Below are 144179 nucleotides of genomic sequence, written 5' to 3'. Positions count from 1 at the left end.
CTGAGTTAAAACAAAATAAAGTGTGAAGTCTATATCTGAATCACATTTCAGAGCTAATAAATTATGGGTTCAAATTTGGAATTCCATTGTGGAGTTTTAAAAAAAAATGGACTTTATCTTTTCAGGGAAAATTCCAGAACTGTTGGCTGTGGGTGTGGTCGACAGCATGACCAAACTTGTGCTGGTGAATGCCATCTACTTCAAGGGGATGTGGAAGGAGAAATTCAGGAAAACGGACACAACCAACGCTCCCTTCCGACTGAATAAGGTCAGGTGACACTACCATCCTGGGCTGTTGGTGGTTGTACGTGTCTGAGTGCCAGGGATATACCACAGGGCCTTCCCCATTAAGCCAGGCTGTTACCACTGAGGACTCTACCCCAAGACCCCAAATTGCTCTCTTCTCTGAAAGACAAGAAGGAATAATTTGAGTGATTTTTTTAATCATTCAGAAAGACACAAAAACAGTGAAGATGATGTATCAAAAGGAAAAATTTCCATTCGGTTACATTCGGGATCTGAAGTGCAAGGTGCTAGAGATGCCTTACCAGGGTGAAGAACTGAGCATGGTCATCCTACTGCCGGAAGACATCGAGGATGAGTCCACGGGCCTTAAGAAGGTACCTGGTTCTCAGCGTCATGACTCGTGTTTCCCTTCACTGTGCTGCCCTTACATTTCCCGTGTGTACATGCACCCGATGGGGTGGCTGTGCACCCATAGACTTTACAGGAAATCCCTCGCCAGTATGCCGACGTCGTTGCTAATATAGTCCATCAGAGCTTACCCTTCTGTGGCCTCATGTTTACACTGTCATCGCTATTATTATTATTATTATTATTATTATTATTACTTATTATTTGAGTGCCTTATGCTAAGTAAGTGTCTTGTCACTGAGCCACACTCCCAGCCCAGAAGCCTACAGTTTAAATGTTCAGAATATCTGCTGCTTTCAGTGAGCCATTGCGACAGAAACACCTAAGGAAAATGTGACAGTGATGAGTGGCGCCTCACAGAAACTCTCTCAAGGTAGCTTTAAAGAAAGTGTAGTGAGAAGTGATTTACATCTTTGGGGATTGGGTGTCTCCTCACAGGATTGGAAGTAGGCACAACTGTGAAGATTACAGTTTTCCCTTAGAAATCCTAGGCCTCTGTGTGGCTTAGCTCTTGTTCCTTTCCAGCCTGCACTTGCAATCAGGAAGGACCCTGCTATCATTCTCGCATGCAGAATAGGGACTGAAGTGAATGTGGTCTTTTTGTCAGTTGTATCTTCTTGCTGATTTTTATCTTATTACAAAATGAGGCTCTAATGTCAAGAAAGAAGTTTTCGCTATCCGTAAAATAAACGTTTCTGCTCTAATCCAATAGCGGAACAACAATATTTGATATTTACATGATACTTACTGTGTGTCAAACCCTTTACATGCATCTATTTATTCAATGGTCACAGCAGTGCTGCAAAGTTGGTGCCATCAGTATCCCTATCCTATGTATCTATTCTATCCCATTCTACTCTGCTCTACTCCATGGACAAGGCTTTGCTGTGCAACCTAGATTGGTCCTAAGTTCACTGCCTTCTGTCAGTGGCTTCTAAATGCTGGAATTGCAGGCTGTGTGCCCCATGCCAGCTACTTGTCCTTGTTTTAAATGAACTAAGATCCATATGTTTTGTTCCTTTTTATTTTTACCCAGGGGTTATTTAGAGGTTACTTCAGCTTAGTGAAGTTTATAGGTCACTACAACTTTAGGTTTCAGAATAAACAGGAGAAACTTCTAAAATTTCCTTTGTACCATTTAAGCAAGTATGATAGTAAAAGCTGTGATGGCCTATCAAAGTGATTCAGTGTGATAGGAGTTTGGGAAATCCTGAGTGGATGGAGGAATATAGATGGGTAGACTAGATGAGAAGCAGAAGGGAAGAATCCAATGAATGGAAGGAGTGAGTGAAGGAGAGAAAGATGGGTAGATGGATGGATGATGGATGGAGAGAAGAATAGATGAGTAGGAGGGTGGATGAGTGGATGACAGACACATGTTAAATGTCTTTGTATTTAGACCCTCAAGGACCTAGAAAATAGTTCTGTTATATTCTACCAACTTACACAAAAATGAAACCTTCTAAGTAGAATCTATTTGGGCAGAAAGCATGAAGGAAACCCTATAAGCAGCAGCAATTGTGAATCCATTTATTTTAATAGTACTGTATTACAGTAATTCATTTCTTTCTGTTTTACATTGATTCTAGATTGAGGAGCAATTAACTCTGGAAAAACTTCGTGAGTGGACCAAACGTGAGAACTTGGAAAACATTGATGTCCATGTCAAATTGCCCAGATTCAAGCTGGAAGAGAGCTACATCCTCAACTCCAACCTTGGCAGCCTGGGAGTGCAGGATCTCTTTAGCAGCAGCAAGGCTGATCTGTCTGGCATGTCAGGATCCAGAGATCTTTTCATATCAAAAATTATCCATAAGTCCTTTGTGGAAGTGAATGAGGAGGGGACAGAGGCAGCTGCTGCCACAGGAGGCATTGCTACATTCGCCATGTTGATGCCTGAGGAAGAATTCACAGTGGACCATCCATTTCTTTTCTTCATTCGACACAATCCCACAGCTAATGTACTCTTCCTTGGCAGAGTTTGCTCCCCATAGAAGAAACTTTCAAGGTACAAGGCAGAGCTTAGAGTTTTATTCCCTGAGATTTTAATGATGATAATTTTCTTTTGTCCTTGCCAATAAAACCTCTACCCAGAGACCAATCTTTAGTTTTCTTTGTATCTTTAATCCTGTTGGCTTTTCTTTTTATATGCATGTTTTTTGGCATGGGTGTCTACTTTTTAACATTAAAAATAATCCAATGATTGCTGCTGAGTGCAACAAGTCTATTCATTCTTTTGAATGAATCAGATGTATAGATTCTTGACCATGAGGTAACCTATGGAATTGACATACTCTCTTGATAGACATCAGAAGGTGTGACTATTTTCAAAGACAGTTGTTTCTCAGGCTAGAATTAGAGTGAGAGTGTGTGAGAGAAAGAGAGAGAGAGAGAGAGAGAGAGAGAGAGAGAGAGAGAGAGAGAGAGAGAGAGAGAGAGAGAGAAAGAGAACCAGTAAGTAATTAATGAATCCCCAATAGCAATTACTATCTGGTTTACTTTATGCTTTGTGAAAAGAAACCAGAAGCACTCCTTTGGATAGGGCTTCAGTTGCTGCATTTTGTTCTTCCATAAGACTGTTAGTTCATTAGACTCTGCAAGCCAGATGATGCCCATTCTCTTCTCTCTCTCTGGTCCCAGGCAAACTAAGGCTACATTCACAAGGGCAACTGGTGAATGAGGACAATTGGTAGTGATTACTCTGTAGCTTAAAAACAAAACTGTAACATTTCACCAGGAAGCTTTTTTTCCTCTTCTTCCCACTCCCCAACTCAAATACCATTGCCTACCATACTCCAGGTTCCCCTAGACATAGGAGAAAAGAAAAGCAGTGGACAATGCCTCTAGCTCTTCCTTTGGGGTTTTTCCTTTAGTTTGGATCTGGAATGTTCCCCCAAAGACCCATGTATTAATAGGTTTGTCCTCAATGTACTGTTACAGGGAAATGATGAAACTTTTCATAGGTGGGATCCTCAAGGAAAACCTTCAGATCATACTGGGCTGTGTCCCTGGAGGGGATTACAGCCTCAGTTTCCTCTTTCTTCAACTCTGTCTCCATGTGAACAGTTTGGGCTTACTGCCTGCTCCATGTCATTGCCACATGGCTTTCCCACCAAGACCATGTGTTCATAGATAAGAGTTTGAGACTGAGACCAAGTCATCCTTTGCTCTTTATAGACTACTTATCTAAGGTACTTATCATGGTATTTGGAAGCTAACATACTCCTCCAGCAACCCCCACTGTTTTCATTCTAAGCACAGAAGTGAAATTTCAAGAATCTAAGCAACATCCTTTTTTACCTATGAGGCAATTTTTCAAGTACGTTGTCAAAGGTCAACCATACTTTTAAGTTCCATATCACAAAATGGATTCTGATTCACTTTTTTGGTAAGACACATTTAATTCATGTCATGATAAACCAGTTAATGCAGCCCTTAAGACAATTAAAACTCAAAGCAATAGTACAGTCAGCAACGAAATGCTAACAGAATGAGAGGAATTACTGCAAGAGCCAAGAGAAAACTGCAGACCCAGGAGCAAATTTGGCCACCTGTGTCTCAGCAGCCCTTGTCAGTATGGAGGAGGTAACAAGAACTGAATGGCAGATTGTGCCATTGTTAAGGCAAAGGGAAACAGAGTTTAGCCTTCCAAGAGTAGGGATCCCATTTTCCTCTTCTGCGTTTATTTGACCCCCAGAGTGTGCATGAAAAGCTCACAGTGCAGCTGTGCTGCAGCCACCAGACTACCCCAGTTTCCTACCCTTGACCTGGATCTGCGTGGACACACGCAGATGCAAACTAAAGTCACCTCTGTGGGGGCAGGAGAGTTATCCTTAAGCCTCAAATCATCATTACAATCCCAAGTACATTTCCAAGTACAGTATCCAGAGTATAATCAAAGATATCTATTTGGGTGGGGAGCCATGGCAACACAGACCCAAAGCAGTACAAACAAAAGAAAATGGAAATAGTGGAAGACTCCAAACATTGTCCATCTCCTATACAAACTAGAGAACGACAGTTTTTGAAGATCAAGTCTATGAAAGCCAAGGTCAAACATTTCAGCAGGTGATTGCCAGCTTGCAAAAGACACTGCAAGTCCAACTGAAAAAGGACTGGAAACTCCAGAGCTTAAAATATAATAATAAATTATTTCCATAGAAAAACTTAGATAGCAAGAAAAAGAATTTGTGATTTGAATGATTAACTAATTTTAGTTTCTTCTAGAAAGTCAAATATAGTCAATAAACCTCCAAAATCAAAAGTAAGTATGGAAAAAACAGAAGGAATGATAAGCATCTCAAAAGAGTTAGGATGAAGATGCTTAGGAGGTACAGAGGGACACAGAGCAGGGTAATATATAAAAAGCAAACATTTGGGCCAGAGAGATGGCTCAGTTGGTGAACTGCCTCTCTGTAAGCATGAAAACCTGAGTTTGAATCAGCAGTACCCACATAAAGAAAAACAAAACCCTGCGTAGAGGAGTGCATCTGTCACTTCAGCACTCTGTTGAGGGAGGATCCCTGAAGGCAACAGGCCAGTCAGCCTAGCCAGTCAGTAAGGCCCAAGTGTAGTGAGAGACAATGTTCAAAACGTAAGGTTGGGGAGAGTGCTGAGCTGTGGCCCCCATGCGCATGCGTGCATATGCATACACTGTAGATGGATTTTTCTCTGGGTCACCAGCTCACAAATAATGACACTGAGACTTCTTATTAATTATGAAGCTTGGCCTTAGCTTTGGCTTGTTTTTAACCAGCCTTTATAACTTAATTAACCCATTTCTATTAATCTACATCTGCCACGTACTGCCCATCCTGCTTCCTCCGTGTCTCTCACTCACCTCGATCTCTCCCCCACTTCCTCTCTGTGCCCAGAAGTCCCACCTATGCCTCCTGCCTAGCTATTGGCCATTCAGCCTGTTTTTACACCAATCATAGCAATACACCTTCACACAGTGTGCAAACATTCCGTAACAGTACACACCCACATGCACATATGCACACGTGTAGAAATATCTCACATAGGCGGGCGGTGGTGGCGCACGCCTTTAATCCCAGCACTCGGGAGGCAGAGGCAGGCGGATCTCTGTGAGTTAGAGGCCTGGCTGGACCAATAGCCTCCGAAACAATACAGAGAAACCCTGTCTCGTAAAACCAAAAAAAAAAAAAAAAGAAAAGAAATATCTCACATAGGCGTGCACCCACACCAACACGGGCATATGTCCCCCATACACATACACAAAAAGTTAAAAAAGCTAACATTCAAAATGCTTATTTCAAACAAGATAAAAGGCATCAGTGCATACTCTAAACCCTAGCAGGGGAAACAAAACAAGTCTGTAGCATATGCTAGAAAAACTGCAGAAGTCTTAAGGCAAAGATCACAAAAACAACCAAATAAAAGGGACTAGAGACAGAGAAGCCACACTGACAACACACAGCCACAGAAACTGTGAAAGCCAAGCCAAAGAGGGTTCTTCCAATGTGTTAGGAAAAGAAAACTCCAACGCCTACCAACTTTAACTTAGTTCATATTGCAGAAAAATATCCTTCAAGATAAATTCAGACAAACACAAGCTAAGAGCATTGATTAAGCAGATTTTTGCCTTTAAACCACTCTGAGGAAGATTCTTATGTACAAGAAATGTCAGAGTTGGAAGAGGAAAATAAAAAACAAGGAAAATGTGCATATATGGTAAATTTAAACAAATATTGATCATATAAAACAGCAAGTTTCTAAAGTGTTTCCAATGTCTATAGAATTAAAACAAGTGATGATACAGGTTTGGAGGCTTATGACTATAATTCTGGATACCTATCATGCTGGTGCAAGATGATTATTTGAACTCACATGCTTGAGGCTAACTGGCACAATATCACAACGTATTTAGACTATAATTCTAAATAAATAAAAATAAATGTTAATGTAGAATTCATAGGATGGGGAATGGAGTTTAATGCTCTTTGGTCCTTGGGCTAGAGGTATAGTTGAGTCTCTAGCACTTTCTTCCCTTAGAGAAAAGTTTCCAAGGTCCTTGCATTGTGTGGTAAGTTAATAAGTCAGTGATGGGTGCTGAAATGCCTAAAGTCTGAAAGAACAGTATAACGGTTGGATAGCGTCTAAATTAAACCAAAGAAAAATAAATAATGCCTTATCAATCCAAGGAAGGCATTTAAGGTATTTAAGTAGTTGTTTGGAATATAAACTGACTAAATGTTTGAGTGAAGAGACAAAGGCGCTAAGTCTGGCTTGAAAAGTGTAATATTTAAAGGAAACATAATTTGAAAGGACAAAGATTTTCTATGTGTTTGAGTAAGAAAGGTCCTTTGCAGTCTCGTGTTAAACATGTGGTCCTTAGCTGTTGGCTCTATTTGGGGAGGTTCTGGAAACTTTAGGGGTGGGCTGAGCTGGAGTAAGCAGGTCAGTGGGGTGCAGTTGTGGGGGCTGTTGTCTTATCTAGGTCCCTCTCTGTCGCTCTCTGCTTCTCCTCTGCTCAGAAGCAAAGCAGAATCTCAGCCATGTGCCACCCACTCCCACAGCCACGATGCAGTGCCAGGCTCCTGGACTGAGCAACCAGGGAGAAGGACCTCCAAAGCCATCAGCTCACCCATCTTTCTGACATTAAACTGCCTCTTGGGTCTTTAGCTGTGACAATGAGAAAACGGACTTCTGGCCAGGACCCTGCCATCTTGTAAAGTTCCGCCACTTTGGTTGAACTGTGGCCGTTCCAGTAACTGTAGTCATTTGGTTTCTAGAGTCGCCTTTTCTCTAGGTTCATGCCTTCCTGCCCCATGGGCCCCAAGAAATGACCAACCAGGAAAAATGTTTACCAGTTATGTGATACTCTCTGTATCCTCAACAAGATCAACCTTGGGTTAGAGAGAGAGAGAGAGAGAGAGAGAGAGAGAGAGAGAGAGAGAGAGAGAGAGAGAGAGAGAGAGAGAGAGAGAGAGAGAGAGACTTCAATTTACTCTTACATCTTTTTTGAATATGTGTAAGGATCCTTATGCATTTATGAGGAGAAATCTATCCTCAATGTCCAGCCATCCTTCTGTCTAACTGTCCATCTACGATGTTAATAACTCTTCTAATCTCAATACAAAGAACAATCTGCCCCCCAAGCCCCCTTAAATTCCAAACTGGAAGCATTTCACTCATGAACACACCGTGCAAACCTAACCATAGAAACAGATGTATCTATATGAGTGCTAAGCAAAAATAACGTTTCCTATTCTAGAAATAGACATCTTATAAGAAAAAGATTCAGGGCACCAGGAAAATATAAAGCTTTTAAATTTGGATGCACTCAGTAACATTCCTTCAAAATGAAAGAACAAAAATAGAAAGCAATTAAAGGAGAAATGTGTATGCAAAATGAGAAAAAGATTCATGCTCTTAGTAATCAATGAAGATAATTAATAATTGAAAAATAATCTAGTAAGTTAATATAGTCTGGCTGATACAGTAAGTCGAAAATATAGAATTATTTTAGAAAGGAAGGAGAAACTTCATAATGTTTTAGATTATCTTGTTAGAAAATTTAAATTATTAGTACTGAAATAAGTTCAGTAAGATAGCTGGTTCAATTTACAAAACTAATTTTTATGTCCATATAATCTTAATACTTAATTTTTTAAAAACGCCATGAAGAGTAAATCAGAAACTACTCTAGTGTCCAATAATATGTCGATTAAAAGATGTTCAGGACCTTATATATAGAAAACTACAAACATCACCGAGAAATATGAAGAAGATGCGAATAAATAAAGAGGTACACTCTGGTCATGACTCAGCGGTTTTAAATTTGTATTATTTTATTTGTGTGTGTGCATGTGTGTGTGTGTGTGTGTGTGTGTGTGTGTGTGAACAAAATCTTGCCTGTGTGTTTGTGCATGTGGAGGACAAAGGTGGATGGGCAATGTATTCTTCTATTGCTCTCCACCTTATATTGTGAAACAAGGTGTTTCATGGCATCTGGAGACACCAGATGCTTTTCATTAGTCTGGCTGTCCAGAGGGCCCTCGGGATCCATTTGTCTTCATCCCCAGGGTTGGGGTTACAGATGGCCACCTGTCAGGGACCTCTGGCCATCAACCAGGTACGGTTGCCTCACGTACTCATAAGAAAAGACCCTCATAGAAAGTACGTGACTGGGGACCACCCTGCTACCTGCCAAATTCCAGAAACAGACCTACGGCTTATCTAGGGCGTAGGCTCAAACAACAGAAGGTGGATTGTGAAAGATAAAGTTAGAGTCTGCCATTAGGTTACCAGAGGACACAGGATGCCCTACCCATCCCACAGACCTTCAGCTCCGCCAGGTTCATCGCAGCTACAGCACACCCCCATTCCTTCCCCTCCTCCCTTCCCCTATATGAATCCCTTTGGGATGAATAAAGTTGTCTCCTTGATCAGACTCTTGTCTTGGCGTCCGTCTTTGTATCCCCTGCCCCCCATCTTTTCCCTAGGTGTCCACCAGACCCACGATGAGTGTCCTGCGGGTCGGGACAACCACCTGGATGCTGGAGACCTGAATGAAGGTCCTCATGTGTGTGATATGAGCACTTTGCTTACTGAGTCTTCTCCCCAGCTTATGATCCAGTATTTCAAAACATTATCTGTATCTGGATCTATACAACCTCACTTACATCCAATCGGCTCCCTTTCGCTTTACCTCATATGCTTCACTTTGAATGACAATGATCCCCATAGGCTCTTACATTTGAATGTTTGGTCCACAGCTGGTGGAACTGTTTGGAAAGGACTAAGTGTGCCTTGTTGGAGGGGTGTGTTACTAGGGGGACTTTGAGCATTCCAGTTAATACATGCTCCTCTCTCCTCCCTCTCTCCCTCTCCCCTGCCTCCCTCCTCTCTTTCTGCACCTCATGATTGTTGTTTCAACATGTAAGCTCTCAGCTACTGCTCCAGTACCATGCCTGCCTGCCTGTCTGCCTGCTGCCGTGCTCCCTGTCATTACTGTCATGGAGTCACTCTCTGAAACTGTAAGCAAGCCTCCAAGTAAATGCTTCCTTTTTATAAACTGGTCTTGGTCATGGTGTCTCTTCACAGCTACAGGTGAGTAGGTAAGACACCTTCTTTCCTGTGAAATGTGGCAAGTGCCTTTAATAGTTGTGTAATTTTCAAAGGTCAAGAATTTCCTGATGAGAAACCGCCCATCATGGGCCATAGCCCCAAGGATAGGTAAAGTCTAAGGAAGGTCTGAGAGGCTGTCCTGTGGCAGCATTCCAATTCCAGAACTTTTCTCAGTTTATCTCAAATGAAATAAGCAAAAACCACAGCTGAAGGTGGGGAGAGCCTCGTGATGTCGCTGTGGTAGAAAACTGGCTTGCTAATATCTTCAGAGTTTTTGTAAGACTATCTTTAGTGACACAAGGAAAGGGATGACCACTTCTAAGAGGTGGGCAGGAGGGAACTCTGGGTAGAACAAAACTGAAGGTGTTTTACAAAACATCAAAATTAAGATAGATGTTTGATACATTTTGCTCCAGTCTGTTTCTTTAAACAAGATTATTATGTCCATTACAAATTCTTTTCTACTCAAGAAAATCATGATATTGTTCTCTGGAAGTCTCATCTGAAAAGGGTTTCATTTCCTTTTTAGGGTGGGAGAAATCACTAATACAGAACGTGAAACAACTTGGAGTGAACCTAGGGCCTAGGGCTGACATTTGTAAGTCTATTGAGTATCAGCCCTGACATCATGATTTAGGTGCTACTGTCTTCATTCCATGGAGGAGCTTAGAGGAGAATAGGGGCATGTGTCTCCAAGCTCTGAGGTCCAGAAACCAACCTGACCCATCATAGAATTGAGTCCACAAAGGGGAGTAGGTCTGTACTATCCTAGGATTTTCTTACACTTCAATATCAATGCCTTTTCACTTGCTGCCAATTAAAATCAAACACTGGTAATTTTACAATCTCCAATAAACTTGCACTCAACAAGGCAGCTGAGACTGATGGAAGACAAGGTAAATGGTATTCCAGTAGAACCTGCTGAGTTGCCATCTTTCCATGATACAATTCAATTATCCACTTCATTCCAACATCTCTAGCAAAACTCAAATCTCTACAAACAGTCAACAACAACAACAAAATACTGTTCACCTGGCACCTGGTGGGTGAGTCTGAGCTTAGCATGCCCAGGCCCTGGATTTAACCTCCAGCACTGAAGTAAACAAACTAAGTCAATGAGTGAGTGGATGAGTGAGTGAGTGAGTGAGTGAATACATGAAATGAAAACAATTAAGAACTCAAGGAGTTATAGTTCAACATTAAAGAAGCTGATGGCTCGGAGACATATAGAGATTGTAAAGTACAAAAGAATTTCTACAGCTGAACTCTCAGGGCCCTGATGCTACGTGTTCAAGAGACGACACTACTAAAACGCCAGGAATATGAGCCAAGGGGTGTGTGGAGAAAGAGAACACAGTGTAGGATGGCCCTAAAGGCAAGCTTCAGTGTGCAGGAAAGAGTGCGGGAGAGCTGAGCACTACATGAGCCAGTGGACGTTACTGGACAAGGTTTTCAAAGCGCGCTTGCGCCAGCCCTTCCTTCATTTTGTAGACTGTTACACAAGATCCTATTGAGACTGTGTTTCTACAGAAGAAATTGTCTCATGTATTTAAAAAGTGTAACTATTTTAACATTGCACATATTTCAGAGCCAGTTGTGAAGATGTGCCACAAATTTCAGTTTTCTGTGTAAAATATCATATTAGTTTAAAATATTTAAGAAATTAAGTAGGATTCCTCTCCCCCACTTTCAATAAGCCTATGTTTCTTCCTTTATCCTTCTCTTGGTGTTTTGAGACAGAGTCTTGCTACATATCCGAAACTGACCACAAACTTAACAATTCTCCTACTTCAACCTTCTATGTGCTTGTATTTCAGGCTTATGCCACTGGTTCAGCACCTACATGTTTCTATTAAGGTAATACAGTAAATATTAGCAATAGTTACTTGATTTCATATGGCATACAAAATGTTAGGATTTATGCAGTTTTCAATTCATTAAGTGTGTGTGTGTGTGTGTGTGTGTGTGTGTGTCAGTGAGAGAGAGGGTGGGGAAGAGAGAGTGGTAGAGATAGTGGAGGTTCCTATGTGTACAGGGGCTCATGTGTGTTCAGGTATGTATGAATACAGTATACATGTGTGGGTGGAAGCCAGAAGACAAACTTGAGTATCATTCTTCAGGAACCAGCCACCTTTTTAAAGACAGTGTCCCTCACTGGCTTGGAACTTGCCAAGAAAGTTAAGTTAATGGAACCAGCAAGTCCCAGAGATCTGCCAATCTCCACCACCAGAGATACAGGATTACAAGTGCAAACCACCATGTCTGAAATTTTAAAAATTGATTATGAACATCAAACTCAGGTCCCTGTGGGGCAAGCACAATACTTTACCAACTAAACCATATTCCCAGGCACCACTGATTGCTGTTGTGTTTAGTTAATAGAACAGCTCTCTAGTAACTAACTTGGCTAACTGATTGCTTTGGCTCACGGCAAGTCCAATGTACTTTTAAATCTTCACTATTGAGTGCCAACATTCTAGGAAGCTTAACCCCCTACATAATCTATTGAACTTGCATTCTAAATATCTTTGTATATTTTCTTTTTCTGTCACAAAATACTTGAGACGAGGTATTGGCTCACTGTTCTGGAGGCTGGAAGAAAAAAAACCATAATTCCTGTCTGTTTAACATATGAGGTCCTTTCCTGCTGCATCATGACATGTGGCAGAAACACCGTTCTCCCCAGAATAATCTATAATTCTATTGTACTCTCCAATCAGAATCCCAACTTTCCAAACCAATTCCTCGGTTTCTCTGGAAGTGTAAACCAGGACAAGAGGAGAGGGGAGTGGTCCAAAGACAGTCTTCAACCAGTCAGAAATGAGAAACTGACAGTTTATAGAAGAGGACTGCATCTACTGATAAGGGCAGGAGGAATGTGGAAATTGTCTAATTAAGGTGGTACCTAAAATCTGGGGAAACAGTGGGCCGAGCAGATGTTAAGTAGGACAACTGTTCTCTGGGGGACAAATCAGTCTCACTTCATACCCTGAAATTTTTTTCAAACTGATTAAAGAGTTAAATATGAAAACCAAAATTCTACATGCAAAAGTACTGGAATAAATATTAATGTGCTGGTCTTCTGGATGAGAGAACATCAACCGAGATATGCCTTCATAAGACTGGCTGTAGGCAAGCCTGTGGGGGCGTTTTCTTAATTAGTGATTGATGTGAGAGAGCCCATCCCACTGTGGGCAGTGTCACTCTGAGCAGGTGGGCTTTGGTAGTATAAGAAAGCAGGCTGAGCAAGCCACAAATAACAAGCCAGCAATCAGCACTCCTCTGTGGCCTCTGCTTCAGTTCATGCTCGTGGTCCCTGCCTTGACTTCCCTCAGTGAAGGATTGTGATCAGGATCAAGTTGGTCGTGGTCTTTATCACAGCAAAAGGAAGCAACTGAGACAATTAGTATGGATTTAGTATCTTGGAAGACTTTGAAGCAGACAAGAGAGGCAGGAAGTCAAATTTTTTTAAGATATAGGTAGAAGTTTACTTGTCTGATTCTACAAAAATAACTACCAACATAACACAACATATACACATGAGTAGTATCCCTAGGACATGTGACCAGGAGGGCGGCTCACTGTAGCCGTACATCAGGGATAAAAGGTGGATTGGATTGCCTCTCTGTCACAACACTCTATGCTTCTGAGGCCTAGGAGGCTCAAGATCCAAATGGGAAGTCCTCTGTCCATCTATCCATTCAACAGACAAGAGAACCTGATACAAATCGCTTCTTGCCATACATAGCTACTGAAGATTAAACTGTGAATTAGACACAGTGAATTCTTGGCAAAGTGGCTAGTTGGAAAGACATATTCTATCATCATTTACTGTGGTAAGAACACAACTCAGAGCCCCAAGAGATCAGTCAGTCTTGGAACTGACCTCCTGGTGTTACTCTACATTTCTTGATGATAATGATTTTTTTAATCAGTTGTTGCAAGTTTTCCCACATAAGGGTTGTCTTTGACTCACAAAACATATAAAACTCTTTATAAATGTCATCATTTGTAGGGGCCACATTAGTCTTTGTGCTCACAGGCATGTATTAGGGGAACCAGAAATGTTAAGCACACTGAGTTGTTCTTTCAAAAGAAGAAATGCAAAACCTGTTTTCTTCCCAGAAGGCTGGAGCGGATGTCCTATGTAGCCTGGTGACTTTTGTGCAACCTGTGTGGCCAGAGGCTTTCCTAACCTGGACTCTCTGAGATCCTTCTCAGAAACTTGTTTTTCTCAATCTATAGAAGCTATCTTTATGGAAGGTGTCACGTGTACTTCAAAAAGAGTTTTAATGTAGTCATGTCGGATCTCATTTAAATTACTTTGCTCCTCAGAGATTTAGGTATACTTTGTTGCATACTAGGGATTGAGTTAATCATCACACGAATCATTTTCACCTATTGTCCTGAGTTTAAATATTTCTAAAATAAACAACTTGTGTTCAGACTCCCCAAGTTTGAATCAACACGAGATACTTAGTTGTGTTGACTCAAACTTCCTTCTTTCCTCTGGTAGCTTGTCTCTCTGCTGCCCATGAAGGTCACAGAGGTCCCCACAATCAATGACTTGATAAATGAGGTTGTCTTCAACTTGACTGGTACTTCATACTCAGTACATTTATCTAGGACAGCTCAAAGATGACTCACAGAAAGAACACTCTTGTATACTTGACCCTCAATCAAGAATGTCACCTTTTCAGCACTCTGGAGGTTACAAGTCCCATCTAGAAACCATCAAGGCATTTTGTCCATGTACTATCCTCATTTTCATAAGCTGTGTCTTATGCGTATACATGCATGAGCAACATGATCAATCCATTTTGAGTGAACAGCTTTCCTTGGGCAGGAAGCAGCATCCTTTGGGACTAAGGTGATGCATTCAGCTTTCAAGGGTATGCAAAGTCATAAAGAATTCTTGCCTTGAAACATGTGACATGAAATTCAAGGGACACCACCAAGAAATAAAAAGAGGAATATTAGGAAGGTAATAGTGTGGGTGTTTGGAGATAAATATGGTCAATACTTTACCCACATCTATCATAATGAGACCCACTATTTTGTGCAATCAATATACACTAATTTAGAAAAGAATGTGGATCTTATTTTGTTTTTCTGGTCCTAGTCTTCCCTTTTCTCTTGGACGTTAAGAAACACTTGCCCTGGAAACAGGCAATCTTGTTTCCAGTTACACAGGAAACCATTGTCTTCCTGAGCGGTTCAACCACAGCTTTGTTGTGATGACAAATCAAACCTGTGGAAGCCTTCTTTGTCTGATAATTTTCTGGAAAAAAAAAACAAACTGAAATCCGTATCGTGTGACAAGTTGCAATGAAACAAAAGCAAAGTGGTTATTTTATACTGCTAAAAATCCCTGCCAAAACAGAAATCAAGTGCTTCTCCCATAAGAAAGACACCTGTCTCCCACCCCCACCCACCCCAGCCCATCCTCTCCTTGCATTTTACCTTCAGTCTTGAGCACATAACTTCCTAGTCCTCTGGGGGAGATTTGGCAAAGATTCTAAGAGGAAGGTATATTTCATATGACGTGGTACTTAAGTACCACAATTTTTTAAGCTTCAAAGGAGCTTGTTTAATCCTCTCATCCAGCTAATGAGTTGGATATAACTGTCCTCACTGTATAGATGATGAAATAATCTATAAACAGATGTTACACAAGTTGTCAACGGTCCCACAAACCAGCATCCATCCCAGAGAGCCTGCTCCTACATCTGTGTGCTGACACTGCCTCACATGCAGCTTCACACAGCAAAGGGAGGATGGGATCTCTCCAAGCGTGTCAGGACAACTCTAGTTGACAAGGCTTTGCTGCAGGTCTTGGAGGTCATTGCTCAGATTCATTTGTCAATGTCTCTGCATCTTAGAAACTGCTAGCAACTGGAAACGGGATGAGCAGAGCTGACTTTGCTGGCACAGAGTATTTTAACAAGGAAAAGACCGGATGAGAGCTCTGAGCATAACAGCCAGGGTCTGTGAAACACAAATTCAAAGAACAAAGGAGATGGTCAGTCATAGTGCACATTCCACAGCCATGGAAATAAGACTGTGACCCATTATATTGTAATGTTCCTTCAAATTCAACATCCTACAGACTTCATGTGCCTGTGCATGCATGGAACTCACTGGTCAAATGTTAGTGATCTAATCAGTGCCAGGATGATAAAATAAGATAATTTGGCATAATCTGGTGTAGGAAACCAAGGAAGGCTTGAGTGAGTGAAATCCTGAGTGATTGGGTATTTTGACACAGTCCAGGTTTTGTCAAGGACACCAAGGCCTCTCATACACACGAGAAATCAGAAAAGCTGTTGTACCCATATGGCCCAGGCTCAAGAGAAACTGCAGGGCATTTTCTCAGAGTTCTCTTATGAGTGTTTAGGAAGACTGATCAGTGTGTACAATGGCTAGCAACTGCATCTTCCTCCTTCCCAATATTTACAGCCTGACACTGCTCACCCACTGAGATCTCCTACTCTGGGTTTAGCTATCCCCTCCCACTGCATGGAACTAATTAACAGGCTGTGGTTCCAAGATGCCACAGTAGTGGTCAGAGGAACACCACCGCACCACCCCTCACTGGAATCCATTTTCACTGTCCATGACTCTATGTGTCTGTCTTCATTCCCTTGCCATCTCTAGCCAGGGTTCTTGAACCCAAGTCAGTAGTGTGGCAGTAATCTGGATTCACTGTGCTAAGAAAACATACAACAGTCAGAGTACAATTCTAAAAGCACAAGAGACAAAACATTCTGGCTACTGAAATGGATGTGCTGTCCTCAGAGAAGCAGAGGTTATGTTTACAGATGGAATGGGTGAGCTGGATCCTTTGGCTGTTTGGAAAGTATCCACCCTGATCCAGTCATGGCACAGTCATTTCTAGCTCAAAGATTTATGGGCTAATATAGAAGATTGCCAAGGGGTTATTACTGAAGGCTATTATCTCTTTTGAAAACCTACCCTGTTGCCTGGCAACAATTTCCTTGTTGATTCCATATCTCTTCTTATCATTGTTTCTGTAACTTCTGCAAATCTATCCCTATCCTGTTCCCTCCCACAGGAAATAAAGTTCCTTTATATCCTGGGATTGCCAGATAGCAGGAGAAAATGATGGATTCATCAAGCTTAATTGTGACATGAAAAGCGGGATACTTAGATATTATTGCAGCCTCGACTTGAGCTTGAGCTTAAAGCATTTCTCAAAACTCCCACCGTTATTAAAGCTCTGCCTGTGAAGCCTGAGGCAACAATTGCAGTGAGGATGGGAGAAAGCAGGATATGCAATTTCAGGGTCCAGGTTCACGTGCCGGGAGGATCTGGTCAGAACTAAACTGCCTACAGAGCAAGGGGGATCTGGCCTTTGCATAACATAAAGCAGGAAGGCGCAGTCCCTTTTTTTAGCAATCAAAACTCTGGAAGAGTCTTAAGTAGACCAGGAGAAATTTGAAGGCTGTATCATGACAGAAGTCAGGTTTATTTAAGTCGAGTGGAATTTTGTTTTCAAGTATGTTTGTGGTCTGAGTGCAAGTATATATGTGTGGGTAGACATGTGGTGTGTGTGTGTGTGTGGTACACGTGTGTGGAGGCCCAAGGTGTTTTCCTGGATAACTCTTATATATCAAGGCAGAGTTTCTCACTAAACCAGTAGCATACCATTTCAGTTGGCCTAGATAGCCAGTTTTCTCCTGGAATCACCAGCTAGGACTACCAGTGATTGCCATGCCTATCCAGCTTTTACATGAGTTCTTGGGCTCTGGAACACCAGCCTCACACTTGCCTGCAAGGACTTCACTCTCTGGGCTTTTTCCTATGACTCCAAAAGAAAGTTGGATAATTATTCCTGGTGGATCCCAAAGCTTCTATGCTCAGCTGTCTCTGACTAATGCCGAGCTGCATCTGCTATCTTCAAATTTTATATACTTGTAGTTTGAAGGTGAAACGTTTTGAACATTGTGCCCCGCTAATGGCACCATTTTGGCATGCTGTAGAGCCTTTAGAAAGTAGGTCGTTGTGGCAGAAGTCTGTTATGGGGTGGACAAAGAAAGCCCGGCCCCCGGTTCCTGTGGGACTCTCTGTTTCATGGTCTTCTGTGACATGACAGCCTCTACCACATTTCCTTGCTATGCTTGTTAAGATGCTCCACCATGCCTTCCCCACCATGATGGCCCCACAAATCTTTTCTTCCTTAAAATAATTTTGCCACAGCAATGGAACAGTAACCAGTATAGGTCTCTTTAAGATGAAAAATGCTTGCCATGAACATCTTTAGTTCCCATTTACATCTTGGTGAAAATCAGTTATTTCTGATTTTGGCGGGGATGAAGTATATGAATCCAATATTTGACAAAATAGGAATTCCAAGGGCTGTGGGTTCAAGAGGAAATTACAGAACAATGCCTGACTAGGACATTCTTGCTGTATTATGGCTTTTATTGCACTAATCCACAGATAACAATTATAGATGTATCTTGGTTTCTCCTTCTTCCTCATCAGCATTGCTACGTTCATCATCCAAAGATCTGTAGTAATAGATCCTTGGCGGGAAGTTAATTAAAATCTATGCACATAACAGAGATTCAAAATACAGTGAGACAAGACTGATGAAAATGAAAGTAGAAGTTGGCAAATCGATAGAGATCATGGCACATGTGTCTGGAGATACAGGCCTTTGAAATGAACTAGTTTTGTAAGGAGGATGCCTGAGTTGGGTGGTGAACTACAGGGCAGTTCTTCAGGGGACCTTAGACCAATCTAGTCCCCTACCTACTTCTTTGTCTTGTTTGCTTATTTGTTTGTTTATTTTTCAAGACAGGGTTTCTCTATGTAACAGCTTTGACTGTCCCGGGACTTGCTTTGTAGACTGGGCTGGCCTTGAACTCACAGAAATTCGCCTGCCTCTGCTTCCCAAGAGCTGGGATTAAAGGCGTGCATTACCACTGTCTGGCCCTTTCCTACTTCTTATTCTCAAAAACCTGCATTCCCAATGATGCTAAGAATATAATAGTATGAGAAAGAAGGCTCTTCTAGAAATTAGTTGCTTTAGGTCAACTTGTCAATTAGCCCTGGGAAAATAAATCCTTGGATAGCATGATTTCTGGCCTCTCCCAGTGGTGGGACAAGAAAAACTTTCATGGTAGAAAATCCATCTACTCAAACATTCCTGAGACTTGAGGCTCAGTTCCAAGGGCACCCTGGGCTTCCACGATCTCGTGCTACCTGCCTGTAACTCACTGCCTGTGCATGTTTGTCTTCCCAGATACACGTAAGCCGAAACGAGTACACAGTAAGAAGGCATCACAAAACCTTTCTGGACCTGTTTCCAGCAAAGATGTAGAACCTCAGGGAACTAGACTGAAGGTCATGGGAGTTGGATTAAGTATATAGAGCAGAGGAGCCAGTTTTGTTGTTCACATGCTTATGAAAGTATCCTGTCTCATTAGTCTGTATCCACAATTCACATTTTTAAAATGTGCTGTTTTTGTGCTTGCAAATAGTATTAAGAAGTTAATTTGATGAGGGCTTGGTGCTCCTAAATCTGCATAACTGGAAGAAGTTATGATCGAATGCATCATCTGTCAAACTGTGATTCTAATCTTTTTATCTTCACCATGGTCAAGTTGCTGTCACACTGCATGAATTAGATTAAGTGACTCAGATGTTCCTTTCCTGTCCTATGATGATTTGTCCTGTGGTTGAATCAGAGATTGTCACCCAGCTCCATTTATTTATGTTTTAAAACACAAGGAAAGCAATCTTCAGAACAACATCACAGAACGAACATTACACACCCGGCTTTGTAGATGTCAAACTACACTTGGACAGGTCCTAGCACAGCAAAGCAATGCCACCACTTCAGTGAATACCCAGGACCACAGCGATACTTAGCACCATAGTGAAACAGCATTACTATGACCAGGACGGTAACTACACCAGGTACTTGGAGTTCTAGCACAAATACTTTCTGCAGGCATTTTGTCGTTGTCAGTTAGTGCATGTCAAATATGATGGTGGTGGCGTAGATTGTAACAAAGCTCCCACATTCCCATGGCCTAGCTTCATCAATCACCCCACCTCACTTTCGTTTGTGGAATGGCTACAGCCAAGAAATAAGCTACACTGCCTGGGATACACAATACACAGCTTGTTTCATGACAGGACATGTGTGTTTTGAGACAGGGTCTCATAAATTAAAGAAGTGGATTCCCAGATTCCCAGACAACAGCAGAGTACAGTATGACAATACCAGCAATGTGGTAGGTTTCTTAAAGTCATTATCAGAAATAACAGACAGACACGATTACACACATTGGTAATTTTATCTCTCAAAAGGCTGAGACGAGATGCTGGATGTGGCAAGGTGAGACCCTGTGAATTTCATTCTTCAGTGATGAGGTTCCACTGTCACTAAGTTCTGCAGATGAATGAAGAAGTTTGAAAATGAAGATGGTACCTTTGATCACGAGGCCTAGCTGCAATTTGAATTGTAGTGGACTCACTCCTGGCCTAGGTTCCACACTGTGCATGGATGACTGGGCTGCCAACAGAACCCTGGGAGTGGGGACAGAGGGCGTGGCTGGGCAGGGAGAGAGTGCAAAGGTCTTTATTCTTCTTACGAACTCCAGTTTGTAGGCTGTCCATCCTGTCACAGCCTATGTGGGTGGCCCAGCTGGAGGTATGCAGAACATGAACTGTGTGCCCCCTTGTGGCTCTGACTGCAGCTGTCTAAAGTCCTGTGAAGACGGTTGTAGGTTGTGGAAAACCATGAGGTGAAGTAAGGAAAATCAAGCCATGAGACAGGTGATGTAGGTTCCCAACTTTCACGTGCACACATACATTTGAAGAGTACCCGGAGAACATATAGTGCACCATTCATTATAGTTGCCATTGAGGCAAATTGTTCCCCCCTTCTCTTTTGCATAATCTTTGCAGTGATCAAATACTGCTTTTGTAATCAGAGAAACAGGCTCTATTTAAAGATATTACTTTATCATGTTGATCACAAACACTAAAACAACCTTGGCCTGCACTGGTCACTGGGCAGGTGGACTGGACTGAGGTGCAGCTTCAGGAAGTTTGCTCCAGCCTCAGCCTGACTCTCACTGAAGAAGCTTTGAGGACTACATCTACATAGGCCCCCGTGAAACATTATCCGTTCATTTTCTTATTTAGCAAGTATGTATTTTCACATTCTATGTGCTAAGCATGATGGAAATACAAAAATAAATCAAAGGCAGGGCCCATTCAGGAACCAACACAAGTTTTCTCTTTGTAGCATGTTTTTCCTCCTGACCTCCTTAGTTACAAGTTCAGTTTTGGTTGCCGCTGAAGGTGTGACATATCTCTGGGTGTGTTATAGATTGTAACAACTAGTGGCCAAGAAACCAACTTGCATGTGTGGTTTACACGTGGCCATTTTACTGTTCAGATATTTCCTCTAGTCCCTGAGATGTGCAGGGAGTCTTCTCCAAGATAGTAGGTGTATTCTCCACCGTCTCCCTTTACACCCTCACGTGTGATGTGTGTGTATACCCGTGGTGGAACCTGAAGTTGGTATCAGATACTTCCTTAGTCTACTTGATGAGTTAGAGTCTCTCAAATGAACCCAGAAGTTGACAAGTCTGATCAATTCTGACCAGTTTGTCCTTGGAGTCCCATCTCTGTTTCCTAAGTGTTTGGATTGTAGGTGGCCATCACACCTGCCTGGTGTGCTCGTGAACTGGGTTCTGGCCATCTGAAACGTAGCCATGTTTGTCAGAGAACAACTTTGTGGAGTTGGTTCTCTCCTTCCACCTTTACATGGTATGGGGATTTGAGTGAAAATGGCCACCATAGGCTCATGCATTGGTCCCCAGTTGGAGGCACTATTTGGGGTATATTTATGGGGTGTGGCTTTGTTAAAGGAAGTATGAGTATGTGACTACAGGTGGGCTTTGAGAATTTATTATTTGAATTTCTCTTTTCATTTGTGTATGAGTGTTTTGACTGCATGTATATCTGTGCATTGTGTGCATATAGGACCCATGGAGGCCAGAAAGCTACTAATCTCCCTGGGACTAGAGTTACAGATAGTTGCAAACCTCCATGTAGGTGCTAGGAATCAAACCTAGGGATTCTTCAAGAGCAACCAGTGCTTTTAACTGCTGAGTTCATGCCATTTCCTCGTGGTCTGAAAATGTGAGCTTTCAGCTTCTTGCTCTATGCTCTGCCTCTGCAATCATGGTCTCTCATTCCTCCAGAATCATAAGCCCAAATACACCCCTTCTTCTTTAAGTTGCCTTGGCCATGGTGTTATCACAACAGTAAGTAACAGAGGTTCTGGGGATTGAACAGAGGTTTCCAGGCTTGTATGGAGCTTTTATCTGCTGAACCAAGGCACTACTCCTGTCCAGAACATTCACTATACTTTCTAATGCAGTATTAGTAACAGCTGGATTCTCATTCAGAACTGATAAAATGTCCTAGTTTGAAGATGTGTATCTTGAAAAGATGAGTGATTATTTTTCTTACAGCAGCTGGAGAGATTCTCTGGAAGTCTTTTACATAACATCATTGAATTTCAATGTGCTTTGCCAGGGTAAACAAAACCTAACACACCTGGGATGTAAGGAATGAACTGGTGCTTCCCATTACATTTTTGGAATCTCAGCATGACCTTAACACATGGCAACACAGAGTAGCTGCCTCCAGTTGGCCAATGTCCTGACTCCCTTGTCCACTGAGTCTTACTGATTTTTCCTAGGTATAGGCTATACTCTCACATCCATATGTACTATGGTATATGCTGTTTTGAACAGTGAAGATCTGCCTTTAAAAATGTGCTTTCCAATAGCCTCCAAAACAATACAGAGAAACCCTGTCTCGTAAAAATAAAAAAAAATGTGCTTTCCTATTTTAAAGATTCATTGAATTAACGAAAAAGAACTTCTGACTTCAACATGACTTTACAAATGAGGACAACCACCATGCCTATTTTATGCACCATGATGTCCTGAGCTGATTGTCTAGTTAAATGATCTTAGATGGTTTCTATAGCCTGTTAGCTTGAAGGACAGTTCAAGGATCTCAGTGGAACTTTCTCCCTCAGCCCCCAAGAAGGTGTATCAGAGGGAATGGAAGATTCGTTTTGAATGGGAAAACTTCTAGGTCTTATGACAAATACACTTCTTAGCTCCAAGTGACTTCATGTCCATGTTTAGAGAATACATGAAGCACTGAGTAATACATCCTAGTGAAATATCAGTAAAGCTGATGGATTAGTCCCACAGGAATTGCATATTTTCCTAAGCTTCATCAAAATTATAGTGACACAATCTTTAAAATTTTGCATCCTTCCCTAAAAAAAATGAGGTAAATGCCAGGCATGGATACATGCCTTTAATCCTAGCACTTGGGAGGCAGAGGTAGGTGGATCTCTGAGTTTAAGGCCAACCCTGTATATATAGTGAGTTCAAGATAGCCAGGGTTGCACAGGGACTCTTTGTCTTGAAAAACAAAAATATGCAAATAAAAACCAGGAAAAGAAAAGTGTGGCAAACAAGGGAGTTAGTTGCCACAAGATGTAAAAGTCCAGAAACATGATGGAAAAATCCAAAGAGGAAAGCCAGGAACCTGTTTATTCTAAGGAAGTTGTCTCAAAGTCTTGGGGTCATTCACAAGGAATTGCGCCAGGGACAATCTCTTCCCACTCCAGGCCACTGCAGGCCATCTGAAATGGAAAACTCCAAATACGGCTAACAGTTTGGATCCTGTTGAGTCACCAGCAGACATACCTGAATGATGCATGCCGAGTGTCAAGCTGAACCTTCACCCACAAGCAGGTAACAGAGGGGCTTCCACTATCCAACTGGAAAGCCCTAAGGATTGACTTCCAGGATTCTCAATAAACAGCCCGAACAGGAACAAAATCAGCACACTGCCCTCCCAGCCTTGTTCAGACCTTCCAATTCCATGCCTGGCACGAGGAAAGAAAAAAGTGACACAAAAGAGACCAAAACAAAAGAAGAAAAAAAAATATCCCCAGCGAGTTAAGCAGTCATCAAACAAATAATACAGTAAGTACAGGCTTCTGGGTGGGGGTGGGGCTAGAGGACAGAGGACAGAATGAGAGAAGGGGGGGATGGGTGAAGGAAGTACTTAAGAAAAAACTAGGTCCTGGAAAACTAATAGGATGGCAGCAATGAAAGAGTAAAAAATAAGGGTGAAGAAATCTCCCAGGAACTACAGTGAGGATGAAAAATAAAGAGGGGTGGAATCAAAGCAGAGGGAAGGCAGCAGTGCTCCCTTCCCAGTGAAGTCCAGCTGAACCTAACCACGCCCCTCCACCCTGCCCATCGCATTCTGACTCGATTTTACATACAGCACAATACTAATTTTTCACTCAGTAAACGCAAGAATGCAAGACTGGCTCTTTCATTCACTGGCATTTCCAAGATCAACACAGGCAGTATTTAATGAATTAGACAAAGAGAGGTCCTTAAAAGCTTGAGAAGGGAAATCTTCATCTAGAAAGTCCTATCAAATGCACACAAAAACTACTGAAAGCTTTCTATACACTGGAAGCAAAAGATTCTAGACACTTGTTGTGTTTAAAAACCAAATAAACCAGATTGAAGTTCCTCAAACTTCTAGGAAACAAGATGGACAAGTAAAAGACAATGGATAAATACTTTCTCATCTGGAATGCATTACCGGTCAAACCATCAGACAAGTTTAAATGTAGATTTAAGTATCGCTTGCAGTCTTTAAGGGTCTAAGCTAGCTCTTCTCAGCCCCCTTCAGTGACAGCTACTGAAGTATACATACCACCTGAGCAAGAATGAAGTCTCTGCAGTTATGTTGCCTTTCCAAGTTGATGAAAAGATATCCCAGCAGTGGGACATCATGCCCAGAAAACAGGTATTCTCACCAGGGAGGCAGGGGTACTCCCAGGATGACATCAACTCCAGACTGGCTAAGGACTCTCTAGGAGACATTACATTAAAGGAGTAAGAAGTGATCCACTAATTCTTGTGGAAATGTGTACAAACTGACCCTCAAAGTGAGTCTGAGAAGAATTAGCATCCAGTCCAAGAGTAGCAAGTTTAGTGATAGCAACATAACTTCAGGAAACATAAAAAATAAACTGTACAAACAGGGCTACATGTAAATAAGGACTACTGAACTCAGGGAAGAATGTGCTAGGAATACTTGTTGCAGAATTTGCTTAACTATGCTAAGATGTGCTGTACTTACGTTGTGGAATATTTGTTTAACTATGTAAAGATGTGCTTCATTTGTTTAATTATGTAATGTTGCTGTTTTACCCTGCCTGCCTAAGGCACCTGATGATCTAATAAGAAACTGAACACCCAATAGCAAGGGAGGAGGTATGGGTGGAACTTCCAAAGAGGGTGAGTAGTAGGAAGAGGAATTTATGCTTAGGGAAATTTTAAAAAAGGAGACAACAGGGAGATGCCAGAGGCCAGACAGACAGACATGGAGGAAGCAGGAAAGTGCGACATACAGAAAGAAAGAAAAGTAAAAAGCCCTGAAGCAAAACAGATGAATAGAAACAGGTTAAATTAAGTTAAAAGAGCTGGTGGGACAGACCTAAGCTAAGGCTAAGCATTCGTAATTAGTAATAAGTCTGAGTCTTTATTTGGGAGTTGGCTAGTGGCCCAAAGAAAAACTCCAACTACAAGTACTATAGTCTTTCACACACCACTTAAAACTACACAGGCACAGTCCTAAGAAAAGAAAAGGAAGAGCTGGGTGTGGTGGCATACACCTGTACAGTGTTCATACCCCAGCACCAGAGGAGCCGAGTGGGGAGGACTACAAGTTGAAGGGCAGCCAGGGCTACACAGTGACACCTGAATGAAAAAAAACCCACAATTTTCAGAAAAATCCCGCCTCCCCAATCTTCTAGTGTTTTCTCATTCGCAGCATCTATCCAGTTCTGGGAATGCGATGGTGGCAGACACTGGTACGACCAACCCAAGGAGGAGGAACACTGAAGAACTGAAGAGTACTTTGAAATAGTTTATTGGCTCATAAGACCTTTGCATATAAAAAAAATACCCAAATCACTATGCAGTATTAAATCACAATTACATTTTCTTTTACCAATCAGAACTACCCAGAATATACATTTTTTAAAAGAAAAAGCCTACTGAACAGAATTTTGAAATGACATTATGACTTAAATACTATGACAAAATAGATAATTCCTTATAACATAATTAATTGCACAAAGCTGCCAGGTATTTTCATAAGCATAATCATTGCACAGAGTGCAAATGAACACAATTTCAATGGTACACATTTAGCTGAAGTAACCACCTCCATCTATGGAACTCTTAAAATCTGGCACAAAATGTTGGTCTGTTTTAACTTTTCCCAGGCAATCATCTCCAAGATCCAGTAACTTCTGGCCTTCCTCAAGGTACAAGCATCCTAGTCATGGCCTAAAAGTCAACACCGCCTCTGCTTAAAGAAGTCAACTCCTCTCAGTTCCTCAGGCAGGTAGTCCTGGTCCACAGGCTCGCTGTACATGGGGTTATACTTGTAGCCTTTACCATAGCCCAAATCCTTCATCAGCCTGGTGGGTGCATTCCTCAGGTGCAGGGGTACAGGAGGCAGGGGCCCCTGATGATTCCGCAGACAGGCTTTCACATTGTTGTAGGCACTGTACACCTCAATGGATTTGGGGGCTCTGGCAAAATAGACCACACACTGGGCCAGAAGCACCTAGGACACAGAAGGGCATGTCACCGGGAAGATGTCACGAAGTTTATGTTTGGCATAGTACTTTATGATCTCTCCTAGTTAATTCTAAGACAAGTCCCATGTTTGTTTTTTAATTCATTTTTATAACCCCACCTCCTTTCACTTAGTCTGGACAATTAATAACAAATGGAGAAAAAGTCCTATGATGTGAGAGGGAAGCTAGACCAGTGACACGGGACATAGAACAAAACAGATACGCAAAGAACTGAGTGGGTACCTTACCTCACATTCAGGCATGCCTATAAAGTGACAGCCTTGGTAGGCAGCAACTGCTTGTGCTAAAGCTGACGGATCTGCCAGACCTGTCAGGCATAAAGAGACAAAGTGAAGTTTAAGTCACAGCACACTGTTGTTCTGTCTGTGCTGTTATAGCCAGCAACTACTACAGTATGCAGACGTAGGAACACAACATCCAGCACAATTACAGCAATTTATCTCTGATATCGGACCACATTAAGCAAAAACTATTTGAGTTATTGTTGGTGTTAAAAATGGCCTCGTGTGGATAAATATACAAAGGCCATGAAGGCATTCACAAGATTTTATGAAAATATAAAGTCTACAAGATTAAGAAGTAAAGTTTTCTGATCTTCATCTTGAGTGGCATCCAGAATCTCCCATTTCTACCTCAAAAATGAAAACCTTAACATTTGGCTGCAAAGTAAACCAGAAAATATCTCTTGCATTTCATTATTCTAAATTATCTTGAAAGATCATACATGAAGAAGAAACAGAAATGGTAACTATGAACACGGCAAAGCACATGCACATGAAGAAACAGGCCACTAAGCTCATGACAAGTCTTTGCTGTCTATTCTGCATGATTACATGGCATTCTTGGTCCAAGAGTCACCACACACCTCCCCTTACAATCTCCACTCCTCCAGACTCTCCTCCACTCACCAATGTCCTCGCTGGCAAACCTCACAAGCCTCCTGGCCACGTAGAGTGGGTCCTCCCCTCCCTCAAGCATCCGTGCCAGCCAGTACAGGGAGGCATTCTGGTCGGAGCCACGCATAGCCTTGTGTAGGGCAGAGATGCAATTGTAGTGTTCTTCTCCTGTACACCAGAGAGAGCACGTCACTTGGCTGCCTTGTGTGCCTACCTGATACACAAAGCAGCACTAAAACAGGCCTCGGGTATGCTGGGGAAGGAAGGCAGGTATCACAGCTGCCCTCCAGCCATATTCAGTGAGGTGAAACCTGGATTAGCCCCAGAGGACCTCACTCAGGGCCCCAGGACTGTTTTATAGCAAAGTCTTGTTCAGAGGAGAAACTCCTAGTGGCTGTACACATTGGGGACACACAGACACAGATGGCAAAGGTAAGGGAGAGGACAGGCACTGTCAAGAGTGATCTCTGCTACAGAGGATTGTGAGAGACAAGAGACATGGGCGATAGAGTCTCATGTCCTGGGTCCATTTCTGCCCCCATAGTCTATCTGAGTAAAACTGAGCCTGGTCATAGGCATCAGAATGGAGGCGAAGCAGCAGGAGCAGCTGTTAAAGTCCGTTTGTTCCTCCACATCATTGCCAGCTGACACCTGGTATCTGAAGCCCATGGTCATTAAACCAGACTGTGGGGACACTTGTGAGGCAGGGTCTCAGGAGACTGGCAGATGAACTAATGGTTCTTATCCTAAAAGTATTGTAGCTCCATCCTCATCACTGGCCTCAGTCAATCCTTAATCCTTGATTCACAAGCAAATCAGCAAAATGTACTTTAGAAAAAACATTTAAGTACAGGAAGCTAAAACTAGCAGTTGTCAAAAATCAGCAATGATCTCTAGACACATTTTATGCCTTTCTGACCATTCTCTCATGTAAGTTTAAGGACATGACACCTGAGAAGGCAAAGAACTCTGGTCCTAACCCGTACAGAGAAGCACCTGCTTTGTGGTCATCAGGAGCTACAACAATGCAACTGTGTTCTGGTGGGCACAGAACTCTGGCTCCAGAACAAATCCCAGCAGCTGCTAAGATGACATCTGGTCTTCAAATAGAATGACAAGAAACTAATCTGCCAAAGGGAAAATAGCTGCTAGTCTGACTGCAGGCCCCAAACCTCCAATTCCCAAGGAAACCCAAGCCAGAAATGGCATGAGTCCAGTTACTAAACTTTTATGAATAGCAGTGCCCCCACCTGGGGCTTCTCCAGTCAAGTGAGTCATGGACCCTGCCTAGATGGAAGTATCCTGTGTGATCTATATGGCTTTGGCCCCTTTTCTACCTCTCTGATGAGGGTGCTCCAAACCCTTTTCCCTCTACAGGGTAGGGCCTAGGGTTGGGAAGGGTTAGGCACTTTACCCCACTGTCAATGCTATACTCTCTAACACAGGTTACTCATCTTTACTGGGTTAACACAAGAGGTAATCCAACTGGTACAGTGAATCAAAGAACAAGCTCTGGCCTGAGGAAGTTTGGACTTGAACCCCAATCTCATTATCAATGCAGACTTTGGCAAGTTTTCTATGCTTCAGGGTTCTCATTGGGCAAAATAGGGTTGTTTTAAACACACAGGCTTTGTACAGAGCAAGTACTACAGAAGAACTAACTATACGTGTTAAGTGTTAATTACTAACTTAAAACTAGACATAACTCTACTTTTGCTTTTACTATATATATACTATATATATATGCTATATATATACTATATATATTTACTATATATATACTATATATAATATTTTCATATTAATAATCTAAAAGCCTGCGGTCAATTCAAGGCAGACCATCTGTTATTACTCTAATTCTTTCACTCTGATGTAGAGACATTTGAACTACTTACTAGATCCTACTAGTGGGCAACTGTGTTGTTTGCGATATTAAAGAAATGATAATACGAAAGCCTTCTAAAGGTAGGGCTTGTTTGTTTGCTTTGTTTTGTCTCATCAGTTATAGAAAAGTCCCAACAGTCGAAGTTAACACATTTCCAGGGCAATGGCTCTACAGTTCTTACTTATGGAGCAACCTGTAAAAGCATATTTCTTGAGAATGTAAACTATATTTATGTGTGTCTGATAATCCCCTGTGGAGCAGACATGCTGGCATGGGCATGTATGAGCACACTGGCATTAGAACATGATGTATGGAGTCCTCAAGACTGTGCTACCACATAGCTTTCACTGCCTTCCGCTCCACGTGGGACAGCAAGGAGTTAGACAGAAAATGATCCCTCATACATAGCTTCCTGGGGCTGGGCACCTCCAAGAGTAACTCCTGTTAGTAACATGTTCTAAGTAGAGTGACGTTAGTGACTCTTCCATGAGGTAGCACGGAGGTACATGCAGGCAGTGAGAAAGTACATCCTGGGAAATAAATAAAATTGGATTTGAGGATCAGTTTTCAGCACATGCTTTGTGAACTGAGAAGTTTTATGTGAAGTAGGAATAATACTAATAAGCTACCTTTCTGAAAATCTAAAAAGGAAAAAACTGTAAAACATTCTATGGCTTTTAATCAATGTCCTGATGAATGTAAAAGATGGTCCAGTCAAAGGAAAGGCTCTTCTGGGACACTCACAAGTGGAGATGAGTCATTGCTATTGATCCTCCAGAAAAAGGCATGCGAATTTGTTCACTTATGAGAAATGTTTGATTTGTTCTCATCTCATGTTAGTATTTGGCTAAAACAAAGTATGGAGCTATGCCTAGATGTTTTACTTCTCAGGCTTCTCAAGGGCTGGCAAGACATACGAGAGCGAGCATGTGAAAGTCTCCTGGCTGACGTCACACCCAGCACAGCACAGGCGGGACCCGGTGTCCGCCATGTGTCCTAGCACTATTTTCACCACAGTACTATCGGCTAGGAGCGCTTTGGTCACTCAGGATGTGCAACAAGCCAGTTCACGTGTGAGAAGCAGTGGCCAGGACCAGAGTCGTTCTCCAGCCCCTTCTCAATCCTCTAGCCAGTAAGAACGCTCATCATCAAGAAATACCAGAATAGAGGCATAGTAAACGAGAGACCTGGAAGCTCAATTATCAACCTCTTTTTCTTGTAGGACTTTTAAAGACATGGACATAGTCATATAACATGATACTATTCAGAGTCACACATATGTTCTAGAATAGAGTTCTGCCTAATCTACAGTAAGCTATCTTCATTTCTACCTTTCATAAAAAGTTGCAAATATGCTGTGCTTATGATACTTATTTCCAGCTCGCAGATTTAATAAGAGATGGGATATCTGCCATCTATAAGCATGTTCATGCAAATACCTAGTACATATTACAAAATTAAAAATTTTGAGGCTACTACTATTAAAAAAACTACTGATAACCTTGTAAACTTATCTTTTAGACTAAAAATGGAGAATTTTAACTCTTAAACCAGTAAATCTTTACTCACTGTCTTTGTAAATGATCACAAGAATCACTGTCAACTTAAACTTAATTCATGTGCTTTCAAACCGCTATGTTCTACCAGGTATTAGCAGGCAGCAAGGGGAAATCTATATCTAACAGCCTCCAATTTCAAACTCCTAAGGTCTTCTTGATTCTTATCAGGGCAGCTTGCTTTATGCCTATTTTCAGAAAGGTCAGGTAGGTATGTGTGTGTGTGTGTGTGTGTGTGTGTGTGTGTCTTGCTTCTATGAATATGCAGATTAAGTTAAGAACCTGGGGTATGCTCCAGGCTGACTGAAAGTTAGAGCTGGAAATAAGCGTGGGCACATGCTTCCCCAGCAGTTCTACACTTGCCCTATTCCAATTCCTCACCTGCTCGGTCATATAGAATGTGGGACCGCTGTAGGCCTTCTTTCACATCGTTCTCGGTGATCAGGACTCGGCTAGGAGAATAGGTCTGATTACTCTTCTTACAGAACATCTTCCTAGAGCTCAACCTGGCCAGCACTGCCAGCTGCAGTCCATTCAAGCCAGTCCGTGCATCACCATCACTAAGGTAAGCCAGAGTGTCCACTGCTTTATCTTCTATGAAGACAGAGGGCCTGCAATAGAAACCAGTTTCATTACCACCATCTGAACTAAGCTTTAACTTCACTAAGTGTTCTAGTTCTAAGGTTTCACTATTTATTCTGAATTCATATTGTTAACATAGATAACTAAGCATTTTTTAAACTGCTGACCAGATTTCCTAAGTCCTGAAGGTATGTCAGTACACTTTACCAGTCATGAGCTACATGATCTCACTCTATCTCACATGCTATCTTATTAGCCATATAGAAGACCTTAATGTACAAGTTCCTTTATACAAGTTTGTATAAAGTAGGACACAGATGCTATGCAAAGTCACTGTTGACAAGTGAGCTGTCTGTTTTTCGCCTATAGAATAGTGAAAACTTCTAGACATGCTAGCACCTCATGATAGCGTATGGAAAGCTATTTGAAGGGTAAACCACGTCTGATGACATAGGAATACACAGATCACCCTCTGGACAGGATAAGGACAGCTTTCTCTAATCAGAAAGTTCAAATCCCTCATCTTACAAACAAACAAGGATCTCAATTGCTCTGGCATAGCAGACCAAGGAAAAGTTGTTTGGAATTTTGGCTGTGGCATTCTTGGATGGCAGCATGTCACTTTCTGTGGGTACTAGTCATGCAAAATCTTCCCAGTGTAACGAGGAGCAGCCTGGGTAGTGATTAGAAGACTCTCCCAAAATTTGGGTAAGCCAACTAACCTGTTAGGACTGAAATGAATACTAACATTTATTCATTTACATATTTTTTCTGTTTTGAGGGGAGGCAGGGTCTCTCTATGCAGACCAATGTAGCCTTAACTTACAGCAATATGCCTACCTGATTCCCAGTGCTGGGATTACAGGCTTCTGTCATTCGGTCTGGACACAATCACACTTCAAAGTTCAGACATTCATATGGAAAGTCAAACTATGATTACTTTTCAAGCCTGATTTAGTAAATTTTCTCTTCCCAATCTAGTTAGCCATCTAACACATTTCATTATTTATGATATTTCTGATTGAGTAGCTAGTTGTATTTTTTGAAGGAAAAATATGCTTTTTAAAATTTACAGTTCATTCTTGTCATTTCCCATCTTTGGTTGCCATTATTTATAGTAACAGTAAGTCCTGACCACAGCTGTTCAAACTAGCTATCTGGAAAACAGTGCACAGTGAACTGGGCAGGACTTGAGAAAGGGTCTTCAAGGAGAAGAGGGACCCTGCTTATTTGCTGTGTCAACATAGAGTTTATTACTATCTACCTACCCTCAGAAGTGACCTGCAATCTCCATTTCACTCATGTAAAGATTTGTGTTTAATGTTTTAAAAACAGTCTCACTGGAGGGAAATAGGAGAACTAGAAACAAAAAAAATCACCAAAATTTACTTGGAAAGAGCTATAACGAAACTTAGTCCTTTGTACAGTAATAATAATTTAAAAAATATGACATTCTTTTCTTTACCAAAGGTATCTCAGATTTCTAGTAATTCATTATGTGTCTTAGGGTTTCTATTGCTGGGATTGCACACCATCAAATGCGACTTGAAAAGGAAAGGGTTTATTTCATCTTATATTTCTAAGTAACAGTCCATCATTATGGGAATTAAAGACAGGAACTCAAGGCAGGAGCTGAAACAGAGGCCATGGAGGAGCACTGCTTATTGGCTTACTCTCCATGATTTCCTCAGCCTGCTTTCTTATACAACTTAGGACCACCAGCCCAAGGGTGGCATTGCCTCCCATGGGCTGGGCCCTCCCACATCAATCATTAATAAAGAGAATTTACAGAATTGCCTAGAGGCAGGCACTCACTCTCTCCATCCCTTTTCCTAAACAACTCTAGTGTGTTAAGTTGACAAAAAAAAAAAAAAAAGTAAGGGCACTACAGTTCTTGTCATGTAACTTTCTAACACTACTTTCTTCTCATACTCTTAAGGACCACCTGAGTCCCAGGGCCCTAGGGACTGACCTTCCTTTCTAAAGGCAACCTCGACCAGTAGACACATCACCAGCATATTCAACATACATTTAGACTACACCATTACCATCTGTAGAGCCTAAGAAACATTTCTCAGCTAGAGATGGGACTTCCTAGAAGATGAATTAAAAGAAACTCAGAAGACACACACTAAAGAGAACATGTAAAGCAAGGACCAGAATCAGAGAGGTGGAGCCCACTGTGTCTGCGTGGGAAGGGCATGCCAAGGAAGAAGGGGATGGGAGAGGCCTAAATAACCCACTTTCTGCTTTGGAACTAATAAAAGCAACGCCTTCCATCTCCTAGGAAATCTTAGCAACTCAAAAAGTGGGAGCCCTAAATCATGAGGTGTGCTGTTGATCATTATTTTAATCTCAGCATCCCCAATAAACACTGAATGCCATATTAGAGAATTCCAGTTTTTGAAATTACTTGTATTACCCTATAAGGACAGCAGAGGTAGAGATCTTTCCTTCTGTTGCAACCCCAATGCCTGGTAGATAACACACATTCAGTGCTTGGGTAATGAGTGGGTTAATTTAGCTTTCTAACCATGTCATGGTAAGACACTCATTTCTTAAAAATAAACAAATAAAAATAAATAAATAAATGCATTAGAAAACAAGATTCCTGTTTCCAGAAACTAGAGATTAACAACCACATTCATTTGTTAATTTTCTTTTATGCTTGAACCAGCCATTAACAGTATAGCTAATATTTAAAGCAAAACTTGGATCATTCTGTATAGTTTTATATTCTTCACTTCTAAAGCAAACACACATATTAAACCTACAAAAAGTCAAAAAGTAGTCACACATTGCCTGACTACTTTCAAATTAGCACTGTTGTATATGTCCCTCCCATGAGTGTGTCCTTTATTGTTTCAGAGATTTACAAACAGCACACTGACTAGGGCTTCAAGAGTGAGCATGAGTGTATTCTCTTGGGAAAATTAGGGCCCTTACTTAGATATTTAAACTCTTAACCAAAGTGTATATGCATGGACACGTGTGCTGGTATATGTGGAAGCCTGAGGCTGATATCCAATATATTACTCAATTGTTATCTGCCTTATATACTGAACCCAGAGCTTGCCTATGGAGCTCATCTAGATAGCTGTCATTACAGGCAAGAGCACAACACCAGGTTCTAACGTATAGGTCATCTGCTATTACAGTTTGGAGTCACAGGAGCGACCACTTCAACCCTTCAGATATGATTCATATTCACAATGTCACCCATCCAGAGTATTTAAAAAGCAGGATAAAACTGTTAGCAACTCTGTTCAAATAATAAAAATGGGGGTATGCTAGTGGCACTCAGTGGTCATAAGCAAATCACAAAATGAAAATCTCTGAAGAACACTGTGCAGGAAGTTCTAAGGTGCTTCCCACCACTGCGCTTCATCTGAACCCCTGCTTTTATAAGCTTTGAAAAGTAATAATAACATAAAGTGTATTAAAATACTCTGGGAGCAGTGGGATAGCTCCACAGGTAAAGGTGGATGGTGTGTGTGGAGACCTGAGTTTAATTCTGAGACCCTACAAAGGAGGTGCTCCATGGTACACACACACAAGGGGGTCCAACACCCGGCTCTGGCCTCTAACAGCACCTGTATACACACACACTGCACAAGCACCTACAGAGACACATTAATAATAAAAAATCTTCTAAAAATTAAAATAACCTGTGATTGAATGAGACAAAGAGACAATTTATACTAAGAATGACTGTTGGGCCTAAGAAAGGCTTGGATGCAAGGCCCAGTGTAAGCTCCTGAGCCTGACTTGAGTTTTGGGCTCGGATGTGAGGCCCAGTGTAACCTCTTGAGCCTGGCTAGAGTTTGGCGGCCTGTCTCTAACCTGTAACCTCCATGTGGGGGTGACTCAGCCAGATCTGATGCAAGATTGCCCCCTGCCTAGCTACCTGCCTGCTTGGTGGAATACTATTGGCCCTTAACTCCTCATGTCACCTTACCCTATCCCAAGTTTCCCATCTCCTACCTCAGTCCTATTTAAGTTCCTGTGTGTTGGAATAAATCGAGATCCTGCTTCAACAGACTCCCGACTCAGTGTGGTTTTTTTCTCCCTGGTAACTAATGGGGGGAGGGTCTGAGACACTCACCATCCCGCTCAGCCCCCGGGAAAAGGCTGGCTGGACTGGCCCTTCCCCCGCTCTACCTGCAGGGAGGACCCTGCAAATGATAACATAGGAGCCAGTGAAATAGCTTAGTGGGCAAATGTGCTTGCTACCAAGCCAAATGGTCTGAGAGTTCAATTCCTGGAACTCACATGAAGGAGAGAAATGGCACCCAGAAATTGTCCTTTGTTACACACACACACACACACACACACACACACACACACACACACACACACACACACACACGTGGGGTGGGAAGGACTGATTTCAATTTGGAAAGAAATTTCAAAAGTTATAGAATTGAGGGTAAAATCTACTTGGGAAAAGGCTGACAAAAATTTCATAGCATCCTAGAATAAGATAATGAACAGTAAGTCATATATCATTATGAAATAATAAATGGGGCTAGTAGGATGTCTTAGTGAGTAAAGGCATTTGCTGCTTAAGCTTGAATTCAATTCACAGAACCACATGGTGAAAGAGATTGTAAGTTGTCCTTTGACCTCCACATACACTTCATGGCCTGCATGCAGTAAAACCCACACACAAAATAAAGGTAAAACAAAATAATTAAAAATAAATAAATAATATAGTGAGACCTTGTTTTTTGTTTTTGTCTAACAAACAAACAACAACAAAAGGTGATAAAAGCTTCTGCAGTAAGGAAAAAAATGGATAAACAAATGCGTTGGAAAATACATTCTTGGCTAACAAGACACAGAAGTAAAACAGTTCAAACTCCTCCAACTAGAGAACAAGCTTTGATCTTAGCAGAGAAACACAGAAAACTCCCTCTTCTTTTCTAGAGGCCTGAACTCTTCCCCACAATAGTTGTTTTTTGTTGGGGGAGGGTGACAGATGATACTGGAAAGTGAAATTCCTAGTGACTTCATGGGAGAACCAAAGAGGACAGGCTGGTTCATGTAACAAAAAGAAGCCAGGGCTGAAATACCTGCAAAGGCGTAGTAAGTGGCACTCACATATTAATGTAGCCAACTGCTGGACCTAAGGCCAAAATCATGCCTGGGACTAGAAACCTAGTCACCTTCCTGGGGCTGGTGAAACTACAGATCTTAGAAGATAATCTACTACTGCCACTTTGCAAAACCAGCATCTCTTACTACATTTTAAATGTTATCCTTATACCTACAAACAAGGACAGCTATCATGCCTCATCAAAGAAGCTTCTCTTCACAGCAAAAATGAGACCATCACAGAAAACCACAACTGAACACAATGCATACATCAACAGATCATGGAGAGTCCAGCAGCAATGAATAGATACACCCACATCATAGTTCTTGCATCTGGGCTCGGGGAGCAACACATTGGGCAGGGAGGTCTGTTTCCAGGGCTGAAAGACTAGTTCAGTCTGCTGTGAAACTGTGTCTCCTAGAAATGGCTGTATAAACAAGACCTGGTCAACGGTAGTATCAACAGACATGCTAATGTGGGAGAAAATTTCACAGGGTACTACCCCTAGACCAAAAGCTATAGACAACTAATGACTGCTGGAGAAGGAGAATTAGCTTCTGGGAGGGAGGGGCTGTAGGGAGGAAGCGAAGAGGGAAAGCAATGCAATTCTAATAATTAAAAAATGTATTAAAAAGAGAAAATACAATGTATTCTATACTCATAATTTACTCTAGTTGGTATCTTCTACTGCAGTGACTATCTTTTGCTATTTGGATGGTAGAAAACATGTCAGAGGCAAACAAAAAATTTTAATTTTTTTAAAGATCTATTTATTATGTATACAGATCTCATTAGAGATGGTTGTGAGTCACCATGTGATTGCTGGGAATTAAACTCAGGACCTCTGGAAGAGCAGCCAGTGTTCTTAACCTCTGAGCCCATTTTTTTTTTTTTAAAAAGTAAAACTATTGGGACAGAGTGGTAGAAATGAGGTCCTGTTAGCAGGCATTAGCTCTCTTGCCATGAGGTTACCTTGCTTAGAATTCCTGGACTATAGAGAAGAGCCACAACTCAGACACAGCAGCCTACACACGGATAGGTACCTTGTTACTTTCCATCCTGCTCTTAAGATCCTGCCTAGCTAGACAATCATGCAATTCTGGTTTTTCATCCCATCCTCATCATCTCCACAGAGAAGCACTCTACCTGGTTCTCAAACTACTGCTTCTTCAGAGATATTCTGCATATGCACAAGTCCTGTGATCTGCAGTCTTTATCAGTGGCTGATAATGGAGGGTAACAGCACTAGTTTTACACTCTCATTCTCAATAGTACAAAAACACCAACCACAGAACATACTCAGCCCTCGCCCTGCTCCAAAATTAATCAAGCACACAGATAGTACATTTCATTTTTTCTGTATCATGTAATCAGAATGAATTTGCTATCCAACACATTGTATCCAAAATATGTTTGTAATCCCAGCATTTGGGAAGTAGAAATCACTACAGATCAAGTTAAAGTCTAACCTGGCTACAAGAGACCCTGACTCAAAAAAACAAAATATGGATGGATGGACATACGGACAGACGGACACAAGCAGGCAGACAGGCAGGCAGGCAGGTAGGCAGGCAGGCAGAACTTCCTTCCTTTTTTGAGATAGGGTCAAATGTAACACAAGCTAGTCTAGGATGACTCTGAATTTTCACATCATCCAGCCTCCACCTCCTGAATGATGGATTATAGGCATATTTTTGCAGTGCTGGGGACCAAGCCTAGGACCTCATGCATGCTAGTAAAGCACTCTACCAATTAAGTTACATTCTGAGTTCCAAGACGACTTCATATTTTTCTACTGTCATTACTCAGCATGTAAGTTTCAATTACTATATCCTTTGTATTGTTTTAGACAAATACATTCATCTCATTATTAGCAAATGAGCTTTCGTCTTCAGTTAAAAAATTACATGTGCTCTACACAACTGTTTTAAAATAATTTAGCCAGGTGTAGTGGCACATGCCTTTAATCCCAGCACTGCAGAGGAAGGGGAATCTCTAAATTTGAGGCCAGCCTAGTCTACAGAGTGAGTTCCAGGACAACCAGGACTACAAAGAGAAACCCTGTCAAGAAAAACAAACAGAAAACAACAAAATTTAAAAAATTATGAATTACCACCAATTAAAGTTTGATTTGGATACCTGTCTTGTACACTCAGGGTCTATAAATTCTTGGATGGCGAGGATCACTAGTGTACAAAGTTTGAGAAACTCTCCTGTACACATGATCATAGAGTACTAGGTGCACTTCACACAATTGGCTTTGATCGTACTACATGCTGTCTACAGACACAGAAATGGACTTTTCCGCACTCAGTCAATATCTAGCATATGCAGGACTTTCAATGCGTCAGAAATGCTGGGATTAAAGGCCTAAGGAATTTTTTTTAAAGAGCACGCAGGCTGGGGTGGAGATGAGTGGAGCTTAGTAGCTAATCTTGTGAAAAGATCTGGGTGTGAACCCCAGAACCAAAACAAGAAACTGAATGCTTCTGTCCTACTATAATAGGGATGTACATGTATACACCGTGTGAGAAAAAACACCAAAGGAGTCCTAGATGCCATACCTGTCATCAAACACACAGCCTTCAACAGTCTAGAATTTCCCTGTGCAAGTTCTAGTTTCTATCTAGAGCACCAAAATGCAACACATTAATACAATGCACACCCACGCGCCCAGAGAGGAATCAATGACTGGGGTTAGAGTCTTCTTTTCTAGCTATACCAGTGTAACCAAATCTGATTAGTGTAAGAATGAACACACAACTGACATAAGTTAATATGAGATTTGAAAGTAAAATTTTATCCATAATTACTGAAAGACAACACATACTTTATTCTCATGGTCCCAGTACTGGAGTCATTAAGCAGTCTTGGTCAGCTTTCTTACCTATATCACAACAAAAGTGGGGGAGGGGGCTATAGTTCTCATCACTGGACCTCTGCTACAGAAACTTTGACCTCATGGGGTTTTTTTTTGTTTGTTTTCGTTGTTGTTGTTGTTGTTGTTTTTTTACAAGACAGGGTTTCTCTGTATTGTTTTGGAGGCTGTCGGTCCAGCGCGGCCTCGAACTCACAGAGATCCGCCTGCCTCTGCCTCCCGAGTGCTGGGATTAAAGGTGTGCGCCACCACCACCCGGTGACCTCATGGTTTTATTTAGAGTGAGTAAGCTGATGGGAGGAAAGGAGATCCTCTCAGCCCCATTTTGCGAAACTGTTTTTTTATCAACATGGCCACTGCTAACTGAACAATCTCATTCATTAAAAATAGTTGGGGACAACAGAGATGATCACTAGGAAGCAGGCTTGCTGTGTGCCTGGGGACAGGAGTTTGATCCCCAGATCTGACAGTAAAAGGAAAGAACCTGAAAGTTGTCTTCCTTTGTGTTCTCTCTCTCTCTCTCTCTCTCTCTCTCTCTCTCTCTCTCTCTCTCTCTCTCTCTCTCTCTCTCTCTCTCTCTCTTCCCCCCCCCACCCCATGCACACACAAACTACACAAGTTTAAAATACAATCTTTAAAAATTGTATCAAGTACAATGTAAAGTAGTCTGTAGGTGCTAGGGCACAAGAGCCACTAATTCACACTGACTGCAATGTGGTCAGGCAGACATCAAACTAGTACACAAACAAGCGATCAATAAAAGCTGTAAGTGCTGTAAAGGGACTGAAAAGTATTCTGGGAAATAGAGAGAGTCAAATACAGAGGACTATTTATTACATAGGGGCTTAAGTGGCTTATCTAGGCTACCAGTAGGCAGGTCAATTTCAGATTCAGCCTACAAAGTGGTACACACCTTGCAGAGAACCTAACAGTAATAACAAAACCATTTAAACTCTGTCTGCTCTTTTATTATGACTGCTGTAAACAATGGCAGCAATAAAATACTCTCTAGCAAAGTAAAAAAAATTATTGGCAATTGAGATGGCAGCTTTTTTCAGGAAGTCATCTAAAATGTGTTTCTTTTTTTGGTGACCTATGACATCTAACTTCTTGTCAGAAATGCTAGCAAGTCAGTAAATTATTGGAGAGCCAAGGCTAACTGCTGTGGAACAATCTTTGTAGACTGTAAGTGTACACTGCTCTCATTGTTAAAAAAAAAAAGCTGATTGGTTGATAGCTGGGCAGGAAGAGTTTGGGTGAGACAGCCTGACAAAAAATTTTGGGAGGAAGAAGGGTGGGGTCAGGAGTCACCAGCAGTAAATGAATGTGCCATGCTAATAAAGGTACTGTCACGTGGCAGAGTATAACTAAGGAATATGGGTTAACTTAAAATGTAAGAGCTAGTTAGCAATAGGCCTGCGCTATTGGCCGAGCATTTGTAAGTAATATTAAGCCTCTGAGTGGTTATTTGGGATATGGTTATTTGGGAGAGAAACATCCAACTACAGCTAATACTTATTTTACTGTGCTTATAGAGATAAAAAGGAATGTTTTTATTAAAGCAAAAGGTTCTCATACCTGGACAATTATCTCCCATGAAGGACAAAGAATAAATCATGTCTCTAATATTAAAAGGTAAGATTTACTCATGCCCTAGCCAATCACCAAGGATGTAAAACACTTGACAGGATTCTGGGGATATAAACAAGGACAACCTCCTGTTTTCTTAACATTCCCACGAAGGTGTAGGACAGAAACACGCAAGAATGAAAAAAAGCCATAACTGGGATCAACTTTAAACGAATGATTGAGGAAAATGTAAGACATATGGGATACGGGAGGTTTGTACCAACTGTGATAAAATTTTAGCAGGTTATGTGTGCCTGATCTATATGAAATCTGAATTATTCTGCTGGATCTGCTCACACTTCATGTGCCTGCAGATCACACAGAAATCTCCTAAAGCACAGAAACCCTTCTCATGGAGGATGCTCCACGGTCCTACTGACTTCATTTCAATCGTGGCAAAGCAGTGAGTGGGAAACCTGGGAGAACTTGGATTATTCAGTCTCATGAAATGACATGAAATTAAAAGGACCCTGAATAAGCAGGACATAAAATTGCATACACATTACAACAACCTGCACACAGGATAATACCTCTAGCTTAGGTAATTTTCTTTTCTTTCCTTTTCCCTTTTCAATTTGCCTTTACCACATACTGACATGAATCTACAGTTGGTCCATGGATTCTCTGTATCCTCAAATTCAATCAATCTTTGAAAAAGATCATTTTATTTAATGCATTTTTACTAAACATGTGCAAATCTTTCCCTTGTCAACATTCCCTAAACAATAGAGAACAATAGGTATTCATATAGCATTTATATTGTATTAGGCATTATAATCTAGGGAGGGTGGAAACATAGCTCAGTTGTATAGCATTTGTCTGTCATGAGTAGGGTATTGAATTAACTGCAAAAAAGATACACATTTTTTCTGGCCACATCCTAATGGCCACTCCATCACTACTGTACTGTAATAGAAAAGCAACCTCATTCTGCCCAGGGTTCCTTTGTTAAATACTTCAACATTTTCATGTCTTCCTACAAGAGCTAATGGGAGAAATCTAGACACAGGGAGAACTGCTGAAACCCAAAACCTGAGTACTTTAATCCTCACTGAAGAGTGGCCCCACAACTTGGCCTTGGAGCAAGCACAAGCAGCTGTCTGGTCCACGGCATGAGGAGGTGGGCAACAGTCTCTCCTCGGACCACATGAGGTTCCACTGCATTATCTCAGCCAGCACACCAACAAATGACTTCTGAAGAACACTCCTAACAATAAAGGAAAACCTCTGGCCCAAGAAATCAAACGGATTAGCCATGACAAACGCCACAGGGTGGCACGATGCCGAGCTAAGGAACAAAAGGAATGAGACAGCCTCTTACTTGTCACTTTCAATTAACTTCTTTACTTTCATGGAAATGAGTTTTGGAGTATGCAAAATGCTTTAGGTCATTATATGATTAGAGTTACATTAATTTCCCCCAATACTTTGAAAAAACACACTGTGGAGCAAAAAAGAAATCAGAATCTAATGCAAATCTCTGAAGATTTGTAAATTAATTCTAGAAATATATATCTATATCCTCTATTTACAATAAGGCTTCCTATAGTCTTTCTAAACCTTTAAAACAAGTGAATGGAGAAAAAGCATGAAGCATAAAAGCAAATGCCCAGTTACTACAATAACAAAGCAACATCAAAGCTCAAAGAGATGTAGACACACCTATTAGCCACAAGATGCACCTAAGAAGGGAACCATGAGGGAGGTCTTGAGGGCAGGATTAACACTTTCCTCTTTTATTTTCCTTACAGGCAGATGAACAGTTCTTCTCTGCCGCCACCCCTCCACTGGCTGAGGCCCAGCCCTTTCTGGCCCTCTGCCAAGAGATTCTCAGGGAGGTGTGGGCGTCCAGGAGCTGCACACAATCTACTTACTCAGAGCTGCAGTTGCTGCTGTGGCTCAGAGGGTCAGTAGGACGGCTAGAGTCTAGGACATGGATTCCCAGTGAGTTGATCGCTCTCATTAAAATCGTCACCATTGCCTCTACTGGAAGCTTCTCAAGAACAATCACCCGACATCGGCTTAGAAGAGCAGCATTGACCTGGAAGGAAGGGTTCTCCGTGGTTGCACCAATCAGTGTGATCGTCCCACATTCCACGTGAGGAAGGAAAGTGTCCTAATCATGGGAGGAAAAGAGAAGACAGTGATTCTACTAGACAGCCATATGCAGAATTCTATGTAAGTTGTCTATCCACTCTTTCATTTTCCTAACTTTAACTTTTCAGTATACTCATCAGATATTGCAGATCAATTTCAAGAGTATCCTTCCTGAAATTAGTATATGTAAAGCTCAGCTTTTGGGTGCAGTGTCTAACCTGGTCTCTTGTTGGAAGAGTATGGTAGAACACCTACCTATCAGTACAATTCCAACAATTTCAACATAAACTACTTTGCTTAGAAAAGCACCTTCTACCCAATGCTGAACTGGTACACAGTGTGCACACCTACACAACAGCTTTTTACAGAAGATCAGTGTTAGTAATTCAATCATCTTGTTACTGTTCTTAACAAAGTGTCAAGTATACAACCACCAGACACTGTCTAAAGGGGAAATGTCAAGTCAATGGCCCCAAAAGAAACCTTGAAGCCAACATCAGGCAGAACTCTAATGTGCTGTTTGACTAAAAAAGATTCAATTCCTATCTGCAGTTAAAAAGCTGCAACAATGTAAATCAAAGAAAAAAGTATGCCTGAAAAATTTTTTTCTATTTGGGTAATTCAAAATGAAGCTTTACAGAAAAACAAATTGTATCATTTTATTTCTAAAGGCCTTGAAATATTCAGACTATCTTATAATATTTATCTTGACAAGAGCTAGAAGGCACAGAAAACAGAAATAAATTTGAACTTAAAAATACTGGGGAGAAATAAAACCACAAATTTGTGGGGGGGGGGGTTGGTGGTAAGAGCTAGAATCCAGGATTTTTTAAAGCTAGATAAGTGCTTTATACCTAGTCTTAAAATGGTCTTTAGATCGAGTTCAACTGGCACAATGCCTTCTTAGATTAAAAGTTCTAAAAGTTGGAAACTGGATTAAAAGATCCTTTTCTTACATGGGCAGCCCAGAGATAGAGCAATCATTTTATTTATCAGAGGGAGATATCTAAAAATACTTTTAAAAAATAGAGAAATAAGCCTGAAGATGGGTGGAAAGCCTGTTGATCTTGAGAAGAGTTAATATTTGTTGCATTTGTATACTGCTTTATACTTTTCAAAGTGATCTTACAGTCTATGTATCCGATTTTCTGCACATAATATCTGAAGAGTAGTAAAAAGTTAATATACCTGCTGAGATTTATTAAACCGATGAATCTCATCAATAAAAAGGATGGTTTTCCTTTTGAAAAAGCTCTTTTCATTCTGAGCCTGCTTTATGACATCTCGCACATCATTTGTCTTGGCATTTGTTGCAGACAATGTCACAAACCTTATGCTGTGCTTCTTGCTGTTGTTGGCTATGATATGAGCCAAGGTGGTCTAGAAAAAGATGATATACAAAGTTTGAAAATCTCATCAGACAGGCTGGGCAGCATGCATAGGTACCACAAGCAGCATCATAACTATTTAACCAAATACACTGAACATGGAATGCTGAAACATAGAGACTATAGAATTTTTAAAAACATCACAATGAAAATAGGAAGATAGTGAATTCTGACCACCCCCCCCCAGCTCCTTTTGATTCTCTTTTGGTAGACTCTTTAAGATCTTATGAATACCAATAAAGAATAGCAGTCTTGATATAGCAAAGCCAGGGTGACAGCTGTGACCTCTCACCAAAGAGAAAATTCTTTCTCCTTTGGCCAAGAGTATAATGTCTAAGGCCCCTGGATAAGAGTTGATCCTTGAACCAAGCTCAAATGGGAAGCCAGCAGATTAGCTGAGAAAATCAAAATGAGTGACTTCTGAGGGCGATGGTAAGCAGCAGGCATGTGGAGATGGCCATGTGCCATTTCTGAACATCCACTCTGGAAGGAAATTAAAAGCAGCAATTCGATCTTATTACTACTTACCAGTGAACAAAGACTGAAGAAAAATCTCTTAATCCAGTACCTGGCACTTAATGGGTGCTCAATAAATATGTATTTGCCATTACTAACACTACTGTTAGAATTCAGTATTAAAGATGGGAATGAAGAAAAAGGGAAGGTTGCTTCCTGAATGACAAACTGTTCCTGAAGAGAAAGGTAGCACTTTATTTTCTGAAAGTTGGTACAGTTGAGTGTCATTAGACACTGGCTGCTTGGTAACAAATCCCAGCTTACCTGTGCCTTTTGGAATTAGGCTCCCATGTCATATAGGCTTGTGACTATCACCAACTGCCTCACTGAGCAGACTTGGCCCAGTAAATCTCTTGCATTCAATCCCCCATGACTCACCACACATCTCTCTGCAGACCTTTTCAAAGCCTACAAGCATCAATAGCTGAATGTTCACTCTCATATTGCTACACAAATGTCAGAATTACTACCAATGCTAGGCACCAAGCCCCTAGATGGAGTAAGCATAGAATCTGGGAGGCAGGACGTCAACAACTAAACAACTAACATGCTATTTTGGGGGCTGGGAGTGTAGCTCAGTGATGGAGGAGAGGGCAAGGGCCAGGGCTTACATTGCTTTATCTGGGGTACATCTGACTTATGCTTGACCAGAGAGAACATGAGTACAAGGAGGCACAACAGGAGTGATGTACTGCAGAAAAATAAAGAGGCGTGGTGGGGAGAGGAGCTGTAAAGAAAAGCAGGATAGACATCACAAATGCGCTGTGTCTGAGGCAGCCTGAACCTCAAATCGAGAAGCATTCTTTACGTCCCAATCCTGAGCTCATTCTTTATTGTCCTATGGATGGGGCAACCTATGAACAGGATTGCAATTTATCACATTTTCTCAAGTATTCTTCCAGTGACCTGTTTGCTAAACCCATGATATCCTGGACAATCCCCTCTGGCTGTGGTAAGATGACACACAGAACAAGACACTACAGCATTACTGCTTTTCTCAAGTGGAAGGCAGTATGAGAAAGTTATGAAAATGCCTGTTGAAATGATGCACAGAAAGGGAGATTTCTATTAGTTCAAAAAAACCAGTTATAATAAACCAACTAGTGGGAAGCAAAGGATGTATAACAAAAATTAATTACTTTTCCACAACAAATGGAGAGTACAAAATGTTTCTTCCCCAATTTTTGCAGCATTCCCTTTGCTTGGAACCAGGTCACTAAAAAAAAAAAAAATCAGGGATGTGGGGGTACATAGGAACGCAAAGATAGTTCGAAACTCAGTCCACATCTTCACATAAATCAAGAAATTGGGGCATTTTCCTCTGGAAAACGCCCAACAAGGAGGTCTTGGGAAACTGGGGGAATGACATACTTGCTTCCTCATTACAAACTCGGCTCACGCACCGGGACCGCGCCCCCAGGCCTTCCCTCTCAAGAGGAGGGGTCGGGAATTCTGAGGACCGCACCCGGCCCTTGGCAAGAGTGACACTCACCTTGCCGCAGCCTGGCGGGCCCCACAGGATGACCGAAGGGATCTCGTTGGTCTCCAGCAGCGAGCGGAGCAGAGTCTCCTGCCCTACGGCCCTACTCTGCCCGATGTAGTCCTGCAGCGTGTCGGGACGCATCTTGTCTGCCAGCGGCTTGCCCTCCAGCATCTGTCGGATCTCCTCGGCTGCCACTGCCCGGGGATGCGAGCGGCCCGCGCTGACACCAAACGAGGCATCGGCGGCGTCCGCGTCCCAGTGCCCGGGGTCCTCCTCGCCGTCCACGTCCGCGTCGCCATCGCCGTCCACCCCCGCCTCCTCCTCCTCCTGAGCCTCCGCCTCGTCCCAGCTGCGCGGAGATGCACTGCCCGCCGCGGCGGCGGCCGCCGGCCTCTTCCCCAAGCCCTTCCTAGCCGGGCTGCTGGAGCGGGCCACCGGGAAGTCGGGGATGAGGCGCGCGCCGCTGGGCGTGGGCGGCGCGTCGTAGCTCTCACGGCTCTCGGTCTCGCCGCCGTCGTCGCCCTCCTCTCCCTCGCCCTCGCTGCTCTCGGCCGCCGTCGGGGTGGCGGGCTGCTTCAGCGCTGAGCTCTCCGACAGCCGACGCCGCTTGGCGCCGGGAGGCGAGGGCCCCTTGGCCCGTTCCCCGGCGCGGTGCGACCCGGCCGCGGGTTCCGCGTGCCCCGCGGGGTGCAGCAGCAGGCAGCGGTCCAGGTGCGAGTTGATGTGCGCGGCGGGCATCATCTGCTGGCACACGGGGCACTGCACCTGGTGCAGCTGCGACAGGAAGGGGTCGTCTTCCGGCCCGCTCACCTCCATGGTGGCCGCTGCCCTCCCCGGCGCCCGCGCGGGTGCACCTGCCCCTGTGAACGCCGATGCCCGCCGCTAGGCCCCGTGCCGCGCGACCCTCGCGCGGGGAGGGAGCAGGACGCGCACGGGCCGAGGGAGGGCGCCGCTCATGCCTCACGTCCCGTGCTCCCGCGTCAACCCGCCCTCGGCCGGCAGCTGGCAACGCCTCGCGCGTCGTGTCGGGAAGTGTAGTCCGAAGCGGGCAGCCGGGTCCGCAACCGTTTGCCCCAATCGCCGCCGGCATTTTCTCGCGTTGCACTTTGGGAAATGCAGTTCGCTGCCACTAACGGGGGTCTCTCGTCTGGTTCGGTCCCGGGGAATGGCCTTTCAGAGGCGTTGCTTGGACAGGCGTGGTGCGCGTGCGCACGCCTGCTCAGTGCGGGGAAACAGCCGTCTTCCGCCCTTCCAGTAGTGCGAAAGCGGAGAGGAACTTGGGAGCTTGGCTTTCCAGGATTTTGGCCTTCTGGGTGCGGAAGCAGAGAGATGCTGTAGTCAGGAAGAATTAATTGTAATAAAACAGAAACGAAGTGGAAATACCCCAAATATGACTAGGAGACTGGAGAAAGGACCTCGACCGAAAAAACACAAGCAGCTAGCTACACAGGTGAACAAAAAAGTTCGACTCGGGCAACTCAAGGAAATGCAAATAAAAGGGTTTCTCTCCGTTGCCCCCTTTATTTTTATCTAAAAGCCTGTCACCCAGAGCACTTGCTTAAGAGTTATCCTGTTGCTGATATAATAGGTACAAGCTGGGAAACAAGCATTCGTTCCCATAAAATGATGGTCGGCATCACATAAAGGTGAGTTGCAGCAGACAGAAACGGGAAAGGAGTGCCCTAGACATGTATCAAATACTCGCTGGGTGTGGTGGTGCATACCCAGTAAAAGGAGGTACAGACAGGTGGATCTCTGAGTTCGAGGCTAGCCTAGTCTACATAATGAGGTTCCAGCCAGCCAGGGCTACATATTATTTTTACTTTTTGTTTAAAAAAAAAAAAAGGTGTGGTAGTCCACATCTATGTATCACTGCTTATGATTTTATTATGCTTTTCTGTGAGTCACCCCTTTAAAAGATGCAAAAGGGGCTGGAAGAGGTGACTTAGTAGTTAAGAGCTGTTACTGCTCTTGGCGAGGACCCTCATTAAGTTTGTAGCTCCCACGTGGCGACTGAGAACAGGTAACTCCAGTCCCAGAGGAGCTGACTCCTTCTTCTTGCCTCTAAGAACACTCAACCTAGGTGGAACACAGCCATACATGTAGGCAAAACACTCGCACATATGAAAGTATTAAATCTTTAAAACATAAACACACACAGAGATTGTGAGGAGTGGATCTTGTTAAGTTGCTACTGCTGGATTTCTCAACCTTGTCTCAAATGCCTGGGGGTACCAGAAATATCAAACTTCCATTATTGTATTGTTGATAATCAGAAATTAAGTTTATTAAAGGAAAATGAAGACTTTTATGAACTTTAACAAAAATTGAGTTTTTATTTAATCTACTTACTACCCAACAGTACACCACTGAGCATTCTATAGAAACTATTTATTTTCTGTTTTCCCACTGAAGGTTTAGTTATCTAAGTCTATGAAGTAAGCTAGCAACAGCTAATGTGAAATGAAATTACTAATTCTGTTACATTCAAAAGATGTAATAATATTAAACTCAAAGAGGAACAAAGTGGCAGGCTCCTATTGGAAGAAGTAGGGTTTCTGGGGTGAAGAAGGTGGCCCAGTCTCTGGGAGGCCCCCCTTTTAAAGTTTTGTTGTTTTGTGATGGAGATCCAGGGCCTTGTGCACACTAACCATGTGCCCTACCCTGTCTCCATGCTATTCTTACACGTGTCACTTGTTCACATACAGAAATAAGTAAATTCTCCATATTCCTTTTATGTGTGTCTGTCTATCTGTCTGCCTACCTATCTATCTAATTAGCTAATTTACTCCTGAAGACAAGAATAGAGTCTGAATGTACTATGAGGTTAAAATGTACTAGATTTAATTCTGAGTTATCTGGAATTGAGTGAGTCACAGGGCGGCTCTGGAAAAAGCTACTGAACTTCTGGTCCTGTTTCCAAATATTAAGGAAGAATAAGGACCTCACTATCCATTGTGAGAACTAATGAATGTAAAATAAGTATAATGCCCCTGCATTTCTTCTCAAGCCTTAGCTCTTTGAAGTTCAAGGTTTTCTCCACTAGATGGTGATGGTACAAAAATTAACCATACCAGCAAGCACTTAAAAAAAAAATCATTCTTTATTTTGTATTGCTTAGCCACACATAGTTTGTTTTTGAATCAGCATAAATTCAAATACATATAAACCCTATTGTAAAATTACAGGAAATGAAACCTCTTCACACCAAAAACCTAGAATTGTATTTTCTCCTTTAGTACTTCACTGATGGTTTTCAGCTGTCCTGTAGTGCTTACTTTGAGCTGTGTTAACCATCTTCCTTCTCCTGCCTCAGGGTCAAGTGGGAACCATGGGGTCATCAGAGGCTGGGATAAAACCTTCTAACCCAGAAATTCAATGAACACAACCATAGTGTTACCTTGACTGCAGTGCTTGAACGTAGGTATACTTCAAGCCTCTTCAGGCTGCTGAACCTCTGAGCATTGCCTTGAACCCTTGTGTCCCATATTCAAATTTTGTTAATCTCACCCATCTTTAGTCACCTTCAGCAAAACTAGCCCTGCGGTCATTTACCATTATTGCTCAACAATTCCCCTACCCTACAAAGTTCATGTTTCTCTTTTCTATATTCTCTTGATTCTATGCCACATTGCTTATTAGGCTTATTCTATTACATGATAGATATTTTCTTGGTACTGCAAATAGGACTTTTTAATTTTCTGTCCTTAAAACTTTATTGTTATTTTTTTAAAGTATGGATTTTTAAAAGTTAATTTCTTCCATATTTGTGATTTCCTGGTAGTTTTAAGTGCTTTTAGGTTGACACAGATCATAACCGATCACTGTCTCAAGCACATATAAACCAGGGTTATGGCATCAGATTTTTTAAGACCGAAAGAGCTTCTGTTGAAGACTGCACTGACACAGGAAGTGTGTTCATTATCATGCCATTTGTTAGCATCAATCCAGTTTATAGGAAGAGGGGAGAAACTGCTTACTAGCAGGATGGTAAGTGGACTGTCCATGTGTCTTGTGCTCAGGCATAGACAGTAAGGTCTTATCCCAGGTCGCATGTTTTGCATGCACCTTTCAGTAAGAAGTGTCTTGTTTTGTGTGAATGGTGAGTTTGTAACAGCAGAGGGCATCAGCTGAGCGAGCAGGTTCCTTTTACCCATGTTCAACTAGAGATAGCTAGCTCATGTTTTTGCTGGTCTCTGGCAGATTATAAAGGTAGTTCCGGCAAAACAACTTCAAAGAGCTTTGTGCTTATTTACTTTATACCTAGTCCCTAGCCGGTTTCATTTTTAGCATAGAAAAAAAATGTGTCTGATCTTTTTCCAGCTGGCACAGATTTTCCAAAACTGGGGTTTTCCTGAATGACAATATGCCTGGGTTATGCAAATAAGGCAATGCCCAGTGTTTCCTAGGGTTGGAACTTGGACAGTGATTTAACCAATTTTGCCTATAGGATGAAACTTTAATAAAAAAAAAAAACCCAGTGGATTCCTGGTGGTGAACACACTGAAGTGAGGGAGCTAGCATGCATTTCTAAGCAGAAAAGAAGGCTTGGAGCACTAACCATGGACCCCAGGCCACAATGCTATAGTTTGGAACCGGGGTGTCGCCCAAAGCCTCGTGGGCTAAAGTCTTATCTGTCAACCTGTGGCACGAACGGGAGATGGCAGAACCTTTCTGAGATGAGTCCTAGTGGAAGCCAGGGCACTGAATAGTTGCAGGGATGGAATGAAGAAAGGACACACACACACACACACACACACACACACACACACACACACACACACAGTGTAGCTGACATAAGGTGGGAGTTTCTTTTTAACTTTATGCCTTACAACCTGAAATCTCGGCATGTTTATTATATACATCCCAGAATGGGGTGGTGAGGCAGGAGGTGTTAGTTAGCCTGGTAGGAGGTTTCTGGAGGCCAGCAGTCTCAGGCCATAAACATCAGGGAAGAGAGAGCTGAAGTTGCTAGTCTTTGAACACACTGACAAATTGTTCTTAAAAGGATTTGTGAGGAAAGCTTTGCCACCCATGTTGAGGCTGGCCCACAGGGGAAACAACTTTTGCCAATGTCCCATGGATCCAAGGCTTTGGAGTCCTTGACAGGGTTGTGCCCATTGTCAACAATGCACAGGACTTCATTCACTCAGGGCTTGCCCTTCTCACTACATACACTCTGTTTGTGTCTCCTTTATAAACAAACTTTAGTCACTTAAGTATAGTTTTTCTTTTCTGTGAATTCTGCTAGGTTTTTCTACTTAACTATGCCACATTTGTACCTTACCAGTTAGAAGTGAAAGTAGTTTTTAGGATGTCATTTCAGTGGGAGTCATTGTGTGGAGAACATTGCCCTTAACCGGTAAAGAATGTACTAACTGAGAGGTTCAGGGTCAGAACTGAATTGCAGAATACATAGCTGGTATCAGGATAATACTTTTCGAGTTTTCTATTCTAATACTAAATGTTGTCAAGTTCCTGGAGAAAGCATGTCTCTTTATCTTATAAACACTTGACAACATTTCTGTATTAATCCCGACTTACAAGCAACAAAACTCTGTTAAAGCTACTTCCTTAACTTTATGACTTTTTTGCTTCAACCAGCAGCTGTTGTGATGTTTAATGATCAGAAGAACTCAAGGTAGCTTTTATGTTCATATCCAACTCCCCATCCTTGCACTCCAAGCCTAGAGTACTTTTCTAGCCTTCCACTGGGTTTGGAACCCTGGTTACCTTTCTGCATAGAGGTGCTATTGTTAGCATCTCCCTGGCCCCAGGCTGTTAAGCTGCTCTTTGCCATATGCTTATTTGACCCTGACTGTCCCTCATAGCAGTTACCTGGCAGTATCCCAACTGCCAGTTTCTCTGTCTCTTTCCACTCCTCCTGCCAACCTCCACCAGAGGGTAAAGTTCTTCCCCTTGCCAGCTCAGGGCCTCACATGCTGTGGGCTGAGCTGGAACAAAATCAGTGGGCGAAAGCAACTGGGCAGGCCTAATGAGTAGGCTTAACTCATTTTGCCCAAGGCTAATGTTTGGAACATTCTGTTTCTTCTGGGAAAACCACCTGACTAGGGCTTTTAAACAAGTAAAATCTGATGAAGACTTACTCCTAATTTAGATATTTAGAGACCCCTTACAAAGAAAAAGAAAAAAATTTTTAGAGGGCAGAGGAAAATAGTCATCTAAGAAGAATAAAGACACAGAACTAGGAAGAAATAAAACAAGGTTATTTTTTCAAGCAGTGGGATGGACAAAGGAGATGTGGCTATGCTATACATTCTTTTTTCTTCTCCTTTACTGAATTCCATTGGAAGTCCAATGGCAAGAGGGCTGAAGCTCAGAAATGAGCTACACTTTCATGGAAACAGATTTTCACCAAGATCTGGAAGACCCAAAGCACCCGTGTTCCCAGCTTCACTCTGGCCTTAAAGGAAGACTTCAGGGAACACCTGCTCGAAGCACCTACAGCGTAGATCTTGGGGTTGCATGTGGGCATCCTCGGCATAGTCAATAGAAAGGTCTTCAGCTGTGGCCTTACTGATGGATGGTTGGGAACACAGCTAAGTCTTTGAGGGACTTCAGGAGCTATGTAGAGGATACACTGGGCTCTGTTGGGTGCCCGATGGGTTGAATGGTAAAGAAAGGGGAGATTAAGAGACATTCCTTTAAGGTATTTAAAATTTATTTGGAGATGAGTAATTGGTGCTGCCAACATTTAATTATCCACAAGAGAGAGAAAAGGAATGAACATTGACTTCTACCTGATCCCACATGAAAAACAACGAATTCAAAATAGGTCACTGGTCTCCATGTAATGGTGAACTCTGTAAAGCATCCACATCTCTTCATGGCTCTGTGTAGATTGTTTCTTAGAGAGGATGCAAGGTGATTATAAAATAAGTTAAATGCGCTTGTTGAAAAGACATTGTTGGATGCTGGACATAATAACTCATGCCTATAATCCCTGCAACTGAGAGGCAGAGACCAAATAATCTCTACAAATGTAAGACTAGCTTGGGGAACAATTTTTTTTTAATTGAAAAAGGCAACTTTAAGAAAATGAAACTACAGTCTGCATATGAGGAAATAGAGAAAATAAACTTGTGTTCTCAATATGAAAGAGACCTCACTACAATCATAAAACAAAATAACTCCATTGTAAATGGGAAAAGTTCCAAGACAAGGTATTTGAATAACCAAACAGGAATACAAAATCAAATGCAAATTAAAATCACAACAGATGTCACCCAGCCCAAACCAGAATGCCATAAACAAAAACTATTGACAATATTACATTTCAGCTAAGAAAATAAATAATAAACATCAGACTATTTCTCCTTGATGTTTTACTAGAAGCACTATGATGTAAGAAAAAGAGTAAAGAATAAAAGGGTTTGGCACTGTAGCAGAAGAGTGACATCTTTATTTGTAGGTTATATACACCAAAAATTATGTATAGAAATATTACTGTGAGTGATATCAGCTTAACAATTTATCTGGTTAAAATATTCAACATTGTCAGTAGACACAGGAAGAAATAAGCCCAAAAACAAACTATGAAGTAACATCACAACTATGAATTACCCAAGAATAAATCTGATAAAAGACATGAAACTAGTGGACCTACTCTAGTTCATAAAGATTCTTATATGGGAAGTTCAAAATATGAAGTATTTAGAAAATACAATAATATCAAATACAGTATAAATTTAAGTATAAATATAAATAAAACATCAAACATAATATTTATGACATATTTTAAAATTCCTACATAGTGATAAAAATAATAGAAAATTTATCAAAGCATGAGATTAAAACCCTTATATATGAATTTAATGGAAGCAAAACATGCATATATGTATAAATATCATATGTACATATATAAGAACTTCAATCATTTAGTCATTACAGACACCATTTAAATGTTTAAAATGCTATGTTATTAGATGGTCACTAAATTAGCAAAAAAATATTAAAAGCATAGCAAAGAAGCATCCCTGGGGCACTAGTGGGAGTATATTGGTACTTATGTTTATATGCACTATAGTATCCAAAGTAGCCCCAAACCAAAAACATCACAAACCTATCAGTAGTATAGCAAGAGCTTTACAATAGGATGTTACTTAAGTAAAACTGGCAGACACAAAAATGTAATAAACCAGAGAAAGATGATTTGATACAAAAAAGTACTTATAGACCAATAGACTTTAGAAAAACATAGATCGTATCTGTTGTAACAATCTTGTGTGACATTTTTCTGTTATTTTTCTCTATATAGTATCATTTACTTAATAGTTATTGATAGTATATCTTTTTATCCATAAAAATTAGAAAAGTAGCTGGGCATAGTTGCATACACCCTTAATCTCAACACTTGGGAGGTAAAGGCAGATCTCTATGAGTTTGAGACCAGCTTGATCTACATAGTGAGTTCCATGGCAGCCAAAGCTACATAGTCAGCCCTGTCTCAAAGGAAACAAAATAGTACAGAACACTACTGCAAATAGTGTTCTATAATCTTTCATTTTCTCCAAACTTGACCACTACATTTATTCCTATATTGTTAAATATGACTAATGAAATGATGTTTCTTTTTCTCAGGGAAATACTATCCTACGACTCTTATATTAACCTTTGGTTTTCAATGTTTTATTGCCGTGTATTATTATTACCATTATTATTGGCAGTGCTGGAGATTGAATACCAGAGGCAGATACTCTTACCACTGAGCTACATCTTTACCCCCTAATTAATGTTTTAAATATTTTTAAAAATGTCAGTATGATGCTGTCAGTGATAATATCTTGGTACAATCTACTCCTTTGAAATAAACCTCTTAAAAACTTATTGATGTGTTCAAAGGGTGTGCTCAAGGTGCCTTTCATAATGATTAGCTGACCTTTCATTTTCCTACCAAGTGTGTGAGAGTAGTAGCATCCACCCCACCTGGCCGAGCTTTGTTCCCAGCGAGCATTTGTTCTGGATGAGAACTGGGTTGGCAGAGCTTTTCAGTCCCATATTGGCTACAATGTATCTTTTCAGACCACTGAAGAATCAATACTTTCCAACATAGAGAACAAAAACTAGCAACTCACTCTCAACTATTCTGTAGTTGTCCGGTTTTCTTTTACCTTTCAGAGTAAATAACAGATCCCAGGGGTGAGTAAGGTTTTCACAGATCTCCCCCATTACCATGTCCCCTACTTCAGTGTTTTTCCTTGTGGAAAATTTTTCCCCCGAGCCTTGCCCTCTGGAAGAAGCTCGCCAGCTTTGGTGAGAGAGCATGACTTGAGGTTTGCACTTCTGTAATTTCATGCCTGGTTGCTATCATAAGCTGCTTCTAGCTCCTGAAATCCACTTCCAATTTAGAAGGTAGAAAAGCATTTCTAAGCATGTCAGTATAAATACACCGTTCTCCCAGTTCCTAAAACTAGAAAATGATGATTCATGCTGTAGGATGAGGGTGTCATAAGTGGGCAGCAGCTTCCTAGAAGCCCTCCACTTGTTTAGAATGAATAGTCTCAACAGTAGTATGAATTTTACCTTGTAGAAAGCATCTTGCTTTCTTCTTTCTTTCTTAGGCTTAAAGAACCAATAGAAGGGGAATGCAGAAAGAGGGAGAGAAAATCCACAGACTTGGAATGGGATTATAAATATGTGTGAATTAGTACATGATATAAAACACTAAGATTTGCATTGTCATGATCAGAAGCAATGACACCACAGTAGCAAAGAGCATCCTTGTGCCCAGTTCTTTGATTTTTAAAGAGCATTTTCATGCTCTGGTTTTGATTTTGAAATGTCTTTCTTCTTTAAAAAGAAAAAAAAACACAAAATACACAGAGTTCCTTGTAGCATGATAAACAAAAGACCCAGAGACTAATATTGGGGTTCAGTCTTCAAGCTGAAGATCAGAAAAGCAAAGCAGCTGGTCACTGGCTCTCACTCTGCCTCAGACTGAAAGGCTATCCTGGCTCCACCAATCCTTAGACTGTAACCGCTCCTCATTGTGACTTGAAAATCCTGAGACTTCAATGTCTTCCATCCTCAATGTGGGTAGAGAATGAATACTTGATACTGACTGCTGAAGACCCCTATCTTTATACCTCTTAAGTGCTAGGATTAAAGGTATGTGATCCCAGGTGCTGAGATCATCTTTGTGTGAGCTGTTTCTCTTTAGAATTGGATTAAACTTGTTTAGATATGGGTAGCCTTGGACTCACAGAGATCTGTCTACCTCTTAACCCTGAGTCCTAGGATTAAAGGTGTGTATGTATCACCACCTCCTATCTTCTGGCTGCTGGGATTAAAAATGTGTGCCTGATGTCCATGGCTTATAGCTGACTTTGTTTTCTGAATCCTCAGGCAAGCTTTAAAAAAATCAAAAATAATATATCACTACAGTTCCTTGAAGGAATGGAAAATTCCAGAATAGAGTAAAATGTAGAGGAAGTAAAGAGTAATAAAAAATAATATTGGTATACCAAAAGTATACAACTAACACACTTTCCTTGACATAATAGGCAATGATTTGAGCATCAAAATGAAGAATGCACTTTTTTTTTTGCTTTTCTTTGTGTGCATGTGTGTGTTTAGTTTTGTTTAGTTTGACTTTATACTGACACTTAAAAGGGAGAGATACAGGTTCGGGATGGAAGCATTATGATCTAAAAGAATACCAGTTAGTGAGTGTGGAAGAAAAGGTAGGCTCAGAAAAATCACTATTACGTAATCACCATTGTAATCCATGCACTCAAGAGTAGATGCTAAAGACCTAGGCAGTGAATTGCTGGGACACAGGACACTCACAGAGTTCTATAATATACATATCGCTTAGAAAGATAACTTTGCATTAATTAAATCTGGTGGATACCACCATAATCAGATCATCAAGTTTACCGTTACTAATTAATGATGGCACAGGTTGACATTGTGTGCCACCTGTTGGGATATCCTGAGAAAAATATAATATTTCTTTCACTTTCTTGTCACAAATCTAACTTGATTCCATGAAGACACAATCAGGCAATTCAAACTTTGATAATTTGTGAAGCTATATTTGTCTGTAGTTTTCAAAACTAATAATCTCATGTAGAATAGAAGGAAAAATAATATGGTGGCTGCTTCCTAAATAGAGAAAAGGGGATTTAAAAAAAGACTTTACAGAGAACACACTATGGGTTATTTAATGATCCTGTTATGTGAGAAATAGTATATGGCCACTTACTGTACTCTTCTTGTGATGCCTCTGCAGGTTCAAACTTTAAAATGTCCTAAATTTATCCATTCTTAATGTGATGGGGGCCAGACCTAGAGCCTCATGCATGCTAGGTAAACACTTTCCTACTGAGCCTTAGCCTCTAGGCTTTTTTTTTTTTGGTTAAAAAACAAAGGTACATAACAAAATGGTATAGAAGTCATATAAAGCTCTGGGAACTTATTCTCTAATTTATTTATGAACAATATTGCATGATGTACTTTGTTTCTAATGAAATATCATGTACTGTTTTCTAAACAACACATCAATGCAGTGATAGATTTTTAATTCTACAATGATTAAAATGGAATACAATTAAACAAACAGCTAGTCCAACCGTTATAGGAATAATTCACTAAAACAGTTTTTAGTCTGTTTAAAATAAATTTATTTTGCATGATCTTATTTACATTTTATATAGTTTTGTAACACCTCTTTTGTTTTCATGTTTTAAACAGTAAAAGAAACACAGGAAATTTATTCCATGCCTAAGAAATATGAGTTTGTTGTTTTGCTTCTGTGGCAGGGCCTCATATATGCTAGCAAGAACTCCACCACTGAAGTATGCCCACAGCCTGCCTGGGAGTTTTAGACTCTTTGGTTTTCATTACAAAATATTTAGCTACTTACTCACTGTCACTTGGAAAATTTAAAGGTCTAATATCAAATGGACTGTAAACAAGTCTGGACACTTGGTAACATCATTACCCTCTTGGCTGAAAGTATCCCATCTACAAGGAGATAATAAGTGCTAGAAGCTAACTTCATATAGCACGCACTTTTTATTAATTCCAAAATGTCTGTTACACAGCATTTGTACTAGAGGAAAAATATGGGACTCTAACTCTCTCCCACTCATCCTTTTTCTTTCCTTTTCTTTTCCTCAGCCCCAGGTGACCCAGTGCTGCCTCCCTGGATCCCAGCCTTGGTCACTTGGAACAACCAGCTCCAAACTGCCCAGTAGCATTCCCCGCTCCCACTGCTTTTCACAAGATTACTTTTTATGAGTCATATTAAAACTGGGTTTTCTCTTTTCTTTGTGACATTAGTAAAGTATACTTTGCAGGTCATAAAACTCAAGCACACAACTCAACAGTATTTTAAGACATAGTTGTGTAAGCATTAGGTAACATCATGCACCATCCAGTAAGATCCCAGGTACAGCTAATTCCTACAGACTGGTTTTTTTTTTTTAAAGGATCCTATAGTATGTGGCCTTTGTCTCTGGCTTTTTTCTTTTCATCTATCACCATGTTTAGTCCAATTGTGTTACAGCAGACATGCATGTTTTGTTTCTGACTAGTAGTCCATTTGCATGGACTAACCACTTTGCAGTTTCTCCTCACCAAGCTAACGAATGGACGTTTGGGTTGGTTCTAATTGTGGCTATTGTGTGTACCGCACCCTCCACCGCTTAGTGCAAGGGTTGCGTGTTCTTGTACTTTCATTTCTCTTCCCCATGTACCCAGAGGTACTAGACTTGCAAAAATAACTTAAACTGATACCCCACTTTCAAAAGCATCTGTGTCATATTCCATTCCTATCTCCTGTCTGGTGAGAGCTCTGTTTCTTCCCATCCGACGTGCTTGTTTTCTCTCTCTCTCTTTAAAATTAACACTTTCTTGGTGGATGCAAATGCTATTTTTTTGTGATTTGATTTTTCATCTCCCTGATTACTGATTCTTAGTGTTTCTATATTTATTTTCCACTTGTCTATTCAAATCCTTTGTCCACTTTTAAAATTGGTGTGTATGTCATCCTATTAGTGTGTTGTAATGACCTGTTATATGATCTAGATATAAACCCTTTATCAAGTCTGTGCCATCAAAATTTCTTCTCCAGGCCATACCTAGTCTTTTAATTTTTTCTAATGCTGTATTTTGAATTTTGACACAGTGAAACCTATCAATTTCTGCTTTTAGGGTTATATTCTCTGGTGCTTTATGAAAAGTGTAATATGTAATTGTTAGGTAGGCAGCTGCAATGAAGAAACCTTTCATCTGCATTTTGATAACCATGACAATTGCTCCACTTTTGTGTGTGGAAGTCTTGTTGTTCTGGAGACATCCAGAAAGCTATGTATAAACAGAAACAATCAACATTTCTGGCCCGCTTTGAATGCCACGCAGAGTATGAGCTGTCAATGATGCTAGTTCATGTGCCTTTTCAGATTTCAATTTCCTTCAGCAAATCCTACCGGCGTGTGCCACCACAACCGGCTCAAATTTCAATCTCTTCCTTGGGTAGCACAAATGTTGCCTGAAAAAAAAATCAAGGAATTCTGTGCTTCTGTATTCTTGAGAATTTCATATATGTATACAATGAAATATATCCACCCCCGTTTTCCTCCTTCAACTCTCCCATATTCTTCCATGTCCCCTTCCCAACTTCATTTCCTCCTAGAAAGAATGATTTTCCCAGAACTGGAGAGAGGTTAAGATCACTGGCTCAGAGGTTAAGATCACTGGCTGTTTTTCCTAGTGATCAATTCCCAGCAACCCCACAATGGTTCACAACCATCTATAATGAGATCTGGTGTCCTCTTCTGGCCTACAGGGATACATGCGGACAGAACACTGCATGTATAATAAATAAATAAATCTAAAAAAGAAAGAATGATTTCCCTCCCCCAGCAGCTATCAACGGCTAGCTAGAGGTGAGGCATAGAGAATTCCCTTTTGACTGGTTTGATCGTGTGCAGTTAACCATAGCTGCAGTGAGTTAGTAAGTGTGAAGCCGTGTGATGTCCAAACGACAGCACATTGTGGCACCCCTCTGTGTCCTCCAGCGCTTACGAGACCTCCTTTTTAGTGATGTCCCCTGACACTTGGTAGTGACATGGTGGGGGGAGGTGGTGGCCCAAAAGAAAACCTGCTATAAAATACTTACTGAGTACATATTCCATATAGGAATATCAATATGTAGATGGCTGTGCAAATTTGCATCTCCAATCTTACCCCTTCCGTAGATCTCCATTTCTATGTCTACAGAGCTTGAATGTTTAAATGAACTTGTCAAAAACTGAGCTCCAGACTTCCCCACCTTAGCACCTCCCATGGCCATCTCATTTCACATCACCTTTGTCCCCCAAGTGCACAGAAGAAATCTGTGATTCATCCCATCTACTGTCTTTCCTGTGCACCCTGTGTCTAATCCATCACAAATCCTGTTGACTCCAAACAAAATGTGAAAGCATGCATTGGGTTCTAGAACAAAAAAAAGTTTTAGGGGAAAAATGAAGAAATTTAACTATTGGATTTTGTACATAGTAGTGTGTCTGCTGACCCTGGCCCTCTAATGCTTGTGGCTAGGAGCCAAGGTGATAGGAATCACAACTTCCTTTTTACAGTGTGACTGGAGGATGTGGCTACACGCATCTTCCTTATTCTGAGAAGGATTTGCCTTGCCAGCATTTGTGTACAGTTTAATCATACCTACAAAAGCTGGTACTCTGAAGTCAGTGCAGCCTTCTGAGGATACTTTATTGAACAATGTATCTTCTTCCTGAAGAACTACATTTGGGAATCCTAGAAAAATAGCAACAGTTCTGATTTTCAAACAAGATTCTTCTGGGATCCTTCAAATGCCACGTAAAATGGAAAACACCCATTTTTGTCTTGACTGGAAGACACTGATCTAAATTTAAAGAAAGAAAGGGAGACAGAGAGAGAGAGAGAGAGAGAGAGAGAGAGAGAGAGAGAGAGAGAGAGAGAGAGAGAGAGAGAGAGAGTGCAACGGTCCAGAGGCTGCAGTGTCAATGGGTCACAAAGGGAGTAGTAAAGACTTAACAAGGGTTTTCAATTGTCTGGGTCATGAAGAATTATAAATCTGTCCATAATATCAGTTTGTCAGCAATGTAAGTTTTATATCAAGTAAATAAATCTAGGAACAGTAGACCTGGGGATTTGTTTTCTTTATCAAGAATCAGGAAGAGTCATGTTGTTACCCATAAGGACAATTTGTGAGAAAGCCACCTCTATTCTTTGTACTTACCTAGATATGCATGCCTTTGACCTTTTCCCCTAAACTGGGGAGAGTTGGAGACATTTTAAATACAATAAGGATTTATTAAATTAAACAATGCTTGTTAAATGCATTCAGAAGGCACCATACTACACTTGGATCTCTTCATAATCATCAAAACAAATGTGCTGGGCTCCCATACCTTGCATTCTGGTAACTGCAATCAGGCCTGAGAGGCATATGCGACCACCAAACACAAATCCAGCCCTGTAATTACAAGGGAACTGAGAGGGGAAGGTAAAGGTGATATTTCATCCAGTGCTCTCAGTTCATCCTCTCCCTACCTGACCTTTGAAATGGAGCCATCAACTTCGAAAGGCCTGGCATCTAAAATTAATATACTCCCCCATCTGACTAAGGAAGCAACAGCTGAGCAACATGAGATCAAGGAGCATATTAGTTTAAACAGGGGCTCAAGGTGGCATTTGGAGAAGCTACTTCCTCTGGTGTAGCTTTCCAGAAGACTTCTGCCCACTGAGAGTGAAGTCTCTTACTGGAGAGTTCTGCAGTCTATTTGAATTCTGCAGATTCCTGTTATCTGCCGGAAAGAATCCTCTGCTTGTGGAGTTGTTCAAACTCCAGGATGTCCTCCTACAGATGGTAATCACTTTTGTTTATTGTTACCAGCTCTTCTCCAGTCTCTCTTCTCTCTCTGTGTTGCTCTAAATAACAAGTTGTTCCAAACTTCAGGAAGTCAATGCTTAGTATTTCTTTTTGGAATGGTAATGTGTTAACCCCCCCCACTGTTTTAATATGTTAATTTTTAGGCTTCCTGATCTAGTTTCAGTATTGCCTATAATTCAACATTCTATCTTAGCGACAGTTGATCATTAAATAGACATGTATCTGTCTTCTTATTTTAATAATTTTTTCAGAGAAGTTTACAAAGTACTAATAATGGTGTACAATGCATCTGTAGAGTTCTGGTTGATGTTATTTGCATTTTAATTTTTTGAACCTAAGTTCTTTAGGCAATATATAGGATTTTGTAGAGCATTGACTTTACAATACTTTATAAGTTTAGTACATTATTTTACTCTATGAATTGTAAAGATGAAAGGTGAAGCTTCATTGGCAGAATTAGAAATGATTGTAGAGGAAATGAAGCAAATTTCAGAGAATTTCCAGCAGGGGGCCTCAGGGACTAGCCGCAGGAAAGCAAAATAGAAATCTTAATCTTTCTTTCCCTGTATAGTGAAGTAATGTGTAAATACACAGATGCATGTGTGTGTCTAGGATTAAGTGTTATTTTGTAGTGTGTACATTCCCTATTTTGTATGGAGAGTATTTCAGAGAAAGCATGCAAAGCTGAGCTCAGTGCAAAGCTGTTAGCAAAGGTGCAATGCAAGGTGTTGGGCAACACTTCATATGAAATGGACTTCTTTGGAAAAACCAATACCAAATGTCTTAAGATGTAGGCAGAAGGACTTGGGGTGTAACCCAGAGGTAGAAGTTCTTTATAACATGTGTGGGTTATTGTGTTTAGTCCCCAGCACCGAATAATTTAAAGATGGGGAGAGGGGGATGCCAGCAGATAATTGCTCTGGTGGAGACGCCACCCCAAAAGGTGACACAATTTCCAGAAGAACATAGGGAAGCCCCTGTTCCTGGACAAGTCGTTCTTGCAGTAATGTGAGAAGCAAGTCTTGCAATCCCAGTCAAAAAGCCCAGTCCTCACACCGTGTTTTAATCCACCACTTGAAATGGCAGAAGAATTTTAAATTTGCCCCTCATCTTCCACAGCTTGGCTAATTTTAGTCTGTGAAGAAAAAGCCTGATAATGAATAGATATCTAGAAAAAATCAGATGCTCACTGCACGGAAGTATGAAACTCAAAGCAGGGCAGCAGAGCGTCTTTTATTAAGAGCCTGAAGGGACAAGAGTTTGGACTTCTGGGGTGAAAGCAAGTGGAAGGTCGAGGGAGGGGTGAGCAGATATCGGGGATGCAAACAAAATCTTTCAGGTGACAGCCACCTGTGGTCATCTCTGTGGGGTGGGGGCAGGTTCCCTGTCTCATCTTCCTGAAGGTAATGCAGTCTTTCTTGGGTTCTAGAAAGCAGAGATGCATCAGATAGTAATACCTGTATGTTCATTTATTGCTTTTTAATGTAGATGGATATAAACTTCTTTTACAAAAGGATTTTTCCAGCCACTCCTGTGTGTACAAAGGTCTGTGTTTTCTTTGAATAACCAACATGAAATAAGCCCAATAAACATAACTGTTTGGTGCAGTGAAGGATGTACGTAGTCACCTGGGAGGATGCTTCTTACTATTTGATTTTGAGGGAAAATGTAAAAAATAAAAATATTTTCCTGTAAAAGTTCCAGCAGTGGAGAAAGTTTCAATTAGAATAGCAGCGTTGCTCCTGATTTTGGAAGTTGATGATGAATGAGTGACCTGAACTTGTCTTTCTTGTTCCCTTTCTTACAGTCAGGAGAAGAGAGTACTGGAAAGTCACGACTGTGTCCTGATTTACAAACCTGAGACGGCAGGAGATGAAAACCCCACTCCTGACAGCAGCCTGCTCAGACTCACAACCAGCATGCTGAAGGTGAGGAGGCTTGAGGAGATCAGCTCCTGCCACAGCAGCAACCCCCTGGAGAAAGTGGCCTTTTTCCAGTGCATGGAGGAGGTGGAGAAGGTGAAGTGTTTTCTGGAAGAGAATGCTAGTGAGCTGGATCTGCAAGCTGGAGACTATGAGGTAATCATGTCATCCCTTACCTCCTGGGTGGTGCTCTTTTGACCCCTTTCAAGTTCCGTGTTGTCACTTGTGTGTAGAGCTCAAGAAGCTGGGGGAACAGACACATTTCACTCCTCTTCTCGAGGCTTGTGTGTTGGGTTAGTAGTTCAGAAGCCTTTGGTGTACATTTTACCTGCAGTGGTGGAGGAAATTTGAAATTTCTGTTGGACTGGGAGGGTAGCTCAGTGGTAGAGGGTGTGTATATCATACCAGAGACCCAGGGTTCTGTTTCATCACCCCTCTCAATCATATATACATATACATATACATGCATATTTATGGAATATGCTATGGACACACACTTTCCAGAAGGGTCGTTTAAAATATGTGTTTGGGCTGAAAACTGGGAGAAGCACCACGGGAGACCTCTCTGCAGCTTCCAATTTCCTAAAGATCCTGAGCTCTGTTAGAAATGGAGCTACTGGCCTGGTGGTGGTGGGGCACACCTTTAATCCCAGCACTCGGGAGGCAGAGGCAGGCAGATCTCTGTGAGTTCGAGGCCAGGCTGGACAGACAGCCTCCAAAACAATACAGAGAAACCCTGTCTCGTAAAACCAAAACCAAACAAACAAAAAAACCAAAAAAAGAAAGAAATGGAGCTACTGACAACAAAGTCCAGAGAAGGGACATCATTCCTTGCTGCTAGCATGATGGTGGAACCCAGTGCCCACTGTACAGAACAAATGCTCTGAGCAACACCAAGTTCAAACATGGAGTTACCTGATCTGATCAGGGAGATGATAGGTGTTATGAAAGTAAGTTGGTCAATATATCCAAAGCATGGTAAGCATTTATGGTGTGTGTATATGGGAATGGGGTGGGTGTCAGCGGTGTAAGGGAGAGTGGTCTACCACTACCACCACAATGTTGAGGAGACCTCACCCCACCCCCCCCACCCCCTGCCGGGGACCGCCACTCAAGTAAAGGGATATCCTTGACTATACTGTAGAAAAGAATTTCAAGATGATTAGGGAGAAACGAAGTTGGTAGGTTTATTAAATAGGAAAAAGAGCTAGTATGTGTATGGACATTGGGGTGTGTGTTTGTGTGTGTGGTGGGGGGGGAGAAGAGAGGGGAAAACAATACATATTCAAGACATGGGTGTCTAGGTGTCCACACAATGTCCTCATATATGGTTCAGGGGATTTCTAAGTTACAGTGTTCAAATAACGTGGGCTAGAGAGATGGTTGAGTGGGGAAAGGTGCTGACCATGCAAGCCTGGTGGCCTGAGTTAGAACCCAGGAACCCACATGAAGGTGGATGGAAGAACCGATTTCACAAAGCTGTCTTCTAACCCCCACACACGTGTGCTAGCGCATGTGCTACACCCTATTTCTCTCACACATGCATAGTACATAGGAAAAACTTAAACATATTGATTTACAACAGACAAAGATTAAAGAAAACTTAAAAGTAAAGTAAAACTTATAGGGGCTAGAGAGATGGCTCCATGGTTAAGAGAACATACCGACTTTGAAAAGAATATATGTTTGGTTCTCAACTGCCACAAGAGATAGCTCACAATAGTCCGACTCCAACTCCAGGGGATCAGACGCCTCTGGCTTCCTTGGCACAACATTCCAGTGAATATACCCTCTACCTCAGACACATAATAAAAATGAACCGCTTTACTTATTTCTTCTTATCTTAAGGAATTTCCTTTTGCAAGTGTAAGGTTATTTTATGATGTGTATGGTATAGATTCGGTGAAACTCACAGTCCTAAGCTCCTGGGCTCAAGTCATCCTCCAACCACAGCCTCCCAGATAGCTGGCACTATCTAGGTGCATGCAACCCCTCAGTTACTTAGATACAGAAGAAGAAATTGTCATAGGCAAAATATAATTGAGACATGAAAGACACCCTTGTAAGGACCATTAATAGCACAAACATAATTTATTTTCTCCTCTTGAATTTCTGAAGGAAGCAGAAAAACACTCATATTTCATCACTTTGCACAACAGAAATCAACTGACAGTTTAGATGATTTGATATTTGCCAAGCACGCTTGTTCTCATAATTCTGTGATATAATTTTGTTGCTGCTGTTGTTTGGAATTTTTTTTGAGAGAGAGGGTGGGGGTTCCTTGTGTTGCCCAGGCAGTCCTTGAACTCCATGTGTAGCTTAGGATGACCTTGAATTTCTGATCCTCCTGCCTCTGCCCTCTAGATACCAAGATTACAGTTATGTGCCACTGTGCCAAGGTTATGTGCTAGAACATTTTAATTAACTGCCTTTAAAGTGTGAGGTAATGGTGAGTTGGAGTGTAAGCTTGCCTAGGAACAATTACTTTTACAATTACCAACTGTTCTGAGAAGTTAGAAACCTAATTTGGGGTTTGGGGGAAACGTGCGTCTGCAGAGACTCTAGAGGAAGTAAACAAACACTTTGTAGCAGGGTCTTATTTGTTTCCATGCTACAGTTGACACGGTCGAAGGTAGAAACCAGTGACAAGGAGTGCCATATGTCCTGTTCTGTTTTTTATTTATAAATGGAGAAGGTCCAGGGATGTCAGCAGTCAGCACCCTGTCCTTCTCTGGCCCTGTGTAGAATGGACAGGTACAGGGGTCAGAGGCGCAGAGCTCTTTCTATGGTGGTCAAGGCCCAGTCTATGGGTGCAGCAGAGTCATCCTGGCCAGCAACTTGCAGGTAGAGAGGCCGCCTCCGCAGCTCGGGTGTGTGGACACAGCTTGGCTACCATGGCAGTCTCCATCTTCTGCAAGACTGCAGGAGATCTTTACTGTGCCACTCTTTTCTCCCCGGGGACTATTAAAAAGACCCGTCAACTTTCTCACTTTGCTCTCTTTTCTCCCCCTTCCCATTCTCTTTCTGAGAAGATTAGGTCTGCTAATGGCAGAAACATTTGCCAGCCGCACTGAAAGGCAATTTTCACTGGATTTCAGACACTCTGGGGACACAGCTTTGTTCTGGAAGCTTGGAATACAGTTTCCAAAAGCAACTTTATCTGCTCTCAGTCCCAAGAGCAGAAAAACTGTATATAAATTTAACAACCTGTATTTGTTAAAGTAGTTCAGTGAAACTTTTTTTCTTTTCCGGCTCTTAACCAGGATTTTCTATTTCATTTATTTTCCCTTCACGGAGTTTATTTTAAACTACTTTTCTCTTCCTCTAGGTTTTCTTATGAATTATTAAATACTTCATATTCCACGCCTCTTGAAACATTTGTTTTATAATTTTCACTTTGTTTCTTTAATTTTGCTTCATTTTCCATTTGGTTCTGTTTTCTAATATCCTTTTCCCTTTTGTTACAATACTGTGAATTTAAAAAGGTTTATGACTTAAAGGGGCAAGTCATGGGTTCGCTTCCATTTTCTCCTTTTCCATTCCATGTCTCAAAATTAAAGACTTTGAAGGGTAGCATAGGTCTCTCCCCAATCAAGGAGTTAGCAATAGATTGGAAGTAACAGTCACCATCCCTAAGAATAAGGGCACAGCTCAACCTCCCATCCCCCAGGCATTTCCCCTCTTCTCTCTTTATACCACACCTGGGAGCTCTCTGATTCTTCAGCTCAGCCTCAGTCTCCACTGAACATTAAATCTGTGCCATCACCAACACCCTATATTCATCACTTCTGGGTCATCTCCAACCCGATCCCTTACCAGCACCATTGTCTTACCTGCAAGATTTTGCACAGGTCAGGGATGCTCCCATCCTCTCTGGAATGCTCAATGCAAAGCCTAGATTTTATATTTGCTCCTAGGCCATGCCCATGAGGACATCCACAACACTCCTTCAAAAGATCATGCACAAATAGAAACCGAACAAATGGATGAATAAAATATGTTTCAGGTTTCAGACCTGGGTATGTACTACAATTGGTGCATGCTTCCGTAGCATCCACGAAGCCTGAGTTGGAGCAGTGGCACCACATAACTGGGCGTGATGACCCACTCCGTGCCTGTAATCATAGCATTTAGGAGGTAGAGACAGGAGGATCAGAAGCTGAAGAGCTGGGATGTTTAAATGCTTCTCACAGATATTCAAAGACTGAACCAAACAAAAATATTTCCTAGCCGAATGGGCAAAAGACTACAGAGGGTTGGGTAAAGCATGGGTGTCTCTATTTTGATTGAGTTGGTTGTTTTAATAGCAGTTGACATTTCCTGACAGCTGATGTGAAATTTTACCGCCAGCCAGGTTCATTAGATCTCAAAATAGCATAGTTAAGGATGAAGATTTTTAATTTTTGGTGTTACATTCTTCCACCTCCTCCTCCCCTGACCTGTTTTTGCTCCTTGTCCCAAAATGGCAAGAGAAAGCTTCCTTGCTGGCATTGGCCCAGAATAGGCAGCTGATACCAGTTACAATGCAGCTACTAGTCCTTGACCAGGGGACAAACACATGTGTGTCAGTATAAATTATCACCAGCGATCTCCCTCAGTCCTTGCACCTGTCTCTGATCTGTCACAAAAAGCTGTCATGTGTTTCCTTTTAAAGAAGTAGAGTATTAGTTGGTCGTGTAACCAGAGACACCAGTGTAGGACTGCACACACACACACACAAAATCCCATTGCTCTTCAGGATGCCCACTCCTCAGAACAGAGCAGGGAGCACGAGGAACTTGGAGAGTGACTGTGCTAGATCAGGGCAGGGAAGGTGTCTTATAAATCCAGGGACTCCACAGCTGCTCCCAGAGAATGGACTCCACACTTCAAAGAAAAGACTTCTGGATTGTAGGTAGCGTGTGCCTTCTGTCGTCTTCAGTCTTCTGGCGCCTGTTTCGGTCAATGGTGACATGGGGAAGCCCCAAGCAGGCACCTGCGCTTGAGGATACACAGGTAGTGAAATCCTTTTGAATGAGGGCAGACTCATTCGGCAATTTTCTTTGAACATTTCCATCCCAGGGATAGTGTTCACCAAAGGCAGGATCCATGCCTTGCTGGACCTTGGCCCAGGACTACTGTCTTAGGAGGGGCTGGGATAATAATAGTGACATGTGGCACCTTTCATCATTTCTAGCAATTGGACCAACTTTCGGGGAATCTTGAGGCAGCTGTGTGAGGGATTAATTTAAGTAAGGCATGAGAGCTAAAAAATGATGTTGGCATCACTTCAGTTTTGTCCTTTTTATATGTCCTAGTTATAAAAGAAACACATGAAAGATTTGTCCTGTTGGTAGGAAATCTGTTGTAAGCACAGCAATGAGGGGTGCTGAGTACTTGGAATGTCGCCTTCCATGCTTTGAACTGCTGCTGATAAGGTTTTTTTGTAGAACACAAAAGCTATTCCTCTGATGGAATTATGTGAGCAAAATACAATTCTGGAAGAGAAACCGTTCTCAGCTTAAAGACTGTAGTACTTTCCAAGAGAAGGTGTTCATTCCCAGGAAAGCAGCTTTCTCCATGTACTTAATTACCATCTGCTAAGTCATTTCCAAACACGTTGGACAGTTTAGCAAACATTGCAGAAGACCTAGTGGGTCAGGTCAGCACTCCTTTTGGGAGGCAGGTTCGCAGCAGTGTTTTTCGGCAAATTTTTCTTTATCTTCCATCCTCTTCCAGCATGCCCTCCCTGAATTGACCTCTTCCATGAAATTTTGCACCTTTTCCATAGTTTTTTCCTAAAGGGCTAGAGAGAGGGCTCAGATGGTGAAGTACTTACATTGCAACCATGAGGGCATGAGTTTGACCCCAGAACCTGTGTAAAAATGTTGGGCATGGTGACCCATCTTGTAATGTTAATGCTGGATCTCAGTGCTTATTAGATAGCCAGTCTAGCCTAATTAGTGAACCCTGGGTCAATGAGAGACCTTGTTTCAAAGAGAGGTAGGTGGTGTTCCTGAGGACAATGTCTAAGCACCCCTCCCAACACACGCACTTATACAATATTGTTTGTGTGTGTACAATGCTAAAAATCAATCTGGAAGCCTTGAAGTTTCCAGGTAAGTGTTGTGGAGCCACATGCCAGCCCTTCCCATGAAATTTAGTTCTACAGATACCCTGTTTGATATGTATCTACCATTGGATTTCTTGATGCACTCATTATATGTATGCACATGCTTTGCACCTGCAAAGAGTAAGATTTTCTTCATCTCCTCTCTCCAAAGAAACAATGCCCCACTGGAATGCTATTGCTGCACTTGGCAATTCATCATTTACAGTTGAAAAGATCTCCTGAAGTGGTGGTTTGGTAGGTGTGCATCCATGAATTACTTACATCTAATCCTATGAGAAATCACAGGTTCTGCTTCTTGGTGGTGTTCAAATGACACAACTCTATGCTTCCCCAATGCCTGAGCCTTTCCTGGGGTCCCGGCTACATGGACACTTGTGTGATTATCAAGTTCATGTTCAAAAGAACAGCTAAATCTTCAAAAAAATTTTTAATTACCTTATCCATCTTAGTTGAGGACAAGGTAAAATCAATAGGAGAAAAACTGCAATAGAAAAACAAAACAAAACAAACCTTGAAACACATATAAACCTGTTTTTAGACATCATGGTTGTCTGTCTATTCAGACCCAGTCACTGACTCCCAAGCATTAATCGTGTTTGGTTGTTTAATGTATCCTTTATGGGAAATATCAGGAGGACTGCATTTCTTCCATGAGAAATGCTATGAGGGCCTTCAGCTTCTGTGTAGAAAAGACTGGTATTCACTGAAGCTCTGAGGCTAGGACCAGTGGAATTTCTACCTCTGCTAGCTGACAATGAAAATGTTGGCAAGCATTTAGAAGCACTGCATATGTGTTTTAAAGGTTCTTGTAGCTTCTTGACTATAAAGAAAAGCTCATTTATGTCAAATCAACAACGTAACTCATCTTTTTCATCACTAATGATTATTTATAATATTGATAGCTGATTATCTTTGAAATTTGCCCAGGCACAGCAGTTTAGGGATTTTATTTTACAGAGATGCTAGAGAATCCATTTGTAATGTTAAAATGCTGTCTTTAGTCAAGAGGTAAAGGCTTTCCAATGTATGTGTTTAGATGTCTGTTCATGTAAAGTTAACCTTACTATGTATGTTGTTTCAGTGTTTCTGAATAATCAAAGTTACAATAATTTTATAAAAATTTTAGTTGTTATAACATGAGACAAATATCTTTGTTTTCTCTATCTCTAAAGTTGAGACAACATCATTAAATATGTAATTGTTGCTAGTTACAGCTATGTTTCTAGGCAAGAAAATGCTTAACACATGTGTTAATGAAATTCCAAATATAATTTGCCTGTGTTCCTATCCATTTCCCCAAGCCATTATGTTTGTAAAATGTACATTTATCTATTAGCATTACCCAGACCTCCATTTTTCACAGACTATCTTCAAGAGTTTCACTATACAATTGACTTACTGTATCCATGAATTGCACATCTGTGGGTCTAGCTAGCCATGGAGAAAACATTATGTCTGTACTGAACATCTGCAGACATTTTTCCTTATAATTATTCCCTAAATAATAGAGAATAACAGCTATCAGAAATAACACTGTACTAAGTAGTATAAGTAAGCCAGAGATGATTTAAAGCTTAGGAGAAGAGGTACATGGCCATATGTCAACCTCCTTCCATTTTTATATAAACCACTTTGAAAGACTTGGGATGGGTTCCTGGAACAGGTCTCCCAAGTATATGCCAAAGGATGCTCTTTCATGTTACTTATTTTAATTAATATTTTAACATGCCAACCCATTTATAACATTTTCTCACAAAAGTCAAAATGCAACAGTGAGCTAAGTACAGATTTTTCAAATGCACAGCAACACATGCACAACATAAATTTAAAAATGATTTGTTACTTCGTGACCTCAGAGAACCTAAAATCCCTCTCAACTAAGGTGGTCCCTGGGGTATCTGCAACAGAAACTTTCCAGATCTTTGCCCAGAGGCATTCATTCCTCATTTTCTGTCTAACATGTGGCAGCAAGTCCTAGGGAACCCAGGGAAGCAGGTAGCAACAGTCTTCCTTCTAGAGAAAAGGGAAAATTGATATTAAGAGGTGTTTACTATATAGAACATTAGTATTGTGAAAGTTTTCTTAGGGTTTTTATGTGGCCAGCACAGTATATCTAGTATCTCCAAACTACCACTCCCAAATTCCCACCAGAAAGCAGAACCCGAAACCAGGGCTTCTGTTTGGATCCTTAATTTGGGAATTGACTCCTAGAAACAGGCGTGGAACCCCCGTATGTGAGACAGTGAAAGAAGGAAGCCCCAGCATGATGCTAGCTAAGCTGACCACTGTGGACAGGAGGCTCATAGTTGCACCTTTGTTGTAGGACTGAAGTCTGCCTGGTTCTGTCTCTTTTGATAAGTTTAACAGGGCCCATAGCATCTTCAGTTGCCTCTGTGCAAACATAACTTACCTGGTGCTCTCTCAAAAATGCCAGAGAACTCTAGGGAGGTGGCCAGCTGCAGTAGCTCTGAGGGGGACAGGAAGAGTCCCCATTCAGTTGCCCAGCAACGGCTGGAGCAAGTAGATCAGACTGTGTAAAGAGCAAGGAGAGAAACACACATTCAAATGCACAGATGTTTCAACATTTAGCCTTTAAGGTGTTGCGATCAGGATATTGTCCTTTTGCTCATTTGGGGATTGATTGCTGTTGTTGTTACCAGCTTGTTTTTGTTTTACCAGTTTTCAGCTTGTGGTGTTACCAGCTCATTTTTGGTATTGTTGGCTTATCTCAGGGAAGAATTGCTCAATTTAAGATGAAAGTCATGAGGAGGCAAGCACTAACATAAAAAAGTCTTCCTTGGGGACTGTGGTTGAGCACAAGGGAGACAATGCATGGCTTTGGGTCCCGGGATTGCTTCTTGAGACTTGTGGAACAAAACTCATATATACATGATATGCAGCCTAGTGGTGCATGCCTTTAATTCCATTACATGGGAAAGAGGCAGGCAGATCTGTGAGTTGGAGGTCAACCCAAGTTACACGGTTAGACCCTGTCTCAAAATAAAAAGTTCATACAGAAAAAAAGTAGTCTTACCAGGTGCACGCTCTCTTTTGCATAGGATCCCAGGATATCTGCACACCTCATAAGCTCTTTCTGTCTGTGTATGATTTTGCACTTGATGAAGACATAATGCTCATGAACATTGGGTCTTTCTGCACCAGGCTTACAAACAATGCTGGAGGTGCTTCCTATTGACCCCCACCCCTATGTGGGTACTTGTTATGCGGAGGGGCACAGCTTTCTGAACCTGGTCATTGGTGAAAACCACTTTATGGAAGCAACCAGGTTTCAGTGGGGGGTCTTTGGTGAGCACCAGAGCCTCCCTGCTCTGTTTTAGAGGCATACACTGGTATTTCTGCAGATATCTGGGGTCAGTTAATATGCTGCACCAGGTGGTTTTAACTGTCAAGGTGCCACAACATAGACTCATCTGGGATGAGAATCTTAAAGAGGGATTGTCTAGATCAGGTTAGCCTATGGGCACATCTTTGGGGGATTATCTTCACTGTTAATTTTGTATAGAATGGACCTTTTTTTAAGGACTGAACCAGACTGTCTAAGAGTGAAGACTACTAGCTGAGGAGCATACGCTTATTTAGATTGTTCTTGACTGCCAATGTGACGGATGTGACTAGCTGCTTGGGCTCTTTCCTTGACTTCCCCAGGATGATAGATGTAACCTGGAATTGCAAACAGAATAATCCATTTCCTCCCTCCCCTGTGTTGCTTTTTGTTAGTGTATTTGTCCCATCAACAGAAATGAAAGACGCCTGACCACTGTCCACATGCAGTAAGGATGAACTCAGAGTGGCCCCTCAAAGTCAGTGCTAAGGACTGCCCTGAGAACAGAGACAGCTTCAGGTCCTAACTCTGCCACCCCAGGGTGTTCTTTGAATAGCGGTGTGTGCCTGTCCCTTTCTGACATACTGGCATACTCTTTGGGTAAAATAAAGTAGATGTACATATGAAAATGCTGCGTAAAATGTGAAGGCTGTAACTGTTACTGTTTTCATCACATTGCTGTCTTACACATCTGGGCCTCAGACCCTTATTATGTCTTTGTACTGGCTGGTTTTGTGTGTCAGCTTGACACAGACTAGATTCATCAGAGAGGAAGGAGCTTCAGTTGAGGAAATGCTTCCATGAGATGCAGCTGCAAGGCATTTTCTCAATTAGTGATCAATGAGGGAGAGCCCAAGTCATGGTAGGTGATGTCATCCCTGAGCTGGTAGTCCTAGGTTCTATAAGAAGGCAGGTTGAGCTTCAGGAGAAGCAATCCAGTAAGCAGCACACTTCCATGACTTCTACATCAGCTCCTGCCTCCAGGATCCTGCCCTGTTTGAATTCCTGTCCTGACTTCCTTCAGTGATGAACAGCATGTGGAGTGTAAGCCAAATAAATCCTTTCCTCCCCAACTTTCTTTTGGTTATGGCATTTCATTGCAGCAAAAGAAACCCTTAGACAGTCTGACAGTCTTCTTACACACGGAGATGGCCTTAAGCATGGAGACAGCCTCTGTATGTATACATGTATACTGCCTGCTAGTATTTATTTTAACATTTCTTTCAACCTCATCTACTGCTTTTCAGAGAGAAAAATCACTTGATTTATGAGTCTATTTTATAGAATTAAGATGACATATGCTTTTTAAAGTATGTTCATTAATCTTCAGTTTAGTTCTTGGCACATGGCTTTCTCCAGTTGGAGGTTCTGCTGCTTGCAGATTATGGTGGTGCTATTTGGTAATATGTGTGTGTGTTGCTGCAGACCCCCTAAAACACTGTACTGTGGTTGTGACTCAAAGATTGGAACTTGGGGTTCAGCTCTATGGTCAAATATGTGCCTAAGATGCACAAGGCTTTAGATTTGATTTCAGACAGGCAGGCAGGCAGGCAGGCAGACAGACAGACAGACAGACAGACAGACACACACACACACACACACACACACACAGAGCCTTAAAACATAGATTTTGAGGGACCTTGGAGGCCAGCTTGTCCAAATCTTCGGAAGGGGGGGTCTCAAAACCCAAGAGGTGAAATGAACTTGTTCAAGATTCCTGGCAGTGAGGGAGGACTCTGCTTTCTGAACATCAGGATTCTCTTCTGACTGACCTGTGCTGCCAGAGCCTGTAGCACGAAAAAATAAAAGACCCAGAGACGAATATTGGGGTTCAAGCTTCGAGGTGAAGATCAGAAAAGCAAAACAGCTGGTCACTAGCTCTTCCTCTACCTCAGCTGAAAGGCAATCCTGGCTCCTCAGCATGGCTGGAGAATCCTGAGACTTCAATGTCTTCCTATCCTCAATGTGACTGGAGAATGAGTGTCTGATACTCAGACCCTGCTCCTGTCTTACATACCTCCCTAGTGCTGGGATTAAAGGCATATGATCTCAGCATCTGGGATGCTGAGATCATCTTTGTGTGAACTGTTTCTCTTTAGGACTGGATCAGTCTTGTGTAGATTTGGACTCACAGAGATCCATCTATCTCTTAATCCTGAGTTTTAGGATCAAAGGTGTGTATCTCCACTGCCTGATCTCTATAGCTCGAGGCTGGCTTTGTCTTCTGAATCCTCAGGCAAACTTTTTGTTGTTGTTGTTTGTTTGTTTTTCGAGACAGGGTTTCTCTGTATTGTTTTGGAGGCTGTCCTGGAACTCACTCTGTAGACCAGTCTGACCTCGAACTCATAGATATCCACCTGCCTCTGCCTCCCAAGTGCTGGGATTAAAGGCGTGTGCCACTACTGCCCAGCCTCAGGCAAACTTTAATAAATCAACACAAGAGCCAGAATTTTTTTTAGAGTTCTTATCTCTATTAGGGTGTCATCACCCCCCCCCCCCCCGCTCCATGCTCTTCTGCTCCTTCCCACATTGGATCTACAGATCAAGATCTGGCCCAGTTCTTTGAGCCCTCCAGTCTGGTAAACCACCAGCCAGGCCCTGGAGCTTACACCTTGGCTTGTAGTTCTAGCTCTGTACCAAGTGTCACTGGTGCTTAATTTCCACAGGTCCCAGCACCTCATCCAGAAGTTCTCTGAATGCCTGGGCATGGGAGCAGGAAGCCTGCAGGGCAGGGGGTGAGTCTAGGTGGTAGGCTGTAACAGGTGTGGGGTTAATGGTCTTGTCAGCGGCCGAGACATCAGGAAATTCTAAAAAAAGGAAATAACTAGGCTAGAAGCCAGCAGTGTGTATACTCACATTCTGATATATCTAACTACCTGTTACTGTCTAGTGTTTTTATTCCACACATGAACAAGCTAGGGCTATTCCTACCTTTCCTATGAAGGTAAATGCTCATATTAATAAAATTAGGATAAGGGGTAGGCATAAAAATGAAATATTAATGCATACTTTAATTCACAAATATATCTAATCCACCCATACCAGAGTCTAAGTAGTCACTTCAGTCATTACATAGATTTTATATGAATTTAGTTAAAAAGCAACTATTACCAAGCTAGAAGTGTTGGCTATGCTTAGATGCCAATAAAAGTTGTCAAACCATGACTGTAGTTTGAAGCAAAAATAAATGAAATCCAATGGCAAAGGCAATTCCATTTGCTCATGGTCACTGATAGTCTCAAAAAGAGGCAGAACCTGGCAAAACAAGACTATTCCTTTAGCCGGACATTAAACAGGATTAGATTCTGTTCGTGTGTTCTTTTCCTTTTAGTAAGATGTTTGGGGACCCATTCAGATGACTTGGCAGGCCTTAGTTATTTAGAAACATAAGAACTGATGGCATTAGGTCTCATTTAGATCTGAACTTTCTAGAATAAGCATATTACATTAAGATATTATCCATCCCCAGAGTTGGGGATGCATCCCATGGTGGCTCGAATTTTGCACACATGTTGCACCCTACTCCAATTTGTATGTTCTTAGGGTCGTGTTTGCTGATTACCTATTTAGGATTTTTGCCTTTAACCTTGTTGTAGTTCTTTATTTACCCAGTTATTTTATTGACAGATACGTAAATAGTCCTCACTTTTTGTCAGTACTTGTTCTAAGTATTTTATAAATATAGGGGTACAAGCTCAGGGCCTTGTCTAGCTCTGTAAAACCTTGGGCTCCGTCTCCAGTAATGCATCAGCAAAAATAGACCCTCCCTGACTGATCTCTAGCATTTATGCTGCATGTTCCAGACATTATGCTAAGTATTTCCCACACTGTGTGTGTTTACTTTCACAGTAGCTCCATGATGCTCTCTGTCTGTGGATATGTATGCTAAGACTTACTAAGACTAGGAATTTGGCCAAAGTGGTATAGCTGCGCGGTATGGCATTTCTGCCTGAACGGATTTCATTTGTTCAACATTTAAAACCAGTATATAGGCTTAATTGCAGAACCTTTACCAGAGTTTCTTTTAAAAAAGTAATTTGATTTTTAGAGAAGTTTTGGGTTCATAGAAAAACCAAGAGAAAGATACAAATTAATCCATAGATAACACACCTCCCATAGTTACAGAGCTGTGCATACATAGTCCATCTTCCATGGCACAGACCTATGAGCAACAATCATAGCAGAACAAGCAAACCTTCACTGATACTCTATGTTTTATACTGACCTCACCCCTGGTGTTGTACAGTCTGTGGATTTGAACAAATGTAAAATTTCATATATATACCATTATAATAATTTAAATGAAAAACAAAGACATTAAGTATTTGTAGACAAACAAAATTTTCTAAAGGCAATTTGTCTTATCCTCATATGATCTGAAGTATTTTTTCAATTTAAAGACTATTTTAATTGTTTGCTTTTCAAATACAAATGTAGGAACCTGGTGGGTTTTAAATGTCTACATTGCCAACTAGCAAGCCAAGGCTCGTGCCAGCAAACATAAGGTAATAGCGACCTCCAGTGGGAAGAAGTTGAAAAGGCGCATGTGCGTGTAAGGACCTTTCAGGCTTTTGGTTTTTTTCCTGGTGCTGAGGATGGAACCCAGGGCCTTTTGAATGCTTGGCAAGTGCTTTACTACTGTGCTGGATCCCAGCCCAGGGTATCTTTGTAGTTGTTCAAACCAATGCTAGCACTTTCTCAGCTCTGCTTGAGAAAAGACACAATATCCTGGATCTGATTTGTTTAAGTATATAAAATAAATTCAGATTTTTTTATTTTTATTTTTTGGATTTTCGAGACAGGATTTCTTTGTATTGCTTTGGAACCTGTCTGTCCTGGAACTCATTCTGTAGATCAGGTTGACCTCCAACTAACAGAAATCTGCCTGCCTCTGCCTCCCGAGTGCTGGGATTAAAGGCTTGTACCACCAATGCCCGGCTTAGATTATAAACTAGTACCATGAGTTCTTAAATACCCTACTGTTTTGCTAATAGCTCCTATGAATTCAATACTTTGTCAACCCAATACAAGTCTTGACTATCAGCTGCAACTGACATTTCACCAAAGCTAGCTTTAGGAAGGCAGATAGTGCCTAAGTATCCTTCTTCTCTTTTTATAGCATGACTTGATATTTTATTCTTGCCTATTTGTATTTCACTTTATCATAGTTTCACTTTTCAATGCAGATTGACATATATATGGCCACATATCTGAATTTCATGTGGCCTCTTGCTGCCTCTGTGACACTAAGCATGTTCTGTAGAGCCCTTCAGTGCATCTCATTGCCTGAGATTAGTAATCTTGACCTCATAGAGTTATTGCCTAATGCAGTTTGCGTGGTGCCTGGCACAGAGAAGAAAATACGCTCAGTAGAGAAAACAATACACTGCACTTGTGTGTAGACTGGACACAGGACCTCACATAAACCCCCTCCACTTCTTAACTCTGCCCTGGGTCCAGCTTTCATTGAGCTGCCAGGCCATTGCCCAACTGTCTGCATCTTCTCTGGATTCTGATCACTTCCCTGCTCAGAACAGAGCCCCACATTTACTGTCCTGGACGACATTTATCCTTTCATGGCTTCTCATGTATCATTGTTTTCTGTGGGTAGAAGTTTCCATGTTTCTGAGGCACCTAGGCTATGATCTTTAGACATCTTGATACTACACTGTCATGCTTGACTTTCCTCATCCCCACATTACCACTATCAGACATCAGTACAGGATGTGATTTATTGAAGTATGTCTCACATTTTTTCATCCTTACTGGAGTGGTGGCAAAATGAGTTAGTCTGCCTCATCATCATGTAAAGATGCATACATAGGAGTTGCCATAATATACCATGAGGAGGCCAAAAGGAGTTCCAACATGAATGTTCTGCAGGACCAAGACCATCTACATGTGACTATGCAAATACTTCGTGATGGGACCCTGCCATCTGATGTGCATATAAGAAGACTCAAGCAACACAGGCTTCACGGGCCAGGGTCAAGGCAGAGGCCATTGCTTTTCTGGGTAAACAACTAAATATCCCTTAGGAGCCAGGCAGTGCACACCTATGTCAAACCTGATGCAGATTGTCTATAGAAATCATCAGCTCTGAAATTACAGTCAGTCTAACAAAAGGAGCAGAAGCCATTCTTTTTTTTTTTTTTTTTTTTTTTTTTTTTTGGTTTTTCGAGACAGGGTTTCTCTGTATTGTTTTGGAGGCTATCGGTCCATCCCGGCCTCGAACTCACAGAGATCCGCCTGCCTCTGCCTCCCGAGTGCTGGGATTAAAGGCGTGCGCCACCACTGCCCAGCGCAGAAGCCGTTCTTTTGGTGTCTAGCATCTTGTCTTTCCAAATGGTGCAGGGTTGTGCCCGACTTGTACTTAGCTGGAAGACACAGAAAAAGCTTTATTCTTCCCTCTTTTCCCTCTGTTCTTTGCTCCCTGCAAACTGTCATGAGTCCCAAGTTCAGGAGGCTGGTTACTAACATGGCACTGTATTCTAACGAAATTTGCTGGGAATAAGTGGAAGACTGGAAAGTCAATGGCATGGCTCTTAATCTGGTCAAGTGTGTTCAATTAAAAAAAAACAAATCTCAGTCTTGCCTTGTTCTGTAAAGACTGCACTGTGTTTGGATCTTACAAATCAAATGACAGGATCCTACCACACAGCATTTATTTCATGTGAATGAAATCAGTTCTAGTTTAACATTTTATTCAGGCTAACTCCTACTACAGTCCATAAAATAAAGATTTATAGGTGAAATTCATTAAAGTTTATTTTCAACTATTCCACTTCATTATTGTTTCCCAACTCATAATTAACAGTCTAGGGATCTATAAGATGGATGTGGGGGTTCATTTCTTTATTCTGGCATCCTTTGTACCCAAATTCATATCCTGGGGAACCACTCAATAGTTGTGTGACATTAGTTATTAGATTTTCTCTTTGTCTCAGTTCTTGTATCATCACATTGGTGTAATAATGCCAACACTGTCAAATCATTTGGGGGAAGGATTATACTGTGCCTGTAAGCAAATGGCTTGGTGCCTGGTACGGAGACGCAGCCTCCACATTGGCTCCTATTCCTGCATCTTGGTAATATCCCACACCTTTGATCATTTTCTCCCCCAGAGATGGCTTTTGAAATCCTTGAAGACCAGATTCAAATCTCATGACAGTTAGTTCTAGTCAACTTGGGTTACAACACCTTTCGTATATACTGTTTAAGTACCCTGTGCCAGGTGTGTGGCTACTGTGGGTGTCCTTTATGGTCATTACTGTGTTGCAGGCAAACCTTCCCATGCCCAGAAAGCTAAAGCTCTCTCTCTGGCGATTATTCCCTGATTGTTTATTTTTGTGTCATATCCTTCAACAAGATAAGTTCATTTACATTTGTGTACTGTTTATCTGTATCTTTTAGGTGTAATTCCTTATTTCAAGTTCTAGATGTGAAGATGATTAATATTGAGACAAAGTAATGGGTATGGCCAGTCGGGATATTTGAATAACTTTGGGTTTGCCTACTTTTCCCCAGATTATCAAGAGTGATTTTTAGACACGGTCAGTGTGGCCTGACACACTCTGACTATCTTTATTCAATATCAGCAATGAGAAAGACAACTGGGGACCTTCTGTCCCCTCTGAAAAAGAAAGCATTTTGTTGCTCCTTAGTCAGAATGTGTTAACTATTATTCTGCAGTGGCACTAGTGCATTGGAAATTGTTTCAATGACAGCAGTAAGGCGCTGCCCAGGTTCTGGTGTCCCTTTTAGAAAGATTAAGCCAATTTAAATTATTTTATAGGTTCTGCTCTGTCAGTTATTTCATGGTGATGAAAAAAATGTCCATTCACCATACACTGAGATCTCATTCCTCAAACAGAGGCCATGCCTGCTAGGCAGCATTGGTGTGGCCAGGTACTAGTTCCAGATAGAAGCACACAGACCCACCCCATGTGCTCTCATCTGGGTGAATGATCGCAGAATTTAATTACCTCCTGCAGTTGAAAAATGAGGGGGCTAAGTATTTTTTCCCCTATGAGAGCTGCAGAAATTCAATACTAGTAAAGTTGTGCATATATACTTATCTAGATAATAGATGCATGCATATTCACATTTATATATCTACATACATGTACCTTGAGTATATGTTTGCTTATAGTGGTGTGTATGTGTGTGTGGTGTGCGATGTATGCATGTGTGTGTGTATGTGTGTGTGTGTGTGTGTGTGTGTGGTGTTCCCAAGCCTCTCTCAGGCTAGTTCTTGAGAACAAGGCAATATCCTTTCTTGAACATTTTAAGAGCATATTTTCCTTGATAAAATAAATATGTCTATTAATAGTTGTTTCCATTAGATTTCCCAGGCAGACAAAACACAGAACTTGTCACTCAGCCAGTCAGATAAGCTGGGGTGAGGGGACATGTGAATGGCAGCACACTCTGCCTTCCCTGGAAGGGTCATATTCATCCCCAGGGAGATGGTCTGGACATCAAGTCCTTTACCCATTTATAAAGAGGCAATTGTGTGACAGGACACCAAGGGACTGTGCATCATGGAAATTCCTTGATCTGCTCTTGTCAGCAAGGCAGCAGGTGGCTTAATTAAAAGCCATGTGTGTGCTGAGTAAAAGAACAGGCTGTGAGATTCTCTGTTGTCACCGAGTTACTCCTGCCAGGTGCTTGCTGGAGGGTTTGTAAGCATAAGTGCCTGTGGCAGAGAGCCTCTGGATCTCACTGCATTCTGTTGATGCTAAAGTTAGGTTCCCAGTTCCTGGGGTCACATGGAAAAGTCAGTAGGGTTTGGAGCTTGGGGCTCCGCTTGGGCTTTGCTACTTTGTTAGATCAGCCACCTTAACTTCTGGTGCATTATGCGACACTCTGATATGTGTTATGTGTTAGGGAGAAGACAACTGGAAATAAGCATCTGTTGGGGGTAAATATACAGACTCATAGGCCCACAAGAATCCTCTAGCAGAAACTGGTAGAATGGGACCTGGGAGCCCATGTCTTTAAAAACCCAAGGTTCTGATGAAGAGCATTGTTGGCACTCTTCCTGGGCAATCACTATTTGGATTTTGCTCTTTTTCTCTTTATGCTTGTGGTTGGTGACTAAAAAGATATTATGTAACTTCTGGAGTTTTTTTAGGCTACAAACCATTAAACTTTAAAAGATTGACTTCTTCCTGGGCTGACTACTCATTAACTCTGCCTCTTTTTATTACGTTAGTCTTTTGGCTGCTTATGTATCTTGGTAGAGTGATGCTGAGGACAGACATACCTTAGAGCTCTTGAGTAAATGTTACAGGCCTAAGAGCTGATTGAGTTTTCTTCTTCTTTCTCTTGCTTGCTTGGTTTCTATGGTCTTGTCTTACAGGAGACATAACACGGGCAACTGTGGGGACTGTAGTTTTCACACACACTTTCCTATTGTCATTGTAACATTTTTCTGGTTTGATGCTGGGCATGGAATTCAGGACCTCACTGAGTGACATTGCAGCCCATGTTTCCTACCTGTGTGTGAGTTAAATCAACACTGGAATAAGAGAGATATGCAGGATTAAGATTGTGGTTAACTCATTGCCCATTGGATGAGAAAGCTTTTTTTGATAGAAGGCTAGTTTCCTTTGAGGTTTTGTATAAGGGAGTTAACAGGTAGATGAAATAGCAAAAGCAATAAGTTAAAAATAATTCTGAAGAAGAGTATAAACTATGATGGACCTAGACGGAGACTAGAGAATCCCTTTGTTCTAGATGAAAGCAGGTAGAAGGCATCTTTCTGACATCTACTGAGGACAGACTAAAATCTGTTTCCAAAGCATTAGCTTAAATCACATCTGAAAATAGACTCAGAGAGCAGACAGGGACAGAGGTCAAGGAAGGCTTCATGTCTGGGAGGAAGAGCCAAGACTGGGTGGAGGAAAGCCCAAACTTTATGAAACATGGGTTACTCCCAGGAGAACTGAGGCACAGCCCAGTCCCTTTGGCCTTTCTTGCAAGACACTCTAGACTTTCAGTTTTAGCATTAGTAGAGGATTGCAGTCTCCTGAGATGTTGATCTGACACTTTCCTGGACCCATCAGCTTTGCAGGCCTCAAGTATCATTTAGCACACATAGCATAGCATTGCATTCCCAGTGTCATTTCAGAGCTGGGTGATGAATTCTGGGAAGATCAGGCTCTTCTTGGGCAGATGCTGTGTTTGTATGTGGCGCCCAGCTTTCAGCTTCTGTAAGCTAAAACACAAAGATCTGTTCCACTGTGCATAAGCTGATTCAGAAGGCTTTATCAAGCACTTCCTGTGTATTCAGATATCCTCAATGATCTTAGAGAAGGCCAAAGTTACAGGATTTCCTGTGCCTACCATGACTAACTATGTGACCTGTACACACTTCTCCACATTTCTATGTAGGTAATGAAACACAAGTTAATGTGCTTGCTCTCATCTAGAGTTCCGTGGAGGATAAACAGAAACTATCTATACAATGGTTAGCCCTGTGTCTCATACAAAGTCAGACTCAGTAAATACTAATACTATTGTTAATGTTACTATAAAGAGTTGTTATTTTGTTGAGGTTGAAATGACTGATTATATAAATCAGGATGTAAACAAGACAAAAAATTTAAGCATGGGTTTTGGGTGGGTCCTGTAACCCTCCAAGCATATTTCCTGTAACCTTCCAGGTGTGTCCCACAGATGCAGTCAAACTGATTGGGCTAGGTTCACTTCTGAGACTTCTAGGAGGATTTTTTGTATTCACTTATGTTTTTGTAAAGTGAAGTGCCTTCACATCCCATCAGCCTGATTGCCTGTTGACCTAACCTCTATATAGTGGGACAACATTATGACGATCTGTTTTTTATTTTGTTTTGTTTTATTATCTTTCTCTTGCTGCTACTTCATTTTCTTTACCAATATTCTAAAATGCCAACTTCAGAACAACTCTCCAGGTTCATTTAGGATAAAATATAAATGAAGCATATGCTTTAGTTGGAATGCCCCCCCAACAAGCATGCACATGTGCGAGCGTGCGTACACACACACACACACACACACACACACACACACAGAGAGAGAGAGAGAGAGAGAGAGAGAGAGAGAGAGAGAGAGAGAGAGAGAGAGAGCGAGCTGATGTGTTGGTCAGGCTTGGTGGTGCATGCCTTTAATCCCAGCACTGAGGAGGCAGAAGCAAGTGGATTTTTTTGTGATTTTGAGACCAGCTTGGCTTATATAGTGAGTTTCAGAACAGTGGGGTTATGTAGAGAGACCCTGTTTCAACCCCCTCACCTCTCCAAAAGCATAAATTCAAGCCTTGTCATCGAGTTACTTCTCCCAGAAGTTTGCTGCTGATGTTGCTGCTGCTGCTGTTGGCAACAGTGGTGATGGTAGTGTGTGTGTGTGTGTGTGTGTGTGAGAGAGAGAGAGAGAGAGAGAGAGAGAGAGAGAGAGAGAGAGAGAGAGAGAGGGGGGGGGGGGACTTATAGGAGGTAGTGGACCTTCAGGAGGTGACACCAGCTTGGCACTATGGGAGGTGGTAGATCTTTGGGAATGGGACCTATTAGATGGCATTCAGGATATTGGGAACATGTACTTTGAAGGGATAGAGAAACCCTAGTTTGTTCCTATTTCCAGTTTTCACTTCTATGACCATTTTGCTCTGCTACACATTTCTACCATGGTGTACTGTCTCACCACTGACCCCAAAATAATAGGATCAATTAATCATGTCTTGGAACCTTAAAAACTGTGAGCTCAACTCAAGTGTTGCTCTTTATAAAAGTTGATTGTCTTGAGTAATGAAGAGCTAACACAGTGTAGAAAACTGGAGTTAGAAGGAAGGGCATTCACTTACTTCATGAGGATTTACTGGGAATATTGGGTAGATAAGTGAGGACAGTGGATACAGTGGTGAATAAAAGAAGCAGCCTAACGAACCACACCCCACCCTGGTCAGGTGATGGAGAAGGTTGCTAAGGGTTAAAGGAAAGAGCGGGCGCAGGAGAAGTCCAGCAGGGGAAATTTAACCTAACCTGTAGAGTTAGTTGGAATGGCTTCTAGAGCAAGTGTAGTTTTAACTGGCTCTGAAGGATGGCCAGGTTAATCCAGGACGGCCTAGAGGAGGTACACCATGAAGGTTCAGTGAGTAGTTTATAGAAGGTAGGTCAGAGAGTAGAGTGGTTGACAACAGTAACAGCTGGGGTCAGGGGTTGGGGGCCTTTTCTGACCTGCCTTACTGGGGTCTCCGGAGAGTGGGACAGCAAGGTGACACAGTTTCCATTCTTCAGGCAGGGCCTGTAGCCTGTAATATTCTTCCCATATTTTGGTTACCGTTAAAAGTTAATTCTGGCAATCCCATAGCTCATTCCTGAGACGTCTTTGAAATAAAATTATACGTGGTGCCATTTCCCTTCCTTCTGAAATTCCTATTGCTATATTTTTAGTACATTTGGGGGGAGTAAAAAGCATCACTTACTTCTAGTTTTCCACACAACCTCTCCTGATGACTACCTTCTTTTAAAGAGGTTTTCAAAGGCTCTGCAGCCTGAATTAACTTCTCTGTGAGAAAAGGTCTTTTGTGGTTTATAAATTTTAATGCAGGATACTAACTGCCAGGATATTCTTGGACCACAACCAGGGCTTTAAGCAGCCTCCTGTAGCAGTTGAAATGAGGCCAGCTTGACCTGCACCTGGACATAGGGTCCTTTCATCCTTCAAGTTCAAAGTCAGGGGACCTCCTGGTCTCGACCTTAGGACATCAAAACTTTCCTTTAAAAATCCACTTCCTGGAAATAGGTCTTTGCTGTGCTGATGGATAATTTTTCACTTCGTATTTTCTTAAGCTACCTAAATTCTTCTTTTTCTTCTGGCAAAAAGTAAGGTATGGTGGTTCACAGTCTCCTCCATAGGAAACAGCACAAAACATTGCTATCCTAGATTTTTAAATTCCTCATTAGCAACAGGGGATCCCTACACTGCCCTATTCATTCCCTAGTCCTCTGCAGACACTGAACTTACTATTTTGATTAAAAGTGCTGAGTAAGAGAATGTTGCTGAAAATTACCCTCCTAAGCAAATGCCTGAGCCTTTAACCACACAGGGACTTGCTCTGCTCCCATGGCTGTGTGGAGACCCTGAATCAATGTGGCAATGAAGAAAAACTGTGTTTTGAGACTTAGCGTCTGCCTTGTGCTTCATGCATCCCTTTTCTTCCCCAGTACCAGGAAATTCTCTTGGAATAGAGAGCCACTCTAAGGCAGCCAAGTGCAGTTTTGAAAAATTTTAAAAAGACGCTCCCTCTGGGGCCTTAGATTGACAAGGACATCCTTCTACGTGCACTGTAGACTCACATCTTGGCCAGATGACATTCTCTTCTTTGGGCTTAGCCAAGGGAGCACAAGCTGGCTCACAGAAAATTTGACTCTCCCAAGAGCAGCTGTGTGTAGTGTGTGAACCATGCACTACGGGTGACCATCTCTCTGGACACATCCCCAGTGGTTGGCCTTAGCCAGCTGCCCATTGATTGCGGCTGAGCTGCTGACACTAGGCAGCAGGATGAATGGTGGGGTTTGGGTAAGGTTTAGGAGAAAACCCAACATTTAAAGATCAGCAGCTGCTTTCTATGTGTAAGTGGGATAATCTCTTGAGTTAAGTTGTTCTTCTGGGGGTGGGGAGGAACAAGGTAAGTGACCTTTTGTGACTATGTAAATGAAAAAAATCATAGAAGCCATTGCTTCTGAGATACATCCTAACAGTGTTCTTTGTGTTTGTCAAAAACTCCCCTCCCAATGATCTCAGTGTGTAAAGAAAGCCCTTGAGAAGGAGCCTTCTAGAAAGAAAGAAAATGAGGGTCAGGCTTACATAAGCACATTTGAAAAACTGAGTTCTGTATGAACACAGATGGTAGACATTAACAGGAAGTGGGGACATCCTGGGGACCATTGCATTGTAAGTAGGACTAGCAGCCACCAGAGACTTCATTATTACACTGTGCACTGGGGTTGCAAATACAAGGCAGAGGTACCCAAACCCCAATACTGATGGGCACAGCTAATGTCCTCCAGTCTCTTTCCTCCAGTTTCTTGGGGTCAGACCTGGGTAGATTCAGTTCAAGTAAGATCAAGGTCTCAGGGAGTTTACCCATTGGGAGTAGAGTTAACAAGTGCTTTGAAAAATCAGAGAAAGCACACATGAAGTTGCATGATTTCCATGTCATAGAGAAGCATACCAGGTGCCAAGGAATTTTTGGTTGCTGTGGCAACCAGAACAGAAGTCTATTCTGTGGGCCCTCAGCTGGGTCTTAGCCTTTGCCTCCCCTGGAGTGCTCATGCCCAGGAAGCCAGTGGAGCAAGCAGGAAGAGAGAAGTCTCAGATGGGAAGGAACGCAGAGCCCACATGCAGATGGCCTGAAACAGGCTGGAGGCAAGCATGGGAAGGCAGATGGGCTGAGGCTACAGAGAACTGATTAGGGAACTTTCAGCTTTCAAAGGCCAGGCATTACCAATGCGTTTTATTTTGTTTCTCTTTCTTTGTATAATAAATAAAGGATGAGTTAAATAAAAGATGTAAAGTTGACCCTTTGGAGAGAAACCAACCCTCTCCCATTCTGCAAAAAATAGCCGGGTTTCACTGTGCTGCTGTGTCTGTCCACCATGAAAAATAGTCAAGAGCAAAGTGTACTGCAGCGGGATTTGCTGCTCACACGTTCACTTTTATTTCCTGCTAGAGAAGGAATCCAGGGCTTTTTAGTGTTAGGCAAATGCTTTACCATTAGATTATGCTCCTCACTTCTTGGTACTGTTGTTAAAAAATAGATATCAGCTCTGCTACTTAGCACTGTGTGGCCTCAGATACATTACTTAGCTGTATGATGGGGGAGGGGAGCTTAGCACGTATGAGTTAAAGGCAGACATTAAATAAGGACTGTCAGGACCAGGGTAAGCCCATCATAAATGATAGCTATTAATAGTGATCATAGTGAGATAAGAACTAACCATACCCTTTTAAAAATACATCAAGCATTCCTGACCTAGGCAATAAAAGTCTATGATTTTCATGTTCAGATACAACTCTGAGTCCTTAAGTGTTCTGAAAGTTTAAATCACTGATGTTGAACAAAGGAATGTTTTTATTTATTCTTTCAGATTTTCAAGACATGTTTTTTTAATTATATTCATTTTCCTTTCGTATTCTTCCTGGATTTTCTCTCACCTCTCTACCACCAAGCTTCAGGTTCTCTCTCTCTCTCTCTCTCTCTCTCTCTCTCTCTCTCTCTCTCTCTCTCTCTCCTATGGCATGCTTCACAAATTTGGGTGTCATCCTGCACATGGGCCATGCTAATCTTTTCTGATGGTTTCAGTTTTAGTTTCTGTGCTGCTGAAGGGAGTGAAGAATTACTGACTTCTCTTCTGGGAAAGACACTGTCCCCGGGAGTCAGCTTCCAGCCCTCCCACCTGGAGACTGGGGGCTTGGGGACCCAGGGTCTCTGTGTGTCCTGTTCTGCAGCTGGCATCAGTCCTCCTGCACATCATCTTCCTACTCATCTCAACTTCCATTTAATTCTAGAAGTTTGCAAGACTTTCTAGAGTCTCACGCTTTTCTGGGAGCCAGACTCTCAGAGTAGTAGAAATTTCTCGCGCTCAAAGCAGAGCTGTGGCTTGGTTTTGTTTTGGAGGGCAACAGCCTTTGAGTTTTACTTAATGGAGTCCATTCTTTAAGACTCAGGAAGACTGGCAAAGAACAGAAAGCAAGCCCTAGGTGCCTTTTGGGTTCCACCCTTGCTGCCTACACCTCTGCAGTATGCACAGAGAGGCCTTTGCAGGGACCACCTTTTAGACCAAACTCTGGGATGTCTACAATTTGAGTGCATTAGCTACCACAAAATGAGTCTTTCCTGCTGTGAAGTAATAATGCCATGTGGAGGTATTTGCTTGGTAATTTATTGAGCCAAAATTGTTTTTGGTTAAGTGTAGACAGAGCTGACAATCAGGGTCTACTTTGGTTTGCGGTTCCTTTGAGCCATTTCAACTTTTCTCTGTGCTTCCTCATCTTTGGTAAAATCCCAACAACTCTGGGCATGGTCTTTTGTCTCCTCTGCCTTTGAGTAGTTTTCTCATGGTTGGAAAGCAGAGCACACCAGAGTTAAAGCAAACACCTAACCCTGGAGATCTGGTTTCATGCTAACTGCCTGCCTGCCTTCTAAAAATGCTTAAAACCATTTCTTGGAGAAATGGATACGGCTTTGTGTGCCCAGCTCCCTTCTTTCTTCTCACCCACCCCCACTCAATCTTCTCTGTTTTATTATATCTGTCCAATCCAAAATGCTTTACTCATTGAAATTCTGTCAGCAGAGTCTCCATACTATCATCAGACTTTCATATGCAGTGCATTATTTCCTAAACATGCCCAATGTATGGACAAAGTCGTTCTACAAGTACTCTGATGCTCCTGCCCATATGAAGATGTTTGGTAGTACATGTAGCTGATAAAGCAATAAATGAGCCAAGAGAAAGAGATAGCACTCTGGGTTAGCCTGCTTCTTGGGAGACTCCTCAAATCAATATTTTAAAGATAAGAGACATAAAAATAGAACTTCCAAATACTGAGACAATTCTATCCCAGAATAGGTTTCTGAAGTAAGAATCTTGTGGCTAGATAACCACCTGCCAGGCATATCATAAAAGGTCAAATGCTCTGCATGCACATGGAGCTTCCAAACTATAGGATTATCTAAAACAGCAAATCCAGACAAACTTTGAATTCTAATGATATGCTCTGCCAAACACATAATTTTATTTAAAATGCTCAGCCTATCAAGATTTAACTTGAAAGAGAAGTTCAACATTTTACTTATCTACAGCATACTCTCAAGATGTTTGAATTTTGTGTTTCTTGTATTATTATGAGGTTCTCCCCATCCCACGTTCTTTATTACCAGTAGGATAGTTGATAATTTTCTCTTTGTGTGGGGTGAAATTCATGTCCTGCTTAAAACATTAGACTCAGTAGGCCTCCGCTATTGACTTCATTCTCACAGAATAGATTCTTCAAGAAACCCAGTAAATGGTAAGCTTTGGAGTAAGTAGGTTCCAGTATCTTGGGCTTTTTGGCAACAGATTAAAAAGAAAACAAGGAAGAAAGTCAAAGGATGCATGTTTTGTGTGTAGCTAGATGCCACTGTAGCAATACTTGAGATAATCAACTTACAGGAGGACAGGGTTACCCTAGGGTCAGTTTTTTTATGCCAGCTTATTGATTGAGCTGAATCATTGTTTTCAGGCCCCTGGTAGAGTAGCAGCACATCATGGTAGCAGTGTACAGCAAACTAAGTCACTCACCCCGTGGTCAATAAGTAATCGAGAGCAAGGAGGGGTTGAGAGTCCCCTTCTAAGACATACCCCCCTCTACCACTTGTGTCTTCCCACTAAGCCCTCCCTCTCAAAGACTCTACTGCCTCCCAGTGGTACCACCCTGGAAGCCAAGCACATGTTCTTTTCTTAACAGTTTCCCTCTGGCTTTCATTTATCCTTCTTAGATCATATCTTAAGCATGGGCTGATGAAAGCTTTCTAACTACTTTTCTGTATAAGCTAGGTCTTGATTTCTCCTTAGTGGGATCAAAATCAGAGGTGCTGTTTTATAGCTCCTGCATATTGGACTCTCTAGGACTCCTGTCCCTGTCCAGAGCAAACCCCTATGGCTTCTTAGATTGTGGATGACTATGCAGTTACTAGGCTCTCCAGTATGTGGATAGTTCATCTGAGATAGATGCTGGACAAAGAGAAATGTCACTTTTGGTTACAGGAAGAGAACAATGCCATCTTTAAAGTCATCATCCAACAAAGCCAGTGTGAAGGGTGGTGGCAACTGATGACAGGTGAGACTTCTATGAGTGTCAGAAGTCTAATGAAGGGCATCCCTCTAGGCAGAGATGACTGAAGCCAAAATGACCCATAGCCTGGCCATCTCCCCCTGAGGTCTCAATGATTGTCAAAGGCCCAGCTGTGAGCTTCTGGGGATCTCTGACTAGGCCATGAATGAACAAGAAATACAGAAAGACAAATACAGAGCCAGCATTGCCATCAAGGACAGGAGAACCTTATGTGACTTGGGACAAAGAAGGTCACCTGGCTATTTTGAGAAACGTTTTCATTTTCTCTGTTTCCACATATTTGATTGCTCAATTTCTCCTGTTCCAAATTAGAGTTTCAAAGAAGACTTTCCTCAACGTTTTTAGAGGATGGGAAAGAGAAGGAATATGTTTCAAATCTTACTTAACCGCTTTAGCAATTGCTGGCATTCTCATAGCTTTTGACAGGTTAAAGAAAGCGTCTGGAGAGATGCCTCAGTGGTTAAGAGCATTTGTTGTTCTTACAGAGGACCCAGGTTCAGATCTCAGAATACACATGGTAGCTCACAAACATTTGTAACTCAGTTCTAAGAGGACCAGTATTATCTTCTGACCTCGTGGGCACGGACATGCATGTGGTATACACTCATATATGCAGACAAGATACTCACATATATAAAATCTAAAATAAGATGAAATTAAAGAAATATAAATATAAGAAACTTCTATTTTATCGAAGAAATGCTAATTATTGAGATGATATAACAGTGAATGTTGTGCTAAATTTAGGAAGATCTATCTGTAACTATAATATTAAGTGTTTAATATTGTTATATATGAGTATTTTTTTTTTGGTTTTACAAGACAGGGCTTCTCTGTATTGTTTTGGAGGCTGTCGGTCCAGCCCGGCCTCGAACTCACAGAGATCCGCCTGCCTCTGCCTCCCGAGTGCTGGGATTAAAGATGTGCGCCACCACCGCCCGGCTGTATATGAGTATTTTTGATATAGTTATTATATACTTATGTGATCTGAAGACTCATAAAATTCTAAAATGTTTTCATAAGAATAGCAATTCATACTCTTCTTCCCATTTCTTCTTCACTAGAGGTGAACATTTTTATTTGATTTACTTATTCTTTTGGTACTTTCTCTGTATATCCAATAGTATGTGTATGTTCTTTTCATACTTAAGTTTTTTTTTAAGAAAATTACTTCTTTAAAAAAGAAGATAAGAATTAGATCTCTCTCACCTTCCATCTACAACACACTCCTCACACACGCCACTTTTATCTCCAATACAGGTCCATATACATGCTCACACACACACACACACACACACACACACACACACACACACACCATACTCATATATAGACTATATATATTGTTCCCCCAACCCTGGAACTATTGGTTGCCTTGATCTAAATTTTTTTGATTAGTAAAAGATAACATTTGCTCAAAACTGAACTATATACTAATTATCGAAACCATTTCTAAACTTATTCATATGTATTAGATAGTCTACAAACTTTATGCTCTTGGAGAAAACTCTTCAGATCAGTTCTGTATTTAAAGCACAGCTGGTGTGGTAGGAGGCTGTCTTCTGCAATAGATAGTCTCAGCTGTAATTTTTTTTAAACTTCTCATTTAAGTGGACTATAACCTCCAGTTGCTTCCTGAGACACGATGGAGAGTTGTAAATTATTTTTAGATCTCATGTTTCTGAGTGTCTTTATTTTGCTATTTAACTTGGGTAACAGGCTTATGGAGATTCAATACAGAACTCAAGTTGCTTCTCCACCTTGTCTCTGTTTTATTTATGATTTAGCTTTCTTGGCTATCGTGTTACCTCCTCTCTCATCTTTTGACTATGTGTGTGCTTGCCATTCTCAGATCTCCTTACTGCTGTTTTAGTGACACCTGAGGAAGCAGCAGAGCATAGTCTTCTCCCTCCCCTGACTCTACCTCCCCTCCCTGTCTCTTCCTTCTTTGTTCCCTGATATGCACTCAGTGTACTGGCCTGTTTGTGTGACACTGACTGGAGTAGTTTCTCCATGTGTGGGTGGACATAACTCAAGAGTGCTCGATAGAAAAGGAGAAGAGGTGAGTTTCAATGGGAGTCCTCCTGCTATATGTATGTAGCTTGTTAGTGGCATTGGGACCTTACTATTCATTCATTCTAGTGTGAGGACTCTGGCATCGTTGTTAGATACCCAGGACAACTTCACATAGACACTGCTCATTTACAGCTAGAGATAATGGAACTCAGTTAAGATTTATCTTTGTCTTATTTGACTGGAGGGAAATTCATTTTTTAAAAGAGCCTTGTAGTTGTAGGTGTGGGTGTAAGTGTGTCTCATTGATAAGACCTGTTGTCTAATACATGAAAGGCTTTGAATTCTATCCCCAGCACTGAAAACAAAACTAATGGACAAACTTGCAAATCGGCTAACATAGGTCAGAGAAAACCCTAGTGGTTATTACTGGAACCTGTGTGGGCAGAAAAAAAAAAAACTAGTTCTTCCCATTACAAATGTTCCACACATTTGAGTCACAGCTCGGTAACTTTCTAATAGACTTCTTACCTATGTGAACTTTGGAATGTTTTGGCTTATCCTTATGAAAATGGTGGCAAGGTCAATTGTGAAAGGTCAGCTGCCAGTTGGAACTATAACTAAGCACAGGCAAGCAGCACAAGGCTAGATATCATACTGCATATTCACGAAGCCTGTTAATGCTGACTTATTAGTGCTGTCCATTTGGTATTCGGACAGAATGTTATTGTGTATTTTATTGCTTTAAACTGATAATTTTCCTGGGGGCATTGTCATCCTCCTTTGATTCCTTCAGGACTGCTAGGGAGCATGGAGACAAATGATGTCTCTGCCTTCCAGGTCACAGTGTTGATGTTTGGTTTTCCCACATGCTGCCCATTGGTCTTCCTTCTCCCCTTCCTTTCCACTTCCCTTCTCTTCCTCCTTTCTCCTCTACCCCAGCTAAAAAAAATTCAGTGTGCTTTTTATATGTGTGAAGCTGGCGGGAATGATTTTCCCCATGTGTGGGTGGATATAATTCAAGAATGTAGCCTGAGACTTGGCTGCACATCCTGCCCTTTGAAGAGTCGTTTTGTGAAGAATGCTGCAGTTTCCTGGGAAGCCAGGAGGAGGCTTTGCTCAGCGCCAGCCCCTATTTTCATTCAGTCTACCACAGCAGTGAGAGGGTGTCAGAAGGAAGAGAGAGCACCCTATTGTGATTCTAGAGCCTGGCCCTATAAAGCTACCCAGAGACCAGAGGAGACTGGCTTTTCAGCTTCTCAAAAGTTAAAATGACCTACCCCCTTCTTAATATAAGAAGGAGAAAAATTCGCCAACTCCAGACTCCCTCATGATGGCATCTGTGCTTCTGTTATTTGCTGTTGAAGAAAGCAAAAACATGTCAAATGACTATTTTTATTCATTATTCTTCCAAGTGAATGTGATTCTTACTAACCATACTGGTATAAATGCAACAGGATGAGGCAGCAGTCAGACATTCAGTGTTTAGCTGGGCATTGTATGCATCTTCTAGCAGAGCCCTAGCTGTGGCAGATTGCATATGTAAAAATGTAAGCCCTGAAACAAAGAATTCCACAGTTCTAGTTAGAGTGTTATCTTAGAGCCCCCCCATGGGTCCAAAGTAGCTGTTGAACTCCTGCTGCCATCCTACTCTTCCCAAAGCTTGAAAAAGGAGAGGTGATAGGAGAGCAGAGAGTTCTCTGTGCAAGATTTTTATTCTTTTATGCTATTTTATTGGCCACCCTATCTGCAATGGAATCTGAAGGACATAGCTTCACAGATATCTGTGTGGACAGAAAGTGGGAAGGAGGGGATTTGCATAGATTCCTAGCAGCCTTTGGTTGTCTGATTGGCAGGCAATGCTGGGATACATCTAGGCTTGTATGTAAAGGAGAGTCTTGCTGCGTGGGTTGGAGACCACAAGACTCCTCACATCTACAACACTCCATGGCTCTGGGAGAATCTTAGGTATTGGGTTCAAGCTGCTTCTCCAAGCAGGCTATCGAAGATAGCAGTGAAGAACACTAACTGTGAAGTTGGAACTTGTGGCTCTGAGTCCCAGCTATTTCCTCCAGGGGAAGAGAAATACACATTGAGTGTTCCTTATCTGAAAAGTCTGGCATTGGACACGCTTTATATATTGAAATATTTGCATGTAATAGTGACATGTCTTAGAGATGGGACTGAGGTCTAGTGAAATCCATGTATGTTACTGATGCACACATGCACTGACTGTCATCTTACACTGTGGTTTTAGTATGCCATGTGAGGCTGAGGGTGGTGTTTTTACTTGTAGTATTCTATGGCATTCCAGAAATTTCAAATTTTGAATAACTTTGGATTTCAGATGCAGGCTTATAATAAGGTCTGCCTTCTGTTTTGTTTTGGTTTTCTATTTGTTTTGTTTTATTAAGTAAGGGTGTCTTAGTTCAGAGTCCCAAACACATCCGTCCTCAGTCAATAAGACTTCCAAGTTGAGTTAGCCCAAGATTGCAGTCTAACTTTCAATTTAGGAATGGAGGACACATGTCCTGCAAGATCCCAACCTCTGAATCCCACTTAGTAGCTACTTGGGGTGGTACGAGGTCACAGGCCCTCTGTCAGTTACAAACACCCATGGCAGGTGTCCATTAGATTTCAGAGGTGTGAGGTAGTCCCTGCCCTGGAGGTCTGCTGGGTGATTAGCCTTATAGTTCAGAGTTTTCACTTTTTATACTAGCTCATTTACAGATGTACAGATGTTTGATCAGGTGTGAATTTCTACCAAGAAGAGGGTAAAAAAGAAATTTAACACATGAGCCTGAAATGTCTTTAGAAGGGTCAGACTTTACGGGAACTACCGCTGGACTTTTAAAATGTGAACAGAGTTGTTTTCTTTTTCATTTCCTTGTGCTGCTCTTGGAAGGAAGGTTCAGAAGTTCACAGTGGCCACACTGGTTGCTGTCACAGAGACACCTTTGCTCCTGTCTTTCCTCCTTTACCTTAACCATCTATCTGACTTGTATTTCAGTTCCAAGTCTCAGGAATTAGGGGCCTTGAAAAAGAGATTCCCTGCTCTTCTGGTGTGACACCTGTCTCTTTCCTTTTCAGGTTTGTAGAGCTCATCACATGCTGACCCAGTTCTGAGTGATTCCCCTGTAGGTGCCCACTAAGTGATTATGGAAAACACCAAGCACAGAAAGTTGAGGGGAAAGAAAGGCTTAATAGCCTGCTTAAGATTGTATGCTAAGAAATTGCCAGGTGAGGATTTGAACCTAGGTTCTTAACAAATTACAGAGCACATACGACAACCATTTTAATGTGTTGTTTCCCCTACAAAAGATCTGATTCTGTATCCCACCAGATTGGCCTCTGGGTAAGCCTGTGGTGCATATTTTGATTGATAATTGACATGGGAGGGGCCAACTCACTATGGTCAGTACCATCCCTGAGCTGGTTGTCCTGGGTGCTATAAGAAGTCAAGCTGAGAAAGCCATAAGGAGAAAGCCAGCAAGCAGCATTCCTCCATGGCTTCTCCAGTTCCTGCCTCCAGGTTCCTGCCCTGACTTCCTTTGATGATGGATTGTGATGTGAAAGTGTAAGCAAAATAATCCTTTTCCTTCCCAATTTGCTTTTGATCATGGTGTTTCATCACAGCAATGGAAACTAAGACACCCTGCTTTCCACTCTTGTGTGTATAGACCCAGAACTCCAGTTGCTGGATCTCACAGAGGTGTAAGGTCCCTCTTTTGAGAGACTTCCACAAGTCTTATCATAGCACAGTACCATTTTACATTCCTTTCAACACCACACAGAAGTTCTGTGTTTTCCACTTCCTTAGTAATGTCCCATTTCTGACAATAGCCATTTTGTAGAATGCACCCCACTATGGTTGGGTATGTATTATTTTTCACACAAGGAAAAAGTCATTCTTCACCCTGACTTTGGATGGGAGTGGCCACAACTTATGCTTTGAAGAGAAGGACTTGACAAGCCTGGTCCCCCACGGAATGGCAACAGAGGACACATGTGTCAGCCTGTGCTTAGGCTAAAAGAGGGAAGTGACCTTTAACAGGTGCTGGCGTTCCTCACTGACCTCCCAGGAGAGTCCGAACTGTGAAATCCTGTCCTGACTCCTTGGGTGGGGAATGTGCTGCCTAACACATTACTAGGGGCAGCTTTCTGTGGCTGTTATGTAAAACGGAGAGTGCCTTTCCACGTGTGACAGTCAAGCATGGACACCACTCCAATTTCAGAAGAGGTGACGAAGACTCAACCCTGAGATCCACATATAGAGAACCTTCTATTTTAGCAGTAGACAGTGTCAATGCACTGCTATGTTTGTGTAGTCCTCGAAAATGCTTGGCCAAGGGAAGACTAAACTGTGTTAACATTTCCTTATTTTCTTTTTTCCACACTTTCACATATTTCACTGTACATTCTTCTCACAATTCGATGGAATATGTGCAACAGAGAGAGGCAGATGCTGTTATGTCTTGCTCAAGGGCACGTGGTTGGTCAGAAGACATGGGATTAGATCCTATGTGTTATTTAGCTTTCCAATACTATGACAGAATACTTGAGATATTGACTTATTAGGAGGAAAAGTTTATTTTGGTTCATGACTTCAGAGGTTTCAGTCCATAGTTTCTTGGCTCCATTGCCTTTGGGCCTATGGCAAGGCAGATAATCACGGTAGGAAGTAAACTTGTTCATCTAATGGTGAACTAGAAATTAAAGAGAAAGGATGCTGAGGTCCCATTATCTCCTTCAAAGGTACAACCACAGTGACATAACTTCCTCCTACTAGGCTCTACCTCTTAAAGTCTCTACCGTTTCCCAGCACCATTGACTGGTGTCCAGACTTCTTACACATGGGTATTTGGACAATGTTCATTCAGACAACAATATTTGGCATCCATCTCCAAGCCAATCTTTGGTGATCCCATGGCGTGAACACTTAATGGATTTGAGTAGCTTGCCTTCTTTTCTGGGCTTGAGGCAAGTTACTCTGTTGAGTGGTACAGAGAGTATTCTCTTCTGCCTTGGTGTTTTGAAATCCAGTGCAAGAATTCAACTTGGTGAGGACAGGCATATCTCAAGGGGTCATAGCCACCAAATCCCCCTGCAAAACATTAATGTTTCATTTGGTTCAGTCTCTTCTGTTTATCTTAAATTTATTTATTTTGGTGTGTGTGAATTTGTATATGCTCATGCAGATGCCAGAGGTCAATCTTGAGTATTGTTCCTCAGGAGCCATCTATCTTATTCTCTGAGACAGCCTCTCTCATTGACCTGGAGTTTGCTGATGAGGCCAGACTGGTGGCCAGCAGGCCCCAAGTATCTATATCTTTCTCTGCTTCTCTAGCACTGGGATTTCAAGTGTACATCACTATACTCAACTTCCTAAAATAATTTTATTTATTTATTTATTTATTTAATTTTGGGGGCATTGCATATCAAGGGTGTATGTGTAGAGGTTAGAGGAAAGCTTGTAGGAGTTTGTTCTCTCCTTTTACCACGTGGGTTTCAGACATCAAACTCAGGATGTCAGACTCTGCAGCAAACATTTTTTCCTGCTGAGCAAGTTTGTCACCAGCGTTCCTGCCCTGTCTTTCAATGGTGGGTTCTAAAGATGTAACCCAGGGCCTCATTGCCTAACAAGCATTTTATCAAAGGAGCTATCTCTGAGATCCCCATCTTAAGTTTAGAAATCATTGCACATGACTATGATGATATAAATATCACCTTCTTCAAATACTGTTGCAGTCAGAAAACATACCGACTACACACTGATTGTATCACTGTCAGTGTCCTTTCAGTTTGGATTTAAGTGGTCTGAGGTTGGCACACAGGCCTGGGCAGGCTTTTCTGTCTTCTAGAATTTGCTAACTAGCCCTTTTTATCACAGAGGGTACATGGATGCCTGTGGATGCAGTTTGTGAAGCCAATGAAAGGGAACCAGCTTAGCTATCCAGCTGCTCTCCTCTGAGCTCATCTGTCAACTCAGGCGGTCTCTGCTGAACATGAGCCTCAAAGCATGCTGTTATGGGGACCAAAGAGCAGTACTTGAGGGTGTTGGCTTACTGGAACATTGGCAGAGACATGGTGATGATTTCTTTAAATAAATCAGCTAACGATAGTCTCTTTCTTCTGCATTTTAAAGAAAAGATAGATAAAGATATTTCAAATGACCCACTCTGGTCTATCCTCTGATATATATTTGCATAAAGTATAACCTATGTTTCATGTTACAAATCTTAACGCAAGTGCCACAGTGTCATGGATAGACACCACGACTGGAAACACTTAACATTGTATGTTATTCTGGAAACATTTATCATTGTATGTTGCTGTTTGGAATAGAATTTTCAGAGCCTACTTTAAGGTTACATACCTTAATTTTTGCCTTAAAAAGATATTCAACTTTACCTTTCTTAAACGTTCTTTTCAGTTAATAGATAATTGAATGTGTGTTTCCAATGTCCTTTATACCCCCTAGCTTCTCAGCACTCTACAGTAAAGCTCAGGCAGGATACCAGACAACTGTTCTTCTGTGTCAAAGCAATGAACATTTACTTTGGAAAATGAAGATAGCCTTGTCCCCATTTCATTTCATTCTTACTGAGCCAAAAGCAAAGAATTGAATAAGACATTGTAACAGGAAATGGCAGCAGGGAGTGGATATGCCTGGTCATTAAGTCAGGGTTAATAACACATCCAAAACATTAATACAAAGAAAGGAAGAGGGGAGAGTTTTAGAATCCTGGACATAATAATACATTGTTTATGATAAGATAGCATTTTTAATTATTACTTTTATTATATGTATGCTCTGCCTGCATGTATGTCTATGTACCAAACGTGGGCCTAGTGTCCTTGGAGGCCAGAAGAGGGTCTGAAACTGGAGTACAGATGGTTGTGAGCTGCCATGTAGTTACTAGGAATTAAAGGTGGTCCTTTGCAAGAGCAACAAATGAACCAGCATTTCAGACCCTTATGGTAAGTTATCATCAGTTTGCCTCCTTGACTCTCACCAACCCTTTGAATAGCAAGTTTAAAGAGTATTAAAGCAAAGCTTCTAATCTAAGGAACTGAGCAGGCTGAGAGCTCCCGACAGCACAGTTGCAAGCACCTGCTAGACTGATGTCTCACTTGAAACTGAAAGTGTGCCCAGAGACAGAAAACTTGTAGATGAGGAAAGTTTGGTATAGATGGAGAAAGTGTAGATGAGGAGATACGTGCTTTGAAAGTTTGTCAATTTTAAAGACTCTACTTTTAATGTATCCATCCAATGAGACTTCCTCTTTGTTATCAGAAATCATAATATCTGAGGGCTGATTCAGCTAAACATTTTAATGAAATTATCTCTTGTTTCAAATTTATTTATTTGTTCATTTGTTATGTATATGTGGGGGGCAGGATGGATTGTTCTACCTGTGTTCGTGGAAGTCAAAGGACATCTTACAGGAGTTGATTCTGATCTTCAATCAGGTAGGTCTCTAGGAATGAACCCAGGTTATCAGGCTTACTGGCAAGAGTCTTTACTCGCTGAGCTGTCTTGCCAACACCCATTTCTTCTTGAAATTCTCTATATATTCGTATGTTTAAAATTTTATTTTGGCCTTGCACTGTAGTTGACAGACAATGAGGATAGTACTTTGCTTCTTTGTTGGCCAGTGTTAGTGTCTCTAAACACACAGTTATTGTTTGGTGAATCATTAACCAAATCCAGAGAGTCCTTGGCTAGGGCTACAAAAGTCACTGTCTACTGAAGGCAAGACAAGGTAACCCTAGAACAATTGTTCTCAACCTTGACTGAACATTAAAATCACATCAGTTGCTGGAGAAAAATGGACGATACTTATAATGGGTGTTGAGAGCAGTTTTACCAGATTCTTAGCTATATCCTCTACTTGCTTATTAGTTTCCTGATGCCATTTTTGTGCCCAACTCCTGATGCCTGCAATGACCTTGGAGAGCTTGGAGAAAGAGAGGGGGAGGGGAGGGGAGTGAAGACCAGAGGTCAACAACATCAGGTATTTTCTTGTATTTCCTCCATCTTATTTTTCAAAAAGGAGCCTTCACAAACCTGGAACTCACTGATTTATTTTGCCTGTGTGCCCCAAGAGTCTGCCTGTCTCTGTTCCCAACAGTGCCAAGGTCATAGATATGTGCTACTGTGTCCAGTGCTTACATGGTGCTGGAATCTGAACTCAAGTTCTCAAGCTTGCATGGCAGAAATTTTGCTGACTGAGGCATCTCTGCAACCTTGGCTTTGGATTATCAGATAGGTGAAATTTCTTCACAGATCAGGCTCTATGTTGCTCCAGATTCCGTAGTTCCACAAATAAGTCACAAATGAAAGAGGATTTACTTTAATTCATAGTTTTGGGGGTTTCAATCTATGGTTCAGTAGCTCAATTGCTCTGGGGACTGGTGTGTGTCTGGGGTGACATATCATGGCAAGTATCCTACAGCAGAATGAATTTCATCTTCTGCAGTCTGAAAATAGGGAGATAGAAGATATGACTGACATCCCACAATCTCTTTGAGGATGTACTCTCAGTGACCTTAGACCTCTCACTAAACCTCAGCTCCTAAAAGTTCCACTACCTCTCAACATCACCAAGTTCAAGTACATGAATACATAACCTGTGAAGAACATTCAGATCCAAACTCTAGCAACAAGCTAATTCAGAGTATGAGACATTGATGTTAGGTGATGTTTTCTTTTCCTGATACACAAAGTTCAAAATCCTTGGGTTTGGGAATATGACTCAGCATGTAAGAGGACTTCCTGGGCTAGTGTGAGCACCTTAGTTCAAATCTCCAGCACTCATGTAAAAAACTAAGTGTGGCCACACATGAGCTTTTAACCCCAGCATTGTGCAAGGTAAAATTGCACAATAATATCAAAGGAAAATTGCTGGGACAGCTGGCTACCAGCTTAGCTCCAAGTTCAATGGAAAACCCCATCACAAAGGAATAGGGTGGCTAGAACAGAACATCCAATATCCTCTGGCCTCCAAGTACATATCCTCTGGCCTCCACATACAGACAGGTGTGTACATCCACAGGTATATCACACATGTGTGCGTGCACACACACACACACACACATACTCTCTCTCTCTCTCTCTCTCACACACACACACACACACACACCCTTTACAGTATAATCATATCTTAAGATTTAGTAATTATTGTTTTAGAGGAATAATTTTGAATATTGAATATTTAGAGGAATATATTTTGAAATGACTGGTGTAGAGTTGAAGGCTGGATGAGTTTACCAAAAGGAGTGAGAATAAATGTGCTCAGTGTTTAGATGCCAAGAAGACTAGTAAACAAGACAACTGTGAGGGTGTTATGATGCCTAGTGTAGAGAGATGTCAAAAATGAGAGTGATGTACATCCCAAGCAGGAGGCAGGCCATAGTAGCCGTGATGAACTAGTCCAAGCATCTCCTAAGAGAATGGACACAACTTCAACTTTAATAGCTACATGACTTGTAAATGGAGGCTAGACTTTCTAGAATTTGTTTTTAAAGGGTTCCATATCAGAGTTACTCATTGAGAAAGAAACCCTATGATTTCAAGGATTTGAGCCATGCAGGATAATGTATATATCCCAGAAGATCAACTCAGCTCTTCCTATGTCAAAATTCTATGTTGAAGCACCCACTTTCTCTGTGGGAGCCAGAACTTGTAGTGATAAAGTGGAGGGTGAAGTAACAAGATAAGAGATGAAGTGGGCTAGGACATTGAGTTTTGGCTTTTCAGTAGCTGTGAGCTGCCAGGATCCTTAAGCACTGGGTGATTATCATGGCTTGTGTCAAAGTAAATATATTGTTTCTGGTGTATGATCCCTTCTGGTTTGTTAACAGGTATTAATTTCTTCCTCTTCATACAGTCAATATGACAAAGAAGATTGTCTTGTGGGGAAAATCTGCAAAGTTAAACTCTGATAAGCAAAGGTTAACTCTTTTGTATATGCAAAAAAAAAAAAGAAAAGAAAAGTCACTCACATAACATTGCAGAAGAGTGAAACCACTTGTAATGCTCAAAGGCCAAGTTTTAAAAGTGGGGTTTTCATTAAAGAATATTACTGATGAGCACATATATAAATTTTCTTTATCACCTACCTGTGTGTGTGAGAGAATGTGTATATGTGTGTTTGTGAGTGTGTGTGTGTGTGTGTGAGAGAGAGAGAGAGAGAGAGAGAGAGAGAGAGAGAGAGAGAGAGAGAGAGAGAGAGAGAGAGGACAACTCTCAATAGTTTGTTCTTTTCTGCTATGGGTGTGGGGGATTGAACTCATGTCCTCAGGCTTGCATAGGAAGTCCTTTTACATACTGAGCCATCTGCTGGCCTAGACACACTTTTAATATTTATAAGTACAAATATGTTTGTAGATGCACTGCCAGATTTCCCAGCTTCTTTATTTTGAGCCAGTGTCTGATTATTTTCATGAATTCAACAGGGGAACTTTAACACTGGTTATTATTCAAGTGAAACATGGTTTGAAGAAAGTATACTTCAGTTGAGATTATTGCTATCAAAATTCCTATTTCTTTTTTTTTTTTGGTGTTTTTTGAGACAGGATTTCTCTGTATTGTTTTGGAAGCTGTCCTGGAACTCTCTCTGTAAACCAGGTTGGCCTCGAACTCAGAGATCTGCTTGCCTCTGTCTCCCAGGTGCTGGGATTAAAGGCATGCAGTTAAAATTCCTGTTTCTAAATGTTAATAAATTGGATCTTTTAGAAGGGAAAAGGTTATGTGCACTTGATGAACATAAATTTAATTGAATTGGTATTAATAGAAACAATATTTTAGTAAAAACATAATGCATTTAAATGGAATGCAAGTTCATTAAAAATAAATACCATTTTGCATAACAAACCAACCTTGGTTATTTCTTCATTTGAAAAAATACAGAGTTTAGAATTTTGAGTTGAAGATGTTTTGTTGTTGTTGTTTTTGGCAGCAGGAGTTTATTGTCACAATAAGTTTAGTAGAGAGAAAAATTCAAGTGATACAAACTAAAAGAATTCATAACATGTTCTCAGCATGTTTATAGCATCTACCTGGAGCCCGAGCTTACTCATTTTCACACCAGATAACTAGTCTATTAGACAGGAGACCTTCATGCCAATACCATCAATTTTGTGGGAGTGACTAAAAATGAACAACAGCATAGAAACTGTACAAAAAGCACTTTTCGTGTTCAACTTTGATGGATGTTGTCACAGTGAGTTACATCTTTGTGCACATCTGCTCCACCAATAATGAGACCAGTTTGAGAAGTGTATCAGTATAGAACTGAATCAGATCAAAATGAATTTTTTATTAATGATTGTTAAATGACAAATTGAACTGATCTCATTATATGCGTAATGTAAGTATATGTAGACCACCACTTAAATTTTAACACACAAAATAAGGATGTATAATCAGACTAGCTGGGGAACGTTACTTGTATATTTTAAAGAAGTTTCTCATGTCACAGTGCAGACTTCCTTTCTGCAGTTTGCTGAACTATCTCAGGTGGTGATTGTGTCACATGAAAGCCTTTAGTAACTGGAAGAGAACACACATATACAGTCCCGGGTTGTCTCATGCAGGGTTTGCTCAGGCCGTGCGCTTCAGGTGGTTGCGTTTGTGCACTCCTGTAGGGCAGTGTTCACGGGGAAGAAAAAGTTCATTAAGCAGTTGGGAAGGCACAGCTGCATGTAGTAAACACAGATGGGGCATGGCTTTATGTGAGACTTCTAACTGGAAACAGACTTTAATTCTGCTCTTGGAATACCCATAATTAAACTTTCCTTCTGTGATTGTGGTGTACTGCAGAGGCCAGCTGTCGCCTCATTGTAAGCATTTATTTACTGCAGCTCTCCGTGTAGTGGAAGAAGGAGCAAATCTGCATCCGTTTGTTTCCTGTGAGCACAGGCCCTGCCCAATACATCTTTGTTTCTCCTCTGGAGAGTTCCTTTGGAGCTTTCCACTGCCAAGGAGGGAAGGTGGCCCTCACAGTTTTCATGCACTGCTCAGGCTAAGGCTGAATCCAATGCCTGTGGTATACAGGCCTTGCTAAATTAGATATCAAGCACCCCACACACACACCTATGTGCAAGTCCTAGGATATACAACAAATGGAATGTTGAGTTTGTGTACTACGTTCCCCCTTAGAGAGAACCTCAGATAGAGATACTTGGGAAACTTTGGTGATTGAGTCCAGCAGAACCCTGGTTAAAGTCCCAGATGCAGAGAGACCCTGTTCTTAAAGCCCAAGCAGAGCGCTTGCCTTCTGAGATGCAGACATGAGCCAAAACGCGAAGAAAATAAGTATTGACTGCTTTTTGTTCCATGAGCTACAGAGACATTATTAATTAGGAGCCCCACCACTGGGAAGTCATCTTCACAATGGAGGGCAGGTTCCAGGAGTGAGGGTAGTTGGCAAAGCACCTGAAAAGTGGATTTTTGCAACAGAAGCTTCAGGGTATGATCATTGAAGGTGTCAGAATTTCCTTTAGTTTTCCTGCCATTCTGTGAGTTTTATAAAGCAGAAGGGACAGTATAACACATGTGATGTATAATCAGCATTAAAAATATTGTAGAGACACACCCCCTCTAGGCAGGTCTTCCTATGTTGTCTAGGCTAGGCTAGTCCTGAACTGCTGGGCAAAAGTGACATTGCTTCAGCCTTAGACACAGCTGGGACAATAGGCACAGTGCTCCCACGCCTGGATGTGAAGACTTTAATAGTAAGATGTTGAGACATTTATTTCACAACTGATTTAGTGTTAAACATAGACGTTTCATCAAATATTTCAAAGGAAATAGCTGCTGCTTGCTCTTGCCTTCTGGAAAAATTAGATTCCATATTGTAATAAAGTGAACAGTGACAGTGGCAATGACTAACTCAGACCTCTTCTCCTTTCTCATCAGAAGGATCCACGAAGAGTCTCTCTGTGCTAATGTGTTAAAGAAGTTATATGTTGAAGAAGCTACAGCCAGTGCAGAAATGTAATAGCAGATGTTAACCATGCACATTAAACAAATGAACATTTGTAGTGCATGTTCTGATTTTCATTAGGAATAAGAAATTTGCTGAGAAGGCGGTCAAATGGTAAATTACTTTACAAAACCACACTGGAATAGAGTTCCAGATGTTAGTGGTGACACACAGATTTTCAGTCCTATAAAGGTCCAAGAAGACTATAGTTTTTCATAGAGGTACAGATTGGCAACTTTCCCTACATGAAAGTACTTTTGGGCACTAGAGGATTCTGGGAGCTGGGTATCAGGGTCTGCTGCTGAAGGAGAATAGTAAAGTGTATCCTATTGCAAGGTCTCGGAAACATTTTATACAGGCATTCAATATGCTCAGTCACTGCCTGGAATTCATCTCTCCCAACTTACTAACGAATGAAGCAGCCAATCAATGCTTGTCTATCATGTGCTGGACACAAAGCTAGATGTTAGAAATACTAATATTCCTAGGTAGGGTCAAACAGACAAATACTTCCAACATGGTCTGATGTTACACATGTGTGAGATTCAAAGTAGAGAATGAGGACATGGGAGAAGTGTTTTTGAGAAAAAAATCTGCAGAGGAACACTTTGCCAAGTTAGGTCTTGAATAAATGCTTAGGAACTCTGCATGCTTTTTCAGAGTATGGTTCTGCACAAATTCTGCAAATTTGTGAGAGATGTTATTGGGCTCTAAGCCAGATTAAGACTATCAGAAGAAAGGGCATTTGTAAATTTTAGGACCACAGTCTTAAATTTTAATGTGTGTAGAAATTATCTGAGGACTAGTTGAAATGCAGATTCTAGGTAACAAGGGAGGACCGTAGATTCTGCTTTCCTTCCTTCCTTCTCTCCCTCCCTCCCTCCCTTCCTTCTTTCCTTCCTTCTTCTGGTGACTGGACCTAGAGGTATGCATGCCTCTGGGTCGCTATATCTCTGAGCTGCTTTCCCAGGCCTTGTATGCATTTCTAATAGGCTTTTAGGAAATGCTACTGATGTCCAGTACACAGACCCATTTTGAATAGAAGGGGCCAGATAACTAGAGGTTTAGTGCACTTCGGATGAATTAGGTTTTAAAAGTATTTTTTTACTTAACACTATGTGCATGCTATGGCATGTGTATGGTCAGAAGACAACCTCTGGGAGTTAGTCCTCTCCTTCCACTATGTGGATTCCAAGGGTTCAATTCAAGTTGTTAGGCTTTACCTGCAGAGCCATTTTACCACCCCACCCCAATTAGTTTTAACCTAGGATTCATATTAGATATACCAAGCCTAGGGACATTTTGAAGAGCTTTGTCGCTTCCCATTTAAAATGGCAACCTTCTAAAAGCCATTCTACTTCATAGTGCATTGCAGTTTTCCTACTTGTAGGGAACAAGCCATTTTGTCCAATTAGTCTAAGTTTAGGTAGATCTCTGAGGTCCCTACCACCCAAAAGCCACACATCCCCTCGTCCTAAGAGACACTGTTCTCCTGTCCAGGCTTCACCAGCACAGGGCACCACAGAGAACTGATTTGGGAGATGGAGTTGACAGATTGAATGCTTGGGGCAGGAGGCAGGCGATGAAGGGATAAAAATGAGTCTAAAATAAAATGCATACTGAAAACACCAAGTGAAATGAGTGCTCTTAAAACTGTCTCCAGCAGAAGAAACCAAAAGGTTTATTGGGTGATGAAAAAACACTGTAAACTTCTTGGACAAATCTTCCAAGATTTAGTCTTGTGTAGTATAAAAAGAATTTTACATGTAAGACTCAATTTCACCAGGTGACTGTAGAGGAGCAATGATTCCATGTGAATCTTGTTTTTCATTTACCGACTCACATTCACATTTTCTTAGATGTGGCACTACTACCACCAAACCCTGAGGAGGCTAAAAGATACCATGGCTTACGGTTTTCAGATTTGCTTTTATATAAAGATCTATAAATAATTCTAGGCCTTGTCAGATGATGTTTCTCCCCATCAGTTTTAGTCTTTCCCTGGCTACTTAAAAGATTATGATCAAGAAGCATGCAGAGAGTCTTAGGACAAAAGACCAGAGGTGTGGTTAGGGATCTTGACTTTTTTTATTTTACAGTTCTCCTTGGGTACTCCATAGGTCACTTTTGCAAGGGGATTTAGGATCCCCAGGGTGGTTCTTTAGACTGATTGCCACTTAATATTGTACACCTGGGTCAAGGGTGAGAACGAGGCAGTGATTTGTAGATGCTCTGCTCTGGATGAGGTCAAAGAGGCATGCGGGTTTTGTGGGATTGAGGAATCAGCACTTGGCAAGTAAAAAAGGGAAACAAAGGATAAACTAGCCCAAACCAACACAGGTGGTGGCAGTACATGCAACTGTGAGTCGGGTTAGGAGAACCTCAATGTGCAGGACTCACTTCTTTTTTTTTATTAATATTTTTTTTATTTTCCATTTTAAATTTAGATAAGAAACAAGGTTGCTTCACAAGTCAGTACGAGGTCCCTCTCCCTTTCCCTCCCCTCCTCCCGTGCCCTCCCCCCCATCCCCCCCCCCCGTTATCCCCTCATTCCCCCAGGGAGGGTGAGGCCCTCCATGGGGGTGTCCATAGTCTGTCATTTCATATAGGGCAGGGCCTAGACCCTTCCCCAAGAGTTCAGGGTGAGAGTGCACCTCACATTGTTCTATGGGAGTCCAGAGACCGTGTGTATACTTGGGATGGGTACTGATCTGCTGTCCAAGGCTCAATAGATTACCTAGGCCTCCTCACTGACACCCAGATTCAGGGGGTCTTGATCAGTCCCATGCTGGATTCCCAGGCTGATGCCTGGGATTCAAGAGTTAACCTTTGTCTGGTCAGCTGTTTCTGGGGGTTCAACCAGCCCAGTCTTAATCCCTTTGATCATCAGTCCTCCCTCTCTGATACTGGCTTTCTTGAGTTCAGCTCAGTACTTAACCAGCCAGTAAATGAAGTTTCTGTTTCCCAGACTCTCTGGCAATAGGATTGTAGGCTGGCACTCCCCAGATCTATGTCTAAAATCCATATATGAGAGAGTACATGCCATGTTTCTCTTTTTGTGACTGGGTTACCTCACTCAGGATGGTTTCTTCTAGTGTCATCCATTTGCCTGCGAATCTCATGATTCCATTATTTTTTTCTGCTGAATAGTACTCCATTGTGTAGATGTACCACATTTTCTCTATCCATTCTTCGGGTGAGGGACATCTAGGTTGCTTCCAAGTTCTGGCTATTACAAATAAAGCTGCTATGAACATAGTGGAACAGACATCTTTGTTATATGAATGGGCATCTTTTGGATATATGCCTAAGAGTGCAGTTGCTGGGTCTTGTGGTAGGTTTATTCCCATTTTTCTGAGGAATCTCCATACTGCTTTCCAAAGTGGCTGAACCAGTTGGCACTCCCACCAGCAATGGAGGAGTGTCCCCCTTTCACCACATCCTCTCCAGCATAAATTGTCATTGGTGTTTTTGATTTTAGCCATTCTGACAGGAGTGAGATGGTATCTCAGAGTTGCTTTGATTTGCATTTCCCGGATGGCTAAGGATGTTGAGCACTTTCTCAAGTGCCTCTCAGCCATTATAGACTCCTCTATTGAAAACTCTCTATTTAGTTCTGCAGCCCACTTCTTAATTGGGTCCTTTGCTGTTTTGGAGACTTGCTTCTTGAGTTCTTTGTAAATTTTGGAGATCAACCCTCTGTCAGATGTGGGATTAGTGAATATTTTTTCCCATTCTGTGGGCTGCCTTTTTGTCTTGCTGACTGTGTCCTTTGCCTTACAGAAGCTTCTCAGTTTCAGTAGGTCCCATTTATTAATTGTTGATCTCACTGTCTGTGCTACTGGTGTTATGTTCAGGAAGCTGTCTCCTGTACCAATTCGTTCAAGGGTACCACCCACTTTCTCTTCTAAGAGGTTCAGTGTGGCTGGATTTATGTTGAGGTCTTTGATCCATTTGGACTTAAGTTTTGTGCATGGCGATAAACATGGATCGATCCGCATTCTTCTACATGCCAGTCTCCAATTATGCCAGCACCATTTGTTGAAGATGCTTTCTTTATTCCATTGTATATTTTTAGCTTCTTTGTCAAAGATCAGATGTTCGTATGTGTGTGGGTTAATACCCGGATTTTCAATTCGATTCCATTGGTCTGCCTGTCTATTTTTGTGCCAATACCAAGCTGTTTTCAGGACTATAGCTCTATAATAGAGCTTGAGGTCAGGGATAGTGATGCCTCCGGACGTTGCCTTATTGAACAGGGTTGTTTTGGCTATCCTGGGTCTTTTGTTTTTCCATACAAAATTGATTATTGTTCTTTCAAGGTCTGTGAAGAATTGTGCTGGGATTTTAATGGGGATAGCATTGAATCTGTAGATTGCTTTTGGCAGGATTGCCATTTTTACTACATTGATCCTACCTATCCAAGAGCATGGGAGATCTTTCCATTTTCTGAGGGCTTCTTTAATTTCTTTCTTTAAAGATTCAAAGTTCTTACGATACAGGTCTTTCACTTGTTTGGTTAGCGTTACCCCAAGGTATTTTATGTTGTTTGTGGCAATTGTAAAGGGTGATGTTTCTCTGATTTCTCTTTCAGCCCTTTTATCATCTGTATATAGTAGGGCTACTGACTTTCTTGAGTTGATCTTGTAACCTGCCACTTTGCTGAAGGTGTTAATCAGCTGTAAGAGTTCCCTGGTAGAGTTCTTTGGGTCATTGATGTAAACTATCATATCGTCTGCAAACAGTGAAAGTTTGACTTCTTCCTTCCCAATTTGTATCCCCTTGATCCCCCTTTGTTGTCGTATGGCAATAGCTAGAACTTCAAGTACCATGTTGAAAAGGTATGGAGAGAGTGGACAGCCTTGTTTTGTTCCTGATTTTAGAGGAATTGCGTTGAGTTTCTGTCCATTTAGTTTGATGCTGGCTGTTGGTTTACTGTAAACCACTTTTATTCAAATCTTCAGGGTTGGGGGACTAGGCATTTAGAGTAGGAATGTATGGAGCAAAAGAGGGCAGGCTGGGTCAGCAGGTTTGGAAAAGTCATTCTCTGAGGAAAAGAATGAAGTGAAAGGGGCTCAGTGTTCTGTCTTGGGGCAGAGAGAAATAGAAAGAAACACAAGGAACTGAGAAATGGCTCAGTGGTTAGGAGTACTGTCTGCTCTTCCAGAGGACCTGGGTTCAGTTCCCAGCACCCACATGAGACTTACAACATAACTGCATTTCCAAAGGAACCAACACCTTCTTCTGGCCTTCTCAGGTTTTAGACACACATGTAGTAAATACACATAGGCAAAACACTCATACAATCACGTAAAAATAAGTAAAAAAATTTAAAAAAGGAATATGAATATTTTATAAGGTATCTTAGCCTAGTTCCGCTCAGCCATCTGGTATAAGATGAAGCAAAGTTAGATTTGCATGACAGAACACCCAGTGGGACTAAACATTCGGAAAAACGTATAATTTGCTTGTTTTAAACTGTTTTTTTTTTCTAAAATTGACAGAGATAGGCTGGATAACAGAGTGGAAGGGGGCATTCACAGCTGTGTTCCATCGCATGTACCCTAACAATGGTAGGGTAGACACCAGGGTTCCACACTCTTGTCTTTGGTGGCCAGCCTCAGTCACTGGTCTTCCAAAACTATTTCAGACATATATCTGTGTGGGCTTTCGGGTTGGGGTTTGCTTAGCATGCATGAGGTCCTAGGTCTAACCCTCAATAAGAAAGGAAGGAAGGAAGGAAGGAAGGAAGGAAGGAAGGAGGAAGGAAAGAAGAAGGAAGGAAGGAAGGAGGAAGGAAGGAAGGAAGGAGGAAGGGAGGGAGGGAGGGAGGGAGGAAGGAAGGAAGGAAGGAAGGAAGGAAGGAAGGAAGGAAGGAAGGAAGAAAAGGCCTTGTTAGCAAGGAATAGCCAAAGAGGGTGACTGGAGTAACATTGTGCTATACTGGCTATTTCTCCTGGAGAAGATGGAGGAACACGCGCAGTTGGCTTTTAAAAATTGGAACAACAGCAACAACAAGAAACACAGCAATCCATCTTATATGTTCACGTATCTCCATTTGACAGACAATCTAGTTAGACTTCGCTGAACTGGCAACTGTAACATCAGACTCCAAAGTCTGGTTTTCATGGTTCTGAATGGAGCTGTTCACAGCTTTGTGGACACGTCCAAAGGCTTTCATTTTCTGGGCAGGATTATTTACTCAGGTGACTGGTTCTGCTTGATGTCATCCACAGCTCAGGGAGGAGTCGCTCCCTCGGTTCTGAGGTCAAGGCCAACAATTTCCTTCCTGGATTCTGTTGGTGGGACCCTGTCTTAGCTTACTCCATGCCAGTGCCCACAGCCCACAGCACAGGCTGCGCTGTGTGAGAGTTCCTCCTGTCTGACCAGGGTGTTTCCTCCGTGTTTAGAGCACAGGGAATCTGAGAGCATCTGAGGATGAAGAGAAATAAATCTATTTGCAAACGATCTCTAAAATTAATCTTTCATCAGACTGGTGAGCTGGCGCAGCAGATAAAGGTACTGCTGCCAAGCCTGGCAGTCTGTACTCAGTTTCCAGCCCCCACGTAGTTGAAGGTGAGAATCAACTCCAACGGGTTGCCTGCTCACCTCCATACTCCACTGTGGCACAGTCACTCTAAATAAACAATAAATAGACATAAGGTCTTAAAATTAATCTTTTACATTTAAATAGGGGAACGTAAGTACTTTTACTATTTTTTCTAAAAATCTTCCTCTTTGTATCCTGTCAGGAACTATTCATTCTCATTTCTCCCATGAAGAACCTAGTTAAAATTTAACAAAGTCATTTAAATCGTTTTAATTTTGTTTTTCTATTACTAGACATTAGGTTAAAGTGACCAGAAAGTATTCACCATGGCATTCCATAGTAATGAGATACAGACCCACTCTTCAGGGTGTAGTTTTGGTTATGTTCCATGTGTGATGTTATGGTTTTACTGTTCTGAAGCAGCTATAATCCCCAAATGCAGGGATGTGATTATCACGTAGCGTTTTTTTCTAAAGTGGAGCGAGGATGTGAGGGGCAGTGGCAGGATCTGTTAGCAATGGTCCTCAGGGGACACTGCTTGCCTGTGATGAGCCCTAATGTCGGAACACCGTCACACCAGCAGAACCATTTCTTCCTTCATCACACACTACTGCTCTAAGCATTTTTTTAGAGTCCTAAATTCTCCTGGTCAAGTTCTAGAGAACCAAAAATAGATGGCTCCAGATTCCATTTGGAGGACAGATGTGTCCCTTGGTGGCACAAACACACAAAAACTGACTACAGTATTGTTGAAGTCCAGTGACAGTTCACTTTTACTGTCACTGTTAAGGTTACATATTTTTTAAGTTGATTTTTAAAGGATAGTTTTTATTGACTGGGTATGAGAGAAGGGGAAGGCAAAGTTCTTTGTACTTGTGTGTTAACTTCCTGTTCAGTCATCTCACTGTTTCCATTGCTGGAATGTGGGTTTGAAGTACAGGACAGATAGGACCTCATGTTTCAGCAGTGGGTGCTCACCGATGTGCATGGTTGGATCCTTTGGCGTGGCAAACTCTACAGATGACACGGTTGGATCCTTTGGCATGGCAAACTCTAGAGATGACACAGGTGTAAGGTGTGTGATGAGCAAGGAAAGCAGGCATCTAAGCAGTGAATCTTGACCTCATATGGAGAGCAGATTGTATAAAAAGAAAAACACTGTAAGAAATAAACCGAGAGTTCTAGTTATGTCCTTGTCCTTGAACCAGCTAATTAGAACGTTTGTTCTCTTCAAAATAGAAAATGAAGAAAAATCAGAATATGACTGGAATCGTGTTGCCTAGTATCCTAGCTTGCTTTCTGTTACTGTGATAAACACCACGACTTGGGGAAGAAAGGGTCTATTCAGTTTATACTTGCTGATTGCAGTGCCTCCTCAAGGGAAGCCAGGACAGGAACACAAGGGACGCAGAGGCAGGAACCATGGAAGAACACTGCTGCTTACTGGCTTGCTCTCTGTGACTTCCTCAGCCTGCTTTCTCATACAACCCAGGACTGTCTGCCCAGGGGTGGTGTTGCCCACAATGGGCTGGGCCCTCCCACATCAATCATTAATCAAGAAAATTAGCTGCTCTCAGGCCAGCCTGTTGGAGGTAGTTCTTCAACTGAAGTTCCTTCTTCCTGGTGCTTGGTTTGTATCAAGGTGACAAATCTAACCATCATGCCTAGAGAAATGGGCCTCTGAACTATTTGATTTTACACAGTTATCAGTAAAAGTTAGTCACTCTAAAATATTCATCAGTTGTATAGACTGATGGTGTGTGTGCATATTTATTTTTAGAAACAACATTTATTATAGTAACTCATAAATTATGTTTGCCCAATTTTATTAATATATATATACATAACTATGTAAAATATAAATTTAATAAGAATTGTTATAGAAGATATTGGTAGGCACTTGCAAAGGTACCCATATGCAAATAGATACATATTTTTTAAATGACTGAATAGATGAACCTGAATGAAATGAACTTTTTTGTTCATCTCAGCCAGAATTGTGAATGCAGTAGAGGAGTGTCATTCTGATTCACCCCTTTGCAGGGTGATAGGAATGGTTTTATGGATTTCTTCCTGAACAGCACTGATCCTTATGGCTACATTCATATAGAACAAATGTCACTTTTGATCAACAGGTAAAATGCATCCACAGAGCCATGTCCTGTTTGAGGAACTCCTACAGAGAACTTGGAATGCAACTGAAAAGGCTGCAGAGAAAAGGCCACATGGTAGCTACACAAGGAGAGGACAGGAAAAAAATACTACTCTGTCTGTTAGAGACACTTCGGTTCCTCTAGATGTCAGTATCACACAGGGAAATGAAATTATAAATAGCCGGTGGCAATGACTGGAGGCCATGCATTAGTTAAATGGTAAAACACAGGTGACTCATAATTACAAAAAGGAAGAGAAGCCCTGTGCGGTGACTGGCTCCTGTGTCTTCAGCATTGACAGTCTCTGCACTTGGCCAGGCCAGACTCTGCCTGAGGAGAGTGGACACCTCACGCTCACATTCGCCACTGGGTACTCGTGGCCCAACTGGCTCCACAGGGTTATATAGCAAACTCTCACTTTTACATATTTTGATGGGTTGAAATAAATGAACACACACTGGGTTTCATCATTATCAAGTTCACTTTTGCTCTTTCTGTAGTATCTATTGCCACACAGGATAAATCACAAAGCATGGTGCCTACCAATATGCTAGACATTTTTATTTCAGAAGAGAAATTACCAAGAGACAGATATAAATTGCCATCAACACAATTTGTTAGACTGCCTTATCTGACTAACTTGAATATAGATGTTTTAGAACTAAAATGAAATCATCTCTTTCTGCCCACTTCCATGTAAATTCTAATCTTTTAGCTAACGAACACATATGCCTTTCTTGCTGTGTTAATGCTTTTATTTTATGCCCTCTGCTCTTCTTATTCTATGGTGTCTATTCTGCAGTAGATCCACATCAGTTTTAACTATCCAGGTTAGCTAAAATCCATTTCTATACCAGGAAAATAGTACAGAGTATGCTGCCACTTAGAGAACAGACCAAGCAGAGAAAAGAATTAGGATACAGACTTAGTTATAAAATGAGGTTGATAGCCTCTCGCAAGGAGTTTTTGTGAATCATGAGTGAGTTAACCATGCAAAGTGCATTGAGGAATTTCTGGTAGACTTGTTTGTGTTCAATACATGTTAGCCATCATTGTCATTCCTATTCTTATTGCCATCATTATGACCACACTATCATCATCATCTTCATTGTTATCCCCATCATTACAACACCATCAGCATGACTATGTGATGTTTCTAGTCTAAGCACCATGACCATCATAAGCCCAGCACCTAGTAGGAAACAGACAGGCAAAAACAGTTCAGTGAAGTGTTACAAGGGACACTGGTATTGGCATAAATGCCAAGTTCTGTGCCCACATACAGAAGTAGCAACTGACTTCACCTAAGGAAATTAAAGGACATTTTTCACTGACATCTCTGTACTTGACATAAAAGGGAGAGGCTTTTTATGGCTTTGATCTTCAACCTTGGCTTTCTATAGATGTACTATAGAAAGTACTGTGCCTTTGTGTGGTGAGACACCCATCTGGAAAAGGGAAGTATTCTGAGTTATATTGCAATTTGTCTTCGTCCCTACAGTTGGCTCTTACATGATCTATCATATTTGCAGGGCAAATTGTATTCTCCTCTAAAGAATGGAGGAACTGATTTTCTGCGGCTTCATAGGATTTTATCAATTTACAACCTATAATTTAGAATTTGTGAAGATTAGGCTATTCTTTGCCTTTCACACAGTGTGTGGAAGGGTTTGTTATACTAATTTGGGGAAGCTAGAATTGTGAGTACATGTAGCTGCTTGGGAGAAAGGTATCTTCTAGGGAAAGGAAGAGCTAGTTGTTAAGAAGCTCACCCATGGGAGAGAGAGGGAACAGGAATTGGTATGTAAAATAAGATTGTTTCTAATTTACATAAAAACTTATTGAACAAAAGCTCACTGCCTTCATCTCCTCTACATAGTTTAGAAAAGTCATTCATGTGTTCTCTGATTTTTCTTCAAATGATAAGTGAGCCAAATCAAAACAACTAAAATGGAATTATTTAATATAGTAGTTTCAACTAGAGACAAATTTTCCCTTACTCCCAAGGACATTTAGTAATCTTTGGAGACATTTTGCTTTATTGACATTATTTTTTAAGAAAATTAGCAACATTTTAGATAGATGAGACTAGGGTTCAGCCGGGCGTTGGTGGCGCATGCCTTTAATCCCAGCAATCGGGAGGCAGAGGCAGGTGAATCTCTGTGAGCTCGAGACCAGCCTGGTCTACTGAGAGAGTTCCAGGACAGACTCCAAAACAATACAGAGAAACCCTGCCTCAAAAAAAAAAAAAAAACCAACCAACCAACCAAACAAACAAACAAACAAAAGAATAGGGTTCAGATTTTTATTTTGCACCACAGAGTAAATATAGTCAGTAAGGATGTGTTATACACTGTAAAACTTAAAGAAAATAAATTTCAAATGTCTGGGGTCATTTTTTGGTCATCACAACTGGAAGGCAGGGCTCTCCTGGCATTGGTGGGGAGATGCCAGGTATAACACTAAATGTCCTATGGTGCTGTGATGCTCTGTATATGAAGAATTGCATAGCCTATTTCAGAAGCACTGAGGCTAAAGTGTGTAAACAGTAGGTAACCTTGATTGCTTGATTGTACACCCACAGGCTGAGGAAAACGTGTGGTCCAACCCTGCATCGAATGAAAGGACGATTGTCCCAGGTGGCAAGACATCAGCCTTCACAGGTAACATCCTTAGGAGACTCAATGGTTATGGAGAGAGTTCTGCTATTACTCTTATTTGGTGGAAATCACACATTCCTAACTCCTATGGGGATGAGTGGTATTTCTTTAAATATTTTATCTGATTGGCTTTGAACTTACAAATAAGAAAATCACTTGTTATGCAGTTTTCAGTCAGTTGGGCATATTTCCTTCTGCTTTGCTTTTGAAAGCTTAAACCTGCTGTTAAAAAAGAAGGCAGACTAGAGATGCCATTAAAAGAAGCCAAAATTAAGGTGATCATGTGTATTCTTCATTGAAATGTTTTGTGTTCTGTGGCTTCTAGAGAGATCTGACCAGAAAGACCAGTTCTCCTCTGAGAAAGAAAAGGTTACCAAACTCAACAGGAAAAATGCGGAGAAGACCAACACCTCTGAAGTTCAGGGGAGTTGTGCTGTTTGCCATAGAGAAGGACAAGACAAGGCAGATTTTGTTCCGAGCATTTCCACAGAGCTAAGAGAGGATGCAGGTGGAAAAGATGGTCCATGCATAGAAAGTCTGGAGACACAAGAGAGCAACATCCTGGGAGATAAACAGGACACTGAGGATAAAAACAGATGCCTGTTTTACAAAGGAGGGAAAAATGGGCTTCCTTCTAAGGAAGACGCCAGGGGAACAGAAGCTGAGCACAGAGTTTCAACAGCTGGAAGTGGAACAGTGCTGGACAAACATTCCACTGAAAATCAGCACATTGATGAAACGAATGGCGGCCCATCCCATGAAAGGTAGTGCTGCAATATGACACCTCCACAACAGTGTCTCTTATAGGCCTTTGTGCTGTAGTATTTGAGGCCATTTTGAAAGACAAATGAAGATGTTTTTAAAGGCAATGTTTAGAATGCACTCCTATCTTACATTGATTTTTCATGATTACATTTTCCTATTCTGCTATTCCTCTTTTTTCTTGCCAGTGTTTTCAGTTATTTCCTCCCTGCCTCCCCACTACCTCTCTCCCTCTGTCTCTCCATCCCCTGTCAGTCCTTTCTCCCTTCCTTCCTTCCTTCCTTGCTTCCCTCCATTGGGCTGGCGCTCAGGGCCTTGTTCAAGCTAAGCCTGTGATTCCTCCCTGACCCCCATGTGATTATTTCTAAGTCTTACACCAACACTAAAAATCACAAATTTGGATATCTCCAGCAATTAATACTCTTAGAAAAAAACACCAAGTAAAGAGTGTTGTTGTTTAACAATTAAAAAACATATCCTCTCTAAGGCTAAGAATTAAATAATGATTATGTTGAATTGTAAATTAAAAACCCAAATTTGAAGGAGTTGACCTAATCCATTATACATCAGTTGTTTCTTCCCTAGTATTTTATGAAGTAGATAATTGACTAAGTTTCTTCCTTAAAATTAAGAAGTGTCATGTTAGCTGCTCTAAGTATGGTGAGTATTTGTTTGGAGCAAAGGGTATCTAAACACTTCTGATGTCTTTTGGGGGGTCTTTAAGTCATAGCTGTTTCTTAGCTTTAATATATTTAAAATTAATCTTGAAGAAATCTAATTTCTATATATTAAACACTGGTTATTATTGAACTCCATCATGACAAAATGTGCTTAGGAAGACCAGAAACTACCAAAACATGCCAATTAAGCTAATTCTTCCACCAATAATTGTTCTTTTGTGGCTGTCAATCTTTAGAGAGATCATTGCTATAATTTCTATAATTTCTCTCTTCTGTTTAGAGAGAAATTATAGACCACTTTTGAACTCAGAGTGAGGTCCTTGGAAGACTCTCTATGTCTACTTGGATTTGATGTCCTCAGCTGCTGGACCGGTCACCTCTGTGCCACAGAGTATATCATCGTCCCAAACACCATCCTAAGAAAGCTTCAATTCTAAGAGTTTTGACAATCTGAACAATTTTTCCTTGAAACACTGAGAGCTGCAAATGTATTTTATTTTCCAGATGCATCAGTAATATCAAGGCCATTTCCACACCAGGAATCCTGGGAAATTCAGCATCAGGATCCCCTTTCCAGAATGCCGAACAGACAGAGTCTGCTGGCAGCAGTAAGCGCAGAGTGGCAGAGGAGTGCTTCCTAAGTGAGGACAACAAAAAGAGCAGGATAGATGGAGTGAGTATGGAGGAAACCAGACCAGCCAGGAGCCTGGATGACAGACCCCAGGATGGGATGACGGCCTCTAGAGAGAAAGACCTGGCCATTCTACTAGGTAGGAAGTAATTTTTGTTCTGGACTTTTAAAGCTTCCTAACTATCCCCAGCAAACATTCCAAAGGGATTTCTCTTATCCTAACAGCTTTAAGGAAACATATGCCATATAAATGCCATTAGTGTATTTAACTTGACACTCTTTGTGGATGTAAAAGAAATAGTCCTATCTATCTATCTATCTATCTATCTATCTATCTATCTATCTATCTATCTATCTATCTTAGGTATTTGTGAATATGTATGTAATATATATGGGATGCCTATAAACATGTGTGCTCAGGGTATGCACCTGTACATGTGTGAAGCCCAGAGGAGGCCACCAAATGTCCTGCTCTATCATTTTCTACTATATTCCTTTGACACTGCAGCTAGGCTGTACCCATCAACAATGGGGTTACAGGCACAACACTAGACTTTTGACATGGATCCTAGGGACCCAAACTCATGTCTTTAGACTTGCACATAGAGCACTTTTATCCACAAAGATATCTTCCCAGCCTGAACAAAATCTGAAGCAGTAAATACTTCTTGAAGAATTCTCTCCTAGTTTTATTTCAGAGTATATTTATGGCATGAGAGGTGAATGCTTACATCAAACTAGATACCATGAGATTTATGCTATCTGAATATAAAAATTCTAAATTAATTAAGCAAAATTAATATTAATATTTGATAGTATACCCAGAACAAGCTAAGTGACCAGGAAATATATATTGGATAAATGCCAAGTTTAAAGAACATAGCTGTTTTGGAGCCAGGCAGTGGTGGTGTTCCACACCTTTACTCCCAGCACTCAGGAGGCAGAGGCAGGCAGATTTCTGAGTCTGAGCTATCTGGTCTACAGAGTGAGTTCCAGAACAGTCAAGATCACAGACAGAAACTCTGTCTCAGAAAACCAATAAGTGTATAAATAAATAAAATAAAGAACTTAGCTTTTTAAAAACTCCCCCTTCTTTGTACCCTTGCTGTATGTGTGCTGTAGCTGTTTTAATAAGGAAATGGAGATGAGCAAATTCATGGACAGAAACTGTCATGGGAAAATATGAAGACCATTAGGAGAAGTATTGTTGAGTAGCTATGTCTGGTAGGGTTCATGCTGATGCAGACTATCACTTAGACATACAAGATGGAGGGTGGACTGGGAGAAACTGGATGGCTGTAGCATATAACTTACAGTTTTATTGGGTGTTTTATTTACATTCAGCCAGAGAAAATTTATCTCTGTACTTTAAATGCCTCTGAAATAAAGCCTAAAACTTCTAGAAAGCAATATACAGTATCAAATATTTCAATGACACAGGAAATAATTCAAGTCTCTCCATTTTTCCTCTTTGCTTTAATTAAAATATGAACTATACAGGAGCATTTTCCAAAAAGATGAATCAATTCATTTCTCTTGGTCTAATGAAAAATGGTTTCAGGCTTGAAAGCTTGAAAAGAAATGCGGTGCTGGAGATCAAACCAAGAATCTCGTCCATGCTAGGAAAATGCTTTCCCACTGCACTTGAGCTCCAGCTCCTGAAGTGTTTGACTGTTCTGGGATTACATATTCTTCACTGTCTTGCATTTTTCTAAAAGCCATCCTAAAGAGTTTGTGGATAACATTGTTTCTCAAAGACACCCGACAAGATATTCATGAGTCACAGACTATTCACACATGAAATGGAAATTTATATTCTAGGGTCATTAGGACTAAGACAGGTGGCTGATTGTATACCAGTTTAATGAGCTGATTGTTATTATGAGGCATGTTGCTTGATGCTGGGAGGTCAGCCTTTTCCTTCTCCCCTGACAGATGATGCCCCTGCTCCTGCAGCCCCATTTGATCACCGGATTGTAATGGCCAAACATGCTGCAGTCGACAGTTTGTACACCGTGAGCAAATCTGAGATCCTAGGAGGGTGAGTAAGGCCCAGTTTGAACAATGTCTCAGTAAAAGCAGAGAGTCTTTGAGATGCAGAGCCCAAGGTGGCAGAAATGTTTGTTGGTCTCGACTTGAGAACTGCAAACACTAAAAAACAAACATTTTAAAAGTTTTTAACCATTTTTGAAAATTGTCACTTGTCCTAGACGGTTGACGTGGTAGCTATACTTCCCATTTAGCATCTGTTTAATTTATCATGTCATAACGTCTGAGAGTAGGAAAAACCCAATATGAGTCACCAGAAGAAGGTTCAGGAACTGTCCAAAGCCAGCTAGAAATGCCAGAATGTTCTGATCTATGTGTTTCTAGTGGTGTGGATTTCACCTTCCTATCATTCTCGCTGGTTTTCCATTTAGCTGTTATAACACGAAGGACTATTTTCATTTCAATTGATTGCTGTTCTCACTGAAGAACTCATCTGAGTGTCATCTAAGTGCACACTGTCTCTTAAAGAGAGAAGATTAGAGTTCATCAGGGATCAGGGTTACACTGGGGGACCTTTTCCTTTCCCACTTCATCCACAGTCTCCCAATGACTTCCTGTAACTCAAAGCCTACCTAATGGGATTTACTACAGGGGAGAAGAAAATTGTACTATATATACAACCAACCCATGGGGGGTATGCATGCATGATACCTCAGAGTGGTTTCCTCAGGATATTAAGGGGCAACCAGTTAATTTAAAGCCATGTCCTCCCCTTACCACTCCGTATTCCTTTGCCCTCTGCCATGTAGAAACACCTGAAAATTTTCTTCCTTGGCAACTGATCTTGCAGAAGTCCCTCCAGGCCAGTGGGGATGGGATGAGGGAGAAATGAGTATTCAGAAACACAAGTGCAAACTGAAGTATTTGGGTCTTCTGGGACTTCGGTGGCACACCAGCAGCTACACCTCTGAAGGAGAAGAGTTGTTTGCAGAAGGAACATTGAAATGATTTCCAGGCTTTGTGCTGCATTGTGGGCCAAGTTTTGTCAGTGGCTCCTTTAAAAGTTTTCATCTGCCTCTTTGGACACAGTTGGATTTGAGGTCTGCCATTGCTTGTTGTGGGCTCACCTCAACATTGGTGGCCATACTGCGCTAAAAAAATAGGTTAGAAGAGCATAATTAAGTGTGTATTGTTTTAAGATGGTGGACCAAGTACATGTTGCTGTAAGTGGTAAGGATTCCTTATGTAGTAGCGAATCTTTTACTTGGAGGAGAAATTGAAACAGGCGAATACCATGGAAGTCTTGGCAGTTTTCCTAGGTTCATCTCCTGCTCTGTGGCATTGGGGTATTTATATATCCGTCTCATCATTTATGTTAAAAATCTCTCCCAATGCGTGTAAAAGCTCAGCTACTACGTGGCATTATTAGGAGATGGTGGAGCCTTTAGGAGATGGAACCTAGCTGAATGAGATTAGGCTACTAGGCATATGTCCTTGAAGACAGTAGTGAAACCTCAGTGACTTCTCATCCTCTTCTACCCTTTGCTTCCCAGCTGCCATGAAGTGGGCAGCTCTTCTGCCACCATGGTATGCTGTGCTGCGCCCAAAGAAACAGAGCCAGTTGACGAAAGCTCAAACCCTCTGAAACCATGAGTCAAAACAAACCTTTGTTCCTTTAGGCTATCCTATGTATTCCATTCACCCAGTGGAATTCTGATGAACACAATGACTCATGTCTGTTCAGCTAGCATGAGACTACCGGTATGGTATTCCAGCATGGATGCTATGAGGTGGCCTCAGTATCTAGGTCCTTCCAGAATAAGTCATGTGAGAGCCCCAGCATAGAGTCAGACAGTGACAGGACATCACTGCTGACCAGACAGTTCTAAGATTAGTGTTAATGGGAGGGGGGAGGAAGACATCTTCTTAATCACAGTGACATGAGAAATACTTGGGGCTATGTTCATATGTGTGCCAACACAGAGGGCCTCTATGGTGAATGTTGGAAATAAAATAGCCACTTACTTATATATGTTTAAGGTAATGCAGAGTAATTCTCCAAGATCCACCTACTTCCATGGTGGTTGGGCTACTACTCCTGTACATGTCAAGCATGTTCACGCTTATCTCTATAGGCAACAATAATGTGACCGTTTTCTGGTTCACTATGTTGATATGAAACCTTCCCTTTCACTCTCTGCCATGATAGCCACCAATGAAAAGAGTAGAGACATGTTCCCTGCCTTACTTTATTAAATAAGCACTAAGAGAAGCAAGTCAAGTTGCTCATATGTGTGCACTTCTGAATATGATTATATAATTGAGAAGCTGTAGTATCTTATTTTCTATTATAATGAGATATTGAAGTCTGGATACTATATAATGGACACAGGTTCAGTTAGTCTATAGTCCTGGAGAGTCTAGAGCATGGTACCAGCATTCACTTGGATGTGGTGAAAAGTCCTCTGCTGCATCACATCATAGTGGATGACATCATGGAGAGTGACAGAGAGAGAGCTAAAAAGGAGGAGGGAAAGGAAGGACCACTGTCCTCAATTCAAAATTCACCTACAGGAGACACTGATCAAATTCCTTTGCCCCAAACAACAATAAGCATTAGCATACTGATGAGGTTAACCTCTAGGATTTAGGTCAAGACAGCACACACAAATATAATTCAAGATGTAAGGTTTTCAGGGCTTTCTCATCCCCTTTACATCACAGAGATTTGTAATGGGCAATGTTTCTGACTTGGAGAAAAAACAAAAGACCATTACAACTTCCTTGGGGGATATAGCAGACCCATAGAACTCACCTTGGCCAATGCTGTTCCAGAAGCTGAGACATGCTTGCAATACCTGGGAACTCATACTGTCCACCTGGCAGGGACAGCTACAGAGCCTTGCAGACTACCATGCCTCACTGAACTGTCTGTTCTTTGGCAGGGGGCGTTTTGGTCAGGTTCACAAATGTGAAGAGAAAGCAACAGGCCTGAAGCTGGCTGCTAAAATCATTAAGATCAGAGGTGCAAAGGATAAGGTAAAGGCCATGGGAGGTGTCTCCTCTCCCTCTGGGCCAGTCTCCACCACACTAATGAACTCTTTCCTTCTCCTTAGGAGGATGTGAAGAACGAGATTAGCGTCATGAACCAGCTGGACCATGTGAACCTTATTCAGCTCTATGATGCCTTTGAGTCCAAGCATGACATCATTCTAGTCATGGAGTAGTAGGTGTCCTGTCCCTCCCACACACCTTCACACACTTTCTGCACAGAACCCATGACCCAGCTGGAACCATGGGCAGTGTACCATTGGATCTGAGCTGCAGATGACACAAGTGTTTGCCAGAGTCAGAAGGGAAACTGGTTTTTAGTGCAATCTCCCAGTGAAACTCACTGATAGATGCAGCAGGAAAAAATAGATGGAGCCCATGTCCAAGCTCTGTTGTCCCAAACCAAGGTTGAACTTTATCCTGTGCAACCTAGAGGAAAGTGGATTGTGAGCTTTGTTTCCTTCAACAGTGATTTCCCTCACCTTTGAGGGTGTGTTCCAAACCTTTAATGGATGACTAAAATTGGGAACAGTGCTGAGCCTATCAGTACTTAAATACCTATGATAAAGATTAAATCATCAAAAATACATAGATTACAACAGTATATCAAGCAAAAATTATGTGAATGCAGTCTCTATCTCAGAATATTCTGTGCTATACTGATCACAGGTGACCATGAGTAACTAAAACCTAGCAAAATGAAGCTGTGGATGGGGGGGATGATTTAGCATTCCAGAACACAAAACAGATGCTAAAGCCCGTGATACTAGGCTAAGCAGCTTCATTTCAGAATCACTTATGTAAAGACTCAATCAGCTCAGGTGGTAGAGTGCCTGCCTAGCATGTGATGCCCTGGTTTTCATCCAAAGTCTACAAAGTCCTACACCAGCACACCCACCACAAGTAGATCTCAAGTAGTTCTACACTGAACAGACACTGAAAGTTGGTTTGTTTTGTTTGCCATAGTATATCAGGCATTTGGAAAACTATTGTATCAGCCACATAGAAGCACTTTGCCATTACACTTAGTCTAAAAAGGCAAAGACCGTGATTCACTCTCTGTTAACACTGGAATTCCACCTCAGTGTGTCCTTGAGTCCTCTTCATCTCCAATATCTGTTAAGTGATACACATGGACTCACCTAGAGTACATGCAGCTACTAATGACAGGGACTTTGAGACTTCAGTTGTATGACATTGAAGATATATACATAAGGTATACTGAAGGTATCCAACATAAGCATCATGTATTCCACACAGCAAAGAAGGCTGCATACACACACCTGTTGCAAGAGCTAGAGGAACTTGGGCAGCGACTTAGCACAAGAAACACATGTGGCGTTCATGGAGCCAGGGCTAAAAGTTTCACCTCTTCCCTCTGCAGTGTGGAAGGTGGGGAGCTGTTTGATCGCATCATTGATGAAAACTGCAGCTTAACAGAGCTGGACACCATCCTGTTCATGAAGCAGATCTGTGAGGGGATAAGGTACATGCACCAGATGTATATCCTCCACTTGGATCTCAAGGTAGAGCATGTTTTTCATCCCATGAAATATAGAGCATCATTAGCCCTGACCCTCATGTTCAGGGAAATATTATTATGTACCAGTCTTAGAAAGTTGTGTTATCTCTGGTAATGTTTTCAGGAATTAATAATAATATGGACTTTTTTCCTTTGTTTGTTTGTTTCTGAGAGGTGTCTTGCTTCTTCCCCTTCCCCAGCCATGAACTTCTAGGCTCAAGCTATCCTCTCAAGTTCAGCCTCCCCAGTTGGTGCGACAGATTCATATCATACCACCTAGCAAAATCAGGATTTTTATCTTATTCTCAACTCCTGTCACCACCTTCAGGGACTAATATTTGCATGCCCATCTTTAGAGCCTTTTGTTGAGATTATTATAAATTACCTCTATTAGATCAACATAGTAGGTCATTTCCCTAAAGGTGTAGAATTAAAACCAGCACCATCCCCCAATATTCCTGCCATCTCTTTCCTATCAGAGAACATGATGGGAGTGTTTTACTCTTTAATTCTGAAGTTGCAGCTACGGTTTCAGATTCTAAGAATCCCTAGTAGCCTCTTGTTTTCATCTAGGAAATTATTTTAGATTTACTTTCTTATGGATTTGCTAAAACACCGAGTAGAAGCCATAGAGAATGGAATTCAGGGTAGCTAGTGGGTTGTGCTACAATACCAAAGAGAAGGGAAGGTAGTTGTTCACAAATCAGAAGCCATGAGGGAAGCCAGTTCATTTCCTTCCTTCTCTTCATCTGTCTCTCATTATGAAGCCTCCAGAACAGGACTGCACATCACTTTACATAAAACCAACAAAAGGACTCAACCCTAATAAGTCCGATCCAGTCTACACTAGAGTTAGTATCATAAAGTGCATCTTCTTGTGTGGCTTGGTTACTTTCTCATTTCCCTGTTTGCACAGCATGACAGTGAGATAAATTGTGTATTCTATGTAACATACCATATATTGTAAGTCTCCAGGGAAGGTACAGCTGAATAAATCTGGCCTCCTTAAATACATTTCCATGGGCCTCTCTCTTCCTACAGTTTGGATTCCCTCATTGTCTTGATTTATGTGCCTTGACTTTCCCATTTACCTTTGCATAGGGGAGGAAGGGGGACGTGGTACATAAAGCGACAAAGTCAGAGGTTAAAAATCATTAGTAAAGTCCTTGTCTACAAACTCAATATGATAATGTGCATTTTCAAGGAGCACTTTTGTTCACTGTGAATATTCTACAGATATCCCTAAAGGGATTTGATTGGCAACTAGAGCCAGGAGCTGACCTAGCATAAGTCAAATGACTCCATCTGTGGCTTTGTAGCATTGATTGAAGACTTGCAATGGGCAGTTTTAGTTATGGTTTATATATAAAGTCAATAATAAAGGTGACAGCTGTATGGGTCACCAAGGACTAGGTTTCTTCAGAGAGCTCCTTGGAAGAAAAAAGACGAAGACATTGAGTACGCATCACTGCAGGGAGTCAAGAAGTAACTTAAAAATATTCTCCTTTGTACATTTATTTTGACATTCTTAGTTTTAGTATCATAGAAATTATTTTTTAAGTGGTCTCAAAGATGTTTCCTTATATTCTGCAAAGGAATTTTCAGGATACCATGTTTTTCTTTGATACTAGGACAGCTTTTGCTTGTTCAACCCATTGTTTAAGCATGACTCCAGCTACTCTAGTAAGGCACCCACCTCTGTATAAAATGGCTTTTACTCTCATACATCTGCTTTAGAGACACTTTAGGAAAGGGCTTCCAAAGATATTATATACAACCAAATGGGTGATTAGATGTTGATATGGAGACACTACATCATTGCACAAAGTGTGTCTGGGTTTCTTCCTTGCTTGGACCCCCTTTCCACCAGACAGGATGTAGAAGGGGGTGTGGTCCATGCAAAGGATGGGTATAAAATCCCGGGTACCTGGCAACTTTGTTATGCCCAACTCTTAGTGGAGTTGAAATTACAATTTAAGAGTTCTTGGCTCTTCTTTGAAAATGCAAAATGCTATTTCTCTCTTTTTTTATGGATGACCTTGGCTTTAAATGAAATTACTTATTTTTCCCAGACTTAAGGTTTTTCTATCCCAATAAATATAGCTACATTAATAGGACATTCCAGGGACACTGAGTAGTAGTGCTGTAGCTTGATTTTGTCCCCTCCCCCATGCCTGTCAGTTTAGCAAGGCCAAGTTTTACTAGTGTCTAACTCCAAGGGAACGCTTAGTCAAGGACTTTAAGCACTGAGACCAAGCTCAGCAAAACCTTGGAATTTTGGAGATGAGGAATGAGTAGGAGACAAAACCCTTCCTTTAGCATGTGACTTTCCCATAGACAAAGCACAAGGGAAAAATCTGGAGGTCAAAAATGTTCACATTATATTGCGTATTCAGTGTGGCTGTTTAAGTGAATCAGGCCTTTTCTCTTGGAACTCGTAAATCTTGAGGGAAATATTCCTCCAAGAAGGAAATACACTTAATACTTTAACAGGAGGAGGGCTCTGTCAGTTCTGAACTGTGCTCCACCAGTCCATTTAGAAAGTGCTGGAACAGCCTCCTCTCTCTTTCTCTCCTCTAGAAGGCCCCTGCCTGAACTCGTGCATTATGGCAATCTGTAAGACCATGAAGAGGGACAGGCAGGGTAATGCAAGGTTGGCAGGCTACCCACAACCTCATCCACCACATAATTAAAGGAGAAAATACCCACACAGACAAACCAGCCCCTGAGTGAAAGTCCTGATATATTTTCCTGAGCATCTTGTATTTTTAGTTGTGGTTCAAGGACAATTTGAGTGAAAGATGGTTGTTTTCATTGCTAATGTGTCTCTTTCTCCTGGCAGCCTGAGAACATCCTGTGTGTGAATCGGGATGCTAAGCAAATAAAAATTATTGATTTTGGATTGGCCAGAAGGTATGTCTGTTTAGCAGTAAGTGCAGGGATGGAAGCAGGAGGTGGGATGCAAGTTCATTCTTTGTAAAGACAATCTGAAATGCCCCAGATCTCATGCCTTCATTTAGAATTAACTTAATGTAAATTACTTTAACCCTAACCCTTTTGGATTTGAGATATAAGCATTGAGAAGTTTCTATAATGCATGTCATTAAAAATGAGACATGAAAATTTAGTCCAGTGAAGTTTATTAACTTACTGGACTAACTTATTACTAACATTAATCCAGAATTTGTGTTTATCGTAAGTTTTATATCTGTTCCATTTATAAAAAGATTTACTTTTAAAATGTTAGCAGTTTAAACAAGACATAGATGGTTCTGATTTCTTAGGGGAACAAATTTACTTGGGCGTATTAACAGCTCAGCACGTTAATGCCAGAAGACATTGCTGTGGGTTACTGCAGTATTGTGTCTTCTTGGAAGGGTTTGTTCTGCCATGTTCATGTAAAGGACTGTGTCAGGGTATTTGTCACAATCTTCTCCAGATGTTTCAGTTATTTAGAGTGGCTTTCTTACAACTGCTTCGGAATATTAAAGTTTTATAGCATTTATTTTTACTTTTGAACCTCTGGACTGTTAATTAGTTTTTGACGCTAGCACAGATATGTAATATCTGGTAAAAAGTTTATGTTTTGTTTGCTGCATAACTGAAGTTCATTTTGCCTTATGTTTTCAATGTTCATTAGTTTTGATTTTTGATTGACATGTCCAACCCTCCCACCTTGTTCCCTCAATTTCAGATACAAACCCAGAGAGAAGCTGAAGGTGAACTTTGGAACCCCAGAATTTCTTGCCCCTGAAGTTGTGAACTATGATTTTGTTTCCTTTCCCACGGATATGTGGAGTGTGGGTGTCATCACATACATGCTGTAAGCAGTTCTCCAGTCTCTCACACACTCATCCTTGACCTGGGAACATTATAGGAGGCTTCAGTAGAATGAAAGCCCTGACTTAAGTCTTCTGGAATAACACAGTGTTGTTTCTTATTGCTAAGATTTTGTTGAGTCTTATAAGTGAAAGGAGTCAATTCCCTTCTCGACTATATCTGAAAGAAAAAAAAGATAAGCATGTCTTCTCCACAGGTCACTTTGAGTCTCAGGATACCACTAAGAACCCTAAAAATAGTTAAAAATCTTAGGTATTGATCTCTTTGGATTGGTAGACATTGATATACTTGGATTGCGCCTCAGCAGTGACATTCTGGGGTTTGCCTTCTGAGTATGTGACAGTAACTTGTCTTTCCAGCTGTAAAATATTGGAAAAGAAATTTTATTTTATTATTTGAGACTGATTCAAGTTTATCTACAAGTTTATCTGTAGTTGCTTACCCGGGAGTTGGGATATGAGACATAGGCATGGTCCTGGCTGCGAAGATGTGGTATCTAAATGCAACTAAAAGTATCTGTAAAAGATTAAAGACTATTGAAAAAATGCTCACCCTGAATTCTGTGTCTCGTAGACTCAGTGGCTTGTCCCCTTTTTTGGGTGATAATGATGCAGAGACTCTGACCAATATCCTGGCATGCAGGTGGGATTTAGAAGATGAAGAATTTCAGGACATCTCAGAGGAGGCCAAGGAGTTCATCTCTAAGCTCCTAATTAAAGAGAAGAGGTAGCCAAATTCATCTCATGTTGTGGGAGGAGTAGGGATGATTAGGTGCAGTGTGCATCCTGGAGTTGGTAGATTTCATTCCCTCAGTGACATCCATAATGCTCATATAGGCTCTGAATGCAATGAGGTTTGGATCCTTGACTTAGCCTCCTTGTGCTAGGACTGTTCCAGTCATGAGGCTGGACGGGACTGAAGCACTTGTCTCTTTCTGACTTTTGTAATGAAGGTCCAGCAGTCAAGCCCTTCTGGTCGCCTTCAGGTGACCTGCCCTTAATCCCTTTCATGTCTATCAACATTTACGGGCCAGACAGCGCCATCTGCTTTTTCTGGACATCATTTCTTTTAATGACAGCCCTTAATTCCCAGAGGGAGAAGTTTCTGTTGTGACTACTTTATGATGAGACAGTGTATAGTTAGCTTATGATCTCATTGCTGGGAAGGGGCAGGAGTGATACTAAATGTAAGGTGATCTTCCTCCAAGCTTACACTCTAGGCAGTCAGATAGCCTTATATCGTCCTCTCGTAACTCATGATTGTGAAGGAATAGGAAAGAAGATGTTTGGGACAGTAAGAGAAACAGCCTAGGTAACTGGTAATGGTGGGGGATTTGAGGGATTTTTTTCATTTAAGCAGTTAACTGGCTGTCTATCACTAGGAAGTAAGTCAAGAATGGTCTGAAACTCAGTTTGTACACCAAACTGACCTCAAACTCATAGGGACTTGCCTACATCTATCTCCCAGGTGCCTCAAGAGATTAAAGGCATGTATCATCATGTCTGGTAAGATAGGGGTTTTTTTAATAAAGAAATGATACAAATAAGCTCATAAATCAATGGGGCCAGATCTGAGTCTCTAGAGCAGTGGTTCTCAACCTTCCTAATGCTGTGACCCTTTAATACAGTTCTTCGTGTTGTGATCCCCAACCATAAAATTATTTTCATTGCTATTTCATAACTGTAATGTTGCTACTGCTGTGAATCATAATGTAAATAATTTTGGAGATAGAGGTTTGCAGAAGGAGTTGTGACACACAGGTTGAGAACCGTTGCTCTAAAGAATGAGGAGACTTAGGCGAATAATAATACCAATCTGAGAAGAGGGGCAATTTAGAGAGTTAATTTATTTGTCCTTGACTTCTAGATGCAATAACAGCCAAGGTTGTTATTGTTTTACATTTATGGATTTTAGACAGTATAGAGATGGAAAAATGCCAACTTTTTTTTCAACTTTGGAGGATGAAAAACTCTGCATTTACTGTGATCTCTCTCTCTCTCTCTCTCTCTCTCTCTCTCTCTCTCTGTGTGTGTGTGTGTGTGTGTGTGTGTGTGTGTGTGTGTGTGTGTGTGTGTAACTCCTGGATACTGCTGTGATATGTGGGGATAATCACCACAATTTCATGCAAAGAAAGTGAGGCTGCGAGTCACATGGCTAGTACAACGCAGACCCAGAAGCAGGTTTTCTAGACTCAGGCATCTTTAGTCCCTCTCACTCACCCCCACAGTCTGGGGGCTCTTTAGTATCCAAGAAGTATCAGATCACATTTTGACAGATGAGCACCTAACTGAGTCTTCAAAGCAACACTTGGATGAAATTCAGGCCAAATATCATTGTCATCAAATAGTAGCTGGGGTCCAAAAATGAACCTGAAACATTATTATACGTCAGTTATGAGTACAGTCTTAATAACTTAATAGATTTGAAACATGTTTCATTAGAGTGTAGGAATAATCATCTTTCAGCACCATCCCCAAGGAGAGAGGTCAAGAGACCCAGTAGCAAAACTTTAGGATACTAAATAGAACCATGTGAGATAGGTGGAGCTGAGTTTTTAATAACTTCTGCATGTTCAGGGTCCTATAATGGTGATTTTTCTCAATAACTACATTGCAAGTAAAGACTGACATTTTAATATTTAACATCCGATAAAGCAATTGTATTGAGATGATCCTCCACATTGAAGCTTCATGACTGCTCAAAACTATTTGATGTTTTTCAGAAGTTGCACTCAAGAAGTTTTTAATCTGAATAGTTACTTTAATGTGATATTTATCAGCACACCAAATAAGTTTATAAAGTTTAGATTTAGGATGCAATATGGTCTTTAATAACTTTCATGCTATTTTTTAAAATTTGTTACCCCCTTTTTCATCTCCAAGAGAATATAGTTTCTTTATAAAGTAATCTAATATATTCTGATTAAGGTAACTCTCCCTGCTCTAAAGTTTCCAAAACTCCTTCATTCAAAAGTTAGCAGACATATTGAAGACTTCCCATGCAAATGGCTTCTGTATTCTTTGAGAATTACTGTAACATTTATCCTTATAATTAAAAGATGTGCATTTATCTCTTCATGGCCTATTAAGAGTTCAACTTGCGAGGCTCAGATGTCATTTCACAGAATAATTACTTATTTTTGAAAAGTTATTTAATTATTATTAAAAATTTGATTATTGGTCCTGTTTGTATTACCAATGTTGTCACTGTTGTTAGAGCTGATATTCATATCGGGACATTCGCATTCCACACAATTCCCGAAGACAGGCTTCAATGTGAGTTAGCCACTCCACCAAAACCTGTGACCAGAGCCAAAGAGAAGTTGCTGATGCAGGCATGATTCCTGTGTTTCTTTAACGGGCTTTTGAATTTCCCTTTAGTTGGAGAATAAGTGCCAGCGAAGCTCTCAAGCACCCGTGGCTGTCAGACCACAAGCTCCACGCCAGACTGAGTGCACAGGTGACCATGCTTCCTGTTTCCTCTCCGTTTTCCACTTGCCTGTCTCACCAGATTCTATAGACAACTCAGCCTGAGCTGAGATTTCCCATAATGTCTTTGCTCACAGAAAATCTTGTGCTAGAAATAAATTGCTTAGAGTTTTCTATCTGAGACATTAATGTTATATTTTATAGATTAGTTTTAGCATTATGAAATCATTGTATCTGTTGTACAATGTATTGCACCACAAGCTCACACACATACACAGATATACAGCTCAGGAAATATAAAAACGGTTTAAATAGGATATTTAGGAGAATTCTGTCCCTAAAATTCACAATTCTAAATTCTCTGTTTACCTTGTATACTTTATTCTCCTCTGGGTACCAGATCTTCTAATGCCCAACTTGGTATGAGCACACGTTTTAACATATGTGAAAGAGATTTGTATTGGAAACTAAAGACTAAAGTATTTATTGAGGGTAGTCAAGTCCCCACTATGCTAATCTCTTAGGGTGAAATATCTCTGTCTACATCCATCACCTTAGTGTTTATATTCCAACTCCCTCATCTTTTTTTTTTTTTTGGTACAGATTTCATACATCCTAGATGTATCCAACTGGATCTTCTCAGTCCTACATAAAACTCATCACCATCTTACCTCACTTTCAACCATCCTTTCAGCAAAAAATGCCCATTATACTGTACCAATCAGCTTATGAGCATCTCTTGTTTCCTTCCTGTCTCCGTCCCCCATTACATATTTCATTAACCTCAAGTTCTGTACCTTGTGTGTTCTTATTGAATTACGAATATCTCCAGCTCTCTTCAGCCCATGTTGCCCTGGCCCAGAACACCTGCTCCCTGAATTGCTACAGTGGCCTCCTAATTGGCTTCTCTGCCTCATATGCTTTTTCCTTCCAAATAACCATGGTTTTTTTGAGCTAATACAAGAGCAGACACACCACTTTGAGTAGCTTTACTCAATGCTTAGGCTTAACTGGGATAGATGAACATGGAGATAGTAAGCAACCCCCTCTCCAGCTTCTACCTTATAAGGATGTCTCTGCTGTGTGCATTGGTTGGGTAGCTGGTGCCAGGCCTGGGCCAGCACACACTCTCCACATTTCCATTTACTCCTGCTCTTCTCTTCATCGTCCACACTCCCTGGGGTTTGGAAAGAAACTTCTCTCTGACCAGCAAATCTTGGAATGACTACTCTAGGTTCTCACTTTTTCCACAGACAGTTTTTATTGAAATTAAATCTACATCTAAATTCAGCATCAGTATTGAGTTTTATTTGTGTCTGAATATACCTTTCCTTGATAATTGGTACTGATGCCAAATAAAAATAGACTTATTACCTAGCCAGTACCTCACCCAGACTGCATAAACTGCTTATTAGGGTGACCAACCTATTTTGAGTCCATTTTCCACCAATGTATTTTTAACCAGGAGTCTAAATACACTTTGACATGTCAGGACAATATAGAAACCACAATGAGGAATTAATGACATTATACAGACTAAAAAGTGTTCAAAAATATTTTAATTATGTGATCACAACTATAAAAATCATTTTTTGTTATCACACCCAACTGGTGATACCTGAAGCAAATTGATATCACAAGAAAATAATTTTTAAAATCTCTGTGCATAAGTCTAGTTATTATTAAAGATGTATCTGCATGGAGCTGACTGTAACTGCCTTACAAAGATTGGCACATGTAACCCTCACTCTGACCTCATAACTCTGGCATTATTACTATTGCCATTGTGTAGATGAGATCACTAAGTTGGGGACAGGGAAGTGCTGGAGTGTGGACATAGCTTTATCACACTTCTGATGTATGGAACTGGCTTGGAGCTTGTTTCCAGACCTACTCTAATACTATATATGTTTGGTGTTCTTGGGTGCCTAAATATGACCAGTACATTTTATTTCTCAATAAAATATAGGTTGAGCATCCCTTATCTACAGTGCTTGGGACCAGAAGTATTTCAAATGTTGGATCTCTTCATATTTTGGAATATTTCCAATATGAGATTGTATTATATATAATTATATATAAACCTTATATACTATATTATATAATTATATGTTATGTAATTATATATATATACATACACACACACACACACATATATATATATATATATGTCTTAAGAATGGGACCCAATCTTGACTGAATTCACTTGGCTTATGTATACTTTATACATTCCGTCTTCAGGAAGTAGTGTGCATTGTGTTCAGTGCACCTGCAGTTTTACTATTAGCACGCAAAGTCAAGGGTGAAATTTTCTACTTATGGAGCTATGTTGTTGGAACTCAAAAAGCTTTAGATTTTGAAGCATTTTAAATTTTAGATTTTTGGATTAGGGTTACTAAACTTGTGTTGATACTAAATTTTTGCATATTTACCTTTGAAATAATCTGATACTTATATGTTCTCTAAAATAAGAATTTACCTTGTACTAAAATATCTATCTATCTTCTTAAATCTTCCCATGCCCCTTACCATTCCTTTATCTACTACACTGACCTTAGCCAGAAGCAGCCATGCCCGTTAGTTGTCATAGCCCCAATGTCATGAGTACTGACTCTTTTGTTTTGCCAAAGTGGGCTTTGGGCAAACACACATTTGTAAACTAGATTCAATGAGGGAGTAAGTGGGTTGACCCTGGGCTTCAGTGGAAGGAAGGGAACTGGTGACAGGATGTCATAGCAGAGTGAGGAACAGGTGTGTCTATAAGAAGATTGCTGACAATTTTATCCTCTTGGATGTCTCTGGAAGATCATCACGAATTCAGAAGCAAATGATCAGTTCTTCACATGCTCTTATTGTAAGTCAGAAACTGATAAAAGCTGTTCTAATCCCTCCTCCAATGTTTTGATTCCCTAGAAGAACTGTAACTCTGGTGCTCAGAACCTCACGACCAAGTAACTCCCGGAAGGAGTCTACTAAAAAGGTTGGTCTCAAGTTTCCCCCACCTCCTCCCATGGGAACAAATAAAATTACATTTGCAATGGGCAACTGGTCTTTCTGCCCCTCTCCCTACCTGCTTTTCATTTTGTGGTGCCTGGGACAAATCCAGAGCCTTATGTATGCTAAGCAAGTGCTCTAACCTTGAGCTCTTGCTGGTTTTAATCTTTCATTCTGATCTGAATTTTTCTGGGCCTAGGGTTTCTGCTTGTATGTCTGCCAGGATATAGTCTTTTAAGTGACCTTGAATCTTTTAGAGAATAAGATGCAGAGGGAATAAATCAGTATATTATAGTCAAAGGCTCAAACCGAGGTTTGGAAAGCACTTAGCCTTCTTTGTCAGGGTAGTCTGTCATTTATTTAGAAATCGATGGGCAGTCAAATAGGAGGTTTGGGCTTTGTGTTTACAGGGCCACTCTTGTTTGTGAAAAATGGTTAGGGCCGTAAAGTGAGAGGAGGTAGAGGAAGGTATCACTTTAAGGCACATAGGAGCCCAGGCCTAAGTGACAGCACCCAGCCACAGTCTGCACTGACAGCTGTGAACAGCCAGGACCCCAAAGCAAGCAGGCAGCACCAATCCCCATCTCCCCTCTCCCCAGCCCTTTCCTTTAGAAGCAGTTTATCCCCAGCTACCACAAACCCCCAGGGTTTGCCACAAACCACCTTCCCACAGAGAGCACTGGACTCACTTTTGAGGCCTGGTGGGAATGAATGCACTGGGTGACAGGAGGTTGCATTCCAAGGCGGGCCTGTCGCCAGGGTCTGTGGGGAAAGAAGGAAGCGGAAATGGTGGTGGGAGGAGGTAAAATCCTTCCATGCCACAGCTGTCACTTTGAACCCAGTGTGATGGAAGACAGTGCAGCCCATGAAGGGACAGAACCGGAAGCACTGAGTTGGTCACACCATATGACTGGGTACACCGCTGGAATTGCTGAGCTCAGACAGGTTGCTTCCTGATGGTCTAGGGCTGCCTGTCTCTCTTCCCTGGGCTCCTCTAATCCCCTTTGGCCTTCGAGGATCCTTGCAGCCTAGGAAGAATGATTTCTGATCTACACAATCAGCCGGCTTCATTATTTGTTTGCTTTCTCTTTAGTCTCAATTGTAGGGGTAGAGCCCAGGCTCATGATTAATGCACATGAGGTCTACCATGGTGCCTCTATTTTTAAATTAAAATTTAAGTTTAAAGTATTAACTCAGGATGGCAAACTCAAGACCAGACTGGGCTATAGAATGAGTTCAAGGTCCAACCAGACAACTTACAAAAGCCTGTCTCAAGTTTTAAAATTGTAAAAGAGAGATGAGGCCACAGCTCATTGATACAGCTCACTCGGTATGTGAAAAGCCCTAGGTTCAATGTTGTTCATCACACAAAAAGAAAAAGGATTGTGTGTGTGTGTGTGTGTGTGTGTATGAGAGAGAGAGAGTGTGTGTGTGTGAGAGAGAGAGTGAGTGTGTGAGAGAGAGAGAAAGAGAGTGAGTGTGTGTGTGTGAATGTGTGTGTGTGAGAGAGAGAGTGTGTGTGTGAATGTGTGTGAGAGAGAGTGAGTGTGTGTGTGAGTGTGTGTGTGTGAGAGAGAGTGAGTGTGTGTGTCTGTGTGTGTGTGAATGTGTGTGTGAGAGAGAGAGTGAGTGTGTGAGTGTGTGTGTGTGTGAGAGAGAGTGAGTGTGAGTGTGTGTCTGTGTGTGTGAGTGTGTGTGTCTGTGTGAGTGTGTGTGTGTGTGTGTGTGTGTATAGGCTAGTATCGACACTGAGCAAACCTTCTTGAGAAGGTGAATGAGGCTTTTGGCAAGAACTTATAAGTGAAACTAAGTTTGAGATGAATATTTTAAAAAACCTGGTGGTTAAAGATTTTTCTTGTGGAAAAGAAAGAGATGTAGGTTCTATGAATAAGACACAATTTGCAATGTAAATCATCGAGGCACATAAGTCTTAGTTTGTTAGAGGTTTCTTGATGTACCAATAAAATACTAAGACCAGCCTGGTGGCTCTCTGCCAATTGTTCGCAACCTTGAGTCTTCTCCCATTTAGGAGGCATAAGAATTTAGATGATGCATGAAAGTGAGTTCGGGTAGCAACAATGTACAAACCTTGATCAGAATATGGCCAGCTCTTATCCTTGGATCCATTCAACTGTAGATAGAAAATATTTGGAAGGCTGTAGAGATAGCTCAATGGTTAGGAGCACCGACTGCTCTTCTAGAGGACCTGAGTTCAATTCTCAACACCCATATGGCAGCTCACAACTGTGTGCAACTCCAGTTCCAGGGGATCTGACACTTTCACACCAATGCACGTAAAATACATCTAAATAAATTATTTTTTAAAAAAGAAAATATTTGTAGAAAGAGAAAAATTGTAGGGAAAAATGGGGAACTTGTCATTCTCTATACAATGGGCCATACTTATTCACCAAAGCTTATATTGCTGGCATTATTAGTCACCTAGGCATGATTTTAGACATGTGCGAAGCTGTATGTGAGTTCTACATAGGTTTTGTGCTACTTTATGTAAGGGATTTTGGCTTCTGTAAATCTTGGCATCTGTGAGAGGGTCAGTGAGGAACCCCCCCCCCAGATACTGGGGACTGAATCCCCTGCCTGGCCCAAATTCTCAGACTGGCTGTGGACTGATGACAACAGCATAGGAGTGACTGTGGGTCAAAGGAACAAAGAGGGCCTTGTCCTCCCATATTGCAAATAATGTTAAAATACTCACAGGGACTCAGAAAAGCAGCCAGCCCTGGTGAGCAGTGGAATCTGTCAAACGTTTTCTTTCTGTCTCACACATACACACATACATTATGAAAAGTCATCTGTGGTTTTCCTAAGGGGCACAACTGGCTAATTACAATTTTAAAGTCCTGCTGAATTAACAAGAGTGGTATTTTGTTTGCTTTGTAGGAAAACTGCTGCGGTTGCTTCTGCTTTGAGAAGGCTTCTGGAAATATCAGCAGTTCTGGTGCCTTGACCCCTGTGATGACTGGCAGCTGTAGCACTTGCGGCTGGCCTTGAACTTGAACTCAGAGAGAGGCTTTGCTGTGCTTAGTGGGTGACCCAGAGCAGCCCCCTAGGGGCTCAGGCAGATGCCTACATCCCACTTAGTGCACAGAGAGGGAGATGACGCTCTGTCTTCTTGGCTTCTTGTGTTCTGATGTCTGCTTTAGTTTTGGATGTTAGTGGAGCAGTGGGTATACAATGCTGTTTCTCAGACTACCAAAGCAGTGCTTGAGATGTATAACTATGGGGGATGCATTTGGAGAGAGAAAATGGCTTCCGGTCATTGCACTGTGTTTCTCAAGAGGACAATTATATGACCAGAAAAATTCTAAAATTTGGACACTTTGATTTGTATTTCTATGTGGTCTGAAATGGGATGAATCCGATGGATAATTAGCTTGCTGGAACAAAAGGCTTCTAAGGCAAGAGACTACACACATGGCACCTTCCATGCATTCTTAACGTTCTCCCGAGTGCAGCAGTTTCTACCTAGTAGCTGACTCCATGTTCATAACACACTTTTCACAGAGTGCCCGTTGCTTTGGTTGAACAGGCAAGTCCATCCCCATTAAACATGGTGGCTTGGGAGGTGAAGCAAGGGTGTCTATTTGTGGTTAGTCCTTAAAATGACAGCCTTCAAAGGATAGTCACAAGAGCTTCCCTCAAGCCACTAGGAAATGGATCTGTGCATCCTGAGGAAGGACAATGCTCGTATTCCAGTGCTGCTAAGTAAACGAACATCTAGAAGACCAGTAATCATAGTTATGCAAATTCGCACTGCAAATTCTCACAAGAGTCAACAGCTGTAAGGTGATAAGACAAAACTGGTTTCTGGTTGTAAGCTTTTCTTTTTGTTTTGTTTTTGAGACAGGGTTTCATTATGTAGCCTTGGCTGGGATGCAACTTGCTATGTAGATCAGGCTGGCTTCAAACTCATAGGTATCCACGTGCATCTGCTCCAGAGTTGTGGGATTAAGGCACATACCGTCATGCCTGGCATTGGATGCAAACTTCTTATTTCCTAGCTCATGGGCTGTGAGATATTTAAAAAGGAACATGAGCATTACAGTAGGTGGCATTTAGGGGACAGAAACCTTTGGGGCTATAGAAAGCAAAAGGAGCAACATTTTGGTATGAAGATAACACTTTGCAAAGCTCCCTGAAATTGCACTGTGCATCCAGCCTCTCATTTCCAAACAGCTGATGTGTTTAGCTCAGCAAAATAATGCCCCTATTTTTAGCTGTAATTTGATACCACAAATTACAGAGGTCAGAATAACCTAGTGGCTAATCATCAAACCCTTACACTGTAAGCATGCCTACCAGTAACTAATGCCTCCTTACAGTATTTTTATTCCCAACTCTGAAGTAAAGGGGAAGTAGGTGCATTTAGTGAAGGTTAGTACCCATTGTGGTGTTGGGATAGTTGTAAAAATCTTCTTCCTCCAGACAGTGTCCTCATTCTGCAACACGTGTCTTTCCTCCTTTGGCCCATTCATTCATCCAAGGTTGGTTTCTCATATTCCTATTAAGCTTAAAATCTTTCTTTCTTTCTTTCTTTCTTTCTTTCTTTCTTTCTTTCTTTCTTTCTTTCTTTCTCTCTCTCTCTTTCTTTCTTCTTCCTTCCTTCCTTTCTTCTTTTTTTAAAGAAAATGTACACACACACACACACACAGGAGCAAGGATGGGTGGAGGGAGCTCTGATTTCAATATTCTATTACTGTGCTATGCTTAGCTGATGCTGTTCACTGAGTGTGGAAAAAAATACAAGCCAGTGCATGCATTAATCCTCCTTGACCACAGCAGGCTGGCATTCACTCAAATGCTAAATGGGACATGAGGGTCTGGTTGGAAACCCTGCATGGAAGGGCATTTTCAGTTCTAGGCATGAACTCTCCCCCCAGTCTGGGGCAGACATTTTCTGTAAGACATCAGCTTGGCAGACACTTGGGCACACCACACGTGGAAGTGACAACTTAGGTCACAATACAGGCATGGTTTCTGGGCCACCTGAACCTACATGATGATCCCACAATTAGTGAGCATGCTTTTTTTAGTTTTTGTTTTTCAAGGTTTAGAAAGCAGACATCTGAGAGTGGCTCTTTGATCTGCAGTTAAGCTTGGGCATCTGGATAGGAAGGTGGGTAGCCCCACACCAGTGGTCCAACAGCAGCATTTTTTTTTTGTTTTACGAGACAGGGTTTCTCTGTATCTCTGTATTGTTTTGGAGGCTGTCGGTCAAGCCTGGTCTCAAACTCACAGAGATCCACCTGCCTCTGCCTCCCGAGTGCTGGGATTAAAGGCGTGTGCCACCACCGCCCGGCCCAACAGCAGCATTTTATAGCCGAGTTCAGTCACCAAATTGGTGATTGCAGACTGAGTTACAGAGGCTCAGGAGATGACCAGTCTGGCTTTGCCTGTGCCCTGGATCCACACCCACATGAAGTACCTTGTTAGATGTCAGCTTTGGTTGGAAAGGAGCTTTGCAAAGTCGGGGAATCAAACCAGGTGCCAGTGTGGACTCAGATGTGGAGGCTGGCTGTTCTGGGGCTCTTGTCATCAGCTTTTCCAAGGATTTTGAGGGCTGTCTCCCTTCCACCCTCTTCATGAACAGGAGGGCTCTGCTCACCTCCCTTGGATGCTTGGAAAAGCTGTTTGCTTAAGCTCATGGAAGCCACAGGGCACAGGCTGACACTTCCTGCCACACAGGGAGAAATAGCCTACAAATAACTTTGAAGTGTGTCCATGTTCAGAATTTAGAAGACACCATCACTTAGCCATGATAGTTAAGAACAAGGAGGAAAAGGCTTATGTTCCCATTTGCTCCATAAGAAACATTTGCAAGAAATTCTTCCCTGAAGGACTTAAGGCAAAGCTTTACAGGTCAAATTAGGTAACACATATGTATTGAGACCCATTAGTTTATTTTTGGTGGCTTTTTGTCCAACTGATATTAATTTATTTTGTTTCTTTAAGAATATAAATAGGCATGAATACTTTGATGTTTTGAAGAACATGTGAATGCTTGTGGAAATTAACATAGTCAATTTTCTTCTTGTTTTGGAATCAAAATATGGATTTTATACTAAGGAAATGAAAACTATGCTCTTAATTCATTCCTTCTCCTCCCCCTGCATCCCAGCTGCTCCCCGTTACTTCCTTGCCTGGGCAATGGCGTGCCAATGTGCATAAATGTGCTTGTTTAGTTTGGGCTGTGGGCCGGCTCATTTGGAAAATTTATTCACAAAAGTATAAGCAAGAGGGGGAGGCAGGGGCCTGTGGGCTGCAGCGGTTAGGCTCAGCTCTGTCATCCCTGTGGGTCTCACTGGCTGAAGCTCACTGCTCGGTGTCTTCAGAGCTCAGACAGTGTTTGCTTTTTAAATTTGTTCCTCACTTATTTCTCCTTTTCTTTAATTAGAATTAAGTCTGTCTTCTTCATTATGCTATTCCTCTTAGAGTCAGCCAACCTGTTTGTCTGCATGATCCCTCCCTCCTTTCCTCCCTCCCTCCCTCCCTTCCTCCCTCCCTCCCTCCCTCCCTCCCTCCCTCCCTCCCTCCCTCCCTCCCTCCCTTTCTCCCTCCCTCCCTTCCTCCCTCCCTCCCTTTCTCCCTCCCTCCCTCTTTTTTTCATGCCAGAAATGAACCCCAGGGCCTTGCACATGCTAGGCACATGCTGTCCCACTGAGCTGCACATCAACTCCTCTGTGACTTTTTGAGATGAAAATTTCTTTTCCAAATGGCAGAGTGCCTTCAGTGACACATTCGATGCTGGCTTCCAGTTTCAAATCATGTCCTTGTGCAGTTTGAAGTGGGCAGTTTCTCCAGTAAGAAGTCCCCCACATGTCTTCTTGCCCCATTTTGGTGAGGTGAGCTTTTCTAGGTGATTCTTAGGTGTGGGTAGCCTCACCTTCCATGAAGACATATAAAGAATGTGACCATCCATTCAAAAGCACAGCAGACACCTAAGCCATGCGTAGAGAAGCTGGACATGTGGGCATTTTGTTGTCACCCTAGCTGACAGATGTCAGTGTGTCCTGAAGAGGTTCATTCACGCAGATCAGAACTGAAATGGATTCTGTGGTGACCTCATATGTTATGTATTAAATTTCTGAATGTAGTAGGAATCTTTGACTGTATTTCTTTGCCTTATGAAGGTGTACTGTAAGTCATATATTTGTGTTACATTAAAGAACAAAATGGATCTTATTTATCTTTGTTAATGATCTAAAT

General features: G+C 41.4%; 3 protein-coding genes across 5 annotated transcripts in view; 2 read left to right on the top strand and 1 right to left on the bottom strand.

Moving 5' to 3' along the window:
• The window catches only part of Serpinb1 (serpin family B member 1), an 8228-nt gene extending 5473 nt beyond the window's left edge, over positions 1-2755 (top strand). The window contains exons 5-7 of the mRNA XM_005066410.4: positions 126-268; positions 453-620; positions 2244-2755. Coding sequence (XP_005066467.1) covers positions 126-268; positions 453-620; positions 2244-2648 — 716 coding nt within the window. The 3' untranslated portion in view covers positions 2649-2755. The remainder of the gene's footprint in view (positions 1-125; positions 269-452; positions 621-2243) is intronic.
• Positions 2756-25769: 23014 nt separating this feature from the next.
• On the bottom strand, positions 25770-47496 carry Wrnip1 (WRN helicase interacting protein 1). The gene is made up of 7 exons (XM_005066411.4): positions 46542-47496; positions 44334-44525; positions 42923-43164; positions 31243-31472; positions 27433-27588; positions 26752-26831; positions 25770-26490 (listed from the first exon to the last, which is right to left on the bottom strand). The coding sequence occupies exons 1-7, from the start codon at positions 47346-47348 to the stop codon at positions 26215-26217; spliced, it is 1983 nt and encodes a 660-aa protein (XP_005066468.1). The 5' UTR covers positions 47349-47496; the 3' UTR covers positions 25770-26214.
• Positions 47497-62236: 14740 nt separating this feature from the next.
• Mylk4 (myosin light chain kinase family member 4) lies at positions 62237-142051 on the top strand. Of its 3 annotated transcripts, none has more exons than XM_040755778.1 (15): positions 62237-62412; positions 64244-64514; positions 117980-118058; positions 118381-118819; positions 120002-120267; positions 122064-122169; positions 125063-125156; positions 125234-125343; positions 126553-126694; positions 129533-129603; positions 130385-130513; positions 131104-131256; positions 133911-133989; positions 136875-136938; positions 139854-142051. In XM_040755778.1, exons 1-14 carry the CDS (start codon positions 62396-62398, stop codon positions 136911-136913), a joined length of 1995 nt encoding a protein of 664 aa, XP_040611712.1. In that variant the 5' UTR covers positions 62237-62395; the 3' UTR covers positions 136914-136938; positions 139854-142051. The 3 variants fall into 3 exon arrangements, with proteins under 3 accessions (XP_040611712.1, XP_021080686.1, XP_040611713.1); XM_021225027.2 differs by having other exon boundaries at positions 136872-136938; XM_040755779.1 differs by lacking the exons at positions 62237-62412; positions 64244-64514 and adding an exon at positions 69106-69353 and having other exon boundaries at positions 136872-136938.
• The last annotated feature ends 2128 nt before the right edge of the window (positions 142052-144179 follow it).

This window comes from Mesocricetus auratus, unplaced genomic scaffold (genome assembly GCF_017639785.1).
Source record: "Mesocricetus auratus isolate SY011 unplaced genomic scaffold, BCM_Maur_2.0 Super-Scaffold_100013, whole genome shotgun sequence".
NCBI classification, from domain to species: Eukaryota; Metazoa; Chordata; class Mammalia; order Rodentia; family Cricetidae; genus Mesocricetus; species Mesocricetus auratus.
Note: the sequence above shows the minus strand (reverse complement) of the source record. Positions and strands in the feature narration are given on the sequence as shown.

Coding starts and splice junctions, on each gene's coding strand:
- Wrnip1 (XM_005066411.4), bottom strand. CDS start 47,348: ATGGAGGTGAGCGGGCCGGAAGACGACCCCTTCCTGTCGCAGCTGCAC. Junction 31,473..42,922: donor AGCAGCAACTGCAGCTCTGA/GTAAGTAGATTG, acceptor TTTCTATTGCAG/GCCCTCTGTCTTCATAGAAG. Junction 26,832..27,432: donor GTTTGCCAGCGAGGACATTG/GTGAGTGGAGGA, acceptor TATGCCTGACAG/GTCTGGCAGATCCGTCAGCT.
- Mylk4 (XM_021225027.2), top strand. Junction 118,059..118,380: donor CAAGACATCAGCCTTCACAG/GTAACATCCTTA, acceptor TGTGGCTTCTAG/AGAGATCTGACCAGAAAGAC. Junction 118,820..120,001: donor GGCGGCCCATCCCATGAAAG/GTAGTGCTGCAA, acceptor TTTATTTTCCAG/ATGCATCAGTAATATCAAGG.